We start from the raw sequence: 142,775 nt of genomic DNA, 5'->3' as shown, positions 1-142,775 counted from the left end.
AAACGCATCACATTTAGCATTCTCGACTACCAATTAAATGCGGCCATACAACTGGATGAAATAGGAAACGCAGAGGAAAACGACAATTTTGAAATATAACTATTCATATTTGATTTCTCTGGCAATAGCTATGTTTTCCATCATAAATTATAATGCTGATGATAATTTCCGTAACTCAACGTAAGCAAACGCAGACGTTAACTTATGTACTTAATTAAGTTAGGGTAAGTTAACCTTACCTAACTACTATATTAATTTAGATAATCTATCTTAACCTAACTTAATGAACCTAATCTAAAAGTAGTGTAAACGTATCATCGAGTTTGTAAAATGAACAAGTTTCGAAATATTTATTTACTCCAAATCTCACTCTGGTAGTATTTGCGGATTTGCCAATTGCGGCCGAAATAATGATGTTGTTATTAGCTACGTATGGTAACTATGGGCACTCTTCCAAAGGATCCAATTAAACAGCGATCGCAGTCAATACAATTTGATAGAAACAATTGTGATCACAAAATTTACCACCCCAAATTGAAAACAAAACAAGGGAAGTACAGTAGATCCTTGTTTAACGAGCATAATCTGTAAAGCGAAACAAATATAAACCTATATAAATTAATGTAAAATACAATAATGCTGAAAATAATACTCAAAAAAATATGTATACAGTGGAAAAATATTGCAATTTTCCAATATTTTTCCACTGTATTCAATACAAGAAAAAATGGAATATACGGAAATTTTGGAATATATTATGCTCGAGGTTCTACTGTACAGTGGAACCTCGGTTAACGAGTTTAATCCGTTTCAAAATTTCTTAATTAATTTTGCTCGTTAAGCGAGGTTCCACTGTATTTGGTTTTTATAATTATATCTTTGCGGGCCGGTATTTCCAACTAACTAATTAATCCGCTGTTGCCGAATGTGTATTTTATATAATTAGAAAGACGCCATCTGTGATTTTAAAATGATAATTATATTTGACATATTTCGTGAATCCAAACCTATTAAAACAAATATATTCGGTAGCTGGCGAAATTGTGCTTGACGTAAGCTAAGTGAAGGGAGTGGAGGGTTAATAAAAGAAGAAGAAGAAAACAAATATAGGTTGATAAGCACCAAAAAGAATCATAAATAATGCCGTAATTATTAAAAGAGAAGAAAGATATGTTAAACTCCAATATCCATTTTTTTTTAAGAGGATGTGATTGTGATTAAATCAAAATATTTGTTATTATGTTTAATTATTAAAACGGCATCTGTGATCTAAAAACAAAATGCTAAATTATGAAAATTAAATAACGTTTCTAAATATTGTTGCTTGTAAGTTAACAGTCTTAATTAGAGCAAAAGAGATGGCAACGTTAAAGAAAAAAAGTGGTACTCGCATCGCACTGAAATATTCAGTACGGATGTGAAGGGATGTAGGAGCAGAAGGGCCACTTGAGATCGAGATGAAAGCACAAATATTTGCGCAGAGTCGGCACAAAGGAAGGAAGAGATGGAGAAAAAGAGGATCCAACTCCTCTTGTATGAGAGGTGCGGTAAAAAAAGTATATATGTAAATGGATATAATACGAGAAAGCTTCGTTTAATCTGCGTCTAGGCTTTATAAATGTCTTCATGCGAAGAGCATTTCACATTCCACAAACGAACGAACGTCTTGTCTCTCCTCTCTATCTCTCTACTCTTTTTTTGTTCACGCCACCTTCGATGCCTGAAAAACGAGGAAACGAGGAGCAGATGCGACCGCAAAAACTTTCTTCCGAAATCATCCCCCTACCCCAAAAACCCACATCGCGGATAAACTTTTCCGGCGTATGAAAATCTTTCGCAATCTCTTAGCGTTATTAAAATAAAACAACGGATGGAAAGGTGGGGCAGTGTGCACTTGCAGAAACAAACGCGAAACTCGGATGGAAACTCAAAACAAAATTTACATGAGATATGCATCAGGACTGCATTGTCTGGGAACGAGCGAGCCGGACACGCGAACGCCGCAACTGACGTAACAATTACATGACCGTTTGGGAACTTTGACATCTCTGTAGAATAAAAATATTTCAGGCATTAACAATTTCTTTTCTGAGCTTATACAGGGATGGATCGGTGTCTAAATCGAAATAAAAGATGTCGCTGCAAACGTGACATATTGTATTATAAAAAACAGAGAATCATTTTCTATTTTTGCCCTGAGTTTATAGTGCCTTATTTCCATTTGATCAAGTGTTGTTTACTAGCGAAATTATGCAAAGCACAGGCTATGTGAAGTATGTAGAAGTGTAAATAAAAAGAATAAGAAGAGAGCTATCTGTTAAACAATTATACAACATTATTTGTATCACGAAAGCAAATCCATTTTTTCAAAAATACTGATGTTATTACAGAAGTAAATTTAGATTGGGATAATAATCCAGTAAACGATTTGCTACTATCAGAATGACAGTATAGTTGTTAATGCCAAAACGACGTTTGCAGTTGTTGTTGTTTTTTTAAATTGTAATTATGGGTAAGAGTTATAGGAAGCCAAAGCTTCATGACACGTTCGGAATAACCGTGGCCGAGAAGAAACTCTTCATGAAAACGTGGGAAATCCTTCGACTGAATCCCGGTTACTACAGCGTCACTCTGTTTCTGATCTTTTTCGATCGCTTTCCCGAGCACCAGTCCTATTACAAAAGATTCAAATTCGATGAAATCCCCGACCTGAAGGCTTTCCCCGATCTGACGCTACACGGACTGAAGGTGATGAGGCAGTTCTCGTCTATCGCGGATTACATAGATAAGCCGGAGATGCTCGTGCAGATTCTGTACAATCACACCATGAATCACACAAAGAGGCACATCACGACTGCAGCATACAGCGATTTCCGCATTTGCATCCTGCAGTTCCTGACTACAAAGCTGAACGTGTCCGGCGAAGTTCTGCAGGCTTGGAACAAGGTCTTGATAACCCTGTTCAAGATTATCACGGATATGAATAAGGAGATGCAGCTGGACGTCCTCGGCGACAGGGATTGGCATGTCGGGAATTTAATTTAATTTAATTTATTTAAAAGAAAAATGTGTGTTTATCAATTATAAATGATTAAAAATCGATTTTAAAATATATTCAAATTTGATTTTACATTTTGATAAATTAACACCATTCATTTCTTATGTAGAAAATGTTTTCTGTTTTTCATTAAATTCTGTTTTCGAACAAACTTTTGTATCGAAAACCGAAACCAACCGAAACGTACTATAAACTAATCAGACAATTACAACAGTAGCTAATACACAATATAACAAACTTTTTGAATAGCAAATAATAAAGTAGGGTACTAATATAATTTACTGTAAATACTTATTTTTGTCTTGGAAACGAAAATTTTAGATGCAATTATCAGATGCACGTGAATCGTCCACACGATATATTTATATTGCTTGAATTTAATTCCATTTAATTCACGGTCGCCCAGAAATGTGTTTAGGCATATTTCATGAACGCCGTCGTTTATATCCGGCGCCGGAAATTTACGGTCCCGAACGAAAGTAAAATAAAATATATTGCCGACCTCCCGGAGTCCTTTTTTTTTTCTTTTTCGAATGAATGTGGACGTGTTCTCGAGTTCTGAAAGGAAAGAGTGAAACGGATCAAGCCACCTTCTCTCAATATATATTTACACACACACGTATGCACATAAGCATATATATATGTATGTGTGTGTGGCTGTGTGTGCGGGTGGCGGCAGGTTCCGCCGTTTCCATTTCCGGTTACAAATTGGCGCGCATTCAATCTCAAGTCAAACGGGTGCATGGAGAAAAGAGAATAGAAAGAAATGTATATATTACGAGTAGAGTCGACGGATTTGCGAAATCCAGGGTAAACAAAAAAAAAGTGCACGCGAACAAAATGCAAACGACTATTACATATTCACTTTTTTCTGTATGTTATTTTTTTATCTCCTTGCGTTTATATAAAGTGAACTTCGTCCTTTTATTTGAGTCTTTCAAACATTTCTACACATTATTTCTATACGCCTACATTCATTCTATTTTCACATTTTGTATTCTAAGTCTTGATATTACTAATTAGAATTTCATGTTTTCATCACAGTTTTTCATACATTTCTACATATTATATTCGCACACCTACATTTATCTTATTACATTTTGTATACTAGATCTTGATACTACTACTTAGAACTTCATGTTTCCATCAGAGTTTTGCAAACATAATTTATATTATTTTCACACACCCCAATTCATTCTATTGTACTTTTACATTGTGTATACTTAATCTTGATATTAGTAATTAGAAGTTCATCTTTCCATCAGAGGTTTCTAAACATTTATACACATTATTTTCACACACCTACATTAATTCTATTGTACCTTTACATTTTGTTTATAGATCTTGATACTATTACTTAGAACTTCATGTTTCCATCAGAGTTTCGCAAACATTACTTCACATTGTTTTCACACACCTACATTCATTCTATTGACTTTTACATTTTGTATACTAAATCTTGATATTAGTAATTAGAACTTCACCTTTCCATCAAAGTTTTCTAAACATTTCTACACATTATTTTTACACACTTACATTCATTCTATTGTATCTTTACACTTTGTATACTATATCTTTATACTACTACTTAGAACTTCATGTTTCCATCAAAGTTTTCCAAACATTATTTTCACACACCTACAATCATTCTATTATACCTCTATACTTTGTATATTAGATTTTGATACTATTACTTAGAACTTCATGTTTCCATCAGTTTTCCAAACATTATTTTCACATACTCACATTCATTCTACTGGAGTTTTATATTATGTACACTAAATCTTGATATTAGTAATTAGAACCTTCCATCCGAGTTTTCATTCACACTCACATTTTGTATTCAAAATTTTTATATCAATAGTTATTTTTTTTTTACGAAGGTTATGTATCGTTTATGTATTTATTGGTTACCGTCCAAAATACATAAATTATGAACTACATGAATTAACTACATTTAACGTATTGAAACTCGATCAAATTCCAATTCTATTATTAATAACAAAACAACGACTATTTTATATAGAAATTAATTGTATTCCAACGTGAAATCAATCAATTTACTCACTATTTATGCGTGGGACTCGGTTCCGGCGAAACGTCCGCATTATCCGCATTCAGCTGGCTCAATGTTGGTAACGAAACGGTGCCCAAATGTTCTGAAAATAAACCAAAAACAAAATAATAATAATAACAAAATCAAATAATTAAAAAAAAATAAACACGCTCACTGCGTTAATTGCCAATTACTTTCCAAACACACACACACAGGATGTAAGTACCAATTTTTATTTAAGTTCGCCTCGGACAAAACGAACACACAAATAAATTGAATTGACCTTTTAAGCTTTTAAACATCAAAGTTAATTTGATTAAATGGCATGCACAAATCAATACCCTTCTCAGTATTTTCACCTGTGATGAAAATATTTTTTCGTTTAATTTACATTTGATTCGAAATTCATTGATTTATACTCTATAAATGTGGTAAAAAATCGCGTAATTTAAAAGTAAATACAAAGTGCTTTGAAATAAGTATAAATTACTTGATTTGATTTAACTTTTCGTAATTCCTAAATAGACAGACAAAAAAATGTAAAATATATTTGTAACAATACAAATTGTAATGCATATAGAATCCATGAATAGTTTTGATGAATTTACTGATTAGAAGTTGGTAATTTCTCTTTTCTGGACATTTTCCAGAAAATTAAGATACAATTAAAAAGGTGGTACAATGTACGTACCACCGCCCCTTAAAGAGCGCCATCTCGTGATGCAATAAATCAAAAATTAATATTATAAATAACAAAAATATCATATATTTCTTTAGAATACATAATTAAATAAAAAATAGTTGTTTTGATTTAAGCGCCATCTTGTGATTCAACAATTTAACATCATAAATAATAAACATTATAGAATATTTTTTTATTAAACATAATTACGTTGTTATTTCAGAAGAAACGCGGTGCAAATTAGTCTATTTGATTTAGACGCAATCAAAAACATAAAAAACAAAAATACCATATATTACACAATCTACTTCTAATTTTAGAAAAAAAAACTCGTTGCAAATATCTCGTTTTGAATTGAATGACTTTAAATTTATGAATTATATAGCAATGAGAAATAATTAAAATTTTCTTGTGTGAATTGATTTTAATAAATCATAGTTTTTGTTTTACTAACAACTGACACAAAATAAATAATAATATTTTTGGAACAAATTACCAAAATATAAACTTAACACAATATCATAGTAATAAAAAATAAACTAATTTAAATTGCTACAAAAGGCTATTTACCATTGATCTTTCTGCCCAACAAAATTTTATTAGTCTGAATTTCTTAAAAGAGAATTGTTGTATTTAAATCCAGTAAAATTTAGTATAATTCGATTAGAGCGCCATCTCGCAGGCATCCATTAACTATTTAATGAAATTTAACTTTACAGTTGTCAATAAAAAGTGTGTTGATTTCTAATTGATTTTTTTCGAACAATAATAATAACATTTATTACGACAATAAAAAACTACAAAGTAATACCTTAATAATTAAAAATAAAATTTCAATTGGAGCAAAGGGTTTTTTTGGAAATTATCAATGTGAAACTTTTAAATTGTATATTTGCACGGAGTTGTTTTTTTTTTTTCGATAACTGCAAAGCACGTGATTGAGTATCGTCGTTGAAATTTTCAATAGTTCAATAGACGCTCGAAAGTTATATCTATATTTTTTTCTATTCTCTCTTTAAAAAGAGAACCAAGTTAAACAATTTGCATATCATTTTTTATCGGTGGAATGTTATCTAATCGAAAGTTGATACGGCGGATCTCAACGATCGCGCATTTTCCTCATCGACCGTGAAAAACTTACCATTTTTGTAGGTTGGCAGCGTTGACGTGGCTGCATGGCAGACACCGGAAACGGAAGTTCCCCTCGTCAGTTTCGACGGCCTGCGAGCATCCAGCGAGCCCTGCAAATGTGTAAATAATATAAATAAAAGTATGAGGCGGGGGAGAACATAAAAGAGAGTGAGTGTACGAAATGAGTGGTGGAGAGGATGGTAATAAATTGAAAAGGGGAATCCCCACAAGAGCATTGAATAGCAGATTCACAGCGTTTTTTTTTCTTTTTACAGTGGCAACGCCGAACGTGCATAAATATGCAGTCGCGTGTGTGTATGTATGTATGTGCTTTGCGTTACGCAATCGTATAAAAAAAGTTTATGCCCGATCTTCTTTTTTTTATTAGCATTGCTCTGTTTGCGTATTGATCTGATAACAGGCCGTATCTTTATGATACATTGAGGATCGCGATTCTTATCAAATTGTATATATATATTTTGTATTTAGAGAAGTAATATAGTTGGAATGTTCATTTAAATATTTGCATTATTATAGAATGAAGCTCAAAACTTTACAGTTAAGATTTAATAACAAAAATGATATATGTATCAAGTTACATAAGGTTAAAACAATTAAACATAACAGAATAACTGTTATAAAGAAAATGTCATAAGTGTCAAATTCAACTAAACGATATTAATTTTATATAAATAATAAAGTAATATAAAAATAATCATTTCCTTATGATTAATTAACTTTGTTCTGAACTAATTGATGTGACGCACGATAATTATAAAATTTGCTTTTCATAAATCATCATGATTAATTGAGAACTAATCATATGTTTAAATGTAAGATTCAATTACTGTTGAATTAATGATATATTATATAAATGTCAAAGTGTTAATTGTCATCCATAGCATTAGTTTATTAATAGTTGTCACAACATGCACATTCGTTCTGGAAAAACGTTGACATTGCTCAACTGTCGTAAATATCAAATACAACACGAGATGCTTTTTTTTGTAACTTATTACCAACCTTGATTCATTAAGTCGAGCATAAACTATTTCCAAAACTTATTTTTTTTTTCACTTTAAATATAAGTCGATTACGAATTTGACAATGGTCAAACGTGTGATTCATACACAATTCTCGAATAAATCGGCCACCAGCCAAACCTGTTCCTATTTACATTTCACGCAGTCCACGGTTATTGTTTGATATTTATTTATTTTTAGAAAATATATCAACTTTCTGAGTTATATGATTAATTTTACATATAATACATATTGCACTTGACATCTTATTTATTCAAGTGAATAACACGTAAAAGCGATTTGTGCAAAATCAATAGAAATTTCATCAACGAATTACGTCACAATTGAAGTTGTACACGTAGTTCGGATAAATTAGTTTATAAAAAAAATAACAATTTAATCGCCATCTCGTGATTCAAGAAATTAACATTTACATTAACATCATAATTAATATAAACTATATAGATTTTGCGTTATAAACCATAATTACGTTGTTATTTCAGAATAAACCCGATGTAAATTAGTCGATTTGATTTAAGCTCCATCTCGTGAATGCTAATGGTTTAAATGTATAAAAAAAGTATAATTAACAAAAAAAAAAAAATATTTATTAGAGTGAATTTACATGTTCTTTAAAAACAATTTGTGCAAAATCAATAGAAATTTAATCAACGAATTACGTCACAATTGAAGTTGTAGACGTAGTTTGTGTTTGTTTATCGAAACTACGTATACAACTTCAATTAGTTTATAAAAAATTATACCAATTACAGTTTGGTTAAAAACATATTATGTGAATATGCTTGTGTATTTATTTTGTATATCCAAATGCATCCTTGACATTCTTAATTTCGAGTCTCACTCTTCTCATTGCAGAAATAAATGAATGCAACCACTTGATTCTGAGAATAATCTTACGTAATTATTAAATTAAACTATCCGGGTTCTTTTTACATAGGTTTTAATATATTGTTTAAAGTTATCTCTAATCAAATAATTTTAATAAACAATGATAACAATGCATATGATACATTATTTTACGCTAAATAATAATAATAAGGTTCTTTTATCAATAATCTATAAAATTTATCTTGTAGAGTGACGAAAAAAATACTAATTTATTTCATTTGATTATCAATGCAATTTGCATGTTACAAAAGCGAGAAAAAGGAAATTTTCTTGAATACTTATCTATGCAAGTCGCTCGCACAATTGTTATACAAACACGCTGTATGAATGACAAACTATTTTAAAAAAAGTAAATATTATGTTTTTCTATCTCATTGAGAAAGATTAATACACATATTTTATATACGTAGTTTACCAAAAATTAGTACAAACCGAAATTTTATCTAGAAACAAATTAAATAAGGTTCTTCCTTTAAACCTCCTCACTCTTCACTTAGCTTGTGTCAAGCACAATTTCAACAGCTACCGTCAATAAGGTTAGGAAAGATTAAGCATTGACAGCCGTCAAATTGTGATATAATTATATAAGAGTAGAAATGAAGATTGAAGAAGAAATGAATAGTTTGAATTGTTATTAGACGTGAATGATTCGAATATGTATTATGAATGCTATTCTATTTATAAATGGATTTGTAATACAGGTAACGTGATTAATACATAGTTTTCAATGAATAATTATTGTATATCGCCATGTTCGATAGTTCTTAATGGGCGGACTTTTATTATAAGGTTAGCTGAGGTTGACGTCGACAACTGTTAAAACTCATGGTTTATCAATTTATAGATTAGTATTAACATCACTCTATTTACCAGTTAGTTTCAAATACTTAAAAAAATAGAATTGAAAATTAATTGGAATTGTATAATAATCTGTGACATTTTACAGGATAACTTGATAAGTTAATTTTTGTTTAATTTTTATAGATTTGTTATTGTTGTATAGTGTAAATAACGACATTGTTTTTAGTATGTTTAAGAATTAAAAGCATTGGATCCACGTGTGAAATTCGGTTGTAATAATAGAGCATAACGTATCATATTCAAAGCTGTGAAGTGTAGACGCGTAGACTTACACTGACAACCATACTCTGAGTCCTCCAGATCTTGTTCCTGTCTTTCTCGTTGTCATTGTAACTGCAGTTGTTGAGCGCGTCGTAGTTGACAAAGCTGAGGTCGTTATAGGAGACGGCGTTATCTATCTCGACCAGAGACTGAAGACTCTGCGCCCATTCGCGATTCTTGTTCTCCGACAGCTTCTCCCTGGACTTGTCGATCTCGCGTTTCTTGTTGTAATCACGGAAACTGAAGGACCTCTTCAGAAACTGAGCGCCTTCGCTCAGGATTTTCTTCTTGAGAAACGAGGAGCTCCTTTTCAGCGGTTTATTGGAGATGTCGACGGCCGAAGCGTACATCCGCCCACCCTTCTTCAGCTTATCATCTTTTCTACCGAGGATCATCGACTTCAGCGATAGCTTATTCTTCTTGACCGGCTTCCTGGTGTTTTCGTTCTCGTCGACGTCCTCATCGTGCTCTTCAAGGGAGTACAGAGAGTCACGACGAGCGCCGCACTCGGACCTTGTATCATCGCAGATGAGTCTCTTGGTGAAGTCGCAGTAGAGGTTGTAAGCTTCCAAGCAGTCCGAGTCGCCGATTTCACTGCAGTTTGGGCCGAACCTCCTGCAGGTCGCCTCCACAGCTCCGTCGTCGCCGGTCATGGCCTTCCCCCGTTCAGTGCATCAAACCGACCTTGGCCAAGCGATAAATGCTATTTACTAATTTCTTTTCAACTAGCAAATAGTAATAAACGCGATAAACCGCTCGAGAAATACAGAGAGAGAGAGCAAAAAATAAAATAATTGGAAAGAAACGATAAAACGCGCTCGATTCACATCAACTTCACTTTCCTTCCATCGATCATCTAATAACACACACACATAACAATATGTATTTTTTTTTTTCAATTTATTACACAACCGCACATAAAATTTAACACTTCAAGAGATGACATCAGGAGACAAACTCACATTAACTTAGATTGATCCACACACCACAGCCACGCACGAACATAATACACGAATTTCCCGATTTGTGGATTTTTGATAAGCAAGGAACGCGCTCGTTGTGTACGGTTTTCGCGAGCGAACTGCTGAGCCCGAACGACCGAGCAAAACTGTGGCGACGTCCAAAAAAATAAAATTGGAATGGAACGTCTATATTCACATATCAAATTCGCTCAAAAAGCGAGTGAGATACGGACGGAGCGCGACAATCCAAATCGAAAACCAACTAACAACAAAAAGAGAATATTGACAATCAGCGATGCGCATTTGTTATTGTTGTCGTCGCGGCCACCTAGAGCATGTTTTTTTGTGGATGTGAGCGCTTCGATGATGATGATGTTGTCGCTACTGATTTCCTTCGCCTCGCGTTGCCGAAATATCATCGCACTCGACCTTACGGAAGGTTCGGTTCGGTCGGTGGGGCTCTGGCCCATCGCCAGAGCGCCGTGATTTGTTTCGACCAAAATTTTAATTTTGGACACGCGATATATAAATAATAAAACGCGCGCCGAGAAAACGGGAACCAACTGAAGGTAAAACGAAATTACAAAAATGTCCACTCGAACAGTTAAACTGCAGTGAAAATTAACTTAAACATCCAAGAAGCTACTGCAAACATATAACCTAAACAATCCGATATTCAGTTGCTATTTATCTTATTATAATTGATACAATAACACATTATGGTTATCGTTGAATTCGCAATTGTCACTAAGGACTAAATGACAGTTGTCTGTTATACTGTCGTACTAATTTATATGATAGAAATATTGTGTACATAACAACGCCTTCTATATTACTTAAGATATCAAGGACAATTTTGATGTACATTTTCTTGACACCATATGCTATTAAAAACTTGATAACAATTATTCTAGGTTATATAATATTCTTAATTATAATTAATTTTCCCCTCTAATATTAAGAACTCAATTAAAATTATCAAGTATTCTGATGTATTATTAAAAAAAATATTGACAGTTGTCAATGACATTTCTTCGGCGCTAAGGTTTATATGAAAGCTAATGATACTTTATTATATTACTTAAAACTGCAATGAAGTTTTTTTTGTAACTCCTAATTGAACCCGAAAATTGCATTTGTTAAACAAATAAAATATGATGAAACAAAGTAAATTCCAACTACTAAATTAATAATTAAACAGAAATGATCTCACTGTTTTGATGTGCTATATTTTGTGATATCATTTACTCCAAAATATACATATTTAATCCTATACATACAAGCATCGAATATATATGTAGACAAAATAACAAAATTAACAAACTGCGCGATTTTTTTTTGACGTGCTTTATCCATATAATTCCCTTGACAAATGCGCACAATTAAGGTTATCAGATAGCGGCTGACATGGAAATTTGTTTATCACTGATCTAACAAACGATCACATGCGAAACGGACGAAAGTATGAAAAATATGAATCTAGCAATTGGATCAATGACGAGATAAATTCGATAAATTTATAATTTTTTATTCGAATTGAATGATGATAGTTTGGGTGTGAAATAATTAATAAATTGAAATTGGAAATTTAAAAATTGTTCGTATTTTTGTGTACAATCATTATTGATCAATATCTTATCTCTAGGTTTTTTTCATTAAGTCATAAATGTAACATTGAATGGATGAAAATACCGATATCAATGAAATGCAACGACTCAAACGTCTAAGAGTGCAGAAATAATTTGACAGAGGCCAAGTTTAAACGATGTGTATGATTGTAATTGTTGTGTTTTAATATGAAATACTGGCCTTCAGTTGCAAAAATATTGTTGACAAAATATCTTTTTTTTAAATATCATTTGGTTGGGGAAATCGTACGAATACAATGGATAGAATTGGAGGAAATTCTACCTTGTGCTAATTTAACAGATTTCAAATTATTAGTTTATTGTATTTAGTTATATTGGATAGAGGTTATTGTTTACATATGTGATGATGATTAGGTAAATAAGTAGCTAACTGCATAATATAATAATGTGGCAGCTGTCAAAAACAGTTGTCAAATGTGAGGAGCGATATGTTTTTATTGCAGGACGGGGTGCAGTGGATTGAGGGTATTAAATGCGGTGTGTGCATAACCTAAAAAGCGGCGTTGTTTATCGTTCGGTCGGCGGGACATTTAATCCATCGTGATTTTCGAGCCTCTGTCTTCGTCCTTGATAGTAATGATCTTGTTACACGGCGCGGTGCACGAGCCGGGGGAGAAGATCGCGAGGAACGAGAAGCAAAAGCACCCCTCACGCTCTTTGAAGGGTGGCGGAGAAGGGATTTGGGTCACGGCAGGACTTGGTCCTTTTTTTTTTTCCATCGTTTCTCTCTAAAATCCTCCAAGACGTTGATTTTTGTACTGTAATTAATAGCAATCCGATGGCATTATGCAATTTCACTCGAAAACACCCCCTCCGGCCCCTGCTTCGACAAATGGCCGTCATTAGGAAAAGTGCCGAGTATTGCATAACACGCACACAGATACGCAACCCCACCGACAACACCCACTCGCCCCCTCGGCAAACACCCTTCTCATCCCATCAATTTTGTTTGTTTTTACCCCAAGCTCCGCCCATCGTCTAAATTTAGACTACTGCGATTTAATTATTTCGTAGACAAACTTAGTTATGTACAAGATTATTACCGCGCATAACCAACCCTCGGTGCAAAAGGGAAACGACCCTAAGAACCAGATTCGCCCGAAAAGTATATTACCGCGTGTCCTCTAATTGGATCCCTTCGAAACATCAACAAATTAAACAGTCGCATTACCATCAGAATTACGAAAAGACCACAAATTAAAAATCGCTCTCATTATTAATAATCTTATTATAAAATTCTCGCATCATTTTTCCCAGATTAAAATTGAAGTCATAGAACGAAATCATTTACAATCATTAGAATACATTTTAAGAATTATAATATATAAATCTTATCATTTTCTACAAAATTCAATGAAATTACACATGCGTCAATGTTAAGCTTTAAAACTATATACAAATTTGAAGCGTAATGGAAACAATAAGATATAATAACCGATTTCAGAATGACGTTATCGCTCCGTTTGCATCACGGCTTTATTAATCGAATTGTTTTCTAGCAACAATACACAATCGATAGGAAGCAAATACGGTTTTTCCTTCCGATTTCGGTCCTTCCCGGTCACTTTTATTTACATTTCAGCGCGGTGAGTCACTATGACAAAACGCCATTATCTGAAAATACACCGACCACAAAACGATCGATAATTTCCGTGATTCAAATCTCCTTTCTTCTTTCTGCTTATTTTTTTTTTTGCAGTGCTCTTTCGGTTTTTTCGCGTTGACAAACGTCGTCGCCGACGCAAATAGTAACCAAACGTGTTCCGCGCTATTTTTAGAGACAGATGTAATAATTATGTATAAGCAACAAAATGAAGCAAAAAAAAGAACGGTGAGCGAAAATAAAATAACGCGGAAAGTAATAAACAAGAAACGGCTATTAACAGGAACGACTTTTGAATGTCAGATAACGAGAGTGCGAATGGACGGGAGATAACGACGGTATAAGAACTGAAAAATGGCGTTTTACATAAGGCCGATTACGTCCGTTATAAATAGAATCTTGTCTTCCATATATATAAGTATACATTTGGAAGTTGTCAAATAAAATACGGTTGTCTAAATTTTAAAATAAAATGATAATCAGTTAATAATATATAAGGGATACGATATATAAGGGTGTTATCCTGACGTGACGTGACAATGTATAAATGTCACGAAACGTAACACACAAAATAAGGCCGTAATCAAATATTTTAAGATGAAGCAATAAACACATTTTACAATACTTGATAATTATTATCTTTTATGTTATTTAACTTAAATTTCTAGACCCAACAAATCTTTAGACAACTGAATAAGACAACTTCGTCAACCGAATTAACCAAATTAAATGGCAATTCTTCTTTCCTGTACATTTTCTAGAAAATTTAAAATCGTTTTAGAGAGAAATGTAAAAAATATGAAAAATATAAAGCGATTTTTTATATTAAATAATATACAATGTGTGAGATATTGCGTAAATGCAGTTTTAAAGTTATTCTACGCTAGCCATTTAATTATAAGTGCAACCAACTTTGAAACCGATCAGATTTTGTAAACAATGAATGGAATGCATGCAACCAAGTACATCGATATGCATGAGTTGCAAACAAAAGCCAGCGACGAATGTAAACGGATACTGTGGATGCGGGGTTGTAAACTGTTTTACGGGTATTGCGAGCAGTAAATGCAAACATCTGAACAGGTTCGCCGCTCGTTATGCCAAATCGTTGTCGTTTTATTGGCGCGAAGCGGATGGAAATTAAACGGAAGATGTATTTTCTTCCCTTTTCTCCAACCTTCTTCTTTCCATCTCTTTCCCTCTTCTCCTTCGAACATCTTTCCTCGTATATCCTTCTCATCCTCGGCCGTCGTCGATCCGGTGTGTCCGGGTGAAAATTTATGGACTACGACGGCAAATTGGAACCGGCAAAAGTTGTGTAAATAAATGCAATTCGCGTAGTCCCGCACTTCGCTCGATTTGCAACGAGACAATGACAAGAGAAATTGTCTTTTTTCTCTCCGCCCCACCGCCGTAAATTCCCATTCCCGCTCGTAATACCGCTAATTCAATTGTTGGCGTTACGTAACAATAGAAATGCGAGTAACTACGGTCTAGCAACGAAAAGAGAAAGATCTCAATTTTAACACCAACTACTCCGCAATTACTCGTAAGATAATCTTATTATTAAGTTCTTTCGAAATATTATAAGAACTACATTTTAGTCAAGAAAGCGTATAGAACAATCTATATCAGTGATTCCCAAAGTGGTCTATATCGACCACCAGGGGTCTACGTCAACAAAAAAAAAATGGGGCTCCATGAAATGAAAATGGGGGTCCGCGATAGTGGACACTGATAGTACCTATTTATTTACATTATACTATCTTATAATATAAAGACATATACATTATTTATAAAAGTACCTATGAAGTAAAAAAAATATTATATATGTTTATAAAATTGTGTAATTTGTAGGATCTAGGCATTCGCTTTGTGGTCGCAATACATTTTGAACTTGTAAAAACCTGCACATAATGATATACCAGTATCATCTTGTTACAAGTATACGCGCTCTCTCAGAGCAAAGATCTTAATAATTATAAAGATGTCCCAATATAAATAATAAATTTACATAAAATCAATATCAGGTAAGTCTACCCAAAACCGAAAAACATGGCAAGGGGTCTACGACACAAAAAAGTTTGGGAACCTCTGATCTATATGCTCGAAATTATTTGTCAATTATAGATATTTCGAATTATCAGTGGCGGAACTTTAAATCTTGGTCCCACCTGCAAAATATTATTCGGAACCTTAAATCGCTCGATTTTTTTTGAGTAGCGTGATACTCAGACAAATTTAATGGCACTAAGCATTTTTTTTAAAAGGGACCATTAATATGAAATAGAGAAAAACATAGAACCCCAAACAACAGTTACAAAAATTGATGGTTCTCTATTCTCTGAGTGCCACATTAAGAAAGTCGTGGGTCCTATAAACCCTGGCAGAATTGTAGCTCCGCCGTTGAGTAACATATTTAAAACTAAAAATTCTATAAATTTTAAAAATTAAATTTTCTATGAAACTAAATTTAAAAAAATGATGAAACCCGTAAAATTACTTTTAAATATAGAATTTTTTCTATAAAGGTTATTCCATTGGATAAAATAGATGGACCTCAAGTACGTAAATCAAGTTATAAATAAGAAACGTTTAAACATTTTGAATAAAAAAAAATGTACTATAATGAAAACATGCAGCTGTCAGTAAGTGAAAAGTCGACACGCAGAAATGATACAGATTGTCGTATAGGTGGTAACCGTTGTAAATCGAGCGGCGAAGATGAAATACAAAAAACAGTCATACAACCTTGATTTTTTTATATATTTATTTAAAATGACAGCTGTAACGTATAAATAAAGTATGCAGTATTGAAAGAGATGGCTCTGTCATTAGTTCGGTTGTCATAACAATCGCTTGTTTTATCAACATGCATGTTATTTATATATTTCTAATATAAAATAAGCGATTTCTTTTTTAAACAGTTATTCGTATTGGATTACTGCAAAAATAAACATTAAAGGAATACAATTATTGTTTTTTTTTGATAATGTATCTGTCAATTAAGTAACGTCACTTACAATACGTTTTTATAGACGCATCTTATACTATTTTTGTAAATAATGTATTGACTTTTATTACGAGCTTATGTCTGTCATCTATTATTAATATACGAAAAAAAATATGTTTGTGACATCTGTTGATTTTTATATTCACTGATATTAAATGATTTTATTTGGTTATCAACACGCAATAAAAGCTGCCTATCCACAGTTGTTTTTTTTTATGATGACGAACTTATTTCGATACAATTATTTGACAAATATTGTTTCTGTTTTTCGTGCAACGAAAATACAAATATGTAGAAATGAGTGAGTCAGAATGTTAAAATAATATTGTTTAAAAACAGATGATAACGTCAATGGAATGTCGCAGCAATAAAAATAAGCTTAGGCAACTTTTATTGCTTCGTTGTACTTTGTTGCTACGGGTAAACATAATAAAAGAAAAATGAATGAAGGCGCTGGCAATATTGAAAATCTATATGCGAGCGAAACCCATGCGTTTCGGTTTTAAGTTTATTTCTGTGCCTGGCATGAGCACGCGATTCGTTTGCCAGTGGAATAGTAATTATCGAGATACTACATCTCGTTACCCGAAAATAAAACGAAAATTTCACAATTCCGTGAGCACGGAATGGATTGAGGGAGTTACGAGGTGAAAGAGGAGAAGGAGGAGGAGGGAGAACATGGAATTTCGTTGTTAATGAAATTCTCGCAGTCTCTATGAAGGAGTCACATTTCAAGGATTGGAACAAAATATTAGTTGGTGTTTACGCACCTCATAATTGTACCCGTCTTCGTTGTCCTCAGAATAACAGCTCTTCTCGTCTGGAAATAGAAAAGAAAAACATACAAAAGAGTATATTAGTAATAAAAACAGGAGTAGAAAGAAATAAATAAAAATGGAACAGATAATGCAGAGCAGAGAATGGATCTACTCTCACTGTGTTTGCGTAATGTCGACGCGTCCGTTATTAATACCATCCCGCTGCGAAGGAGTAAATAAATCACGGGTCGCCGTGATTTATAATTCGGGGATGATGCGACCGAACAAATGAAAAACGAAGGTGCGAGAAATATACTAGCTATCATTGTGCTCCTCATAATTTTGTTTTTCCCTCTTTTATTTATTTATTTATTTTTTCGTTACGATTGAGAAAAGCTTCTTATTGCTTCGACGGCCTCTCGCACCCATCGAAAACGCATTAAGATATTTTTAAAACCGAAACTATTGGCATTCCAATTCATTCCGCTTGGCATATTGACAGACGCCTCCGATGTTACTTCGATCATATTTTTTTTTCCTCCGCCTCAGATTTTATTCGCTTTGATTGAGAGAGAACTTTAACGACGTTTCGTTCAACTGTTTCCATGTGTAGAGTTTAAAAATAATACGGGGTGAAAATAAAATGAAATAAAAAACACACTGAAATATATAAACATAGTACAGTTACATTACATGAATGAAATAGTAAATTGAATGATCCGCAGTTAACAATTCAGTTCATGTTTAAATTTTATTTTAATTAGTAAACAGACGTAATTATATAAACGATATAACAATAAAAGAGCAAGTGTTTATGTACTTGAAGAAAACTGAATTTTAAATGTGTCATAAAAGAAGCGTTACTATTTCGATTTTAAATAACTATTAAATACTTATAATAATAATTTAATAAACAATTATGAGTGTTTTTATGTTATTAATAACAGAAAATCTTACATTTCTTCTTAAAATTTAATAAATTGATAAATTAACCCTTTAACTACTAAAATATGTTCACAGATATATATTTCAGATTTTAAAAAATGTATTCTTATGCGATAAATTTTGTAACAATCCTTTATAAAAAGTCCTATTTTATACTCGGGAAACCAAGTTCCAACATATTTTCATTTTTTTCACCTCAAAAGATCATTTGAGACAACATGGCTAATTCTTTCTCTTTTTTGTATACTTTTGTAGATGGAATATTACCTGATGAATGCTTTTCCATGAAATTTACTGCAGCTAAATGATAAATGGTTTTCAGACTTTGTCTTCCCAGTCCAGCTGCAGAGTTACATGTTTTTGCATAATTTGTCTCACAACATTTCTAATAATAATTTTCAATGCGGTAAAAAATAATTATTTTTATATGAAATTTTATAAGAAAATTATATATGTTCCGAGATAACAAATCTTACAATAATATATAGATTGGTTAATAGGTGACAACCGTATCTCAACATAATTCATCAAATCTCTTATTGACGACAGCCGTACCTCACGAAAGTTTCGTTTGAAGATAAAAGCAATTAGTTTTGTAATTATCAACAGAAATGTCTAATTACTAAGATGGTAGTATATTAAAATGTCTTTGTTACTTGGAAAGAAATAATGGTTAAGGTGAACTCCATTAAATCATATTTCTTTGCAAAAATCAGGTCACCCAATTTTTTTTTATTTTTTTTTTCTTTGCATGCATAAAGAATTCAATTATTTCCGTGTTTTGATTTATATCACGAATTCGGACTCGGAATTCAAAGCAAATCAAAAGCAACGATTGAAGATAAAATGAAGTGTTGTGCAAGCTGTGGAGGAGGAGGTGGAGTAGAAGATGGAAATAAAAAAAAAGTGGAAGTGTATCGCAAAGCTAAACTGAAAGTGAAGCCTCATTAGAAGCAATACTGAAATCGATAAAATGTCTGCAATATCCCTCTTACGCCTAATTATGGATCAAACGCCGCATGCCCATTTTCTTTGGCCTCTCACTGGATGAAACCCGAAACTCGCGTGAAGGTTTTAGGAGACGGCGGTGGTTCTTAGACTCTCGCGTTTTCTTTCGAAACTTTCGTTTGGAACGTGCGGTTGTCTGGATGTTTTAAGGGTAGTTTTTGATGCGGAACGTGAACGGGCACTGCATTAGAGAGGGGGCGGTTGTTGGTGGCGGCGTCGGCGGTGGATATCATCTTCGGCCGTCGCACGCCACCCCGCGCTCACCCCTTTTGCACCTTAATACATCGTACAGTCACGGCCGTCGACGTCAATAGAAACACATCGAACGGACACAAGTCGCAAGGGGCTCGAAAACAAAGCACACAAACACACACGTACGCACGCTGGGGTTCGGCGGAGGCGGTGGATTTTCGTTCCGCTGAAACGCGTACAAAGAGCGCACGGTATTTTCTTTTCGCGAAAGTGAGTGGATCCACTCAAAAGACTACACAACAAATTAAACACATACACACAAAAACGTAGGCTTTGTACGACAATAGCGAAAGAGGGATGTATTAAAAACGCTGTTGTCAACATGCATCCATCCACCATCACAGAAACGTTCATTCTAAAAGCCAGAAGTTCTCATAGGCAACAAAGCCTTTCTTTTTTCGTTTTGTTCAAAAACCAATCTCCATGACAACTGAATTTGTTCAGCCCAATGTTACCTTTGTTAGAAAAACAGCACTTTCAAGTTGACAGCTGTCAATTAAAAATATGTATAATATTTATGTATTAATCGTACTACATATATGTATATAGCACTATATTCCACACCAATATTCAACACCGTTGGATACCAGATGAATCGAGAACTTTAAAACCTAATACAAATAAACGGCACAAAAAGAGAAACATCTAAAAAAAACGCTTATTAGTAACATTTAACAAATTAGTAACTATAAACGGTCAAGTTCCTGACGTGCTACTTGAATTGCGAGTTCGGAACAAACTGCATTGCGTTTTGTCCTTGCTTATTTGAGGAAGCTTATAATCGTTTCCTCCTTTATGAAGCATGGTTCATTTATACTTTTTGTCATAGTTTTTGCCATAATTAACCTTAAACAAATTGTCAGCGGGTAAAAAATTCAAAGTAACAATTGTTACAACTTTTTAGCTGTTCAAAAACTATTTTGAAAAATGTCAAACTTCAGGCGGCTCCTAAATACACTTTTTCCATGCTTAATTTAAATAAATAATTACTGAAACATTTAATTTAATTATTTCAATAATCAATTTAAAAAAAAAACTAAAATTGGACACGTATTTTGGAACGGAGAGAGTACCATTTTTTATCATTTATTTTTATTGTACACTAAAATTTAGTTTGATATGAAATTTTCAAACCAGTCTATAGTGAATCCGTACAGATCAAAGCCGCACTATACTGATAAAGTACTTTATATGATTATGACAACATTGCAGTCTTTTTATGACTGATATAACAGCAACGCAAAAATGACATGATATTTTTTTCATAATTAAATTAAATTGTCAATTGAAAACTACAAATTGCAATGAAAATTTGATTAAACTATCATTGATAATACAATAAATAAGAACTTATTTAAAGTTTCATATATACGCTTTTTGTTCCATACGTGTGTGTATTTCAAAGTTTAATTGGATGCAAGTTTCATCGCTTTACAGGGGAGGTGACGGGGCGGTTGAGTCGGTCGAACGAGGCGGCAGAGACCGTATTGTTATCGCGTTTAGTGCCACCACCAAGAAGCTATTAAAGGACAATCAGGAGGCGGCAACGCCCGACAGTCATCTGCTTATCTCATCCACTTAACTCCTTCCGAAACTCTCGGGGATCCTCAGAAGGTTGAAATCAAGACGAAATACACTACAATCCGAATCCACATTGAATAATTAACTTGAGACAGTTACGTGTCTAACCCTCGATTCACATCGTACATTACTTTCCTTTTTTTATTGTTTTTTTTTAGTGTTCCAAATTCGTTATTTATCGCCGAATCTCATCATTTATTTTTAACCCGTGAAAGACGCAAGTGTTTTTTTTAGTCCTATTATTTTTATATTGTTGGTATCACTCCATCTTTATTTTCTTCGTGCATTCCGCGGCCGGATCGATTGTGTCTTCGATTCAGCAAAACGAAAGCACTTTAAATTTAGCTCACTTTTACCTTCCCTCCTCGTCCATGACCGATTTCCGACGTCCTAATAGGATCAACCTTTTTTCCCATTCTCTCCGAAGCAAAAGTCTTTTTACAAGGGGTTTAGGTATGATTAAATGAAAGGGAGAAGTTCCATCTTCTTCAATTTTGATGAACGATTCGCAGATACCGGAAGTTTTGATTAGTTGCACCAGAGGTACTAGCTTCAAAAATTAAAATTTCCTTTGAATATTTCAAAATCTAATTAATTTTCTTCTTCTATTAATCGCACAATTAAAAAGCAAAATCACCATATAAATTTGAAATATTCTTACTAAACAACTATAAATTGAAAACTGACACAATCTTAACAGTAAAAGAATGTCCACAAAATAAAATTGTCAGGGTCGAATTTGAGCCGATTGGAAAAGCACATCAAAATTTTTATATTTAAAAATAGTAAAATTCAATAGCGTTGTTTACACCTTGCGTTTGTTATAATTACAATCTAGTATTGGGCTATATAGCCAAAATTTGCACAGAAGCTTTAACCTTTTCTGGTATTCTTCAACGCCTTTCGGAATCTACAAAAAGATGGTTAGTGCTTCTCTAATATATGAAAGAACTTACTGCGAATACACTTTGCGATACCATCTGGAAATGTCGGAAAGTGTTAATACAGTAAGATACCAAGAAGTTTACGACGCACTTTTCAAAATCTCACAAATCTCCGAAGTTCTACAAATCAAAAGTGAAGCAGAATCTCTTGGAAACTTAATGAAGGATTATACATTTTTAGTGTCTTTGATATGATTTTCTTTTCCAAGTTCAGGCAAAAATACATATATCCGGAATTTCGAAATAAAAGGCTCCGGAAAAGAAAGAAACATTTTAATTATGAAAGCGATGATGAACCTCAAGATATCATTTTTGGCAATGTTCAAAAATATTGAAAAAAGAGAACTAAAGAAACATATAGCAGATTTAAAAATTACTCTGACAGATTCTAAGATTAATAATACATCTATTGATATTGTGAAGGAAGCACACTTAGACGGTAATTCGTTAGTCAAAGAAATTTTAGCTCTAAAATCTTTCCAACATCCATATCGAATGTTTCAAATTTTATCTTCGGCATCTATTTATTGCCCTTTAAATATATTTAACAATTCTAGTGAACGTTACTTCTGGAGAGAGTTTATTTTCTAAATAAACTTATAAAAAACTCTAAGTTCGACAATGACTCAGAATAGATTAAACAGTTTAGTGATCATGCCGATTGAGAGTCAAGAAGATTTTTCAGAACATAAACTTCGGAACATGTAAAACAGCTCTTTATAGGTTTATATTTAATAAAATTCAATTACATTCATTGTTTTTATATTTGGTACAAGTTTATTAATGTAAAAATTTGTCTACCTTATGGTTCATGACTTTTGATTTTTACAATTGGATTTTGGATTTTGTTTTAAATAAATATTTAAAATCTATATTTAAATACGAACATTCTAACTGTTAATTAATTTTGTTATTTATAATTCGGGCCTCGCACTTATTGGATCCGGCCCTGAAAATAGTAACGCTTCCTTCATGACATTTGAAACTCTCAAATGATAACAGATAAAAATAGAAATTACTTGTAACCTGCATTAATCGATTTATTTACCAAAAATAACTTTTCATAATCTGCTTTTTCTTCCTTCCACCACCATTCTCATTTAGCTTGTGCCGCGCACAATTTCGCCAGTTTCCGCCGCAACTTTTCATAATAAAATTCTAAGCTCAACGACGCTATATAACTGTCTATTGAAAAATTACGTATTGTATGTAATGACAAAATAGTAACGTTTATTTTATGACAACCCAATATTTGAATGATGTAGTTTTGGAATTATTAATTTCCAGCGGGAAATGAAAATAATGAATAAATTAAATAGTTGAAGATTTTACATGCTTTTTTAAAAATCACGTCTCATTATGAAATGCTGCATATATTTATTTGCAGCGCTCTGCTCGCTTCCAGGATTTGTCGAGTACGCTTGACGTTCATGCTGAATTTCATATGTTTTATATTAAATACGATTTTTTTTTAATTTTACTTTGTTTCAGTGTCACAACATCCAGTACATTATTTGAACTCGAGTGTGCGAGTGTAAGTGAGCCCTCGTACTGCAGCATGAGTTCAATTTTAATTCCGGAAATGTGCATAGAATGGTGAGAGGGAGAAAGAGATGAATGCGAATTGCTCAGTCGAGACGGGAAATTTGCATACGCTCGATGAATGTCTCCAAAAACTAGGCGGACCGGACACACTTCACGTAACTTCGGGACCAATTACATAATTAATGTTTAGGGCACGTGGTGCTTTTGCCCGGTACATATTTCACTTTAGGTTTTATTCATGCGCAGCGACGACGACTTGGACACTATGCAGTTTTGCAATTGATGGAGTAGTGCATACGTTAACTGGAATTAATACACACACAGTGCGTTCGCTGCACTAACGTTGATTAAATCTAAACATTTCACAGACTTGGTCAATCCGAATGCACTGCACTTCATCATAATTGAATAACCTACGGTTATGTTTGTGCAAATTATTTAGGTAACCTAACATATAATAATCTAGAATTTTCTAATTTGACCTAACCTAACTTCGCGAAAAGTTAATAAGTTGTCCGTGAAAAAACTAGAATAAACTTTATTGATTACCTCACAAAATAAACAAGTTGTTCCGTGAAAATTTCAGAATTTACAAAGTGTTTCGTTGCAAAAAAAATGTTTGGGAAACCCTGGTATACATAATAACGAGAAGCGTTGTATCAATTAAACCAGTAAAATAAGTTAATATACTTATGAAATAACTAAGATCAACTTTGCAATTATTTATTCGAGAAACTTGACATTTGCTTAACGAAATGTCAAGTGCAAACGAACGTCAGTCAGGTCAACAAACCTCCACGATTCTATTTGCGTACCCGAATTTTGCGTGCGTTCCTTCCTTTCCACTGTATTTCTTTCTCCCTATCTTCTTTCGTGTAAATATTGATTCCCAAATGGAAAATGTCACGTCCTTCGAGGCTCTTTTCCATCTGCATCCCTAATATATCTCTCTGCGCATTTCAATTTCCTAAATGGTGGAAACAGTGGTTTGCAACTTTTTTTTAATGAAAGCAACTCGGGTTGCATAAAAAAAATAACGGGCAGGTGTATGCAACAGTGTAATCGGATCGTGTGTATATGGTAATGCTAGGAGCATTTAGTAAATCAGAAAAAAACGAATGTTATTGATGGAAACTTCGAGCGACGAGAATTCCTTGTTTAAAGTGGAAAATCATACATAGAATATGCATATATATAGGGTAAATCTTTAAATTTCACAACTACGATTATTTTCATGACATGTTGAAATTGCAGTGTAATAATAACAACTAATTAAAATGATTGTTTAAATTAAATAATTTGACCAAAAGCTTTAAAATTATCTTTTCGAAATCAAGTAACTTCATTGACTAGTTAGTTAGTGTTACTGATATATTTGGAGTAGACACGTTAACTGGATCACCCTGTATATGTATATAAAAAAAAATAAGAGCAAAGGCGGAAAATCGTCACGCACCCCCTTGCTCGACGTGCGTGCTTTCCGGTCGTACGAAGGTTGAAGGGGTAGAACTCGGAATTGTACATGTACATGAATAAATAAATAATTAAGAAGTTGTGCGCGACTGATAGGAGCATTATTGTCGTGTGTATGAATGCATGTATGTTGACAAACGTTATTATAAAGCAATTAATATATGCATGTCCAAACAGAAACTCCATGAGTTCCCCCCTTGACGCTTATTGTGAGACTATTTTCTTTCTTTTATTTTGTTCGAATAAATTATTGTGTAATTAAGTATAAAACATCCGATTTCAAACTGAAAGTTTAGTTTCAAAAAAGAAGTAGTATAATTAACCAAAGTATCAATGTCGGCAGCGAAGAAGTCTGAAAAGCGAGAAGTGATACCAACGTGAAAGGTGTTTTCTACAGCTTGTTGAGAATTAAATATTTTTCCTTTCAAGAAATGAGTCCTGTTAAACTAAAAATATCAGAGATATGAGATTTCAAAGTTGTTGTTGCGGTAATATGATATTTCATACTTAATGACCTTTTTTTTACACGTTTTCGCTTTTAAACGATTTGAAAAATATTAATTTAAAAATAACGATTGAAAATAAACTGGCTATGATCAAAAGGAACATTTTTTTTTGCCTTTCAATATTTGTATTTTATTTATGTACTTTACAAGAATATTAGAAAAAAATCATAATTTATAAAAAATAAACGAAAAATAAACTTTTCGATTTACACGATTTTACATTAAAAAAGTTACAATTTCATAAAATATTAATGATGTTATTATTATTATTATTAATCAACAAAAACATGTTATTTCCATCACCAAGGAAAACAGCTGTTATATATTTGATTATTTCGATGACATAAGCTGATTATTACTATCGATGGCATCAACACAAAGGCCATCAATCCGCGGCGCGCATTGAATCATCATCAATCGATTACCTAGTCACTTCTGACAGCTGTCAATTATATAACCCCGCTGTTCAATCGAACGGGCAACAGAGTCCAGAAATAGTAGTGAAACGTTTACACGAACTTCAGGTCAAAAATACCATCGAATCTATTAATACTGGTACAATCGCTATCCATGATCGGGTAAAAGCCCTTGAATCTAAATCATCGCACTTATCTGTGACCCCGTTCAGTTTCGCGAACCTCTCGAAAAGTTCGGTTTCGCCATCTCCGAGCAACTTCTTGGGACGGACTTCCGCCAAAATTTAAAGCCGGAATCTCCGGATGCATTATTAATATTCGACGTCGCTTCCGGTTTCTCTGACCACGATAAGCCGGTGAGCTTAAATAATGGATGCGGCAACGTTGCAAATAAAGACAATCGTTCAACGGGATGGTCGGACAAAGGGCTGCTTAATCACACGTCCGCCACATTTGTGCCGGACTAATTTCAACCGGAAATGCACATATACTGGCACATGCATCAAACACACAAATGACCTTTAATTAATTGCGACGTCGGCGATTGTTCGCTTCAAAGTCACCTCTTAACCTCTTGACAGCTATCAAAAATCCTGACACTGCTCCTCCGCTTCCCTACAGCTTTTACACATGAACGCTTGTTTTAATTCAAACATTCGACACTTGTTTATAACAATAAAATCACCATGGTAACAATAACATTAAAATTCATTATTATAACGAAAAAGTTGTAAATTGCCTCACACATTTCATCATTTTTAATGAAAAAAAAAAAAGAATGCCTGCTGCAACAATGTACATGTTACATTCATTACTTATATAAATTTAGTGCTGCAGAGTACATAAATATTTCATAGAGAAGAGACCATTTAAATAATAACGCGCTCATTCGTTTTCTCCTCAGAGTATACTTATCTTCCCTTCCTTCTGCATATGAAAGAAATCATATCATTGTACTAATAAAGTTGAAAATTTTTGGGTACAGAGAAGTATGTGTGCACGGAGAAAGGGCCATATGTTTTATTTTTCTACCTCCCCCCCCCCCTCACTGTCTTCCAACGGCAACAAATAAGAAGCTAAAAAAAACACGAACGTAACCCCCTCAACTCTGAGCCCGATTGTAAATTTATCAAATATTGAATGGAATTCGCCAAGGGTGGAGCAAGGGTGGAATAAAAAAACGTACCAGTGGAGGCCGTAAAAAGAACGAAGGAGGGGGAAGAAGAAACCGCATAAATTGAATTTTAAAATTAAACTGAGAGCTATCTTTCCCGCTCCTACACGTAGTTAGTATTTAATATGTTTGCAGATGAATGCAAATATATTTGAAATGGAATAAAATTGAACGTAACAAAAATATTAAAAAGATTAATCTAACCTAAAAGAAAGTGTGTAATTTTACATTAAATTTAAAAATGGTGTAATTTAAATAAATAGTAATAAATATTAGTAATTAAATATAGTTATAATACTTTGAGTTGATAAACATGACTCGGTTTACAATTATAGATGCAAGTTCAGTTTTATTGACGTGATTATCATTAGTTGATACATTTGAAAAAAATGTTTGTCAAATTCAAGGAAAATTCTGTGAAAATGAACTGTTTATATAATACAATCAGCAAAGCCAATTATTTAAATTATTTGAAAACTAATCATCGTTGACGTTCGCTGTGTACACTGTCCGATGGGCAAACAAACATAATTACTCGAAACCCGAACATCAAAGAAGTAAATTAGGTTGCATAATTAATATATATTTCAATTTAAACGTTGTTAGTCAAATGAATCGTCCGCGTTAAGTGGAAAACGCAGCGTATTTGTGCAGAAATGTTTTAATGCAAAAAAATTAAAAAACCACTTGACTTAATTAAAGAAATTACTAGCAAATATTTGAATATCAAAATGAAATTCATTTTGTCGGCAAATACGAAACATCAACAAAAATTAAACTGTATCGTCGTGTTTGAACCTTTTTAAGAGCGACGAAGACCTAAAGTGAATTCAAGAATCAAATAGAAGACAAAATGCATACAATTTTGCGAATGTTTAGAGAGTTCAAAATTGGATTTAGTAACTTTCCGGATAAAGAGAAACAACCATTGAAATCGATGTAGTATCAATGGATGTAATTCAAAGTGCTTATTTGGCGGACGGTTTGAAAGGAAACGAACGTTTCGTTTTCTTCCGCGTACGAATTACGAATTAAACTTTTTTTCATTACCCTGCAAATAATCAAACTTTAAACGTGAAAATGTGTTCGCTACACACTTTAAAGATTTTCCTGCAAATTACAATTTGTATGCAAGTTATAAAAGTTCGGTGTGTAAATTTGGTTGCATATTACGTAAAAGTATTTTTTTTAATGTTCTCATTTAATTTTAAATTGTCTGCGTTCTTTGTTATTTGTTATCGTTTTACATTGTAGGTCGGTAATGCAGATCAGCTTCTTGTTTAATCCGCTTAGGAAGGAAAGGATGAGGACTCTTGACCATATCCTTTCTAAACAGTCTTCAATTAATCCCGAAATTCCGAGAGGCTGCGGTGCTCCGGTTTTAATCAAAATCACTCGCAAAAACACATCCACATCAGCGAAAGCAATTGACCACAAATAACAAACAAAACGAGTGCGTAAATAGATGCATCCTTTTTAATAAAAATACCTTTTTTAATAAAATCTTAAATATTTTAATGTTTCAAACATCCAATAAATCACAAAAAAAATCGTTAAAAGTTAAACAAATTCCGTTAGTACCAAATGGACCAATAAAAGTTTCTAAATAAATAAATAGATTAAGCAATATTAAGAAAATAATATATTGCTGTTACTATTGTTTTCGTTAATATAAAAATTGATTTTAATATATTAATATATATTTAATAGCATATAGGTTAATATAAGAATCTTGGTTGTTGGTAATTCTTACCTGCTGGATGATAGATGAGTTGATCCAATTTTTGAATGGATATCGATTGGAGACCGGCCAGAGGACCTTCGGCATGGCTCAAAAAGGTCCCTCCGACGCTCCACAATTCCCTATCTCGATCTCTCATTTATTCTGCAACGAAATAATCCACGATTAGATATACTGCTTACAGAAATGATAAATAATTTAACCCTATTGTTGTCATTTAAATACTTAAAATGTTTTAACTGAAAAACTGGTCTGAAATTATAACAATTTTTTAAAGACGTTATTTTGAACAGATAGCCAGAGGCCGTACAAAAATCGTTTCATCAATAAGTTTAGATTCATAACAATTATACAAGCTTGTTTTTTTTATCTCGCTCTTTCAATGTTGGGAATCTCTTCGGTATTTATGTCAAGGTAAAAAGTATCTGAGAAAAATACGATATTTTTGTTTGATATTAAGGTTTTTTGTTGTAATATTGAATGGGTTTCGGTGCGACACGCGATCGGTGTGTAATTTTCGTAATTTCTACTCCCACGACAATTGTTGATAAAACAAAAGGAGAATGCAGCAGCGAGCAAAGAAACAGTTAGATGTGTGCGATTCATTCAATTATTTCCCCTTGAAGGAGAATCGATGTTATCGAGATGAACGTTCGAGACATTTCGATCGTGCGTGTGCGGAATAAACGGGACTTTCGGTCCAGCTTAGGATTCTCTATGTGCTGAGTCGAGTAGATGACTTGATCTCTGAGCTGGGATGGATGAGATGTGATGCGATGTGCGAGTGGAAGAAGTAAACGGAACGACGAGAAAGAGTTGCCTCTGGGCATGACCTGGCCCCCGTTCGCTCTCTTGACTCCTCTGACCTCCTTCCTACAACAGCTGATCAACCACACAACCATCGACCACAACATAACGTTTGATTTAAATTTTAAGAGTATCATAATATACTGGATTCAATGTTTTTCTTATAAACACTTAATGTTTGTTACTGATCTTCCATGGATGATATGGCAGTTGCTGAGGATGTTTATTGGTTGCTATAGACGCTGCCTCTATTGTTATGGTTCGTATGACAGTTGCTGCTTCTATTAAAACGAATATCAATTGAAAGTTATACTCGATGATTGTTACAAGTACGTTTTTCTTTGGTTATAAACAACACAGAGATTTATTACTTAATTCATAAATGAAATTTCCTATCTGTAAATATATTAAAATCTTTAACAATATATTTTTGTTCAAGAAATTAAAAAAAATATTACGAATCAAAAACTGTTTCGTTTTTACAAAACTAATTGACAGACGTAACGTCGTCAGTAAATCAGAAGCCAACTGAATATGCATATTTTTTTAACTTGCCGAGAAAGAAACAGTTGATTCAGCAAATGCCGACGATCCATCAAATCTGACGTTCAATTGACGCGACTCAAGTCTCACTCGCTCATCGTTTCGAATTGTTGTATTTTTTTCTTTATTATTTTCCTACTTCCGTTCGCTTCTTGGAATCTCGTAAATAATTCACTCGGAAGGAAGGAAGAAAGAAAGACAAGGGACGAATTCGGATTATCGCAGGAAAAGAAAGTCCAGGTCTCGACACTGTTTCCGTAACAGATCAACAACGGACAAAAAAAATAAAGAATCGCGTTGCGCAACGAGACGCCAGTTGCATACGCAATTCCGCGTGCGAAACGCAAGGAAATATATAAATAATAAGCGGATGAAAAAAAAACAAGGAGGCGATTGTTACGCAACATCGATTAGAAATTGAACGTTACAATTCCGATGCGTATCCATAGTGATTTCACCTGCATTTCGTAGCTCTTTTGTTTCGTCCCAAATTAGTGATTTGCCTTCTGCAAATTATTCATTGCGCGTAGTAGATGATTCATATATTTTTTTTTATTTTACAACTTTTAAATTTTGTACGAAAATGAAGCAGAATTGAAACTAGCATATAGCATATCATCAGATTTTATTATTTATATGCTAATGAGATGATGCAAATTGAGTAACAAATCTTTGTGGATATTAAACCTTAATTTATTTCAAATATTATGACGATGAAAGCGATTTTATTGAGCAAAATGCAGACCGCTTAACGGAGCCCACATCATCATCATCTTGTACCTAGTCTACTCTTAATTAACGTCAAACTAATCTAAATTAGTTTCCGAAGAAAACGAAAAAAAAAAACAGATAAGACTGTTGGTAATGCGCGCGGTTTTGTATAATGCAACATTCGCAGGATCAATTAAGAAAGGAGGATGGAGGGACCGAGGAAAAAGGAGAAAGAAAAAGGAATAATCCCACATAACTTTTACCTTATTAAATATCCGATATCGTCACGTTGCGATACTAAAATCGAGTTCGAAAGTTGAGTAGCAAACTTTTGCACGGTTTCTCATTTGTAATTTATGCTTTACCAAACGCCTACCCTATTAAATATAGAATTACCTGCGCATCCAAGTTTTATAGCGCTATATAAAATGGGGTAAAACTAATTTTTCGTTTGTTAATCCTGAATTATTTCCGCAAAAAAAAACATGATAATTTTACACATTTACCAAGCAATTAAAAACAATTTACGCAACGATTATTTATAAGTTTTACCAAAGTGTGGTTAATTTCTGTCCAACTATCGTGCAAAGTAATGGAGACTTAGTAGTTGAGACCGATAAATATTGTCGGGAATTGCGGTTGGAACTTTCCTTGTGAGGATCCTTATTAATTGGACCCTTAAGGCTTTTGCTGAAAGAACGGACGAGCCGCTACGATTATTAGCACTTAACTATATTCGTCGGGTGAAAATTACAAAGTTTCCGACGATGGTTGTAATTCAGTTTGGCCGACCCTAGTGGACTAATTACAGGCGAATCGAGTATTATGCAACGCTCGTTGAGACCATTTCCGCACAGGCGTTTCTTGCCTCCTTTTTTTTTCCGCGATCTTTGAAAAGAGGGGAGAGAGAGAAAAAATACGCAACACGGTTTAGATTCGCCCTACCTCGCATTTAAATTAACGCTAATTGAATGAAATTCAATTAAAATCAAATATCTAGGTTAATTTACTCTGGGAAAACACTTTAGATTCGGTCAGTTCGAGTTAAGTCATATTTCGTATTTTTTAGTTTATGATAAGCTAGATCAGTGATTCTCAAAGTGGGGGTCGCCATTAAATTTGGTTGGTACCACAAGGATGAATCTTGATAGTCCATATGATGTTGATTGAGTTGACGAGGTTGTCTGATTCAGTATTCTAAAAATTTGTTTGGTCTATCAATTTAGGAATTTCTAACTACAAGTTTGAGAAACACTGGGTTAGATTATGCTAAATTATGTGTGATTATTATTAAGTATTTTTATTGTTTATCTCTCTCAGAACATAATTTTAAAACACTTAGTTGAAATTATCTTAACCTAAGAAGTGCTATCTAAGGTTAGGATACGTTCTATATAATGTAGAAAGTTAATGTTAAAATTCATTACATTATATATTTTTTGCTTAGGTTTGGATTAAATCCGATTTAGTGAAAATTAATTAATTCTTATATTGTTACATATCCGCTAATACAGAAAATCCAACATAAAAATAAAACAATTTCAAAGTACTAACACAGTGAAAATTTCTAGATCCTACAATATTATTATTTTTATTAGAAAAAATGGAAATGTTCTACTTCTCATATCATTTAAAAGATTTATTTCATAGATAAATGTTAATTTATTTTTTTAACTTTAGGTTAGGTTTATATAAAATTCCATTTCCCAAAAAATATATAGTTAAATTGTTGTACATCTGCTTTTAAAGAGAAACATATTAAATTAAAAAAAAGGTACTACAAGAAAATGTTATTCGTCTTGTATCTTGTACTATCTCTTTCCGAAAATAGTGTAGAAAAATGTAAAGAATCAAGTCTTTTACTTGAATTTAGAAAAACAATATCAGAAATGTTAAATTTAAAACAACTTAATTTAAGCGCAAACCAAATGGTTGACTTAATCTTACTTAAGTAGTTCATTTCATTTGAAAATGGAAAACTAAGAAGAAAATCCAACTTGCCAATATCACCAACATTTGTTGACATGAAACATTTACAATATTCCGTAAAACTAAATAAATTAAGTAATTATGTAAGTAATATTTTTATTTATTTTTTTTTTGCAATATTTTCAGACAAATTTTTATTTGTCTTATTTCGGGAGTATTTATTTTAAAGATATGTTATTGCAATTTACATGCAACTTTCAAAGCTGACTTAAAATAAAAATTCAATTAATTTGGAAATTATTTTAATGTTTTTTGTACCGCAAAGTGACGTTCTAGGCCTTATAGAAATAGAAATTCAATGTAGATTTGAACAGAAACATGGTAACGCGGATTTTCGATGTGAATCCATAAAATCCATAAATCTTACTAAACATTGACTACTTTACAGGTTTAAAATGACTTTCGGCGGTTAAAGTGGCGTGCAAACAAAGCTATAAATCCGTTTCGTCGTTTAACGGCGCTGTTGTTTATCCAGCAATCCAACAGCAGCCCTCCACCGACGTGTTGAATTTTTGTTCGGATTTATTTGATTATCGGGCGAGTTGCATCGGGGACAAAGGGACGCGAATATCCTCTCTCTCTCTCTTTCACACATACAAACATTCATCGAACGAATACACTCCGTCTCTGCATAACAGAACAGGTTCGTGAATGAGATTCATGTAACACAGATACCTACATTCGATGGCCCCCACTGATCCGATCCAACCCAATGCCTCGGATTCGGCATCGCTCGCCTCGAGCCAAACAAACAAAAAAAAACAGCAGAAGAAGAAACAGCTTCCTCGATTGTTATTTTTTTACGTAACTTGCTACGATATTAACAAAACGCGACCGGAAACGTTACTCAATCAGAGAACGTCTTCATCCAATTAAAACTCATAAATGTTACCAACAAAATTAATTAAAAACATCTGCAACTAACGAAACCAAATGTTACAAACGGAATTGAAGCGTTCACAAAAAAAATTACGCAATTGGGCCGCTCCTATTTCGCTTTGTTAACCGGATCAAATTCGAAATTTCCGATTTATTTGCAATGTTTGTTTTATTTTTAAATTTCTTTTTTTCGACGTCGGAAGAATGGTTTTACAACCGGTAGTTCTATTCTATGTAGAAATACGTAACGCGACCTTGGATTAAGTGATGTTTGTGTTCGATAGAATTTAAACATTCGAGCCTATTTTAAGTAATTTTCAGTAAAATTAACGGGTCTATATTGCAAGCCCGACAACCGAAATACCGTCTATCAAAATACCTACGTTTGAAATCCCGACTATATTAAAATCTCGACTGTATCAGAATCTCAACAACCATAATCCCGACAAACCGAAAATTTCTACAATAACATTAAAAAAAAATCTTGGACACCTATGGACTGAGAGTAACGTCATATATCTTACGTCAATTACAAACTTGCAGTCATGCCGTCCTCATCGAGTTAGATTTGTAATTGACGTTTGATATTTGACTTTTCACACAGTCGTCAACGTGTTAATAGTTTATAATTGATTTTGGTAACGCGTCTTAACATCGAGAATACAATGAAATACAAATATTGCAAATCGTCAGGAATTTCAATTAAAAATAATGTCTGCAACAGTAATTGCGTTACATTGAAACAAATGTTAAGTGAATAAAAAACAAGGCTGATTATATGCGATGAGCGCAATTCATGTAATAATACGCTTTCCAAATTGAATAATGGAAAGTTTTGTTTTTCTACCAGAATTTACTTAGATTCGTTCTTTTTTTTCAACAAATAAAGATTTATATTCTTCTAAACCAGTGGTCCCCAACCACCGGTCCATAGATCAAATAGTACCAGGCCGCACAAACCCCCAAATGGAACCGGTTCTCATTGATTTACCCTTCTAGTGAGTTAAAATGTAAAATCACGTCTCTCCCACCCCTCAACGGGCCGCGGTAAAATTATCAAACGTTGACCGGTCCGTGGCAATAAAAAGGTTGGGGAGCACTGGTCTAAACCACTGGGATGTGAGAAATGTTTAAAAATCTAATCAGAATATGGACATACTTTTATTTTATAAATTTGTTTTCTTTTTATGACGGAAGAAGTATTTGGTAACATCACGATTTCAACCTTGGCTCGCAATCACGATTCTAATTCTTATTTTTTTTTTAGAAAATCCAGCACAGTTTTAATTTTAACACGTCGAAAAAGGAATTGCGAAATCGGGTTTATTGTGTGTTAAAAATTATGCATTATTATACAATATTGACCGATGTTAAAACAGTTCCTGTTACCACACGCAATTATTGTTACACGCCATCGAGTCTTCAATTAACCAAGAATTATAACATTGCGTTAAAAGTATGTTTCATTGCATTAATTAAATTAAAGCAATTAAAAGACCGGTTTCGTAATAATACTAATATATCATCTTCTTAATTTCGTTTTTAAAACCCAGAGATGATTAACATTTTTGTTTATCGTGAGTATTTTTATTTACATTTTCGGTGGCTTCAATCATAACTCGATTGACAATATTGAATACACAAAAGATTTTTTAAATTAAGTATTGAATTGAAATCGATTTTCAATTCGAGATTTGTAAATTTTTTTTTGAGTTATGATTTTTTGATTTTGTTCCTAAAAAAACTAGTTAGTTATTTTTCTTTTTTGTTGTCTCTCTATTGAATGATGGATTAAAGCGAGACTCGTTCTTTGTTTTTGGCATTTGACCTAAATACAAAAGAACTACCGCAAAGTGGTTCCATCGTTAACGGCAATGAAAATCGGTTTAAATGAGTTGAGCCTTCGCGACGCTTAAAATCGGCGCACCGTGAAAGCTTATTAAAATCGCAGCGAGTAAATCCAATTAAATAAGTTTTATTATAAAGCAATCTATTAAGATACAAAGAAATACCAAAAACTTACCGGGAAATTAGAAAATAATCCAACATGAATTTTATCAACCGACTTTTTCCTTATTTTTGTTTGTTTTCTGACTTCTGTCAACTGCACAGATCACTTTGATCGCGTTTTCTTTGTTAGTATTGAACAAATGTGTGATACAAATAGTTGGCGGATTTCATGCGATCGATACAAGTCGCGGATGGAAACTGGAGTCGGTGGAAAAAAGTAGTAGGTATGAGTAGTTCTTCGGCAGTGGCCGCGGAACACGCGAAACGCAAGCTGCGGAGGAGAGAGAAAGATTCGAAAATGAATGTTTAATTTTTTTCTATATTTTGTTTTTGTTTGGGGGGAAGCATAAGTCTGGAACGAAGCACCATTTCCGGAACATTAAAAAATAGTTGAATTTTATTTTATTAAGTTTTTTTTTATGTTGTAATATATTGTTGCAATAAATATTATTACTATTTATTAAATTAAACAAATTATTAACATTTCATGCGATTTTAATCATTACTAAAACAGAAAAGTTGAAAAAATCTAATTTTTCTTTAAATTTTCAAAATGATTAAAATAAATCTTGAAATTGTCTAAATTATTTTAGATACACAAAACAAATTACAGTAAAACCTATTTTTTGTGCGGTAGTAGGGACCGTATAAAAAAAATCGAAATTTACATATACCGCATAAAAAAGAACGCACAAAAACAGGTTCTACTGAATATCAAGCAAATTGAATTTTTTAAAGAAAATTTTCTAAATTTAAAATTATAAAAATATCTATATCATTTTTAATAATATATTTAATAAAAAATTATTTATTTAAGAGAAATAACAAAATACTTGATTTTTGCATAATTCAAATTTAATTTTAACGTTTAATCTAGAAAACTGACGGTAAATTTGTAAATAATTAATAATTAATGTTAAATATAAATAATTTCAAACGAATTGTTTATTGTTATATATGTAATTATATAAATATATATGAAATTGAATAGAAATGTAATATTATTTTTGTTTTTACATAAATACTTTATTATTTATAATTTTTAAAAATGGTTTCTCTCCATATATCAATTGTATATTTGAGGTAGGCTACCCAATAAACATTGTTTATAATCTTATTGAAATGAAATATTAATTACCGGAAAAGGAATAGATACAATGCCAAAGAAATTTTTATCAATAATAATTGATATAAATCCTTTTTTTATAAAATATTTATTAGTCGACTCACTCATATTGAAATAATTGATTAATTATTTTACCGTAATTATCAAACAATTATCAATTTTAATCTTTTGTTTGCACTATACAAAATGTTTACTCATATTACCAATTGATGATTTTGAATGTTATATTTAGATTTAAAATAAGTGTTTAAAAGCTGTGATAAATTTTATAAAATGATTCATTTCTACTTTTACAATTAACGATTAAAATAATATCAAATAATTCCAATATTTTCTAATTTAGACATTTTGTAATTTCTTAAATGCATGATTTTAAAAAAATAAAGTTAAATAATATAATAATAATAATTTTTTAGTTGCAACCAAAAGGCTATCGACCTAAGTCTTTCCGCCCAGAGACACAAAAAGATAAATTGTCACAATAAATCATACAAAAGAAATGCATTCTGAAAAAAAAGTAAGACGTACATATTTAAATAATATTTTTAGGTATATTTTCTGTTAGGATATATGGGAAAATGATTTAAAAAATCATTCGCAATTTTTTATTTCTTTTTAACTTATAAATTATAAGAAGTGTTGTGAATCATCAACAACAAGTAGTAAATTTCTAAAATAAATTATACTGTTTATACATTTAAAAACTATTTATGTAGCTGATTCGCAACAGTATGCATTTAAGGGTTAATATGTTTGCTTATTCATTTAATTTTTAGACTATGGTTTTAGTAAATGTAGTTTTTCAATTGGGAAATGAAAAGTAATGTAAATCAAAGAATGCTTGAGTGCGTGTCAGATATATGTCACGTGCGTGAAGAGGCGATGCAAAATTAGAATTTTTGAGGGATTATAATTAAAAAATGAAGGGAATCTCGGGGACGGATATGAGGCCGGAGAATCCGGCCAAGGATTCCAACTGGCTGAGCATCGCGACTTTCTGGTAATCCTATTACATTATAATATACATCTTCGCATCAGGACTGAATGAGCGAATTCTTCATCTGCTTCAGGTACTCTATAAAGATATTCAAAACAGGAAGGAAGAGGGACTTCGAGGAGGAAGATTTGACAAAGCCGCTGGAAAATCACAAATCAGCGAGGCTAGGTGACAGACTGTCGAAGGAGTGGTGTAGGCAGGTGGACAAGGCGGCGCGATCGAAGCGCCGGAAACGGAAGCCGAGTTTCCTGCGTGCGGTAGTGAGATCCTTCGGCTGCGAAATTGCTTGGTACGGCTTAGCTCTTGCCTTTATGGAGCTAGGAGCTCGCATCTTCCAACCACTCTTCGTCGGTCTAATTATTCGATCGTTGAGCATTGAGAACAAGAGGAACAACAACACGTAAATCAGATCTTCAATCTCATTTTTATCTCGTTTGCACGTAGATTTATCGGCTTGCAGGGACTCCAATCCAAAATATTTCACGAGACTTATCTACTACTGGGACAAAGATCAACCTAAGATCGAACTGGACGAGGTTTTGCTCTTCGCTTTGGGATCTTGCATGTGCAGCATGGTTGCAGTTTTGGTACAGCATCCGGTTTTCTGTTTGCTAAATTTCGTTGGGATGAAAATCAGGATAGCTGTCTGCTCACTTCTCTACAGAAAGGTACACATTTCATTTGAAATGATTTATTAATATTACTTATCCACAAAATACTTTGCTTAATGCTCTTAAACTGTCAAATACCTGATGGAAATAATCATTCATTCAAATATTCTATGTATTTTTATCAAATATTTATTATAAAAATTAATCAAGTAATCATAGTTTGCGAATGAAAAACAGATGCGCAAAGTCTTCCTACAGTTGTCATCAGGATCATTTATAACTATTCAGAGCAAAATTACACTTATTTTTCCTTTGTTATGAAGAAGATTATGAAAGTTAATGTAAATTGTAAATATATGAAAATATTTAGTGTAATGTTTTGAACGTAGAGAGTTTGTCAACATTTGTTCTTCATTACGTAAAGCTTGTTTTGCTATTATAGTAAAAACCTTTCAGTATACATATAATTTAAGGATAATGGATTATGTTGTAGGTGTTACGTCTGGATACGACCCAATTGACTGGACAGATGATAGGAAACGTGATTAACATTCTGTCGACGGACGTGAACCGTTTCGAGCAACTTCACTTCATCCATTACCTCTGGCTTGGACCGGCCACCGTAGCCGCTTCCCTCTACTTTTTGTACAAGGAAATCAACATAGCCTGTTTCCTTGGAATGTGTCCGGTGATGTTTTGCATCCCTCTGCAAGGTAAATACGTACTTACGTACCTCGTTTGGAGCATATCTCATCGATTCTGTTTGAAGGTATTTTCGGTATTCTCACCAAGTACATCCGAATAGAGACTGCGGTGCGCACGGATCGGAGAGTTCAGGTGATGAACGAACTGATTCAGGGCATTCGCGTCATCAAGATGTACGCGTGGGAGTACGCATTCAGCAAATCTCTGGACAAAACAAGAAAGTGGTTTGCTGAACGTTGCGCGATTGGGCTTTCGTTTCTAACGGAATTTGTTTTTGCAGACACGAGATGCGATCTCTGATCAAGGCGTCCGTCATTAAAGGCGTAATGATGTCGCTGATCCTGTTCACGACGCGTTCAGGTCACTTCTTCTCCGTCTTCACCTTTGTGACCCTGTTCAACGGCAATCTGAACATCGAGCAGATCTTCTTTATCGTGTCGTTTTACCAGATCCTTAGGATGACGATGACAGTGTATTATCCGCAGGGCGTTGGGCACGTTGCCGAAATGCATGTGGCCATCATTAGGATAACCGATTTCCTGCAGTTGAAGGAGACGTACATATCTAATCCGGAGCCGATGGATGCGGACTGGCTAAACAAGAGGGACCTCTACAGAAACTACGAGCTCTATTATAACACGCGCTTCTCCGTCTCGTCGGCCCGAGGCATCAGTATCAAGAATGCCAGCCTCAAATACGGCAAGTTGACCGTCCTCAGGAACATTAACCTGGAGGTGGTGCCAGGCATCCTCACCGCGATCATTGGCCCCGTCGGCTCCGGAAAGTCTTGTGTCCTGCACATCATTATGAGTGAGCTGGTGCCATTTGAGGGCACCGTCCACGCAGAGGGCACCATCTCCTATGCCAGTCAAGATCCATTTCTCTTCGCAGGTAAACCTAACAAGAACCCAGCAATTTCGGGTAGTAACCACACCATATTATGTGGATTTTATAAATTTAGGATCAATTAGGCAGAACATCCTTTTCGGACAGTCCTTTGATAGACGAAAATACTACAATGTTGTCAGATGCTGCGCGCTCTCTAGGGACTTTACGCTTTTGCCATACGGTGATAAGACCATAGTTGGAGAGAAGGGCATATCGTTGAGCGGCGGTCAAAGGGCGCGCATCAATCTGGCAAGGTCGATGTACCGGGAAGCGGACATCTACCTTCTCGACGATCCCCTTTCAGCCGTCGACACCAGCGTAGGCCGACACATTTTTGATGAATGCATAAATGGATTCCTAAAGGACAAGATCGTCGTGTTGAACACTCACCAGTTGCAGTACCTCAAGAACGTCGAGCAGATCGTTTACCTGGACGACAACGGCCGGATATTAGTGAAGGGGACATACACGGAGGTATTCAGCGTTGTCAAAGACTTGGAAAAACTGGTGGCCAACCAGGAGGAAGAAGCTGAAATTCCTGAGTTGAAGAAAGACGTACGCCAATCGTCGTCCATTGTGGCAAAAAGCGTCGCCTCCGGGCTGATACCGGTATTTGGTGTAATTTATGATACAAATATACAAGGTACACCAGTGCGTTTATGAGAGGAGTACGATTCATATACTTTTAAGAATACGTGACGTGCATATTTTTTATAAACCATTACAGTCAAGAACATCATGCGAGAAAAATGACGAAAATAGAACGGTTGTCCAGTGTACTCTATATATTTATATCATGGATGTATCAATTCGTATCAACTTTGATTGAACTTTTTTATATTTCAGAACATGAAGGAATTCCGTGAAATGCGAGGTCAGGGTGCCGTCGGCTGCGACGTCCTTGCCGCTTACCATAAGTCCAGTGGTCCTTGCTGCTTAACGTTCATCCTGTATATTCTCTTTCTGTTGGCTCAAGTTGCTGCAAGCGTTTTCGACTACTTCATCACCATTTGGTATTTTCTTATTTTTGTTAAAAATCTTTATACAATGAATTTACAGGTCAAAAGTGGAGGATGGTTTATTCTATGGTGAACCTTCGGCAGCGTTACCTGATGTATTCAAGGATTGCAATCGATATAAGTGTATAATCATGTGTGCAGCGGCGATAGCCGCGACAACATTTATATCGCTCTTCCGGTCGTTTTATTTTTACACAATGTGCATGAGAGCATCCGTTGCGTATGAGTTTCTATGTTTTAAGCTAGAAACACTTTATAGAGGGTTTTATTTTTTAGGCTACACAATTCCATGTTCAACAGCGTTACCAGGGCCAATCTGAGGTTTTTCACTTTAAATGCGTCTGGTAGGATTCTGAATCGCTTCTCCAAGGATATGTGCGCCGTCGACGAGATGATGCCCTACGCCATGGTAGATACCTATCAAGTAAAGATACATTTATCATGCTTAAAATGATGAACCTTATTAACATTGATTCGTGTAGATTCTGTTGAATTTCGTTGGGGTGATCGGTCTACTATGCTTCATCAATGTGTGGCTATTGCTCTTCACGCTCTTCGTCTGTTTTATATTCTACGTGATCCGAAAATTCTACCTGAGATGCAGCTGCAGCTTAAAGCGGCTAGACGGAATCGGTTTGATTGTTTCAACTGCGTTGGCAATTTCGTAGGTGATTGATTCTGTTCCGCAGCAAAAAGTCCGGTGTTTCAACATGTGAACGCCACGCTGCAAGGGTTAATGGTGATTCGATCGCACGGAAACGAAATGCTACTCGTCGAGGAGTTCGACAAGTTTCAGGACATGCACACGAGCGCCTCCTTCATGTTCATGGGTGTGTCAAGGGCGTTCGGCTACATCCTCGACCTCATCACCGTCGTCTACACTGGCATGATCATATATTACTTCATCCTGATAGACAACGCTGATGGGGCGAATATCGCACTCATTCTCTCGCAATGCATCGGTCTCACAGGTATCTTCCAATGGGGCATGCGACAATCGGCCGAGTTTGAAACGCAACTGACCGCAGTAGAGAGGGTGCTGGAATTCACCAAGATCGAGCCCGAACCACCACTGGAATCAGTAAGCTACCACTTGTTTGATTAATAAAACTGGAACTACTATATTGGTTTAATTGCAGATTCCTGAAAATAAACCCCATTCGTTCTGGCCGACGGAAGGCGCCGTAGAATTTAAAAACGTCTTCATGAAATACTGCTTAACGGAGCAACCGGTGCTGAGAAATATGAGCCTTAGCATTGAACCCCAGGAGAAGGTGGGCATTGTTGGGAGGACGGGAGCTGGAAAGTCGTCAATGATCGGGGCTCTCTTTCGACTAGCATACATCGAAGGCAAGATCATAATAGATGGTGTGGATACCGGAAAAATTGGATTGCACGATCTCAGAAAGAAGCTGTCCATAATACCGCAAGTGAGATAAAAGACGTTCTGAATCAAATTGGAAGATTTTGTAGATTGGTATGCTCTTGTATTGCCTTTTCAGGAACCGGTTATATTCTCTGGATCGTTACGGTACAATCTGGACCCGTTCCAAGAGTACCCCGACGTTATCTTGATGTCCGCTCTACTAGATGTGGACATCAAGCTGACGGAGAACCCAAGTAGGTAATGAGCGACCAAAGGGAGTTCCTTCCAATCTGTGCTGGCATTTTCAGAATGCCTGGACGAGTACATGTCTGAGGGAGGGGTCAACCTGAGCGTCGGCTCGAGGCAACTCGTGTGTCTCGCACGAGCCATAGTCAGAAACAACAAGATCCTCATTCTCGACGAGGCCACGGCAAACGTGGATCTGCAGACGGATAACATCATCCAGCAAACTATCAGGCACAAGTTCTCCGCATGCACGGTTCTTACCATCGCCCATCGACTCAACACCATAATGGATTCTGACAAAGTGATGGTGATGGACGCCGGTCAAATCATCGAGTACAACCATCCGTTGATCCTTATGCAGGACAAGAATAGCATTTTTAGCGAACTGATCGCAAAGACCGGTCATCAAAACGTCGAACGCTTCTACCAGATCGCTAAAGAGGCTAGCTGCACATCTTTCGATTATTTTCCAAACCTTTTACGTTTATTTTATTACAGTCTTACGATGCTAAATACAAGGATGGCATTCTTCAGAAGAAGAAGGTCGATTCGGAGGACTTTAATCCACCTGAGGATGATTCTGGAGAAGATTAGCTGAATAATATTAATTAACTATAGCTTTTATCACGTTATTAATCTATTCTATTATAAAATAAAACTAAAATCAAACTTTATCCATTTTAAGATCACCCAACCAGCAGACTCGAGTACTTTTGGTTGCAGCATCAAAGCCTAGCCTCGTCTCTTTTCGTGAAAACGATTGGGGAAAATGGGATAAATAGAACAATCGAAGAGCAAGAAAACGCGTACGCACTAGTTAGTCTGTTTATTAATTCAATAAAAGGATGAATCGAACTAAAAAGTAGAAATAAATACATACTAAATATGGCGCGTTTACCGCGCCCAAAAAGACAAATCGGGGAGTGGCGCCCGAAGAGCCCGCTCTCAACGGAAGAAAAGAATCGTATAAATTCTCCATAGAATACACAATAATACCCAACAATAATCGATTGGAGATAGAAAAGAAAAACACAAAAACATATTTTTTTTCCTCATATTAAATTATGATACAACTTAGTTCATTTTTTATTACTTATTACTGACTTTTCTTTATAAGGCTTAACGAGAATTGCTTTAGTTATTCAATGTTCATTTTTCTTTTTCTTTTTTTTGCTTTTTTTTACACATTTTTCTTTATCAATACATACACATTTATATGATCATTCTTTAGATTTATTATTTAAACATTCAGCGTATACCTAAAATTATGTCTAAATTAATCTCGCTTGACTTGTACACAGTTCCGGGGATGGGAATAAACAATGATTTAAAAAAAAAACAAAAAAAACTAATAGTAAACAGGTGAATTTCAGTAAAACTACGAATCGCGAAAGAAATAATTATAATATAGTAATAATAATAATAAATTGACTCGAAAAATAGGCCCTGGTTTTCCATTCCGTGAGGAAACGAAAATCGAATAAAACTTAAAACAGTCGACTACTAGTAGAACAAAGAGATATATATGTACAGAAAATAAAAATATTACATAATAATAATAATTACAACAAAACAACGCTTTTTTGCTTTCGCTTCATTATTGGTTAAATGATTAGTGTTACGATTAGGCAGTCGATTGGGTTGGATTTGCCGATGCGCGCAATTCCGAAAGTTATTCATCAGTTTTCTAAACACTATAATTATATTAATACGGATGAGAGGAGGGGTGGGGGCAGGGGTTTGGGTTTGGCGATTAACAACAATGGAATTGGAATTAAAGGATATCATATATTATTATTATTAGGCCAGAAGAATTCGGGGAGACGGCGGCACGACAAAGATGTTTTTCTTTCTTCATTTGTTGAATACGCTGTGGTTTCCATGCGATTTAGGAAGATGAATAGTTAAATTAGCGCGACTAATAAAATAACTTAATCTGTAACTCAGTCTGTAACGTTAATAGTAGAATGAGATGGGAACAAAGAGGATAAAGTTTTTGGAGGGCTGAAGAGAATCGACTAAATAAATAAGTATATAAATATCGAAGCGACGAGTTCTCTCCGCCCCTTCGAGTGTTGAGGTGAACGGGGGGCGATGGGTAGTATTGAAAACAGACAAAAAGAGGTGGTCTCAGTCGAGAAAATATACGAAATTAGCAAACAAACGAAAAAATAATAAACAAAACAAAAGAGTTGTTTAAATAAGAAATTGAGAGAGAGCGAGATTGAGAATAAGAGCGAAACGAAAAATAATAACTTAATTTATTGCGTATTGCTAATTCTACTAAATTTAAATATATGAACATGGAGGATTAATGATAATCAATAATTAGTAATAATCATAATATATATATATATAAAAAAAAACGCACGCACACCATCCTTGCAGACTCATTCTACGCACTAAAAATCCATCCCTCTCGGTACATATACTACATTTGAATCGTTCGATCCATTAAATTAAATAAAGTTACTAATACGACGATAGTTTGATTCATTCATTCATTCACATGGGATTTATGTGTGTAAAAATGTGTTTTTCTTGTGCAAAGATGCAGGTGTGTGTGTGTATACTAATTTATTCGCGTTTCAGGAGAAAGATAATAAAACATAATATAGATCACAAATATACATACTACAGCTTTGGTAATAAGAATAATAATAATAAGTATATTTTTTTTTAAATAAAAATTTGTTGGTTCAGCTTAACCCTCCCCTTGTAGTCGTCCGTTTTCCCTCCAAAAAGGAAAACGTGAAGAAAAGTTTGAGAGACAGATGGAGAGGAATTGGCGCGAGGGGAGATGAGAAGATTGAGTAATGTAACCAACGTCTAGTTTTTGCTTTTCATCCATCCTCTCTCTCTCTCTCTTAAGTTTCTTCCATCACTAATATAATTGCTTTGCTCGATCACTTCTACAAAGAAACACAACAAACACACAAACCTCGTATATAAATAATTCATAAAGTTTGCTGATTTTGTTTGTTTTTTGTTGTTTTTTTTTTGGTCTCACAACTACTATTAATAAAATTAGGTGGCAATTTCGAAAATCCGCCAAACAGTTTTTCTTTTGTTCTCTTATTTTCATTCTTCGAATACCCTCCACTCTATCTCTCTCTCTACTCATAAACGCTCCGCTTTGTTACGTAAACTATATGCACTATATAAAGTTACTACTGTTTTTCTTTTAGTTTTGTTGTTTTGTGTATGTATGTGTCTGTGTGCATTATTTTGCTTTGCTTTTGTTTCGTTAGATACATGTATGTATGAATGTAAATAACACACGGGACGTTCTAACATCATAACATTGACTAATCAATCTCTGAGTCACATCCTCCGCCCCTTCGCACATAAACTTCCGTACACATTTGTTCCGTGACCAACTTCTTCGTCGTCGTCGCCGTAGGCTCTTCGTCCACCTGATTGTGCTTCCGTCTCTTCAGGGATTGAAGTTCGTCGTGCGTTCGTTCTTTGCGGAAGTCGTAGACGAGCGGGAAGATATGCTCGATGGCTGCTTGCACGTGATCCACGCTCGGCGCTGAAAAACAAAACAAAAACACGATCAGAAACAATTGACTTAAGTCTCAGAAAATGAACAAAACAATGAAAAAATACTTTTATCCAAATGTTTCAAGATTTCACTCTGAATATAAATGTCATGTTACCGCCAACGCAGCCTCTTATCTAATCCCACTGTTATAAACTAACAATATTACTTTATAACAACCAATCTCTAAATTGTTTATTTTAAATTTTTAAAAAAAATACACTTATATAACCGATGTTACAAAGTTACAATCGATATAGATCAATGTAATTGAATTTTATAGTATAAGAAAATTTTTGAAAAGCACTTTTGAGTAGATATAATCATCAAAATCTGATTGTAATCTTGTAAATAAGCAACGAATTCGCATGACTCGTAGAGATTTAAAACTAAATCTTAAGAGCGAAAACTTGTACCTTGTTATTCAAACTAACTACGTTGTTATTTAGATAAATATTGCATATTTTCATCGGGCAGCGAATAGTTAAAAAAAATAAACATTAAAAAACTGGACAAATGTTTAATAATATTAAATTTGCATCACCCTGTCGAATGTACCTTATGTTAACTTCTGTATACATTTCAAATGGTTTACTCTATTCTGAAGTTTATAATAATATTTATGATTATATTGAAATTATCACAACTATTCAACATTCAGTAGAGCAGAAATTAGCACATGAATGTGTTTAAATGAAGCAAACGTTTAAATAATAACAAAACCCTCACAATGCATCAAGAATTAAAATAAATATTAACAATAATACCAATCAATATCCACGTCTTACGAGAATAACACTATTTTGTGCTATTCTACAGAATCATTCACTCAACGATAATGATTTGATAAACAACGTTGTTCAGTCTCTCCCGAAAACTCTTCTTACAAAAAAGCCAAGCCAATAATTCACACAAAATGGAATTACCTAACCGAGATTATGTCAAAAGTTAATCAAAACATTAGCGATAAGTTCTCTCCTCGCTCTCTCTATCATCGTCTTTTTAGTGCTTCATCGGCAAATGGAAACTTTAATGCGCGACACACACCCTTATGATGATAATCCATAACCGAAATAGTTTTCCGCGCTTACAACTTGAACTTTGAGTTGCATTTCCTTTACAAAATTGATAATTTCCTACAGATGACAAACAGGATGTTTAGACTGTTACTCCTTAAATGATAAACGTCTGCTTTAGGAAAAACAATATCCAATGGAAAAGCTTGTTTTCAACATAACGCAAAGCTCCTTCAAGTCCAATCGATTTTCCTGCAGATGACAGTTTAATAAAACGAAGGATTTCCATTAGAAATATATAATGAAATTTGTCAGTGTGGAAGACACTACTTTGCACGGTTTTCCGAACCGATTAAAGATATCTTTCTTCCCAAACAGACAAATTCGATTAAACTGTTTTTGCTTCTTCACGTTATATAGTATTATTTATATGGTTTTGAAAGGTTAATCAGTTAAAAGGAGATATTATCTTCATGTATTAATACTAAACCAAAACTATAGCATTAATAATTACGGCTTCAACTAGAAACGATATTTTAAACTATTCACTGCAACTAATGGAACAACTAAAAAAACATCCAATTTACAGAATCGGTACATAAATCATCATAAAAACATATTTAAATTAATAATAAAACGGTTAAATTCATACTATTTTAAGTCGCTAAAATGTAAGGAAAATGTTTTATAAATGGTATGTCTCAATGTCAGCTGTTTGGTGAAGTAGTAGTAGTCCAAAAATGGCTGCCTGTGTCTATGTAAAGAGGGTTTTAACTAGTTTAACAAAAAGATGGAACTGATGGACTTGAATAAGAAATTACAATGAGGATGTAGATAACAATCTTTTGATATCATTTAAAACTGTCCATAGTTCAAAATCTAGTTTCACAAATCGTGTGGAAATTATTCAAATTTAATTTAGAAATTAGATGTTGAAATTATTGTTGTCTGTAAAACAGTGTGTTGTGAATGAGCTCAGCGTCGCAAAGCTCTTATTTATTCGAGACATGTCCACGTTTGGAATCAAGACCTTATTACCAGATTAAATTGAAGATACGACCTTATTGGATGCTGTACTATGAGGAGGAGGAAGAGTTTAATAAAACTCTCACGAACTGATTTTGCAGGAGATACGAAACAGAAAAAAAACCAATTCGACAATTTGATATGGAAAATGTAGCGGGATAAATCTCCCGCTCTGCTTCTATGTTTCTCTCGGTTTCTATAGTGGCGTTGTCATGGGAGATTGGTGGAAATGAATTATCGATTTGCACGTGTACTCGACATACCTGTGACTGTGATACTTCCCGTTGAGAATATTTTGAGTGTTGCTTTGGGTTGCTTTAGTTTGTACGTGAGACCAGGATGCAGTTCGGGTTCATACCTGAAAAATGCAAATAAATAAAATTGAAACGATCGATTCCATTTGATTATTGTTATTATTATTGCTGGAAGATGATCAAGCAAATTGCAATTGTTGCTTGTAAACAGAATTTACTTACTCGGCGTTTCGGTGCTGCTTCGCGAACGTGTTAATTTTGATGCCGAAGGGCATGCAACACGTCCCCAGAACGTTGACCACCCTGTAATTGTTGAAGCGCACGTTGAAGCCGAGCTTCTGGAGACAACGCGCGAATCTCCGCGCCGCGATCTTCGCTTGGATCTCGCTGGTAGCTCCCGTGCACGTCACCTTCCCCGAAGACCAGATGCTCGCCGTCGTGTACGGCCTGCGGATCTTCATAGTGATCATGCCGTTTTCCTTGCGGTACTCCACGTTCGTGCCGTTCAGCGCAATCTCGCGCAAGTTCAGATGACACCTCACACTAAAACTACACACCACATTGTTGATCACAATGTCTATTTCCGGTTCGTCGGTCTGTTGTTGCTCTTGCACCAACTCCTCCTGGTACTCCTGCTGCAAGTCTATCTCTCCTCCGGCCTGTAGGCCATGCTCCCCCGAACCGACGGCGCATCCTGTGTTCACGACGTCCGAGTATCCGGTCAGCGTCTGCAGGTCCTGCACCAAACCGTTCCCATTGGACAACGATTTTATGCCATTCTTTTGAATAGCTGTAGCCATCATTCGGAACCGGCTTCACGTCACTGTCTCACCTCTCCGGATTCACCGAGCACACACGCACACCCCTTTGCTATGGCACCACACCCTGGAAATAAACCAAATAATTAATTAATTTTGTTCAATATAAATGACTACACGCTGACACCTTGTTAATTAATTAACAAGAAGAAGAATAGAAGAACAGTTAATCACACTGTCAGCATTCAAATGACAAACACCAAGGACACTCATGAATTTTATTTAGGAATCATTCAAACCTAACGAATAGACCAATAATAGCTTCCGGTTACATACGGTTGCATAACATACAATTTTAAATTACCAACAGGTTAACTAAGGTAATTAGTAGATAAACAGCATATATGGTTGCATATACAAAACACGTGTCTCACCAACTTTAAAGATATTATTCTAATAAACTTTTACAGAAATACGAACGATTCCACTACATATGTTTTTCAAACTTAAAACAATCTGTAAACATTTGGATTCGATTTTGCAGAAATCACTATTAAACTAAATTTGATTACACCAAATTCTATATTTCAGACATTAAATTAGATTTATGAAATCAAATATTGTACAAATATTAACATTTACTAATAATGTAAAAAAGATGCAGAAAAAAATAATGTATTCATATGTTTGTATACATTATAACTGTTGACAAGGAATCAATTGTGAATATTTTTAAAACATCAGTTTAAATTAAATTAGTATTTAAATCGTGTCTTCCGTTTATTATTCCAGAAGTACTGACACGTCCGATTAGACTCATTATAATACCTTAGATGGAAACTTATACAATATATCAATTGAAAAAAAAATTGTGCACTTTTGTTCTAATCATAGATTAAACGTCAATAATTTCAATACAAACAAAAAAAAATAACAATTAGTGTAATCAGTATCCAATGTAGACAACATTCTATTATAAATGATATCCGAATTGTGAATGAGTAATTACTAATGTAACAAATAAATTATAAAAATCAATAAAGATCTGTTTATTGTTATCAAATAATATTAATAAACGTATTTCTGTTCATATACGTGCATAAATACATACAAAGGGCTATTGACCTCAGTATTTCCGCCCATTATTATCATTAAAGTTGATGCATTGCAAACTGCAAGAAATTTGGATAAACAAACAAGAGAATTGCGAACATCTGTTTTCCGGCAGATACTAGCATCCAATGTTGGAACACGTAGATTATTTATAATCGCACGCCCTTTGGAACCCTCTCGATTTGGTAATCAAGAAAACGGCACGTTTCAAAACAAAACCTAGGTGTTTGCGCGAGAGAGCTAATAATTGTTAAGTTACAGAAAGTGCGCGAAAAGATTCCTACATCAAGAATTTTAAAACATGATATAATCAATTACAAATTATGTATAGATTTTAAGATTTTAAAACGAAAACCGTAGGTTGAAATGTGATTTATATGTCTTAGTCAAAATAGCAACTGATTCGATCTCCGGAATAGTATAAGAAAGTTAAGGCCACAATAACCACATGGGTAGGTAGAGTTCCTTTCTTTCTTTTGGGCTTTAAAGCTGCAAAGATCATAAACTTGAAAACCCAAAATTTACCTGCCTTCTGAAAGAAATTCGAGAAAACTCAAAGATAGGATAACCTTCCTTATCAGGTATATATACAAAGTGATCCCTCACAGATAATGAAACTCGTACCTGCGTAACACATTTAAAAATGAAACTAATTGACAAATGCGCTAATTCAAGTTTAAAAAACAAAAGAAACCGCAAACACTTAGTCATGTTGATTTGTAGCGGTTTGTTTTCATTCATATCTAAACAACCAAACTCATAAATGATTAATAATTAAATAAACGATAAAACTATTGGTTCTAAGTACGCAAATGTTATAATCCAGATCAATAGTTAGTACAAAATTATGTAAAAAGATTTATCGTCTTAAGAGTTTCAGCCAATTTACAATAATTCCATTGAAGTTCACATATATTTGCAATCCACGCCTATCTCAATCTCAGTAGCTCAGTTTTGCAGAAGCCGAAACAAAAATCAATCGCCGAACGTTTATATAAAAAGCAAAATAACTTTTGGACTGAATAATAAATATTAATTATGCAGAGCACAAAATAAATATTAACAAGTAAATATTAACAGTGAAAATCGCATTTTATTAAAAATCAACAACAATGGAAACAGAAAAATAAACATTCGATTTTCTACAAATAAACATAATTTAAAATGGTGTTTTTAAGAAAGCAAAGAGAGTATTACTTAAAACTCGTAAACAAATATATTGGCATGGTTCGAAGCTTACGAATGATAAACATTGCCGAAGATACTAATAACTACCGTAACAACAGATGCATTCACATAACACAAGCAACTCTTGAATCTAAAACATATCACTAATCATTGTTTTCTTGGCATAAATAGTTCTTAGTTATAAAATTATTGTTTAAAAATAAACAACTATAATTGAAAATAACGTATTCTTATAACTATTTGTATGTTAATTTATCATGGATACTTCTTGTAGTGATAATCAATATACCAAATGACAAATGGCTAAGGTATCAACAACATAAGCATTTATGAAATGACTAAAGCAAGTTGAGACAGCTGCCTAAGTTGACTCACCTAAAATAATCAATGAAACAGTGTAAACTTTGAAGCATTAGTAAACTAAGATCAACTGATCTAATTCGGTGAGTTTATGTTCAAAATTAAATATTAAATGAAACATGTCACCTCGCATTTGCAGAGATTCGTGAAGATGATCGAATCCAGAGTATTTTTAGATGAAAAGAAAAAAAAACTAACTTCGCATGACTCAAATCCTCTTTAACCTAAAACACTTCTGACACACAAACGTAACTTGCAACTAATGGCAGTTAGCAACCTGAACTACAATGACACCTATCCTGAAACGAATAACGAAGTGCATTTTTACCTTAAACATCAGAGTGGGAAAAATAGGGCACAAAATGTGAATCACGCAATGCGCTGCAATTGCAGAAACAGTCATTTATTGTAGAAAAAAAAAATTGTACAATTAAAATAAGCGTTTAGGATATTTCTATTTGCTGAATAGATGTTTCAGCTAAATAGATGTGCGCCTATATATTTTTTGTTGTTTGCAAGTGTATTAACCTCGCTTTGTCAGCCTCCTTCCTTCTCGGAAGGCCCGCAGATTCTATAACTGAAAGTCTTCTTCACGTTTAACCTAAAATAGGGAGGGAAACCATAACAAATACGTAAATAGAACGGTCGGTTGGGGGGTAAAAGGGGGAGCTCTAAGCATGGGGTGTGTTCCCGGAATCCGGTATTCCAGAAACAAAGGACAAACAACCTCCCCTGGCCTACGTCGATTTCGCAACTCCGAAACAAAATTGGCGTATCGAGGAGGGAATTTCTTCTCTATTTTTTTTTTGTTGCTACATGTCTTGCTATTTGCAAGCACACAATTTTTCCATGGTTCTACGGGTCTCTGCACAGGACCGCGCGAGTGTGCAATACATATATGTATGCGCGCGTGTGTGTGTATTCTTAATGTGTGCATGCCTATATGTATGTGCGTGTACGTATGGTAGTGTATGTGTGTAATTTTCAGGCGGTGCTGAAAATGATGGATAGGAGAGGCGTTCGAAGACTTACTATATGGTGCTGTCGTTCAGCGCGACTTGCTCCGCTTCCTCCTTAGTCCTTCCTTCGTTCTTTAGGGCGTTGAGAGCGCGTGTCCTGTTTTTGTTCTCCTCTTTCTTGCCGTTTCTTCTTCTTTTTGTTACCAATTAGCGAGTGGCATCGGTGCGAGAAAACTGGGGCCACTCTCGTGAACGACGGTGCGTGTCCTTCTCACAGGATACTTCAGGACCTCCTTTTCATCACTTCGTTGCGGTGAGATGAAACATACACACACACACGAACGGCACTCACTCTCTTCACTGCGGAAACGCGTATTCGACGGTCGCACACGGCGGACGAAACTGAGCAACTCTTCGATGTCTGAGCCACTATCTCTCACCGCTCTGAGCTGAGCCGCAAAACGCCAGATAGGATCCGTCGACAGGGGCACCACACTTTCCAACCTTCTTTTCCAGATCCAGAATAACAAAAAAAAAACTAACAAAAAATTACCAAATATTTCGAAATGCGAAAACCCTTACTCTTCAGAGAAGGTTGCACCAATACAAACAATTTCTAGCACAGCTTTACTCCTCGACATCTCTAACGGGCCTATATATATCAGCACTACAATTTTCAAGGTTGGCACCAAATTGTAAGGTCAGTGCATACTTTTCAGAATCAAATAATGATGGCGCTGTTTTATTAAAATCAAATCATTTATTCATCATAAAAAATACTATTTCTTTTTGAGGTACAACTACTATATACATATCTTATCCATAAACATTTTAGTATTGTAAATAACAAAATTATATATGAATAAAAATAAAAAAAATCATTCATTAAAATACGCTAAATAATTATAAATTAACATATTGGTCAACTGATTATTATTACTTACTGAAGAAGATTATTATTTACATCTACGAAAATAAACGAATAATCCCTTGCAGTAGTTGAATTTTTATTATTGTATTAAGGTTTTATTTTGAATTTTCATTTCAATATTATTATTACTTTAAACAAATTAATATTGCAAATTTATTTTAAAATAAATATATTAATTTTATTGTATAAACATATAAAATTCAATTAATTTGTAAAAATTACCGCAATTTTAAGGCAACTAATGACATCTCATGATAGTAAACATTTTTTAAATTTACAATCATACTTGACGGAGTGAGTCAAACGAAAAGCACTAGCAATTTCAGCGTTGGCAACGTCCCGAACTTGCAACGTCAAAATATTAAATCTTACATAACCAAAAAAAAAGGGTTTCTGCCATTATTTTTTAACAACTTTCGAGGGGTAGTTTTTTTCGAAATTTCTGCGATAATGTCCGGTGCCGTGCAGAGCCGTGGTTTGGTCGCCCTGTTCAAGAGGGGTTGGAACGAGATTCCCGAGGTCATCGGCAGTACCTTCATGGGTATAATCGGTATCGGCCTGAGTATGGGTGGCCTCTACACCTACTACAAGAAGGACGGCGACTATAACAAATACAAACTGGAATACACCGTTATCAGGCACGATGACCCATTGGCCAACAGACTACAAAAAGTTACCCGGACTGTCTAGATTTGTTGTTATTGTTGAGCCAGCAATGTAGGGATTTCTTGTAAATTATTAAATAAATGTATAAATTACAAAGACTGAACAGTTCACTTAAACAAAACCCTTCTGTAGAAGAAATTTATCCCCTCAATTAATTATTATTTTTTAAATGTATTGCTGGCAGTTGTAAAGAATAATTTTTAAATAAACATTAAACAATGCAACAATAATTGGAAGATTTCCAATAGATATTGTCCTGAGAAATCAAAGTAATTGATGTTTTTAAAATTTTCATATAGAAACAAATAGATTTCATTTTTTTTTTGTTTAATTTTATTTAAATTTTTGTATATAATTATTTATAATAATCGTTTTCCTCTTACAAATCAATAAGTCTTACAAAATTAATTCAGCGATCTTAAAATAATGAATTATAGTAACAATTACAAATTTGGTTTCTTCATCATTTCCATCTTTTTCAATTATAGAAATAAATATTACGAAAGTAATGAAATAATAATTGCAACAATATAATGTTAAAAAGTTGTTTAAAAGAAAAAAAAAAGGTAGATGAGTGGGGAAGAAACAAAAAAAAATATAGAGAAATAAAAACGGTTTTGACTACTTAGTTAATTATACGAAAGTAAAGATTGTTGTTGCTGCGGTTTCTTTTCCTTCATTGTTTCTTTGTTGTTTTTCCTTGCGATAGATTATTTACAGATTTGTTTTTACGTTTTGTTTTTGTTTCTTGGTACGTTGTTGGTTCGTCTTTCTACGGAAAGAACGAAACTTAATGTTAACACCACGAGAAGAACGGGCTTTTATCTTGGAAGCGTTGCGTGAAGTTGAAAAACCTGGAGGTGTGTTGACCCTGCGACCTGAAATCGGAAAAAAACATGTTGTTTTTAGTAGGTGTTTGGTTATTTGGCGTTTAATGACTCGAAAAAGAAGGTAATAAAATTATAAGTTGATCGGAGGGATGTGTGAGAGGAATGAGTTGAAGGTTAGCAGCACAAGTAACACTGATTGGAGATCGTGCAATGGTCATATAAATAACGAGATTTAAAAATATATCGGATGTTTCATATGGAAATTTAGCTCGCAAATTTATTATTTTCAAAATACTGTTTTCATTCAATTTGTGCAAATTATATACACTTTTAATAGATTAAATTTTAAAAGGAAATTACCAATTACAAATGTATTTCTCTACATTGCAAGTGTTTTGTTCGAGTAATAGAATATAAGCATATAAACAAGAAGTTGAGGTTGATTGAAAAATTTGAAGACATGATAAACTGAAACTCGTTTATGAAAAAGTAAGAAAAATGCAGTTACGTCTATAAGAGAAATAAATACTTACAGTTTGTTACACTATCTTTCTCGCATTTCCATTCCTGCTTATTAATGGATTTCTTGCGAGCCACTTTCGGAGAGGATAGTTCTAAATTTACGCACACAGTTATTTCCATTGTATTTCGCAACTTGTTAAATTCAATCATTGCAAAAAAGCTTTATGTATGGCCATTGGAAATATGATCACTTATCATTGTTTTGGTGCATATTTTGAATTTGGAAGATTTTTAAATTTCGAGTGCGGTAACGTTTAGGAAAATATATTCTAGTCTCATTGAAAAGAAATATATGATTTTACGATAAGAAAATCATTGTTTAAGGGAAATGCTAATTATGTGCAAATGTAGAATTGTACCAATGGTAGAGCAGTTATGTTTTTTTTTTTAAATTGTGATTGCTTCAATTAACGGATAAGCATTAAAATCGTTGCCAAATATTTGTAAATAAATATATGGGATGTACGTACTTTTCAACGACGACTGCCGGCATCTGCACGAGCTGCACCGGCGATTTACCATCTCGGAGTGCCTGTGTAAGATTCAGGATTTGTCCCCGCATGACGGACATCTGACGTTCGAACAGTCCCTTGTCGAATCCCTTGTCCTGCTTGAAGAGAAGATGCAGATCGTCGCAGAGATCCTGTACGAAATTCATGTCACCAAGATGAGGCAGCACCAGGTCGCGGATCTCTCTGCTGAAGGGCACCTTCGCCTGCGGAAGCCACGCCCAATGGTAGGGATAGCCACGCCAGCTATCCGGATGTTTGTACGGAAAGGCCAGGCCGTTGTCGATGGCGGCTATCCGGATTTGTGGAAGCTGAACCAGATTCCAATCGGTCGTATCAACCAAATCCACCTGAAAACCGAGAAACGATAATGTAATAAAAAAGAACGTCTTGCAGACCGACTCCGGTTCCGCTGTCCCGAGACTGTCTTATGACCAAGAGTTGATTGCTGTTACTGCGTATTTACATGTCGAGAGATGTTCTTTAGAGATCCGTTGGTGTTACCGTGGAGACCGACCTGAGTGGCGACGGCTCCTCCACGAACAGCTCCTGTTGTTGCGGCTCCGCCCCCGTTGTTTGTGGTGGTTGTCACGATCTGCGGCTGATCGTACTTGATCAACCAATTGTCGTTTCCTCTATCGGTGTTGCGGATGATGTAGTCTAGCACGACGAGCCGCTCGAATTGAAGCTGGAATTTTTGCGCCATCCACGCCGGCAGAGGCTCCGCCTCGAACCGTCTCAGCCAATGGTCGGCATCTTTGAATCCATCCACGTATACTTGAAACGATCCGCTCTGTGCAAAAAGAAATAAAGGGTTCAGTTACTCCAAAATTAATGAAAATACTAGTCTTGAAATACCTTGGGCGGTAAGCCTATCCTGTTGAATCTTAAACCAACATTAGGGAACTGCTCCATGATTGATCGTTTAATGCGTGCTTTCTGTCTATCTATCCGTGGATAGTTGAACGTCTCCGACACCAGTTTCACCACCTGCGAAGACAATTTGAACTATAACAACAATGAACAAATCTAGAGAATGACTAACCCTAGTTTTCGGCACGATGTTCAAATCTAGCTTGGTGTCGACCAGAGAGGCGGCCGCTTCTGAGAGGTATCCCTGATTTGGTATAAGGCAGGACCGGCCGAAACAGCACGGACAGCACAACTTGTGCATCCATTTGGTCCATTTCGGGTTCAACCGGCCATAGGGTTCCTCGTCTTTCGGTTTGAACACGCCTATAATTTTCTTGAAACAAAACCAAAACCAATAGACTAAGTTAATATAAGACCCTATCACACTAAGAACAAAAAGATAATTTAAAGAGCATTGCAACAAACTACGCCCCTTGAGATTTATCTAAACCATCGCAAGGAATTTATTAATAAAAAAATATTATTAAAAAATAGAATTAGAATCTTAATAGAGTATTTGTTATATTTCTGATCTCGTGATGCATTGTTTTTATCTAAGATTATCCTCAAAATGATCCAAGTTGGCTTAATGCCAAATTTGAAAATACACTAAATCAAAATGTAAGTAACGATTATTGCTCAACATTCTATTGTCTTGAAAAAATCCAACTTACAAAATACTGCAACTTAAATACTTCCACTATAAATTACATAATTGAAAACAGTTGAAAGTCCTCTAATGGAAATAACATACACAGCTGTAAATGCAATAAAGAATAGATAATTATTCTATTCATTGCAAGTGTTGAAATACATGAATCATGAAAATTTATAATTTTCAATTTGGTTTACATTATATAAACTTAAGTTTTACTCAATGAATAATTATATGAGCAAAATCAGTTAATTTCTTGAAAATAAATAGATTCGTAATGTTAGTTATCATAAAAACAAAAACAAATTAGTCATAATGATGTGATGCAATTGACACATCATTTATATTACATACACAACTACAGTCCGACATAAATAAGACTTAAACATGCCAAATAGATAAAATCTACTAAAAATGGGTAGAATTTGCATTATCATATTTGCATACGATTGTCAAATGAAATAAAATGTCATTATCGGAGGTAAAAATATTTGTTTTTTTTTAACGCACTCTGTCCAAATTCGAATTGAAAAGCAAACAACTCTAAACTTGAAAATAATAATCATTCGAATTATAATTCAAATGAATGAGAGTTACATTCAAAAAATGACAAAATTAGAATAGATGTTGAATATTTTAAATTAGAATAAATAAATAATCACTTTATGGTGTTAGATTTAATTTTGAAACATGCGATCGTAACAACTATTATACTACGCAGTGTGCATGTGCGAAGGAATCCAAACGTTGCATTTAAGAGGCTTGAAAATGCACCGTCCCCTATATTCCTTCCGATTCATCAATTGATTTCAGTCGTGTACGCCTTGATATTGGTATTCTACAGCGTCTCCATGGTATAAAATCATCGAGATTTGAAGACGTGTCGTGGTTTTACAGGCGACTAATCAACTACAGTTAAAAACTATCAGCAACGTGATAACAGTGACCTACAATTTTCAGGAAACCTAAACATATAGACGTGGCAATTGCAGCACATAAGAAATACAGAAAGCTGCAATCATTTGCGCTAATTGCGATTCGCTATTAACTATTAAAAACAATGTATCTGTCAATACTCAATTTGTTAAGTGACAATCGCTTAGACGATTCTGACATTTGAGAATGTTAATATTGATATTCGATATCTTGCTACACAAACAAGTTAGAAGCAAATAGAATTATTATTATTATTAGTAATGATTACAAAGTGGAGACGTGGCCAGATCAAAGTTGAGAACAAATGAAATTTGATCCAGTAAAAAGAAAACACAAATAAATAAATGAGCGAAACTTACGGCTTCTGGATTTTTCACGAAGTACGACCCGCTCGACCCCTGCGATATCCTCTCGGGGTAAATGCCATTGTCTATGGCGGTTTCTGCGTTCGATACGAGGTCATTGAAGAGGGGATCATCTGCAATTGATAAAAAATAAATGTATAACAAATGTATTAATGTAACATGGATTCGATGAGTCGTGTAGTCCAATCTAACTTGACCTCGTCGCTTCAACCCAAGAAAGATAAGTATTCGATACGAAAGACAAACAAGACTCGGTCATTCATATATAAACAGAATTAAAAACAAACTATGTAATTATGGACCTTTAAAGGTGTTGCTTGGCAATATTTCAAATTCCATATGTAGAGCAGAAGGCACACAGCCACATAAGCAATTCACGTCAATAACACATGTTTCCAACAGTTTATTGGAGAAACGTGCACAATAGTTGCCGGCTCGACTCGAACTGTATGTGCAAAACGAAACACGAAAAATAACAAGAGCACACAGGTAGCCTTAATTATGCAACTGATAAAAACAGCGCTATTCCTACAATTCACGGTGCTTTTTGTACACACCACACACTCACATACAAAGATTGTGACAAAAATATTGATTTTACTAAATTAAATAAGATTGAATCTAATTACGTGATTATCGTCTTTCCTTTAACGCACATAAATAAGTAAGTTTGTTTCAACATGACAAGTATAAAAATAGAAACAATGAAAGTTCAAAATTAAAACAGAAAAATAAAAACAACAAGTTTACATAGTAAACAAATGTCACTCACAGCGACAGTTCAGAAAATGAAAGAGAATAATGGTTAACTGACCTGGGAAATGGTTATATGTGACATCTATGGTGCCAAGTAGGGGCTGGGATTCCCTATTGATACCAGGCGAGTCTGGCACAGGCTCAAATGTAACATCAGGCACTAGCCTGATGTCATCTGAGGAAGAACCATCAGACTCCTCATCAGCTCTCAAGGCACTTGTACAATGTACCTGGCAATCCACTGTTGTGCTCACCAGAATAGGCACAATCTCTGCATCAGTTGCACTCATCACAGTAACATCCACGATCACAGCCACTCAGAAAGATTGCAATAACAACAACTGTGCAACAATAACATTTAACTTTAGGAAAACAGAACCTGCTTCGCGTTTCAATCCTATCTAGATATGTACTATAAATTATCACATTGACTCATTCCTCTCTTTCAATCTCTTTATTACTCTCAATGGTTCTATCTCTCTGCCCCAAGTTTTTTTGGTAATTGAATTGTAGTAGCTAATTGGTAAATAGTAGAATTATTATCACTGGTTTTGGGGCTTGGACTGAGGAGCATCTCTTGGACGATTGCACGAACACCCCTATGGTTCACGAGCGCGCAAACATCTTGCGATTGGACTAGAATTTGGATTATCCTTTTCGAGATTTATCGCACGTACTGAGGGATAGAGATTACAAAATTAAATCCCTGCGATAATACTCTCGGCGCTCTGCGATCTCTCACTTTTGACAGGTGTCAGATGACAATGATATTGGAACCAATAGGAACAAAAAATACACACACAGACCAACACATACACAAAGCCCACTTGACATGCAGGGTTGCCAACATGCGGAACGAAAATAATTTATGACACTGCGCGACACTGGCTAAACAATAAACATAACCTATGATTAAGATTCTTCCGCACCGTGAAATAAATAGACAAACAGTTGATTCAGAGTTGAGTCGATTGTGCACAGTTTGCGTGTGAACATGGATATTGGAGAGTTGCTGAATTACAAGGTAGATGTTGTTATTTTACTTTATTTAATTTGTTTTCTTGTGAATATTCATTTGAATGTTTTGTAGCCATCTCAAGCAGTCAAGAGGCCTGCTGAGGGCGATGAAGAAGATAACGAGAATGAGCATGATAAACATAAGAGGATGAGGAGGCTCGCCAGAGCTAAGGCCAGCCGTATGACCAGACCATCATCTCCAACACCTTCAATTGCCACAGTAGATACAATCACTGATGAGGAGCGGGCAGAGATTCTAAAATTTGTGGAAACTGAGCAGACTGAGGGAGAGATTTTGGATGAAGGAGCAATCAAAAAGATCGTCCTGAATTTTGAGAAGCGATGCTTGAAGAATCGCGAGATGCGCATCAAATTTCCCGATGCTCCAGAGAAGTTTATGGAGAGCGAAGTGGAATTGCACGAGGTTCTACAAGAGATGAGAGTTTTGGCCACGGCTCCAGATTATTACCCGCTTTTGATACGTTTGAGCGTAATTCCCAGTCTTCTTGAGCTCTTGTCACATGACAATACAGATATTGCTGTAAGTGCATTTTTATTTATTTGATATACTTGATTATGTTGATTTAATTTTTAGGTGGGAACTATTGAGTTACTGCAAGAAATGTCTGATGTGGATATCCTGAATGAATCAGAGGAAGGGGCTGATGCATTGGTGGAGTCACTGTTGGAGCATCAGATTATAGCGCTTTTGGTGCAAAATTTGGACAGGTTGGATGAGACTGTGAAGGAGGAGGCAGATGGAGTACACAATAGCTTGGGGATTGTTGAGAATTTGACGGAGTTGAGACCGGAGATTTGCAATGAAGCCTCCAAGCAAGGTTTGCTGCAGTGGTTACTGAAACGTTTGAAAGTCAAAGCGCCTTTCGATGGAGTAAAGTTATACGTGAGCGAGATTCTTTCCATCCTGCTGCAGGATAACACGCAGAATCAACTAGCTCTGGGAGAGATGGATGGAATAGATACATTGCTTCAGCAACTGGCTTTCTACAAGAAGCACGATCCCTCCAACGCGGAGGAACACGAGCTTATGGAGAACTTATTCAACTGCTTGTGCGGATCACTGCTCTCTGTTCCGAACAGAGATAAGTTCTTGAAGGGCGAAGGGCTGCAGTTGATGAACTTGATGTTGCGCGAGAAAAAAACGTCCAGGAATGGCTCGTTGAAGGTGCTGGATTACGCGATGTCTGGGCCTCACGGTAAGGACAATTGCAACAAATTCGTGGACATCCTAGGTCTGCGCACAATCTTCCCGCTGTTCATGAAGACTCCCCGGAAGAACAGGAAGAGGGTGCTGTCGTCGGAAGAGCACGAGGAGCACGTGGCTTCCATCATTGCTTCGATGTTGAGGAACTGCAAGGGTCCACAGAGGCAGAGATTGGTCAGCAAATTCACGGAAAACGACCACGAGAAGGTGGACAGGTTGATGGAGCTGCACTTCAAGTACCTGGAGAAAGTGGAGGCCATTGATGATGGGACTGATGAGGATGAATCGTACATGAAGAGGTTGGAAGGTGGACTGTTTACTTTACAACTAGTAGATTATATCGTCTTAGAGGTCTGCAACGCAGGACCTGCGAGCATCAAGCAACGCGTGGTGCAGGTGTTAAACCTTCGGGGAGCATCTCTGAAGACTATTCGACATGTCATGAGGGAGTATGCGGGGAATTTGGGGGAGGAGGGCGACAAGGAGTGGCGAGACCAGGAGCAGCAGCACATCCTACATCTCGTCGACAAATTTTAATACTGTTTAGTTATCTAATGACCTTAATTTCATACTAATTATTAAAAGATCCTTTGGTATCCAATTGGATAATTCTTTAAGTTGAAAGAGTCAATTTTATTATTCTACTTCCAAATAAAATTTCTTTTATCTTTTGTTTTACATAAAGCAAAATAGTCCTTAGAAAGGATGAAGAAAGAAATTTCAATTGTTCAAAAATATATTTGAATAATAATCATAAATACAAATTATTAAATAAAGTTTGTTGGATAGAATTCCTCTCTCAAATAGATTGCCCTCGAGCAATTTTATTCTCGCCCTTCGAAGACAAAAAAAAATAAATAGAAGAAAAGAAATGTTACAAAATAGTTCTTTACAAGTATAACAAAAAATATAAGTGTTATTAGCAAAGGTTCCCATAGTTACGGAACAACAATAATTTTAAACCCGGAACAAAAGAGAAAAACACGATACATAATTCGTTAGTTTTAAAGAGTTTTTTTATTTGATGTACACTTCACAACCCAGCGACGACCAACTCCTCGATTTTATTACTATTTTAGATCAGTCTGACCAGCCCACAATAAATCACCAACCAAAATGTATAAAAACGAAATAGCCGGTAGAAACGCGGAAATTTTAAGGATAAATAATTATAAAGTATGCCATGGAAAAAAGAAAGAACAGTCGAGAATAGGGAATGCACAGAAATGGTGGTGGATGGAGGACAAAAGCACAAAAAAAATATTAGAAAAATAAAATAAAAACGTAAATGTATAATATATGTATATTAAATATAAAATGGCACAGCATTTCTTCTTTTTCCGCCTTCCGTTAAACTCATCATCAACCAATTATCGCTCTATTATTTCCGTTCGCCCTCTCGATTTGCCTGATAGGCTGCGACACTAAAACCAGCATACACGAACCCAGAAGAAGTTATTACCTGAATGGATAATTCTCAAACGACACGTGTGGCATTGTCCCGAAACGTTTTCTTTCCCGAAAGTTCATTTCAAAAGCAGCAGAAAGAAAACAACGAAACAAAATATTAACTCTCTAACATTAAAAAAAAAACTAATGTGCACACTTTTAAACAATAAAAATAATCATAATTCAACCGATTGGGGAGGGGGTTTCTCAACCAACGAAAGGAAAAATAATGTGTATATATATAAAAAAATATTTACACCACTTACAATTTACTTCTTCGCCTAAGGTTGTTTTACTTCAACACTCATTCCTTTTCACTTTCTCTCTTATTCTCTTCAGTCCTGATGAAAATCAGGTGATGAAAAATATTTCCACCGTAAATATATATATAATCTTTTTTTTGTTAAATTATTATTTATATATGTATATATATATAGAATTCTTATTTTTATTTTTTCCTTTTTTTGTATTTTTAATATGATATTATGTTTTGCCTGGTGGTCCTTTCTCCACTTTATACATACATATATATATTTTATATAGTAACAATTTCATATTCTTTCTCTCTCGAAAGTTGAAAGCGCACAACACCACTCTCAAACGCGCACTATCTGTCCTAGAATTCCCCAATAGATAATTGTCGTGTTTTGGTTTTGCGTTCCGAGTCTTCGTCGCTTAAGACAGATAGAAGGAGTGCTGACCCTCGGAGGCTGCCACCTTCAGCTTTTCACGCATCACTTCGAGGCTGGAGTAATCGGGAAGCTTGAGGTAGTTGACGCACGTCATCACAGAAGGAAGGAAGTCATCGGGATTCATGTTTACGTCCAACGTCCGTCTCACTACGGTCAGTGGTGGTGAGAGCGACTTGAATCCTAAATAAAATTTGTCTCGTTAAAAAAAATGCGCCGGATTTATTCGATAAACTCACCTCCAACTGGGAGCCTAGGACTTCCAGTCAAGAACTGCACAAACAGACGCTGCTGTTCACGATCGTACGAGCTGAGCACTTCGAACAGGAAGCGAATGGCACGAGAATCCGCCGTGTAACCGTGGTCCGGTCTGCAACATTCCATCAAAGTCTTCACGTCCCAGCCGGTAATGGCATCTCGCGGACTACCGCAGAAGACGGCCTCCAGTTCCTCTGGTTGGAACATCCGCAGGTTCTGGATGGGGAACACCGACTCGAATCCTTCACGTAGGGCTTCCATCTGCCTGTTCACACCTTCGAATAGGAACCAATGGTTCACGAGGTTCGTATATTGATGTAAATTGTGGATCGTCACGCTTGTTACGCGTCCGTTCTTGATAAGCTCGACGTTATGTCCCGGCAGAACAAAATCTATACCTAGATCCGTTATCGAACATCCATCGAATTCCAAAGCTTCGATCTACATAGATGTAAATCATGTATTAATATACCTGACATACACAGAAAATATGTAATTGCTAAACCAACCTGTGTCGTTTTATCTGCGGCCGACAACTCCGGGTTCCCCAAGATTGCGTCTCGTTGTCGTACGATATCCTGCATCTTCCTCAAGGTCTTGTGAATATCTGGAGTAATATGCGCCAAATCTCCCAATCCCAGGCTATGCTCCTGACCCAACAACCACCTGTAGAATGTTAGCGAGAAAGGCAAGTCCAGCTGTGAATTACAGAAATGTATATGAATAAATCTTATGCACTTTTATTAGAAAATGTATCCTTCCTTACCATTCTAGAATCCATGACCGCTTTGGCCATGAACTTGCCCAAGAACCGGAATTTGGTTTTGATTTTAGATATCTGAGAGACCTTGGCTCCTCTGGCGATCGGTGCAGGAAAAAGGCCAACGGCATTATGCACATAATCGCCGGTATTCTCCGGTGCGTGCCAAAGTTCCAGGTCGCACTTCTGTAGTTCTTTGGATACGAGAGCGTAAAACTCTAACGTCGGCCCCAAGCCGGTTCCTACCTCGTTCTCATATTGCACTTCTAGCAGGGCCTTCGAAGATGCAAGATCCTGCATTACTTGCTCCGCCTGTTTGAGAATGTCTTCGCGAGAAATTGTGCGTTTCCTCCGATCCAAGCGCGGCGTTACACGTTCTTGAGAGTCTGTGCTTGTTAACTCCGGAGACATGTCAAGAAGACGTTGGAGAGCCCTGTCCCTATCAAAGGAGGTAGCATAGAAAAGTAGTTGCCTTGTCTCGAATGGAAATAGGAATGGACAGACAGAGGCAATCTGTTGTAACCAGTTTGGTAGATTTCCAGTCATAATCACCAGAGGATCTTGAAGCTGACGGGACGCCTTCGCGGCAATTTTACTATTTAGAAAGTCTTGCGTTGGTAGTATCGTCCTAATCTCTACTGCCGGGTAAAGCGTGGTCCAATACATATTGATGGCGTTCAGTATTCGCAACAAGCAGAGCACTTCGAGTGAAGCATCTTGTATCGTCACTGTTTCTGGCAGGGAAGTAACTAAGAAAGGCGACAGAGGCGAATGCACCGACGGAGTCATACCATCGTTCCAAAGATCATCTCCTTTGCGGCGGGATGCATTTTTACTGCTGGAGCCCTTTCCCTTCCTGCTTGAATGAGTGGATGAGCTGCCGCTAGAGGTGGACTTTTGGTTCGGTGCTGGTTCTTCCTTGAGTGGCCTGTAATAGATTGTGTGCGTCTGTACCCAAACCCCCGCATGACCCAGAGGAGTCTCGTTGTCCGTATCGGTTTCACTTTGGTCATTGCCGTTGTTACTAAATTGTCGCACCGCTTGATAAACGGTCATGTTGTATGGCAGCACGGTATTGCCAATGAGGAACTGTAACTTGTGTTTGGATCCAGACTGCGAGATCACAACTGTCGCGAGTGTATCCTCGATATCATCATCTGTGTCACCGTCATCGCTGTCCGCGCTATCTTTATCACGAACACGTCCATACCCTCTTACAACTAGATACCTCTCAATAGCCTGAACAAGAGCCAATGGATCGATCTTTACCGTACCGCCCTTCCACTGCTTCAAATTGGCGCACTCCGGATGGCGTTGCAAATTGCACTTCAGTTGATGAGTGTTAAAAAACTTAAGAGCGCTGGTACCGCCCCTTCCGCCGCCACTGTTTGCCGGAAGATCATGTACCTTCACCGGGAATTGCTCCAACTGTGAAACGCATCCATTCAATTTCGAGACAAGCGCTCCCATCCAGGTACCGTTTAGTTTCTCCATAGTTCCTGTAGAGGCATCTGCTTCCAGAGGACAATTTGCGAACACGTTTAAAAAGATACGTAATCTCTGATCCCTATCTATTGACCCGTTGCCAGCTGCCAAGTATGACAGTAGTGCCTTTATCAAACCGGAATGGTTTACCTCAAATGGGGAAATATCTGATTCGATGAGAATTTCGCGCAGCTCGTACAAAGCACCGCCGCACTCATTCGTAGGCAACTTCTGGATGCAGGCCTTCAAACGTGAAAGCACGTTCATGGCCGGATGTTGTGTACCGGTCAACTCATTTCCGGAGTAAGAGTCAATAAATTTCGTTGCCTAAACAAATAAAAATAAAAGATAAATACATATAATCTACAGAAACTTTCCCATTAATATGATTGAACATCGAACATTACAAATACGCAACCACTGAACCGATCTGAACTAGTAATTTATAATTAATTACCTGATCTCGAATCCATGTACGTGTTTTTTCTCTGTTGCCTGCTGTCAAGTTAGAATTTGATGTGGACTTGTTGAGGCAGCTGGTCATTTCCTTGCTATAGTTTCTGTCGTGCGAAGAGGAATTCATGTTCCTACCCCAGTGTGCGGGATTAAAGTTCTTTAAGAAATTAGAGGCCTTCGAAGATCCAGTAGAATATCGTGGTCTAGATAAGAAACAAACGTTAATTGATTTTAATGAATTGACTAATCGATTGAATTATTACCTATTTGTCGTAGAGTTTGTTGGTGTATTTGCAGAGTTCGGTCCGAGGGAAGCAGTTTTCGTAAAAATGTCTTGAATTAAAGAAGGTGCCAAAGGAGTTTCATCATGTCGAGATTTGGAAGATCTACCGCCGCCTCCGGCACTGCTTCGTTTACCTGCTCTTTTGCGTTTCAGAACATCGCTGATACGAGCGTGGGATGGACTCGGGGAACGTCCCTCTCCATCCGCGGCCGCAGAGCTTCTCATGTGTGGTTCTGGTGTCGATGTGTAAAGAGCCGTGCTAGAAGGAGCGGTATTGGGCACTGTAACGGCTGTCCCATTTGGTGTAATGTTCACTTTGTTGCTAGAGGAAGTTTGAGAAGTGCCCGGTTGTGAGCTGTCCATGGAGAACGACATCGCACTCGACGTTGCCGATTTCGGAGGGCTCACGCCTAATGGAACATCCGGATCGGCAAGCTGATTGATTTGATGCATTACTCCTTCGCGTCTGAAGTGAACACCGAATACGTCCGGTAACTTCGAGATTAAAATCTCAGCCATCTGCAGTGATCCTACCACAATTCGCAAGTCGCTAGAAGCCATCATTCCGGCAATGTGGCTACTAACTACCTGATTTTTGAGCACTTCCTTTAGTAATTCTGGGGTGGCGTAATAGACCATTCTGAGAAGAGCTTTCAGACATTTACAACGGACAGTTGGTCCTGCACTTGACGAGTAGACTTCGTATAGAACGGAAAACAGTGATCGGATAAATGCGGCTGCCAATCCTCGTTCTTCCCGAAGACAAGCGACCCTGGCGTCGCGATTCGCCGAATTGGGACGACTTCCTGCTGGCATCAATGGTTCACTGGCAGGCGTGATCTGCGTATTCATAGGTGCAAACCTTCTCTGAACCGGTCTTGTAGTTCCCGTATCTTCGTTAATTTGTTGAAGCGAGTGAAAGTCTATGGTGTAGGTACGACCTAAAGTATTCAAGCTGACTTCATCGTCGCCGTTCATGTGAGCTGCCTCAATCATCCTGCTGTCGACAGCACCATACGGGTGCCATAATCCCCTATCATCTTTCCACTGCCAAGTCGGTTGATCTTTACCAACATTTGTGGGTCTTTCCAGTAAACCATCAACGACAAAGATGCCGTCCGTTGGAAGCTTGGGCATCAGTTCACCAATTAGAGCAGTAATCTCGTACAGCTCCTGAGGTTGTCTAGGCACTAGTTCCACTTCATCTTGATTCACTTCCACCGATCCGGTCAACAAGTATAATAATGTCTCAGCAATATTCTGCTTCAGCAGAGTCAACGCCAGATCTGGACAGTTTGCGCACATGACGGAGAGCATTCTGAGAACAGTGATGAACGTGCCGGTACTAATTACCGGTGGCGTGACGACCAGCAACTGCTGCAGATTTGTCAGCAGATCAGTGCTCGCTATTTCTTGTAGTCTTGCTGGCTCCAATTGAAAACTGTCCACTAATCTGCTGAAGGCCAAGCAGACACTCTCAACACTTTTCTTATCCTGTTGTGTCAAACGGTTCGCCAATAGCGGTAAAGATTCGCCAACGTACTGAAACTCTTCACTTGTCAGATTTAGACAACAGTTTGCTGTTACAGACAGAGCGTTCCTTTGCGCATTAATCGAGAAGAAGTCTAAGTACATCAGACATGCCGCAACTCCCCTCTGTAAACATTATTACCAGTTATGTTATGCATATATATATAATAATAGATAAAACTTACAGCTTGTAGGATTGCCTTTGAGTGTCTTCTAGAAAGCATGTCGAGAGCAGTAAGCGATTGCTCCGCAACATCCATGCATTGGATCACTTGCAGCTTTTCTAAAAATACCGGAACTGCATCAACTACGACTGCTGATGACCGAGGAAGAGCTTCCATCATATACGTTAAAGCGCGACAGGCGTGATTCATCTAAAAGAAATTATGATAATTAAAAAAATATTTTATATGTGAAAGCGCATTAATAAGCTTACAATGTCAAAATTATGCTCCATTCTAAGTAAATTAATCAAAGAAGGGACAACTTGTTTGACCGGAAATCCAGTGAGGGTGTCCTCGTTGCCCATCACCAACATTTGGCACATCTCTATGACAGCTTGCAATTGTTGCCCTTCGTCTCCGGTGGCCTGCAGCCCTTGCAGCAATTGCTGAGCCTTCGTCGCCGCTAAAATAATACATACGATTAACTATTACTGGAAACCACAAGACAAAATCATTCAACTTACAGCTGTTAGCACCCATACTTCTGTGCAACAGGTGCTGCATCCTTGGTCCAAGGGCGCCAAAAAGATGGGGAGGAAGACCGCGAGCTTCGAGAAGAGCCTGTAATCTTCCGACTTCGCTGTCATCGCTCTCTGAGTCTGCCCCAGGACCGGAAGGACCTCCACCACTCGCCATCGCAAGAGTTGCTTCTTGAGGAGAAGGTGGTTCGTCTGAAGCTTCGAAAACAATACAAAGTTTGAAATTATTACCCAATATACAGCAACAAAATAAAACCACAAACTATGAAATATATCTGCTATATCAAATTCGTAAAACAGTGCGTAGTAATCATCCAATAGATCCATCTTACAAATTGTAAATGATATATATGTATGTAAACCGAAAACAAAATCAGAAAACGAATGACGTTGACATCACTGATTGGGAAGATTCGTTGAAGTGGTAGCTTTTAGCATCATCGCTGACGAATCTGGCACTATCACTTTCTTTTAATGAACACACACAGGTAGTATGCACACAAAACGAGCACCTCCTCTCCTTCGTTCCCGTGATTTGGGTTAAAGCCGGTGAGGAGGTATCAACAAAAAAATCTAATGACAGATAATTTAACATACGAGAGCTTGATACGAACCGTCTTCGATTTTCCCTTCGCGATTCGACAAAAACAACATAAAACAATTCCAATGACTGAACGAAAATAAATAAAATAGAAACGGGATCTAGAGCAGATAAAAACGAAAAAACGGAGCGGTATTGTACCAGCAGTTCAAATATAGCATCCAAGGTCGGTGGTGTTTAAAAATATTAGTTTGTTTCACGCGAAATGTCCGATTTTTCTATAGGTGATTATAAATATACACAGCTAATAAAATATAATTATTTTCATTCATGTATCATGTCGCTACAAGAATATTTTATGATTTTTCTACAATATGCTATAATAATTGATAATCAATAGCATACTAATAATAAAGGCTACAAATCGTTGAACGTGTCACTACTAAAACAGTGCTACCATTTAACTAAAACATGTATGTGGCTGGTGCAATCGGTGTAAAGTTTACCTTGTAGTCCATTATTGGGAATGTCAGATTGGTCGGAAGCCATTGCAGGGGTGGCTGGGACAGGGGCAGGAGCGGCCGCCCCCACCTTATGTTGGCGGGACGCTCGGCTGCTGCTGCTGGAGCCTCGGCCACCACTCGAACTGGCACACGAACCCGTTGTTGCGTTGTGCCCTGCAAAGCAGAGAGTAGTAACTGATTACACAAGGCACCATGCACGAGTCTCCATACAAGACAACATAGTTCTAACCAAGGCAAGATTTTCAAGAACACCAACGAATACAACAATACTTGTTTCGCCTCCTTCGGCTGATGATCAACATTTGTATTATTTCTTTGTTCTTCACTGTGAATCATATGCTATGCGTATGTGATGGATTTAAAGTAAATGATCAAATCTAGACTTGCTCACTCTAAATTTGTAAATATTGATAATAGTTGTATTACTTATCGTTTTTTCGACTGTTATAGATAAAGAGAAGCGATCAATGTTTACTTAGTTTAGCAATTTCAAAATGCTTTCTTTCTTGCGATTTTAGGAATTCGGAAATATGTTCATATCAAATGTAAGAGTAATATTAAAACTTTAAATGTGAAATATTACAATTCAGATGAGATATTATTAAATATTAAGAACTTGCTTACCTTTGCTATTGCGAGTGCTGCGTCTGAGAACGGCGCCGCTGCGGGTGAGACGTGAAGGCTCCGAGTCCTCCCGCTTGGCCTGATGACTGCTGGTGGCCCCCAGTGCTGCTGCAGTCTTCCTTGCGTTTAGGTTATTATTATTCTGATTGTGCTGTAGCTGTTGCGGCTGGGTAGTGGACGACGCTTCCTGCAGCGTCTTAATGCAAGATAGGGTGGACGTCAAACAGGTGGGAGCCGTTGAAGGTCGACCCGGATCGGAAACGCGACCTTGACTTCTGAGCGGGTACTTGTGTTGTCCGCAAGTGGATGAGCTACTGCTGCTGCAACTCGCTTCGGAAGATGCGCTGAAACTGGCGTTCTTGCTCCTGCCTTTCCTAGGTAGACGTGATGCAATCTCCTCGTCCTGTCCTTTCGTGCTGGCACCACCACGCAAAGCGTCTACGGACTTGCGGGTTTTGGGTTTCGTCGTCGTAGCAGATGTTGATGCCGAGGTGCTCGGCGTCGAATCCAAACTGGACCTGGTGCGCGGCTTCGAGGTTTCCCTAGACTTTCCGGCAACAACCGCCTCCTCGCGCTTCGACTTCTTCGATGTCTCTGGAACCAAAGCTGCGTCCTCGTCCTTCAAGGAATTGTTATATCTGGACAGCCGCTTATTATGCTTCTGATTAGGTTGTGGGTTGGAGGACTTGGAAGCGGCTGTGACGACAGCGGCGTTGCGTACGTCCTCCGTAGATTTAGAAGACCGACCGGACGAGCCGGATGGTCTACTAGAGACGGGTTGGTGATGGCGCTGATGTGTCGTCGAGGATGCAGACGACGATGATGCCGTCTGATTGCGGCTACGATGAACCGGGGAGGATGGCTGTGACGGGGGAGGCGGAGAAGGCGTCTCCGTACGGAGTCTCTTGCTCTGGGCAAGGTGTGGGGGCAGCGCACGCTTGCGGCGGCTTGTGCTGGCACCAGCGGTGGCGGTGGCACTAGCTGGATCTGCCATAGACGCTCGCTTCACAGCACCACCCTGCAGCCACACTCATTCCCTCGTATCTTCAGAGACAAAATAATTGACCGCAGCCTGCAACAAAAACAACAATAAACTCAAAACATCAATACAATCATCAACAAAAAACCACATTAATCATCTCTAATAGGAAATAAAAAAAAAGCAGACCCCATTTTTTTTATTATCACAATTACCATTCAAGTTTATTGCAAGTATAATGTAATCTTGCATAAAAATGCAGTTCAGAATCACCTACATATACAAAGCTAATTGCTATACAATGCCTCATTAAATATTTTGTGATAACCTGGAAATACCCAATCTAGAACGAATTTCAATTGTTCTAATTTGCTTAACAAAATCCTTGACAACTTACAACCACAATATAATATAGTCAATAAAAAAATAATTACTTTCTGAAGAGTATTTTTTTAAACTCTATATGAATCACAGACATGAATGTTAAAAAAATATATATTAGACTTGAGTATTCTAGACTAATACAGAAAAATCATAACAATTGATGACCTTAATCAATATTGTACATGCATGTAGATGCATCAATTAAGAATAGAAAAACAAATATTTTTACTAATCACAAAGAGTCACCCAATATTATGTTCGATGGGAGTATAACATTCTGAAATATGTTTAGAATAATGGACTTACCAGATTAAGATGTGTAAATAGTAGATTAAAATGTAATTACTTTAACAAACAAATAAGAGGGATGATAATAAAAACAACAACTGTTTTTGCATTAAGTGCATTACATGTAAATGCAATATTTTAAGGTTAGCAATTTGACAATTGGATGCAACTGCAAACCATCCGGAAGTTACAATCACTCGGATATCTTGAATATCAGCAATTACATAAAATGTGAATGACTTTATTAACTTCCATTTGATAACAATTTTTCACTCACGCATTAATAAAGATGATACCTGACTTATGTTAGAGTAAATTTCACAATTATTTGCATCTGACTAAATTTACATCTTCAACATTTTCTTTCGATACAAATTACATAATCATTAAATATATTTCAAATATTATATTCTTATTAAATATAGTTGTTATAATTCTTTGAATATTAAATGCAATGTTAAAAGTAAATGATTGATTGAATTAAATAAATAATGAGTTATATAATAAAGAGAAATAAGCAATGAGTTAAGGTATTAGATAAAAGTCAGTCAATTGCAAATATGTTTTCTGAAAGCAGAAAATTGTTTTGTGGTTGCTAGAAGATTCTATTATTCAGAAAATATATAAATTATATAGGCTTTTCTTACATGATAATTAGGAACTAGAAAATGTTATTTGTGTGCAACTAAATGTCAGATGTCTTGGAGGTTAATGCATAAAAGTCTGATGATACTCGAATAGTAATCAAGTGACACATGAGCATAAAGGGAAAAAATGGCACTTGAGGAAATGTCAAATAGAAACAATAGTAAAATAATGTTTTGTAAATACCTTCCACAATAACAACGAAAAGGAGAAACAGGAACAACTAAAAATAGACACCACAATTATGTCTATTCCAAACGAAATAGAGGAACGCGAAAACTAATTGTTCAGAGGCAGTGATTGTGATGAAGAGGAGACTCTCGTTCAGCTCGGTTCAGTGACGTTCCGAGTCTAAAAATAAAATCAAGATACCCGAATTCGATCAGACAATAACAAAAGAAGCGATCGTTTCCGTCTTGGTCCGCGATGAAAACGTGAGGGGGGTGGGCGGAGGGTCGAAGCACTGACCAATCGCATACAGACTATGCAAATGTGAGACAGTCGGATGACCAACCAGAAGACCTGCGTCCTCCTTGCACTTTACGAGGGGGCCCAAACTATGCACTGAAGAACTGCACTAAACTTCATTTTACAGATGTTTACAACGCTGCCATGTTGTTCAGCCGAGCGGAAAGTCGACACAGAAATAACAGATATTGTTGCTAAATGTTGATTGTTTCTTCCGATTTTTATGTAATGTTACTCACACGTTCGCTCACCACTGAACTAGCGAAGTGCAAACTAAGGAATGCGAAACAATAACAAAGAAACATGGATAACAGCAGGCATTAGCAACAGCTTTGTTTATCAAAGAAACAAACAAGAAAATAATAAATAAATAAAGCTCGATGACGCACGGCAACGCCGCAAATGTATATAATAGCACCATCTAGGACGGTGCATTCTTCGTTCTTTTTTTACTAGTTTTTACTCACTTGTTTATGCGAGTGTTAATAAACTTCAATAGATGCAGGAGAAAAATATTGTTGATGGTTTTTGCGTTTATATATGTATGTGTAGAAATACGTTACCGATTCTTGGCACCATATCCAGTAGTTTCGTTCGAGCGAGAGAGAATTTGCTCCTTGGAAATACCGGATCTCAGCGAAATGCTCCGGATTTCAACTGAACTATTCTCGAGATACAACTCGAACCCTTTGCTTTCTGTTCCCCCAAGACCAGAGTCGTCCTCTCTTCCCCTCTACCAACTATTATCAAATCGGCAAAACTAATCCTCACGCACACTCCGGGCTCTGCTCTACCCAAACTGTCAAACGACGATAATGTCGGAGATCGAACAACAGGCTGCCAACATTATCAACAAAACAGAACCAAACAATACAGCAAAAACTAACGTGAAAAAAAAAAACAATTAACTAAAAATAATCTCTATTTCCATGGAACTCTTCCTATTTATTTATTCCACTCAAGCAAAAAGTAAAAAATCAATTCAGAAAGAGAACGAAATGAAACCAACCAGCCAATGTTATAGATTAGGTTGGCAACACTGAAGCCAAAATCACACAGCACGCACGCATCGTTTTAATTATCCTTATCATCCTGGATTCGTTTATTTTAAAAATATTTATTTTATGCGATAACCAAATGTATTCGAAATGTTCCAACAAATGTTTGATTTGTCTGTCCGCCTATCGCTCACCCGATTTAGTTAATATTATTAAAATATATATATATATATATATTTAATTCAACGACACAACATTTTTATTGTTATTATTATTTAACATGATGGAAAATAACGTTAATAAATGTGCCTCGAAATCGATGCTTTTCGTTACGGGCACTGCGAAAAGACATCAAATATGATGCGGCAATGTGGGTGGATAAAAGAGAGAGAGATATGTATAGTGGGGCGGTCGTGCGGCGGTGGTGACATCTTGCAGTACTATGCAGCACGAATCTGCCCTTTAATCAATTAAAGGCCTCCGGTGCTGGACGAGCAGAGTGCATCTGCAGATTCGAATGAGTCATGACAGATGCCGTCTGGTGTGCTGCACCTGCCGTTTTAAAGGGCAACAGGGGAAGTCCCCGGGAATAATTCCGGAAAAAAACAGACACACTGAGAGAATTTTTAATCTCCGTTTCAAATTGAACCTGATTATTCATTTATAACTAACCAAAATTAACCTTATATATGTCACGGTACAGGTACATAGTGGGATATTGTATACATTTTCCGGTAAATGTATAATTTTGTAGATTGCAAATATTGAAAATGTGAAATTAATGGAGGAGATAAAAATAATAAGAGGAAAATACCGATGAAAATTTATTTTCAAACAGTAATTAATCACAAACAGATTTTTATTATACATTAAAATAATTATTATGTTTTTAATAAATAATTTAATAATAACTTTAATAAATGACATATTATAACAATACTATTATCCAAAAAGACGTTGTAAATCATATTATACATTCATACAATATTCTTCATTTATGGCTGCGTTCGCACATTCACCTACCAGGTACGTTCAAAGTGAGTACAATGTAATTTTCCTAATTTCCAGTGGCAAATGTGTGTTGAATGTACACATAATGTACCAAATAGAGTGATAACATTTATCGTAAAATGTATACATTATCCCAAATATGCACTTATACCGTAACATATATAACATTTAAAGCTATTAACTATTTTTCTGCAATAATTCAATATTCTAGTATAAAAATGAAATTTTTGAGAATTATATTTTAGAAAGACTTCTACTTCAAGAACTAAATTTCAAAAAATATATATAAACAATTGAAACATTAAAACAAAATTATTACGTATAATTGAAATGTCCTCCACCTAAATTTAATCTAATAATTCGTAAATAATGATTACTATTATATGCATCTATACAGATTCAATATCAACATTTATTTAATTAAATTGTAAATATTTTAACGAAAGTTTCAGATTCATAGAAAAGTGTTAAAATTAAAAAAAAAATAAAAATATGAAATTAAAAAAAACTTAAAGACTTAGTATCAAATAGGTGGTTTTTATAACCCAGAGCTTACGTAGACTTATGACATAAGACAGTTGAAATTGACGAGTATCTTCTCTATAACGGCCTTCTTTAATTATGATACTTTTTTGATTTACGGCCCAAAATGTTTCGATAAACGAAAAACAAATTTGATTAAATGTTTATATAAAAATAATTCATTCGCTATACGGCTAAGTTTTCCGTAGTAACTTGTATTAATACAAGTAAATTAACAAGTACCGAATAACTGGTTATACAATTCAGGTTTATGTAGGCTTATGATTTTAATGACACAAGATACTCGAAGTTGACATAAAAGACTTGAGTAGAATGGTCTGAATCGAATGAATGTAAGAAATGAGCAAATGTGAGTAAATCGACGCTGGGATTTCGAAGGTATTCAATAATTGTAATATGGAAATAATGAACGGTGTCGTCGTGGTGTGCGTGCGTGCGTGTGTATTTGTGTGTTGTCGATCGATCGGATGGGTCGTTGGGTCGTCCAGGAGAGAGGAAGGAAAGTCTGGCGCAGAGAGAGCATCGCGAAAACATCCCCCGGGTTCAGTCAGAACCGGGCCGGCAGTTCGCGAAGCTCTTGCCTCTGGACGAGTCGCACATTCCTCTCTCAATCCCCGCACGAACTTCCTCGCTCGCGCTTCTTTTGAGTGTCGCGACGCACAGGACAAGTTCCCTACCATCCGAACGAATCCGTTATACATAAAAAAGAAAACGGCAAACGTAAAAAGATTGCAGGAATTGTAAGTGCGTTTATTATTTTTTTTCAATGTTTCATCAAAACTCACGGTGTTTTCTTCATTCTCCTCTTCTCATGATTGGGGATTCGGGGATCCGCTGAAGTTTCAAAAGAAGTGGGATCACTGAGCTACTATTATTCTTTCTCTCTTTTGTCACTGACAGCGCGTCACTGGGAATTTTTCTTGATTGGTCTTTGTTTTCGATTTGCTTTTGTTTGGTCTTCCCTAGATGTTCGTGATTTTGTTGTTGTTTGTTGTTCGGTCCAGCAGGAGGATGAGGTTTCGTGAGACGACGATGGGAAACAGCTGAGGGTCGTGCTGGCACCCGTTGCCGCCATGGCCGTCTGAGAAGGGTGCCATGCGTTTCCAGTCAGCAACGACGACGAAGCGGACTTCCTCGCATCCTTCTGCTCCTCCTCCTCCACCGCAGATCTTTCCGCTGCTGCTGGTGCTTGCACTCGCACCCGTCGGCACCCTCTGCTCAGCCACCCACCAGCAGACTTTGCTCGTCCTCTCCGAGCTCTGCCACCATCGATTTTCACTCGACGACGGTCTCAATCTCTTCGCTAACTTCTCATTAAAGATGGTCCCCACAAAAGGTAACTCTTTCTTCCATAAGAAACACTGTCAAACTGAACTGGTATTCTTTCGCATGAAGAATTCTGCGACGAGGATTCTCTGTGGGTGCTGCAACACGTTGCAGCTGGTCATCCTGTCTTGGGTACCCTTAGACCAGAACTCTGCGCTCCCGTACAATACTTCTCTCTTTACCACAACGTCACCATGGCTATTTGGAATTGTCCCCAGGTAAATACGTTCAAAAAATATGACCATCAAAATCCATCTTCACTGCACAGAATCAAACAGATTTTAAAACAACAGTTTCATTCATTTTCATCAAAGAAATCATTAAAACTAGCTAAATGCCAATATGTCTTGTCACTCAATTGTTTCCATACAACAAATCATATGCATATTGCACAAAGCATATTGTTAAATGTATTTAAAATTCAAATAATTCAGTGCGGAAAGCTTTAAATATTCTTTTTTTTATGTTTATTTATTAGAAACATTAAACTAAAATGTAAACCAATAACCCAATTAATTGAATTTTCATAATCGACAAATAGAAAAATCCATGAAAATACAACCGAAATACTCTTATAAATTAGTATTCTATAATTAATTATTAAACAAATCTGCAGATACAATTATATTAATTGATAAATTGTTAAAACAAATGGATACAAAATCTGTTTTCGTTCAATAATTCGGCAAGATAAACCTAATCACTTAATGGATTTAGCGTCAAGGATTGAATTGAAATAAAAGCATGTAAAAAAAGTAATTGAAAGTGAAAATGTCTTGATATTGATGCCTACATCAATAAATTCGGTCTGCTCTGAATAAAATATATTGAAATAGTAAACGTGGTCGCAATAGGAGATTTGCATGTTAAAAGCTTTTCAAGTAAATCGAATAACGAAACAAAAGAAAATAAATAAAATTGGAAACATCATTTGAATTCTGCTATCGAGTTTCATCTTTCCGTGTGCATTATTGTAACTATATTTTTTAACAAGCGCACGTTTCATCGATAATGCAATAACCTCGTTCTGCGTAGAGGAAGAAATTGAAATGGTAAACACGGTATATAAAAGATTTTTTTTGGCAAACTGACGTTAAATGCATTTCATTGAAAACGGATCAAGAGAGAGGAATTTGGATGAACTGATCTAGTCGTATTTTTTTTGACCCATATTCTTGTAGCTCGACTGTAGTTATAGAGTGAATAACGGCGCGCAAAGCCAGTGGCGTACGTCTCATGTATAATTCAACGCTTTCTCGTTCTGCGTAAAGAAAGAAATAAACGAAAAATGAAACGTTAAAAGTATTTGAATTAATTATGTGAAGGAGTTGGATGTACCATTTCATTGCAGATATGCAAGATTCCTTTGTTAAACAAAAAAAAAACGGATTTGTTCGTCGCAAAGGAATAAATTGAATTGCTAAAAATGGATATCAATTTAAAATAATTTCACTTAAATCTGTGCATGTATCAATGTATTATGTAATTGTAAATATGCAGTATTCTTTTGTTACAAAATAAAAACCGCAAAGTGGTGTTTGTTTCATCGATAATTAAACTCTTTCCTTCTGTGCAAAGAAATAAATGAACGTGAATCAAATCAAATGTATTTAAATAAATGATTTGATTGGTGAATTGATCAATATCACACAAATTTATTTGTTAAGATCTGCAAATCTAGTGAAAAATAAACAAAATTTAAATAGTAAATCTACACTTTTAAATTCAATATGTAAGTAAGTTTTTTCTTGGTAACTTATATTTATTGTTCATAAGAGTTTGGTTTACGTCGCTTAGTTCTATTTAATTTGATTTATAGAAAAAAAAATCAGTATTTTTGTTTAAAATTTGAAGCAGTCCAATAACGATTATCAACTGCAAAAAATAATAAGATTTAATGATGTAATTTGAATTATGGTTATTGTATAAATTCAAGGATGAATGAAAATAATTGCAACTGGAACTGGCTTTATTAAAGAAGTAATTGGTACTTAAGGAGGGATTATCTCTCTCTCTCTTCTCGAGTCTGTTTACGACCATCCATCTACACGTGTCTCCTTCAAGGATTCTCCTACCTGCTTTTTTGTTGTTTTCCCTGCTCATCCTTCTTACCTTATTTACACTTATTGTGAGGTCGCAGGATTCCGAGGAGGAGGAAATAGGGACGGCAGCTAACGTCAACATCGGTAGCAGCAGCAGGAGGAACATCAACAATTTGGGCCCTTCCTCCCCATTCATAGCCAGAGGTTTCGCAACTCTCGTCTCCTACATGAGATGGAGATCGATCGGGATAATTGCCACCAGTGAGTAGAAGCCATCCGAGTCTTCATTCTTCATCGCGAAGAAATTCATTAAAATTAAATAAATTTCAATTAGCACGCGCTGTTTCCTAATTGGCCTCCCGTTAATTAAACACCCGTTGTTTTTCAATGCAAAAAGACAGTCACAAAACTTCTTTATTCTTCATATTTTCTTTTTTTTTTGTAAAACAGTGCCGTTACGTTACGTGGAAATCTTTATGGTCGGATATAAAAAAGAGCCCCGGGGCTGCGCGATGATAACAATCCAGGGCCGCCGGGGGCGAGATTATTTACTTACTCAGAAATACAGAGCACACCCCAAGATTCACGTTTATTGCATCCACTAAAATCCCCATTTTTTTTCTTTTTATATCATGGGATATTAACATTGCACCCGGCGCATCCACTAAAGATCGACGCGAAATCAAGATTAAAGCGTTCGTCAACTGTCTTTAGCATTTGCGATTATGTTTTGCTTGAATAGATCATGATATATTCCACCTTATTAGAAGAATTTCCAGAGAGAGTTTGCCGCTCGTCTCTAAATTCCCATTTGCCGCATCAAGTGTTGCACCAGGCGCATCGTAAATCCGCAGTAAAATATTGCATTTCCGTTTCCGCCCTAAACCCCAACAATTCAGAACCTAACTGAGCAATAATAATCTTTGTGCATGGTGCCATCAAATAAACGTTATCATTTTATTTTGTCGCAATTTTAAATTTTTTATTTAGGTTATGTCAATTTTCAATTTTATTTCAAAAAATATTATTAGCTGTCATAAAAAAAGCATTGCTATTTAGTTTTGACACCTTCTTTATTCAGTCAACTTTATTTTGACAGTCAACTGGTGTTAGCAATATAAACCTATTTCTCGTTTTACATGGTAGATAGATTCCTGAAAATCGCATAAATCGAAATTTTATTAATTTATTTCTTAAAACGAAAATATATAAATAAAGTATAATGTAAAACGAGGGATAGGTAATTTTCAACATTTATTTTAATTTAATTTTGTATACCGTGTAAAACGAAACAGTTTTAATCGAGTACCATGTAAGAACGTCTTAATTCAAATATATTCAGAAAACATGTAAATAAAGTGTAGTGTAAAACAGTGATTTCCAAATTTGATGTTACTACTCCTTCCTTAAGAATATTTAAAAATTTGGCGCCTCCCTTCCACCACTCTATTTCATAAAATAGATAAAACTTTAGAAGTCATTTGGAAAATTGCTCATTGTGACTAATATTCGCGTCTCCCCTTAGACTAGTCCGTGCCTCACAGTTTAGAATACGCTGGTGTAACACGATTACCGTGTAAAAACGTCTTAATTCAAATGTATTCAGATAACATGTAAATAAAGTATAGTGTAAAACGAGGGTTAAGTTATTTTCAACATTTATTTTTAATTTAATTTTTTATACCGTGTAAAACGAAACCGTGTAAATAGAGTACCGTGTAAAACGAAGGATAGGTGTATATATTAAAATTTTAAATTTGTTGACGCTTACGTGTTATTATGATACCAAATTAATATCAAATTCAATATATAGAAATAGTTAAAATTTGTGTCATAAAAGAAGCGTTACACTTTTTGTTTGCTATAATTTATATTCAGTTAATGTTTTGTTGATTATATTTTGACATTCGCACAGTAATAATAATGAAAATTCACTTTAGATTGTTTGACGCCTCAAAGTCGTTTGTTTATTTAATTATCATAAAAGAAGCGTTACAAATTTGTTTTGTTACGATTTTCATTCTATTAAGTAGACCATTCAATTATATCGTTAACGTTTGATGCTTGAGTAAATTTTTGATAAATTTCTATTATTTCATTTTAAAATTAATTACTAATAAAACAATAATGTTTACTTCATGATTCGAAGAAATGACTATAATAACAAGTCAATTGCGATCCTTACAAATGATTTTAAAACAATTACTTTCCATTAATTTCGTTCTTTTGAAAACTCGGCGTCAGATTGCGGTAAATTTGTTTGCAAATATTAGATCTCGCGTTGAAGTGAATTAAAACGTCCGACGTAATGCAATAGCTGAAACCCGGCGCGCACATCCACTTGCACTTCTTAAACACGAAACTCAATTATGTCCGGATATAATCGTGTTTGTCTTCCTCAACTGCGCAAATGCATAAAATTGTAGAGTGCGTTGTGCAATGTTCGTCGTTTTTTTTCTCTCTCGAGTTGTTGTGCACTGTGGTTGCCCAATTATCAGGGGATGTTGCGTATTTTAAATCCCTTAATCCCTTTTGGAATTTTGCCGCTCTCTGTTTGGAGTTTGCAACGCTGTAATTAGCTGCATGTGCGCTTTTGTAATGAATTTAAAAAAAGTTTTCTTTTCTCTTTTAATGCAACCCGGCGCTTCCACCTGAGAATATTTATGTCGAGCAATTACATTTACTCTTATTTTACGTAATTTAACTAGTTCACAACGAATACACATAATACGCGCTATTTGATTTGTCGAAAGTATGTATGACTCGACTGAATCAGTTCACTTACATATGATTAAGTAATTAAATAGTTGATTTGTAGAATATTTGTTTTTTTTTATGTCTTTTTTAAATGCGACTTTGTTACGTTTTTTTAAATTTGGAATTAATGATCCAAAGCGTTTATCTATAATTACCTTGGATTGAGTCGGATTGGATTAGGAGTAAATTGATTTTGATGTGTTTTAGGCAGCGGTTGGTGGCCTAGGCTGTCGCAGCTGGTGGCTATCCAGTTGAGGGAATTGGGTATCGTAGCGAGGTTCTACGAGATTGTGCCTCACGATTCATCGGACGGAAGGATCGAGCGTAAACTGGAACTTCTCCGTCGAACTCCGTGCAGAGGTAGATTTTTAGAGATTTTTGATCTTTTTATAGGTCAACACGTTTGTCTATTCCTCTTTCAGTCATAGTGGTTTTCGCCTCTGGAGACGCATCCGGTCAAGCCCTAGTGGCAGCACTGGACCGGATGCGAACCGCGGAAGATGATGACTATAACTCACTCCTAGTGCTAATGGACATCTCTGCATTACCATCGTGGACCACGCCGCTGCTGGAATCCGGCCGTAACTCTACGACCATCCGAGAGGATATCATCAAAACAATATCTTCGGAAACCAAGAAGTACACTCTCATCTTCACCGAGGCGGAGGTGTTGCATCAAAGTTTGGAACACCGGATCGTCGGGAGGATCGCCAAACATTTCATTAAATCAAACGAGTCGTGGACCGAGGGATTCGCGCTCGTGGATCTCAAGGAGGACGACACTTTGAGGCGCCTGGTGTCGGTGGATTACAAGAACGATAGCCTCTTCGAGGCTGTACCGCAAGTGGAGAACTTCGAGGAGTGGCTTGCCAAGCACGTACAGACTGAAGATTGCGACGGCTGCGAATCCAATCTAGCTCACATGCTCAGCTTCGTCATCATCTTCGTCTGTTCCTGTTTAAGTCTATTCATTATCTTCGTGATCGCTGCCATCGCCCGTTACCAACTGCTCAAAAAGAAAGTCACCAAGGGACCGTACAAAGTCCTGCTCACCGCCACGGATTTCGTCTTTCCTCAGATCGCAGACAGCCGTAGGGTGAGTCCAAAAGACACAGAAAAATAGAAAGAAAGAAAACAATAAAATAAGCTTTAATTAATCATCAACATGATTGTTTTTTGTTAATGTTTTTTGTATAAAATGAAAATTGTCCGTGACATTTGTTTCATTTTTTTTTAAATAACAAATGTCATTTTGACATTAACAAACAAACCTTTTAAAAAGATATATGATTAATCTGTTTCAAACAAAATTAATTAATTATCAATTATCATGGAAATGTAATTAACTATTTCTCATGAACATAAGATAATATAGAAATTATTATATTATTAGTATACAGCTCAAAGTTGCTTAAGATCGTATGACTACAAATCTAAATATTGATTTAACAATTAACAATTTTCTTGATTTCTGATCGTTTCATTCCATAAAATGTTAATGATTTTGCATGTAATACAAACGTATATTAATTTTCTTTAAACTCAGAGATTGAAACAAAGCGTATGTTCCTCCTTATATAAAGTAGACTGTGCAATATCTACGCGTTTCAGAATCGTGGCCCTTCTTTTTGCCTCCCATCAGATTGCGAGTAATTAGATTCTTCTGCTATAATTATTTTCTTAATTATCCCATCCGAGTTTTAAAAGGAAACCGGTGGTTCATCAAAAAAAAATTGAAATTCACGTTTCCTCCGTTCGAACAAGTTTATAATTGAAAAATGTATGATGGGACAAAAAAAAGGAAGGAAGGAAAACAAAACAAAAAGGCAGTTTTGTTTTTCGCCAAATGGGTTGCTTTTAATTATCCACCCTTCCGTCGAATTTTCCTCGTTGAACACCGATGGGGAAAAAAAAGTGGAGGAAAACACGAGAGTTTGAGCGATTTTTATGGGTGGAATTCTCGGACGGCCAAGAGGGCCTTGTATTTACTCGCCTAAATGGGGACCTCGGTAATTTATCTTATCCCGTTTCCGAAGCTTCCGTCTGTTTGCACGCAGCACGATGAAGAGGAGCGCAGAAATCCGAAACAAAAGTCAATTGCCCCACGTTGGTCGCCAACTCCCAACTTTTGTGCGCGTCGTCGTTCGACTCTCCAATTTCCTGTCGCCCTTTCCTGCTCATTTCCTTCTTTTCGTTAAAGCAACGAAACGAAAAAAAAAGAAAAGCGAGAGTAGAGAGAAAAAAGAGGAAAATAATGGGGGGATGCTTGTCCTTAATTGCAGCGATACAATCGATATGTGTTTCTTCGTCACGATATGACGCAAATTATTTAGAGACCCATCGATTCGTCCGAGGTCGCCCATCAATAATTTCTAATTTGACAATGACATTGGGAGATAAATAAGTACAATCTGAAATGACAAGTCGAATCGATGGGTCCTTGAATTCCTCGGCCGAAGAGGCAATAGTTTTGTACGCACGGTTCCACCGAACTTTTTCGGCGCTATGAACCGTTCTTCCTCTTCCCAAGTCCCCTCTTGTCCCTGGTATTCGGGGGGGAAATACCAAAATAAATGCATAATCGATAGAAATTCCCTCCCTCTTTTCTCATCCCCCGCGATATAAGAGAACTGCTCCTATGAATCCTTTGTCTCCACAGATGAGACAAGAATAAGGGAAAAAAATAGATCCAAGAAACAATCTCAATTGTTATTTGGATAAATCAAAGAAGACACATTCACTCTCTTCCCTGAAACTCATCATTTTCTTCAATGAAGGGTAAGGGTAAGCAGGGTAAGCCTCTTACAGCCTCTTAAATGCATATTCGTTTAATTTCCATCGAAACCCCTTGAGCGGTCTTCCATCCCTCTCAACCCTCAACTCTCTCTCTCTCATTCCATCCACTCCCCTGGCACAATCTCAACTTGACAAGTTTAATTGAGTTTCTTAATTGCGTATTTCGGCGATCAAATTCGAACCGGATCCTGACTTGACCTGTAAGCCTCATTCATTGTTAAATCGCGTTGACTAGAACGAATATTTTCAATTAAAAAGTAATTAATTAATCAGATAATTTAAAAATTTCAATAATATATGAAAATTATTTTGCTCTTTTATGACACCCACGATTTGCACTTTTTTGAGCTCTTTTGTTGAAAGTATTTTCTAGTAAATCAGTTAAACAATTTTCAAACAGATTCATCATTTCATTTAAACTTTATTATCTCACATTTTTTATTTTAATGTTGTTTATCACATATAAACCAATAAAAAAATTATATAATCTTTTCGAAGGAAAAATAATTCTTTCCGAATTTTTTTGCATTTTTTTAAGTGAATTTAAAACATTTCCTGTTCTTTAGTAGAAACTTCAAAGACTTTTGATTAAAACGGACTTTTTCATTAAAGAAAACTAAATCCTTAATTTAGTTTTTACTTTTTCTGACACAGTTTCTGAAGGTTAGCTTAGATTCAGGTATGTTAGATTATTTAGCTTTAGACTAGGATTGATTAGTGTAAGTTATATTAGGCCTAGAGTTAGATTAAGGTAAATTTTGATTATAATAGATAATTTCATGTTTCTATTCTTAAGAAATATAAATATAATATTTAAGAAATTATATTATATTTTTTAAATAAAATTATTCATGTTCAACATCTTAAAAAAGAACGAAGTTTGAACAAAAAAAAACACAAATTTAATGGCAATATTTGTCATAATATTCGTAATTACGGCCGAGCCGAGTGTGAATTATAATTTCGTAGGGTCATTACATTAATCGTCTCTCTCTCTTCATGGAGCGGGATGATATGTTACGAACTTTTTTTCTTCGTTTCATAACTAGTTAGAAACAGCGAAAACAAAGTCCATTTAAAGTGACAGTTTCATGACAGTTAGATCAACAAACCCCGAAGCACCCCAGCATATCACAGGCATTTTATTAATATTTGTTCATGCCGAAATTGAAATTCCGGGAATCGTACGACGAATTGGTTTTTAATTTGGGGTACTGGATGGGTTTTCTGGATTTTGTAGGTGGATGAGGGGATTGAGGCGATGCTCTGCTGCTGGTTGCAACAGTTGCAGGAGTTTGGGGGGCCGGAAGTCGATAAACCCGATTTATTGCAGGGCTCGTCGGGGGGCAACGCGAGGACTCCGCTGAGGGGCGGCTCCAGTCCGAGCCTAGCCAAGCAAATCATCGTCGATCCGCGCGTCAGATATAACGTAAGTTCACACTTTAACTGTCACCCTCTCATTTGTAATGTCATGTCACATTGACAGTACGATCATTCGGTTAATGAGCATATTTACCAGTCAGTATATACAATATATACAAACTTAGTAAGTAAATGTAACATGCATTGATGCACTGATTTAACAAAATTATGTAAATCATTATTAATAGAATTTATTTGTTGGGTTGGCAACTAAGTGATTGCGGATTTTTTCAATAGGTGTTTAGTATTATTTCCGAAAAGGCATCGCATCGCAAGCACACAAGAAGTTTTGTGCCCTATATGGGAATACTTAAATACGTAATCATTTAGTTGCTAACCCAACATTTGATTTGTACTTTTTCTAAAATTAATGTTTTTGATTTTGCATTTGAAGGGCGATCTCGTCCAGATGAAGCCCATCCAGACAGGTGGAAACGTCGAGCTCAGGGCCAAAACGGTTGAACTCCTTTTGGTTCTCCACGGTCTTCGACACGAGAATCTCAATCCGTTGATCGGATGTTTGGCCGAACCGCCGAGGGCTTGTTTGGTGTCCGAATGGTGCGCCCGTGGCTCTTTGCAGGACGTTCTTCAGCAGGACGACATCAAGCTCGACTGGTCCTTCAGGCTGAGCCTTCTCACCGACTTGGTCAGGGTGAGTCTTTTGCCATAAACTTACTTACGTCACCTCCCTTCCCTTCCATCCAGACATGCAATTAACGGGCCCAAATGGATTTATTAGGTCGGCGAGAATCTCATATTCCCAATTCTAATTTCCACGCTCGATTTTCCTACAGACAGCGCAATTTACCATCCAAGGCAATTCTACGTTTGCCCGGGAACACAATAATAGTTAAAAGCGAAATGCTCCACTCACTCTTGTCCCTCTTTCTCATACACCCAATTTTATTAGCACTTAAAGATAGAAGAACGGAAAAAGAAAAAACAATCAAGGCAGCCTCGTTCAGTTGCTAAGCAATTGTTTTGTGAAATCTAAGGATTTAATTGTTCCCAATTCCTTAAATAGTATCTATACATATATTGAAGAATAAGTATGTTCAGTATGTTACATAATGCTACTAGTACTATATACTATACCTGAAATAAGTTATGAAAGTTTTGTAATTGTACTATTTGTACTCAGGAAGTCCGATGACAGTTTCACTGATTAGGCAGTTGCAATTGTTGTCAAATGAACCAACTTAAATCATTGTATAAGAATATACACTTGGTTTTCTTTTTATGCGGTAGATACGTTCCACAGGAAAACGCATAAAAATAAATCGCACAAAAAAGGACTAGACATACGTATAAAAATATAGGATACGTTCCATAATTTTTTAAAACCGCATAAAACTAAATCAATGAGTTACAATATACCGAAAATCGAATAAAAAAGGGTTTATTAAATTTCAGAAATATAATTACTCTTACTATATTTTGAAATGTTTATTCATAATTTTATAAAAACGTTGACAATCATAGACAAGTTTATTAAATTTCAGAAAAATATAATCTTAACATATTCCTTATAAATTTATACGGAAAAATTTTACAAAAAAAAATACAGAAATTTTTTATGAAAGTTAATCTTTCTTCACATTTCTTTCTTTAGAATTATCGTTGCTATATGAGAGTGTTCGGCATAATTTGCTAACTGCTTCGAAATCACTTTCATCACTAGAAGAGATAGTAAGCATATCAGATCTATGTCCTGAAGATAATGATTCTTCACAAGTAAAATTAGTCTCAACTTCGCATGTTGATTTTTTCCCTTTGACAATATAATCATTGATTAAACATTGCGATGGCTTTGCTATTTTTTTGTACAATTCCTGATATACAGAAATGCAATTCTGAAGCTTGCGTTGAAACTTGAATGCTCGTTCAGAATTATCATCTTTTTCGATGAAATGGTTTGCCAATTTGTGTCAAAACGTGTCAAAATAGCTTAAAATAGTTATTAAAAAAAAAGCTTCTTGGAATAAAAACCGCATAACTTCAAAACCGCATAAGAAGAGTACGCATAAAAAGAGGAACGAGTGTATTTAGTTACTTATATCAAATCATGTTTTGTTTTAATACATTTCAGCTCCCGAAGAAAAATTTATCGAAAGTAAGGTTGCCGTTAATTTAAAAATAATGCTAACGAAAATATAATTATGTTAAAATTTACAATGCAAAACAATATACAAATGAAAAAATAATACCAAACAAAAATTAAGTAAACTAATATTAAAAATAATGCGGATGTTAAGTTTGCGTGCTGCACATATATATTTCCTACGTTTTGTCTGATGTACTCGGCCCCACGTAGGTCACTGGATGTAACGAAAGTGCTTCTGCTGGGATCCGTGCAGCATAAAAATTAATTTACCAAAAACAACAAAACATATGGAACTGCAGGGAAACACGCATGCAGATTCAACCGAAAATAGAAATGATGTAACCTAATTAAATATTTGCTTCGAATTTAAAGAAAATCTAATTTATTTCTAATTACATTTCCGTATTTGGCTTCAGTATTTTTTTGTTTATTGTTTTTCCTTTTCTCAAATTTCCGTATTTGTTTTCGTCTGTTCTAATTAGATATTAACCGGGTTCGGTAATCCCATCTTAAATCGATCGAAGCTCCAAAATTATTGTTTTCTGAGTTTCTCTCTAAACCGTCGTTCGGTGTTTTTTTTTATCGTTTAATATTAATTTCCTAAATGTGCTTCTAATGCTAATGCCAACAAGCAAAACAAAACACATGTTGCCATGTAACCACATAATGCCAACGGTAAACATTTACAGCGGAAACATGCATTTAAAAGTAAATGTCGCGTTAAAGCGAAATGGATATTGCTGGATCGAAGGAAAATCGGAAGGAAGAACCGAAGAATGTTAAGGGGACGTTAAAGTTACGTGCGTACTTGAATAGGAAGGGAAGAAGGAATGTTGAAAGTCGCAGCATGAAACTGAAATGCGAACGAGGTGAGAAATTGATGAAACGGAGGGACGGCATTTAGAATGACGAGGCCTTAATTGAGTGGAAGTGGATTTATTTTGGCGTCGCGACGCCCGTTTGATTAACCGGCGCTATCCGCTCTACGTGACGGGCCTACGTAAAAGTGCGCTACCTTCCTTTTTGTTCTCTGCTTCCATCAACCCTTATTTTTTTAATGCTTTTTTGCACGAAGCTTCTTCAAAGTAAAGTTCGCTCGGAGCGAAACGCATATGGACACATTACATTAATGTTCTTTTTTAAATTAATTTTTCGTTAAAAAAGAACGAAATTTTATATATTTATGATCCCATCACGTTTAAGCGAATTGGATAAAAAAGGAACTTTAACCAGTGTTTTAGTACTCCATGTATTTAAATCGTATTTTATCCGAAAAATTATTAAATCAATGTGATTCATATTCCATTGAATTCGATTGTCGATTTTTTACTGTTTTTTTTAAATCATAATTCTATGTACCATTATTTAATCGAATCAAATAAATTCATGTTAAATTAAATTCGAATATCGGTAGCTTATATTTCGACGAATCATTTTTTAATTGAATCAAATAAATTCCATTAAATTTCATATTTTCCGCAGGAGAAATTCAAATAAAATTTAAATTTATTGTAAATGTTGCTTGTTAATATTGATATGAAGTGATGAATGCAAGTTTGGGTTTACGTTACACAATAATTGTTAATATTTCAGTAAACAAAAAATAATTAAAGAATAAATGTTTTGATAATATTATCGCTTGAAGATTACGCTTCAAAGTAGCGTAACATATTACTCCGTCTGCCCCAAAAAATATAAATAATTTTGGTGTAATTGAAATTTACTTAAAGTGAGATTTAGCCTTGTGAACGCCTCTTCTGTACATATATACTTTTTAGCTAATCGTCACTCATGCTGTTTAAAGATATCAAACAGTGTTGATATCATTTCTCGACGATATTATTTCTTTCCTTTTATTTTGAAGAAACATTGGCACAAAAACACACTTTCTGTATTGAACATGATTCTACTTACGGTCAGACAAGACACGCGGCATACAGTTGCAACTTTATTAATGGTAACGTGTTCTAATGTTTCTTGATTCTTCATAGACTGTATAGCTGTTGCAAGATACAATGACGTTGTTCATTAGTCAATTGTTTTGTTTTGGCATCTCTACTTTGTAAATTTAAAATTTTTCATTTTGAAATTACAACGGCAATTTTTTTTTTAATCTAATTTTTGGTCTTCAAATTCCAACTTAACTCAAAAGCAACGCCTGCCAAATATGTTAGGTTATTTAGCTATCAATGTAAACAATATCAATACAATGACAATTGCTAGTTGCTTTCGAAACTCTATTTAATCTTAAGATTTTCATTCTAATGTATACCATATTTTCGGACAGAGAGAGTATTTCAAAACTCTATAAATATAAATAACATAATGAATAATTTAAAAAAAATTATTTCAGGTTTTTAAAAATGTATTCTTGTGCGATAAATTTTGTAGCAGTTCTTCATATATTAACTGTTGAATACCCTTACATGTAATTTACTATCTATGGTTTCAACACTTTGGCTTCCCGGTCTAGCTGCAGAGTTCCATGTTTTTGTAAAATTTGTTTGACATAGATATTAAGCCTTGTTAATGTGGTAAAAGTAAATTTAAGAAAAGGACACTGTAATAATAATTAATGAAGAGATGATCCAGCAACCCCACTTCACATATACAATAATTATTTATGCACTTGCACACATTAATAATCAATAATTAAAATCGGTTTGCTAAATCTTGCGGTTTAAACCTCTTCAGTCTTCGACGATGATCTGCAGTATGCATCAGCTCCGTAGCCAGTTAGCTTGCTTGTGGATGTCATCGTTTGTGAAGAACCATGGAGCATTGGTAATTTTCCTCAGCGTTTTGGACTGGAATCTCTGTATTATATCAATACTGGTGTTACAGGCAGATCCCCAAATCTTAATGCCGTAGGTCCATATCGGTTTTAGAATTGTTTTATAGAGGAGCACTTTGTTTTCTGTTGATATGCAACAGTGTCTTCATATTAGCCACTCCAGCTTCCTAGCCCACAGATTGAGACATTTTCTCGTGGTTGCTATGTGCGTTTTCCAAGTAAGGCGTTGATCTAGGTACTTGGCCTCATTTGCCTGAGGCAGAGTGGATCCGTTTAATAGGACTGGAGTTTTGACAAGACCAGAAGGAGGCTGATCGGTCTGTAGGAAGTGACAGCATCAGTTGGTTTTCCGGGTTTTGGAATGAGGATAATCTGTGCAACCTTCCACTGTACCGGAAAAATGCCAAGTCTTAGGATGGCATTAAAAATAAATGTAACATTCCTCAGGCCAGCAGTTGACAGCTGCCTCAGAACCTCTGATGTAATTAAATCATAACCTAGCGATTTTTTATATTTCAATCCATACCGTATCATCAATTTAACCTCCCTGACTTTAAATGGATTTATTGGAAGCGACATTTGGAACGGAGACTCCAAGAAACGCGTTATTTTGCGCTCTTTGTCATCAGACAGTTGTGATAGGAACGGTTGGAAGACCTTAACGAGGTGGTCTGCGAATAATTCCGCCTTATCCCTATTGCTTCTTGTCCAAGTGCCATTGCACTTGCGACTTGGTGCGAATTGGTGGTACACTTTGCTTAGGTTGTTTTAGTTGTTTAGTGGCTCTCCATAGCGAATAGTCAGTTGCTTCTGTTGGTGTTAGACTCTTGAGGTAGTCTTGTAGAGCTTCGTTCTTCTGTCTTTCCAATGCATACTTCAGTTCTTTTGTCGATCTGTTTAGAAGGGTTTTGTCCGACGGATCGTGAGTCCGTTGCCAGATCTTTGTTAATCTCCTTTTCTTCTTAATTAGATTGGCAACACTCGCTGTGCAGTTATAAGTCACTTGCCTTGTAGGGATAGTATGTGTAGCACTCATAGCAGCTGATTGTATCGCGATGGTGGTTTAGTTCGCGTCTGGATTGACGCCATTAGAGTCAATATAATCTAATTTTTGTGCTTTCTGGCATCAATGAAATTCGCCCAACACCTTACTCTACCGACCTGGCACCGTGCGTTTTCTGGTTGTTTCCAAAAATTAAAAAAAAAATTGAAATAAATAGTCTTCAGTTCCTTCAAAAAAAAAGCTTTAATAAGCCGATTTTGAGGAATGTATTGAAAGGTGGCTGTACTGACTTAAGAAATGTATTGAAGTAAATAAAAATTATGCAGAGAAATTACAAAATGCAGATGAAAATTAAAAATATTAAAATAAAATTGTTTTTTTCCAGCCAACTTAGCGAACTTTTGTTTATGTGCATACTGTAATCATAATTAAGTTCCGAGAAAACAAATCTTACAACCGACAACCGTATCTCAGCATAATTCATCAAATCCCTTATTGATGATAGTTGTACCTCACGAAAGTTTCGTTTCGTCGTTTATTAACGACAGCCGTAGTTAAAGGGTTAATGAAGTCGCGTTTTGTCATATTTCAAAATTTAAGTTTTTAATGTAGCAGTTTGATGTTGCGTTCATTACAATAATAAGATATTTGATATAAAAGTTTGATGTTATGTACCAAGAAAAAATATCTATTTTTGAAATATAGTATCAATAAATTCTATTGATATTATAATTTGGCCTTATTACTGAATCACATGCATTTTTACTGTTTCTTTCTACAAAATTGTTATATCAAAGTTTTGGTCTACGTTACGCAAAGTCACAAACGCTTACTGACAACTAAATATTTGACGTATTCGTATAAAAAGTTTGCTGTTGCGTTCTTCTAAAAAAATGATAGATTTCAATTTTAGTGTTAATACGAAGAGAATGTTATTGTAAATCGAGGTGCGTAATCAGAGCTAAATGCAGTTCATTATGTAATGGATCGGGATTGATTGAGAGAGGAGAGGTATAGAGAAGGGCAATTAGCGTAGATTGGGGGATGAGGTGAAAAGCATACGTCAGCTTGTGGGTTCGATTTCAAGCAAAGAGATTGGTAAATCAAACGTTTCCAATCTTATCGAAGCACTTCGCTTCTGGGACATGTACATTAGTACATGCATTGTCTCATTATGAAAGGGGAGCTTAGTTCTCTCTCAGTGTATGTTTATATAGTTTCTGTACATAATGTACATATTGATTCGCAGCGGTGCATTTCAATTTCGCGGAGCGCGCGCGTTGAAAAGGGATGAAAGAGTGGCCGCACCGTCACCATCATCCATTCTCCCTGCCTTCTATAAATACGTACGCGTAGACTAACAGCATACATACAAACATATAGGAGACATCTAACACACAAGCACACATATATACACACGTATTCACATCCTTTCAGATGAGTTGAGGCGGTCGCAACGGTGGGGGCGGCGGTTTGCAATCAATAGTTTCATATCAACATCGTTCCGAGGAGATGTACCACCACCACCACGTTTTTTTCATCTTCTTCTTTTCGTTGAAATTGTATTGGTCGGAGATGATGTTGATCATCATGACGATGATGACTGCCAGAGAATCCTGAGGTACGAATTGAATGTTTATCTGGGTCTCGGCAGGCTCGACTCTCGGATTGATTTGCGCAACAGGTGGGGCCTCGACCGCCCATGGGGATTTAGGGGGTGGCGCGAAACGCTGCCGCCCGGATTAAAGTATAATAAGTTTTCGTAATTGTCGCGACGGTCCCCAGGGCGAGATGCAATAATTGCTGAACATTTCGTGAGAATTCATTTTCCATTTCGCAACTTACCATTTATCTATTTACGAGTCGCCGCCACCCCGAAAACTAAAAGCGTTTAACAATGAAAAGCATACAAGATGAGCACAACAAGTAAAAAAAAAAACAAAAATTGAATTAGCGAGAATTCCAATTAGTTTATGCAATTTCCACGTGCGGTAATTGGAACAAGCGTTGTCCCGAAAATTCTCCTATTTTTACTTTGAATGCATGTTGGAACAAATAATTTTCAATGTACAACAACTGACCGACCATTCAGCCAAATTAGTTTTTCGTTAAAGTACATACTCAAAATTTGTAATTACTTGTTTGTTTTAAAGAGAGATTTCAAGTTGATTAAACTCCAATTATCAAACAAACAAACAACTGTATTAGAAAGTTTAATATTACGTTTCATAAATTAAAAAATAATTAGTAAGACAATTATATTAACAAATTATTTGAAAAAAACATCAAAAAATTCATACAGACTATATACAATACAATGTACAAAATAATCGTAATATAATTAATTACCATGACAACAGTTATTAGTTAGTAATTATAGCTGAAATATTTAATATTTCAATATTTTATGTACATTTGCTATTGAAAAATATAGTGTTGCATTTCAAAAGATTAATAATTTACTTTAGAATATAATTCTATACTAATACAGTTTGAAATTAATAACAACGGCTGATAGTTTATTAAAAAAAATAATATGCTTACCCTTTATTTTAAGGTTATGACTTCATACTTTTGACAGCTGACAATTACGTTAAATAACGTATAATATAAATTGTTATTAATTACGATTTTAATATAATTTTGATTGCTTAAAAGAAAGCTTATAATATAAATATAAAATTGCTAAAATGTAGTTATCATTTATCTCAATTTTTTAGTTGCATTGTTTTAGTATGCTATCAATTTTCATCCAATTTTGTAAATGCACTTCAAACCTTCATATTATATATAGTTCAGGTTGAAGCTGCCAGGTTTAAGTTTCTGCGGTTTTTCTGGTTTCCCGGTTGAAAAGAAAAAGTTATCAACTTCTGGCGGCGACGAGAAGAAGTCCGCAGGGAATTTCAGTTAAGTAAAACAACTCGAAAGCATAATTATGTGAACTTTGGTACATAAAAGATGCTGCGAATATCGTTGTATCTTCATCTCTCAGTTCATTAAAGAAATGCGGCTAAAGTAAAATTATAATATTTGTATTTAATATCATTAATTTATATTATGCGGTGATTAGGCAAATCAAGTAGACATCACTAACAAATACTTGACAAGTTATTTGTCTAGTATTGAGAGAAACGTAATAAATTGATTTATAAATATAATTTTGCGAAAAACATTTATTCGGAATATATAAAATTCTGAAACTGTCATAATCACGTGTTATTCAACGTTACGCCATGAAACAAAATAGTTAAAAAAAAAACAAATAGATCATTTGTTTTGACATTTTCCTGACAGTAATTGCGTGGGAAACAATGACTCATTGTAATTCGAGTTGTTATTTGATTGGTTTGAGTCACATCGAGTGCGATACACGTGAATAGTAACGTCAATTCAATATTATTAATATGTATTACGAAGTGTACATCTGTCCCAGACACTTGTCACAGCGTAAATCAATACGAACACGTTCAGTTTGAGTATATTTGAAGAAGCTTTCATCGCGAAGGATTCGTGTTTTGAGAGATAAATGCACGTAGAAAATGATATATGTATGGAGAGAAAAAGGAATTGACTTTTCTGGTTTTAATGAAAATGCGAAACTTTTCCAATTTAAATTACCTTAGTTTCGTAACTGCACACATCACTACGCGACATATTACATATTCATTGCATGAATTCGTTGAATTTCGAGACAGCGTATTATTTATATTAAAAATACCAGTGAAACTTAATTCATTGTTAAAGAAAAATACAAATTAGATGCTTTTCTTTATTATGAATACGATTTCCATGGACCATAGTGATACAATATAATTAGCCACGATATTCGTTGACAGTTCGAAACAGCGCGAAATTTAAATAGGGGATTCGCGGAAATCAATGTATGCGTTCATTCTGTTTGTTCGACAAATGCATGCTTTTCCAATATCAGCTTTAAACAATTAAATCCGATTAATTCGTCAACTGATTCGATTATTGTCCGTCGAGTCGGAACAGCTTTCCATTCGTAATCATTCGTCCGGTCGCACTTTTCATCTACATTTCTCCATTTGCACGCTCTTCAACGCGTATTTAATCAATGCTGGAAAATTCAAATACATTTCAGTTTTTTATGCTATGAAGAAAATTGGATTGATTTAACTACTTTTAAAATCCCATATCGGTGTTTCATAGCCAATAACGAAATGTATAAATATTGTTTATTAATTTAAGAATTGAACTTTTTCATTTGTTTTTTGTTGGTTGTCAATTAACACTTTAAGCGGTTTTAAGTGGCTCCCCTAGTGAAGTTCACGTTATATTTTCTACATCATAAATGACACCTAAACAAGTTGAAAGTAGCAATGCGCACATTCCTTCTCTATTACTAGGAATGATTACGTGTGTACCAAGTATATTCATGATGCGAATATATTCGTCATAAGCGTTACGCAATACAAGAAGCCATGACGAATATATACGACATAACCACTTAGAGGTTAAAAAGCAATGCTCACAATTATTTCGAATACATATGTTGATGAAAATTTTTAATTCTTATAAGAATCTTTCGTTATGATGATGATTCTCTTTTCTAATAACAGTCAATACGTTAAAAAAGAATTGATTAAAGTTTAAATCAAATTTCATCTTCTCCATCTCAAACCTTCACAATTCTGCCACTCCCAAAACAAAATCAAAACTTCATTTGTTAAATGTCACGGTTATATTTTCGTTTGATAGATGGCAACACGTCAACGGTATTTGCTAGCAACGCCAACTTTTGATTCGTCCTAGAAGCTTTTCAATTTATTTTTATCCCAAAATATTATATAGATATGATCCTATCCTGCATATACGATTCTATCAAACTTTTTATTTTCTTTTTGAATCTTGTAGGGCATGAAATATCTGCACGCCAGTCCGATCCGCATCCACGGCTTCCTGACGTCGCGCAATTGCGTAATCGATGCCAGGTGGGTGCTGAAAGTCACCGATTACGGGATGCCGGCGTTCTACGAGGCCCAGGGGATCTCGCCGGATCCGAAGACCGCTAAAGGTAAACCACAAATAAAAAAACACTACCAAAAAAATGAAAAATGAAGCTTAGTACAAAATACAAAAAAACGGACCGGAAAAAAAGCAAAACAAAATTGGTACACGCGAAGGAAGAAATAAATAAGTTCTCTCATTCTTTATTTCTCTCTTCTGTGTATTTGTGTATATGCAAATTTTGCGACGCAAAGTTGCGAAAGAAAAGTTGTGAAAGTGAGTGGGTTGGGCGTCGCGGCCAGCTTAATATTAAAGGGGAGAAGCTAAAACTTTTCGCTCCGCCCGAGCTTTTTGCAATTGTAATTATTTCAGCATCTGATATAGGATTTATGTGTGCCGATATTGACTTCTTGCAACTTTTCCCTTTTTCTCCATTTGCCACAGCTACATAATTAACGAAAGAAAAAGAGAGAGAGAAAAAAAGAAAGAGCGTCACCTTTCGAAAAGTTTCTCGTATAAATCACAGAAAATCCACTTCGATTATAATTCCATAACTGTTCGATGGATTCGGTGTTTGAATTATACATGTGGCTGTCATTATCCACTTCGAAGATAAATCAAAATACCGCTGATCCTCCATTTGATCAATGACATTTATTGACAGATTTGATAACAATAACTTTGTTTCCCATTTTCAACGAAATTAAACCATCAATCAGTTAATATTTATTTATTTTTTAATTTGGTTGACGAAACCTATGTAACAAATGTTCTTTTAAGAACACAGTAGACATCCATAAACTTCTTCATTTAAACTTTTCAATTTCCTCTTTACTCCTTAAACTATTTTAATTGAAAAATTAAGTATTTTAATTGTCGTTCTTTGTCAAACAGTTGATCTTTCTCTGATCAATCAAAGCTTCTTTTCACCGCGCCAACTTTCTTTCTTCATTTGTTTTTCTTGGGTATATGTGTTTGCAATCGTCTCGCCCATCGAAATCGATGCTCGGCAATCAAGATTTCAGTTTTCGTTTTAGTCTCGTTCTCATCTTCTTGTGTTGACTCTGCGAACGAGAGAAGAGGATGTAGAAGGAACGAGCGAATTGATGGAGAGGTGGCGTGGTTCGTTCGGTCGTTAATCATTCAGCAGAACTCGACCCTTGTCTGGTTTCGCGGCGGCCGTGATCTAGTCGCGCCGCTAATTGCATGTTAAATATTTAACGAGCCTAATTAATTCCCGTCTGCTGCAGAGCTGCTCTGGACCGCGCCGGAATTGCTGAGGCATTCGAGCCTGAGAAAGAAGGGCACGCAGCCCGGCGACGTCTACTCCTTCGGAATAATCATGCAGGAGGTCGTGGTGCGAGGAGAGCCCTTCTGCATGCTTGCACTTACGCCCGAAGGTAACGCAATCACTAAATCACGACTACCCCCATTCCTTCTAATTGGATTTCTCGATGCAATTACATGACCACGATGTCATACAAAATGTCATTGCTGACATCTAAAAATGTTTAAAGTTTCTTACTCTATTAATGCAATTAGATGTCACGTGAAATGTCAATCCAAATAATCTAACTTGACATTACCTAAAGTCATTAAGATATGTCAAAATTAAATAATATTATCATGAAATTTCTGTAGATTAAACAATTATTAGATCAGTTTATAACCATTCAGCTAATTTATCTACTTATTGCATTTGGACTACAGAGATCATAGAGAAGGTGAAGAAACCGCCTCCTCTAATTAGGCCATCGGTAAGCAAAGGGGCAGCGCCGCCTGAGGCAATCAACATCATGAGGCAATGTTGGGCCGAGCAAGCCGACATGAGGCCAGATTTCAACGCCGTTCACGATCAATTCAAGAAGTTGAACCATGGTAGAAAGGTCAACATCGTCGACACCATGTTTCAGATGCTCGAGAAGTACTCGAACAATTTGGAGGAGCTGATCAGGGAGCGCACCGAGCAGCTCGACATCGAGAAAAAGAAGACTGAACAATTGCTGAACAGGATGCTACCAAGGTATATCAATTATTCGTCAATTTAGTTTCTATAATTATTTCATTAATATTAATTACAGACAACCCTAGTAATTTTGTAGATTTAATGTAGATATATCAAAAATGACAATGATATTATTGTTATAAAGTAATGAAATTTATTACAAAATCAAATTAGATTATTATCATAATCAATAATGAGAATGTCAGTTTAATATTGTAAACAGCAGTCTTTGATCTATTTGTTCGTTTAGTTCTGTAGCGGAGAAGTTGAAGTTAGGAATGCCGGTAGATCCAGAGGCATTTGCTGAAGTGACCATCTACTTCAGCGACATCGTTGGATTTACAACGATCTCGGCTCACTCGACGCCCTTCCAAGTAGTCGATCTTCTTAATGATTTATACACATGCTTCGATGCGACGATCAACGCCTACAACGTGTACAAAGTAGAAACTATTGGAGATGCTTACATGGTGGTCGGAGGACTCCCGGTGCGAGTCTTGGATCACGCCGAGCAAGTGGCGACGATGGCCTTGGACCTGCTGCATCAGAGTGGACGATTTCGCATCCGACATCTTCCTGGGACACCTCTCAGGTTGAGGATAGGTTTGCACACCGGGCCATGTTGCGCAGGAGTCGTCGGCCTCACGATGCCCAGATACTGCCTGTTCGGAGACACGGTGAATACGGCCTCCAGGATGGAATCTACAGGTGAGTTGGCAAACTCAATCCCACCAAACTATTGAATATACAATTATGAAGAATTATTATTTACGATGACATCTTTCAGAACATTTAAAATTTACATTATTTCAATGAATTTGTCATTCTTCTGTCAGAGATTACGTACTTTAGTAGAATTGTAAAATATAAAAATCTTTTTAATTACGAGGGATCACGACTAACTAAATACACTGTGCAATCATACCGTGTACATTAGATTTGCTTAATTTTAATTATGCAGTAATAATAATGAAAAGCACACAATTCAACCTTTGCAGGACGCACTTAATTTTTTGGTGGAATGAAGAACGCGCTTATTTCCCAACCATGCCTTGCAATTAACAAAAGTAAACCGTGAATTAAAATTTCAACTGTTAGCATAATGTACGAAGCTTTATAAGCAGGGATGCGTATAAGTGGCAATTCCACGAAATTGCATTCATTTTAATTACCGTTATTTTAACACGGTTTTCATTTCAACACATTGGTTTAGTTTTTTTTTGTTTAATGAGGAGTATGTGTTAACTTGTTATTTGTTTATGTTTATCTAATTATTGATCTGTTAACTTGTTGTTTCTTTATACAGGTTCGGCTTGGAGAATACATCTGTCAGAGGCGACGAAAGGTAGGTTGGAAAGGGCTGGAGGTTACCAACTGGAATATCGTGGTCCAATAGATGTGAAGGGAAAGGGAACGATGCACACGTATTGGCTTTTGGGTAAGGCGGGTTTCGATAAGCCACTTCCAGCACCGCCGTCTCTGGAGTAAGTTTTAAAGTAAATTTCAACGCATAGTGAATCTAATTTGCTGAATTCTTCTTGTTATCAAGCAGGGAGAGCCATGGGTATGTATTAGGTAAAACGAAAAGGAATGTCATTTTTTTATTGTGTTACTTTGAAACTATTTTGTCACCGGTTGCCTTTCAGTTAACAAGTTGTTATAGGTATCGTTTTGAACCTGGTTTTGAATTTGTAAGTTTCTGTTTTGGAAATTTTATTTTATTTTTGATCCATAACGAGATTGAAGAGACACATTTTCTATATTTTTATGCTGTTTTTACTTGATAAAGAATTGAAATCAAAAAAAGCTACCAAGACCATCTGCAATGTTTACAGTCATCTTGAATCCAAAATTAGGGAGAGCTCTTAAGTAAGATCGATAATAACACTTTAAACTCATTGGTGGAATCCGATCCGCTTAAAACATTCAATAAATTATTTCAAGATATTTCTGATCGAAGGTCAACAGTTAAAGATCATTTGAAAAGACTAGAGAAGAAATTTGGGTGCCGCAAAAACTTTCAGAAAGCATTAAAACAACGAATAATCATTTGTTAATATCTGTTGTTTATATATGAAACCGATATGTTTCTTATAAGAGTTGTAAATGGGAATCCCTGCTCATTCCCATTTACAACTCTTAAAGCATCGGCGATCTACCAAAAAGTATTAGGCGGCAGGCGATCGACTAGGTAAAAATAAAATACAAAGTTGGAATGAGATTCAATCTATTAAATATTTAGTGTACTTTTTATAAATTGAATGTCAGATATTTAAACATATAATATGTAATTGATCGACTTAAAAACCTCTTGGGATCGACCCCTATTCTATAGTACCCTTCTTCCCATTAGATTTAAAAGAGTAAAACCTCTTTTGTCTAGGGAATAATTCATTATGCATTATACTAATATTGTTTCAGCAAAGGTGTATTATGCCGAATTAGTAAGATTAAAAGCGGAACTGCTTAAAAAACGATTCTCAACATCCACCATATTCACCTGATATTACACCTTCAGACTTTCACCTTTTTATGCCGATAGAACATTCGCTTCGTGAAAAAAAATTACAAATGTTGAACAAGTTTGAAATCACCTGGATATATTAATGAAAAACTGACAGAATTTTACGAAAGAGGTATTAAAACTGGCTTTTCTCTAAAGGAAGATAATTATTTTTTTAAATAATTTTTGTCGCATTGAAAAAAAATGTCATTTATTTTTGTGCTTATATAAGCAATACTTTTATTGATTTATTTGTTTATATTTATTCTAATATTTTGATGGTGCAGTCTGGATGAGAGTCTAATCATCTGCAAGTCTAATTCGGCGAACGAGGTGTGTCATGGATGCGATGCGAGTCCTAGCGAGTCACGAGTTCTGCAACAGCACGAGGACAGGTAAAATAATTTTGTGTGAGTGATCGCCGCGACTACCGTAGAGGCGCTAATCGCGACAAATCCCAGGTCCCAGGATCCGACCTTCATGAAGAGCATGGAGTGCTCGAAGTTTGCTAGCCTCATACGAAGTCAGGACCTGGACCATCCGCTGCATCACATCGTAAAGAGCACCTCCAGCGATACTCCGGGCATATCTCTAGGAACACCCGTGTCTGCCAGCGAAGTGGCCGCCGCCCTCCTCGGCGCCTCCACCAGCTCCCTGAGCGGCTTCCGGGTGACACGACCGAGGCGCATCGAAGAGGAAGATCTCAGCACTCCGTACAACCATTACAAGTGTCTCAGTCCCAAGGATAAGGTCAGCAAGCTGCTACGGAGACAGTTCAGTCTCGATCGCACCGAGGAGGTCACCCAGGAGATCGTCCACAAGGCGGTATGTTCTACAATCAAATCGTATTGAATACATCCGCAACGTCAATATGACAGTTCAGTTGTTGCCCAAATTATAGTACTTGAGTAAACATAATACGAATTTGTTTAATCACATTTTGCTTTTCAATATTAGTATCCCAATTGGTTCTGAATTATTTATTAATTAAATACTGACCGTGTTGATGGCATTAATAATGTTCTTTGGCAACGCTGCAGCTGAGCCCCAGGTTATGCAAGCAGAACTCAGCAGGAGCTGTAGATCTGGAGAAGATTGAGGAGGCACCGACGACGATGCGTTCTTCTCCGACGACGCCGGCGCCTGCAACCCTTCACTGCTCACTTTCTATATCAGTAGACTCTTTGATACACTGAGCACTACTACATCCATGCAGCTCTCTGTACCATTAATTGTACACCACAAATTATTTGTTTATATCTCCTCTACTATACTTACCACCAATGAATCCCCTCCCCTATCAATGATCGCATGTATTACGACTGACAACTATATAATTATTATGTAAGTCTTAAAGTTCTCTCGGTAACTTTAAATCGTGAATATTTACATTCTGAACGACCTGCGGCGGAAAGCAACCATGACAAACTTCCTTGACAGACAAATGAAACGCTATAGAATGAAAAATAACAATACAAAACACACATATCCGAAGCGAAAAATAGTTGATGCACAATGTATGTCACATAAATAAAATATCATTTTTTAGAAAAGGTGGATGCGTCAAAACTTTTGCATACAATAAAATACATTTATTTTACTACAAATAAATTTCTTAACGTTGATAATAAACATATACAAGAATATTATTGCAAATTTACTTAACTAATTACATCTTCAATGAGTTCTCACAGCATTCAAAAGTTAAGCAACATGAATAGCGATTAATATTTGGTTCTGCTACAGAAACGCTTTAATCACTTGTAAAAAAAAAAGTAGAGAAGAAGTCACCCATTTATTTATTCTTTCTTCAATCATTCGAATCAAAATATTGGTGGATGCGCCGGTGTCCACATGAAATGTGGTTGACATCTCTGCAGAAATTCGCCGCACGTTTTGTGTACAGACGATTATATATCTCGATTTATGTGATAATACAATAATATACACATTATTATATAATAATTATTAAATAATATAAATGAAATGAAAATAAAGGTAAACGAAGAAGAAAAGGAATTTAAAAAATGAACAACAAAAGAGACGAACACTTAATTTTGGAATGTTTAGACAATCAGTAAAATACATTCGTTTTTGGTTCTTTGCTTATCGTCGTCTGTCTCATTCACGTTCCTTGGCTAAGTTTTCATGGAATCTCGTTAATTTACAGAGAAAGACTCTAAAAAAATTATATGATGACGTCGTCAAACGTGACCTTAATTTTACGTAATCGTTCTATTCCTTAACGCATGCAAATCATGATGCAAATTGTCAAATGTCAATCTTGGAAATTAGTCATCTCTGACAATAAATAGCGAGTTTCAAATATTGCCATTGCTGGCAATAATAAAAATTCTATGGAGAATTTTATACAATCTCGTATTAACGAGAAACAAAAACCAAACATAAAAAAAAACTTTGGAATGCATCAATCATTTTGTAAATTGATTCTTCAGTTTCAATGACTTTGACGTCTTCAAATTTGACAAGTGTTAAGTTTTGTAATAGTTTTAGCAATTGCGTTTGCTTCTCGTTGATTTAATTTATTGAATATGTAATATAAACAAATATATATATATATATCGAATGTTATTACTTTAAAATTTTATTGAGAAAACAAATGATGAATAAAAGAAACCAGAATTTATATTATCTATATATATTTAAGTAAATATATTAACAGAGAGAGAGACATGTGTAATAAGAAAAGTTTGTTTTCTGTGTGATTTATTTACGTACGATCAGACCATCAAAAGAAAAATATATAAATTAATATTAATATTTGGTGTTTAAAACAACTTATACGAATCAAAAAAAAAAGGAAGAAAGAAAGATGACAAAATATATAAGTAAATACTAAAAAGTAGAGGTTTGATCCTAGTCTCTCCCACATATAGACAATCCCCTTCCGAAATCTAAAGAATTTAAGCTAAAAAAAATAGCGAGCAAAAAAAAGTAAAATTAATAAGTAACTATATAAGATACGTATCAAGAATTTTGAGAAAATATGAATCGTAGTAATGAAATGTGTATGCACGAGCAAAGAAAGAGAAAAAAACGTTTCCTGTTTGTTTTCGTTTCACCGTTCCAATTTTGTTGGTATTTATTTACATGTATATTTATGGATAGCAATAAAAAAATTCGTCGAAAGAACAGACTTATTGTGTACATTGAGATCGAAACGATTATGTATTTATTCTAATAAAACCACTTATGCAAAATTATAAAATTTGTATGATTTTTATTTACACTTACCCTTGTTGCTATGGTAATTAGATCACATATCTGCTGGATTGATTGAAGAGAGCAGAAATAAAAAATTGTGTTACTCTTTATATATTTATTTTCAATTCAAAATATGTCCTTAACAAAGTGTTACAATAAATCGATGACGGACTCGTATGAAGCGTTAGAAGCTCTGATAGTGAAACTGTTCACTGGTAGTTACTGTGAAGGTACTAGAGGTGGGTGTGGCCGTGTAGGCGTGGAATGTGCTCTGCTCCGGATGATCTTTGGGTTTCTCGGGTGAAAACTGCTGCAAATCGACAACGGTGAACTGAGGAACAACACTTCTACTCTGCACTTCATCGACCAACTGCTCCTGATTGCTAGAATGCCCTTCTTCTTGATGCGTCGCGTCCTCCAGATCGTCCTTGTATTTCGCGCTCATCTTGAACTTGACCGGCGTCAGATCGGTGGTGGCCACCACCGGCTCCACCCGATGACCGCCCTTTAAATCGGGCTGTATTTCCATCCAATGGCCAGTGGTTTTCCTGTGCGTCTTCAATTGTCCCGATTGGATGAATCGAGCTGGACACACCCCGCACGCATATGGACGTGATCCGGTGTGCCGTCGCATGTGCAGCGCAAGATCATTGGACTGAGTGAAGGCACGCCCACAGAGGTTGCACACGTAAGGCCTCTCCCCAGTGTGGACTCTTGTGTGCCTCAACTTAAAAAAGAAAGCAAGCATTAAGCAATACATTAAAAATGGTTAATAAATGCAATGGCACATACCAATTTGTTGCTCTTGTTAAACGATTTACCGCATAAAGTACATAGGTAGGGTTTCTCTCCAGAATGCGTTCGCTCGTGGCATTTTAGATCGTGCGATCTTGGAAAACCTTTGCCGCACTGTTTGCACTTGTACGGCCTCTCTCCCGTGTGCCTACGCATGTGCACGATCTGCAAATAATGACTTAATTGAGTATCTAGTATATACTCATCCCGTATTATTTACCATGTTACTGGAATTATTAAACTCTTTGCCGCAGTAGATGCACAAATGCAATTTGGCATTATACTTTTGTCCAGTGTGTGTCCTTTGGTGCGTCTTCAAATTGTCTAATCGATTAAACGTTTTACCGCACTCCGTGCAAACGTGCCTCTTATCCTGCTGAAGATGGATCTTAATATGCCGCGCAAGATGATCCGATCTGAAAAAAATATCTATATAAGAACTGCCTCGCAATTAGGGCAAATTACCTTTTAAACTCCTTCATGCAAACTGAACACTGCAGCATCTCCGTGATGGTGGGCATGTGCTGCTTGAGATGCCTGATGAGATGCTCTCCTCGGCTGAAAGTTTTTTTACAGACGGTGCAGGTGTACGGTTTGTTGATGTGATCTTCCTCGTTGTGCTTATCCAAGAAATCTTGCGTTGCAAATGATTTATCGCACTTGTCACATTTGAAGATTAGCACGGCCCTGTGCAGCGTCATGTGCCGGGTCAAATGGTTAGTCCGAGAGAATTTCGTATTGCATACGTGGCATTCGTGACACTTGGCTCTCTTCTTGATCGTCTCCTTCATATCATCTACAACCTCTTCTTCTACTAAAAAACATAAATAGTACAGTTTACGACCTTACAAGCTTTTGAAATTAAATAATCATGATCGTAAGCTCACTTTGTATTTCAATTTTAGGAGTCAACACGTCCTCCTCGTTCATAGATGAACTATTCTTAACGAATTCGCTCAATGGAGTATCGCTATCCTCGTCGTCATCCTCTGCGATTCCATGTTCGCTGCTCATGTGGTGATCGAAGCTCTTCTTGTATTTGAACTTTCGATCGCAGAATTCGCATTCCATGATTTTCTGCAAAATCAATCCTCATTAAACAAACTATGCAACCCAATTTTCACGAGAAAAAAAACGCACTTTTCCGTTTTTCTCCTCATACACTTCGTGTGTCGTTTCCATGTGCTTCTTCATCATCGACGCCTTAGAAAATGTCTTACTGCAGATCTGAAATGGCAGATTGTTTAATAAAAAGAAAGAAAACATTATATTCGCACTCTTACGCTGCAAGAGTTGCCGCTTCCTTGACCACCATGCTTTCTCATATGAATCTTCAAACCTATTTTCGAGTTAAAAACTTTCTCGCACTGCTCGCACTCGAACGACGTAGCAAAGTTCTCCGGTGACGGTTCCATGGTTTCATCTATATAATTATCAGCTTCATTGTCCATGCCATCTTCCACCTCATTCTTAACCACCAAAATGCTCACTTCATGATCTTTTTTGTGCTCCATCAGCTTCTCCACACTATCAAAATTTATATTGCAATGCTCACACAAAGTCTGATGGGTTTTCATATGCTCCTCCAGCTTCTGATTAGATTTGAAACGTTTATCGCAATGCAAGCAAGTATCCATTACATTGATCAAATCTTGCCAAGATGAGCTTGATGCAATATCATCTGTGGTACCACTGATAGAAGCCCTAAGTGTGGCATCAGATTTTTCACACAGTTGTTTGAAGTCAAAAGCAATGATCACCTTCATTTCACACTGCAAACACAGAGCTGCTGGTAACCCATCTCCACTTTCAATCTACAAAACAAAAAAAAAGAAGAAAACTATGAGTAAAATAAATGCTAAAAGGATAAAAGATTCTCCAACTTTAATATCTGAACAGGCCATGATCATTTGAGCCAAGTGAGTGTGCTGCTGCACCACCTCTTTGCTAGTCGCATCATCTTCGTCTTCGCCTCCTGCACTTGTGAACAGTTGCCGTATTTCGCCGGCAACACACATGCATGATCTGCACAGTTTATCCATTTTCATTTTCGTGCCCATCTGCTTCAATCAACACTAACTTCCATTAAACATTTCCAATATAAATCTCCCACTTTCCGATAATAAAAATAATGCACTATTTACAAATCGTACTCCCACTGACAGTGCTGACAGCTGTCACTTTCACTGACACCAACTTCACAACACAACAGAAAGTAGACTAACAGAAAATATAATTTTACAGATTTAAATCATTAATTATAATTAATTTGGATCATTTTGAATAATGAACATATAATTGAACTGGTTATATAACTATAATTAAATCGCATTTACAAAGTTGTGTCAAGTATTGCCAAACCTGTCAAACTAACATAACCAAGCATAACAACATAACCTAAATTAACAATACATTTTGGATACATTATTTTTTCCGCCTTGTTTTTATTAATTTCCTTAAAGTGAGCGAAAAATAACGTAAATGGGAAAATATTCGAGTGACTCGGATTATGATAAGAGAAAAAAATCGTACAAAAGTAGTAGCAGGCGACGGTACGTTCGTAAATTATTTAAGTTATTTTTTTAACTATTGTTTCTTTATTTGCAGATCTATCTCCAGTAGTTCAAGTGATTCAGATTCGAAAAGTCGAAGAACAAAAGCAAGACACAGGTCGAAAAGTAAAGATAGATATAGTAAATCAAGGTAAGTGTACTTGTTCAAATTATTTCAGTTTTATAATAATTGTTTTTTTTTGTATAAAGTGGAATCAAGAGAAGTCGTAGCAGATCCAGACAGAGGTCTTCAAGATACAGAGGTGCCAAGGAGCGACGCACCTCTAGGTCTCGAGATAAGTACAGATCAAGGAGATCTAGATCCAAATCATACATCAAGGAGTATGTGAGCAAGAAAAAACGTAGTAGTGATTCAGAGAGTGATTCCAGTAGTTCAAAGGATCAGAAACGCTCTAGTAAATCATCAAATAGTTCAGTTGATAAGAAGTTACTTAATAAGAGTCAGTTGAAACCTGTGGAAGAATCCTTGCCTGTTGTTGACATTAAGACTCTTGACGAGATAAACACAGATACTTTTAACCCTAAACCATTTAATTCAAGTGCAAAGAAAGTAAATCATAATATTGTCATTGATTTAAAGAAACAGATTATCAAGGTGCCAGAGGTTCAAGATACAGTTGGAAATGAACCAGCAAGCATATTCCACCATAGTGTAAGTTGTAGAATATTAATTGAAAAGTAACATTTATAATTATGATTGTAATTTCTTTGTTTGTAGTTGTTTCAGAATGAGGAAGTGAGGATTGAGAAGTGGGTTAAGGAGTTATACAGTTATAGACAGAAGGCGCTCCAGCAGGGCATTAGTTCGAGAAAATGATAAAAGTTTCTTTTAGTTTAGTGGTTGTGATCGTCGCGATTTTAATTTGGTTCATTCGCGTGGATGAACCGATTTCCAAGCACACAGATCTGGAGAAATGCCCGTTCTGCTATGGCCGCGGCTACTGCAAAACGATGGACAGTTTGCGGTTAAGGTTTGAATCGTTCGGCGAATCCGTGAACAATATGTTCGGGGTTAAAAACGTTCTCTTTACCAAAGATGGGGTCGTGCTGAAGAAGCTCGGTCATGATAAGGAGATCGACGAATTGGATGCAGTTATTTGCACCAATCACGGCTTACTGCGCGGCTGTGATTTAGGATCGATTCAATCGACAATCGATTATCGGAAAGCGATTCGACAGTTGCTGAAAGAGTTCGTGGCCAACATCAAGGTTTGCCCTAATCCGGATCTATTTTTGGAACACGTCGAGTATTTGATGGACGATGATGCGGATTTCTATCAAAAAATATGGATGTTTTTGATGATCAATCCGGAGCCTATAATCTTACAGGTCGTTTTTCAATTTAATCAATCTATTGTTTACTGATTATGACTTATAGTTATTGGACGGGACCGGAAAATCGGCGGTACCCAAATATTTTGGAGCATGCGGCCGATTGGTGGCTGTGGAGGATGCCGGAAAACCGTTGAACGATTTCAAAGATAGCCGATGGTTAGATCGCCTCAATCTCGCATTACAACTTCTGTTAGCAGCGAAAAGCCTCACCGAAGATCATCCCTACTTCAGGTTCTACTTAACAGATGTCTCACCAGACAACGTGGCAGTTGACGATAATCTGAACTTGAAGATCATCGATTTGGAAAACCTCATCATTGTTAATAAAGATGAAAGCGGTAAGAGGACAATCATCGCCATATCTCCTGTTTTGCATGTTTCGTTTTGTTTAAGGCTTGAAACATCATCATAGCGAGGTGTTCAACTTCGACGGATTCGCCTATTCAGAGGAGGAGGTCTGCAGCAGTTCCATCAGCGACCACAACTATTACGCAATCTGTAAATTACTTATATCCAAGAAAGCCGAGTGGCCTATGATGAACGGGGGACTTCTGCATAGCATTCCCCAGGAAATAGCTACAGCCCATCCCGAGTTGGAAACGATGATCCAGCTGTGCGTAGAACCTGTCCAGAATTTTACCAGATTTGAAGTTGCCGATGATCTCATTGATTTGTTCCAAGACATTCTTAACCAATAAACTTTTATCGCCTTAGCAATCATTGTTTTATTTATTTGTTCTGACATTTAATCGGGTGACGTTTTATTTCACGAATTATGGCTTACCTTGGAAAATTTAAAGATAGAACACCAATAATATGTCCGGTAAGCTAAATATAACTCTGTTTATTGAATTTGCATTTATTGTTTTGCGTTGAGGCCGGAGTGCCGTGCAAAGTCGATGGATCGATGCGCGAATGCTTGCGCAATTATCCGACAGATGACGCTATCGTTGCGGTTCTCAATCAGGCGGGGCTTAAACGGGTGGAGCCGGAGCCGAGACATCAACGAATGGAAAATGTGCGACATCGCGGCGCGTATCAATTGACACGCCCCATTTTGAATCCGCCAGATGAGACACGATATCAGACGCTGGTGAGAGATCTCCGAGAAACGGTACTTGCCGATTACTGGAACAAAGAGCTAGGAAGAGGACGCGATCCAACCGGGGGATTACCCAAAGGCATGGACCCTGGAAACACCACTTTTGGAGATAAAATCCTACATGGTAAATAGAATAAAACAAAATAAAGCATTTAACTTAAATTATGTAGCAAATTAGATGTTACCATGAAGGAGTTGATCAATCCGCCGAAATCAACCTACGAAATACAATTCGAAACAAATGAGTTTCACAACATGTACAAGAAGTCTCACAACGATTACTACCCAGGCGAAAAGATTAATCGCAAGTATACTTAACTCTCATTCATTTGATATTTTCTAATACGAAATAATCCTAAAGTTACGTCAAAGAATCGTACGATCCGACTCGTCGTTACGGTATGAAAACCAGGTTCGATCCGCGTGGAATTTACGCCAAATGTGCCTTGACCAGTCTCAATTCTGAGCCGATAGTCGCTGTTAACCGGGTACATGCGGATACAGTGGAACGCACCAAATTTCAACTGGGCAAATGTTTGATGCCGTAAGGATATCGGTAAACTGAGTTAATTTCTAGATTTAATCCTGCAATTTTCAGTATTGGAAACTCAAAAGTCGTGCCCCAGAATTTCACCTACGGTAAGAAGTACAATCTTCCTTTTCATTGCGTCGAAGAGCTGATGAAACCCGATCTGGAACCGTCTTTGTTGAAGAGGGATCTTCGAAAATGGATGCACCATTTGAACCGAGTTCGATGCTTCCTGAGGAAACATCCCACTGATTTGAAGGACATCATTGAGTTGTGCAGGTCGTTTGATGAAGTTAATAATGTCAATATTGTTACAATCGAGATGATAATTCATCTATTTTGCAGGAGCAAAATGGTTGGCTGGATTTCGCTCTTGTTTACGATATATTGAAGAGGAACCAGATCGTAGTCGAAGCGTCTCTACTTTTACCGCTGCTCGAGCTCTTCGGGTTACATAAGGAGGGAATGGTGGAGTTTACTGCTCTCATCAATTTCCTGGATCCGCAGGAAGAATTGCCTAATTTCGGAACATTTGATGGTATATAACTATCATCGTCAATTCATGAAATCATTGAAACATCTTTTATAGATGGTGTCAGCGTCAATTCGCATTATTTGACGACAAATCAAGCTGCTGTTTTGGACTGCTGGAAGATGGATAACACCAGTGAGTATATAAAACCTGTCAGTAATTATAAATGTCATGTTATTTGAGACTACTTTGCATGACGCTTTCCAAGTTACTTGTCATGTGCTTCATCACTATCTTATTATTGCAGTTTTTTTAATTTTGACGTTACGTTGACATTTCTATTATAAATTAAATGATATTTTAAATTAATTATAGATGAAAGAATAGCAGGAGTACCATCCAGGAGACTGGACATGGATGTCGTTGCTCTTCATCCATCGCAAAGTAGATTTGAGGAATGCAATTTGTCCTACGAGAGCAACGCTGAAACCTTGCTCAATCCCAGCATCTTCTCCAATTACCAGTTGACTCACAGAGATTTTTTTCTGGTAGAAAATTGCATTAATTGTATCCACAAATTAATTGCAACTTATCTTCGTAGCCTAGGGAACCACAGTATCTTCAAAAACTGTTTGAAATCGCCGGCTATCAATTTCCGAATGACACCTTTCAAAAACTGTGGGATCTCGGCGTGGTCCACGACAAGACTGGAAAAGTCTGCATAGACACCTTCAGGAATCTTCTCAAACGCACAGCTCCCATTGACATTGTTGACCGACCTCTCGGAGAATAGTTTTTCGAATAAAAACATACACTAAATTTAAATACTATTTTGTATTTTTTTGTATTTATTTTATTCTTTACTTAATTTATTTGCAAATTCAATAATTAAATCTATAGTGAAAGGAATAACAAAAGCATACATTTGGAGGAGCTGGGATTTGAACCCAGGACTTTCAGCATGCGAAGCAGACACTCTACCACTGAGTTACACCCCCTATATAATATTGTTGATTAAAAATAAATTAGATGTTTCAACATATTATTTAATTTACATTTCTTATAATTGATTTATTAACATGTATATACAGTAAATTACAATAAAAATAATCGAATTTTGGCGGGAAAATCTAGTCCATTGCCTCTTATAAAATTGGGGATATTTTCATTATTTATGTTGGTACACTTGAGTATATATTTGACAACCTGATGCGTAACTAACCAAAACTCACATTGTTATTCACTTTGGGATATAGGTTAGTTGTGTTTTTGTTTGTGATTTTCGTGAAATATTAATTATTTTTATTTTTTGTAGTTGTGTTATATATTGTCTTAATAATGGCCGATGAAGAATACGATGGTGACGATGTTGGTGATGACTTCGATGACGATGTAGAGGATGATAACATTGAAGAGTTGGAGCAGCAGGAGGAGGAGGGTGATAACATTGATGTTTTAAATCCAGGACAGGCTGGTGGAGGTGTTCCAAAGAACAAGAGGATCACAACAAAATATATGACAAAGTATGAGAGAGCCAGAGTGTTGGGCACCAGGGCTCTGCAAATCTCCATGTGTGCCCCAGTCATGGTTGAGCTTGATGGAGAAACTGATCCTCTGCAGATTGCCATGAAAGAATTGAAGCAAAGGAAGATTCCGATCATTATCAGGAGGTATTTGCCAGACAACTCATATGAGGATTGGGGCATTGATGAGCTGATCATCATTGATCATTAGACTATATTTTGTATAATGTATTATTTTACTTAGAATTAAATAAATATGTTTTTTTTATATTAGTTATATCTTTTAATTCTGTCTTGTGACATTACATTTCATTTAATGTTGGGTTATGTTTCTTTATAATATAAAAAAACAATCTGTAACTTGATAACAAACATCAAGTAGGCTTTGTATAGTCAAGTAAATTGTGTTATATGTAATCTAGGTAACAATGTTTTTAAAAGTTTGATGGAATCGTTTCGTGGTTAATGGTTAGTTAGGAAAACTTCTTTTCTTTTGAGGATTTAGAGGCTATTGATGTTTGGTTAAAATCGTCATTTTAAATAATATTATCTTTATTTCATTTATTTTTTCATTGTATTAAATATATAAATACATGGAAAGAAAGCACGTTTTCGTTTTATTTTTGAAGCCCAGAATAATATCAGGAGAACTAAATTAAAGAGAAATTTCAATTGCACAATGAAGGTTTTATAAAATGAAATAAATAATAAGTTGTGTGTGTGTATATTGTATCATAATATACAAGAAGATGCTATATTATCATCATTTCATCAAAGATAAAAAGTAGAAAAACAAAGAACACACCATTAGTTTGTTTCATATTCTTCTTCATATTTGTTTTGTTTAGGAGAGGCGAGATCTTTGTATACGATTGTATAAATATATATAAAAAAATTGTCTCGTATAAAAATCTAAAAACTAAACAGACACTCAATATATGTATATGTAATATATACAGGGCGGCGCAAGCCCGGCGCATAGATCGGAAGGACACAAAACAAACAAAAAAAATATATAAAATAAAACAATATAAATATTATGAAACAGCCTTATCACTTAATACTATATACAAAATTGTAAGTATTTCCAAAATAATGTAAGGATGAACTGCGTCTCGCGACAACTAGAAATAAAAACACGATTGGCATTATTTAATCCCCTGTATACATATATAATAATAATAATTATTATTATTAGTGTTTTCTTCTCCATAATAGATTAATCAATAATAAACATTTTACCGCCGCTCCAACTACCATCGTCATCCATATAATTTCTTTAATTAATTCGTCGTTCAGTGAATGAACAAACGTTACAAAAATTTCCATTAAAAATTTCATCTCTAATTGTTTCATTCTAACTAGAAGCACCATAACGTTAAATGTTTGACATTTAAAAAGGAAAAATAAAACAATAATGAAGGACAACTAAAAAAATTCGCAGAAGACGAACTAAAAAAAAGTAACTCAAGTGAAATTATTTACAAATCATATTTGTTATATTGTTATATAGATAACTATATATATATTTAGGTTAATCAATTGTTAGTTGTCTCCTTGGAGAGTTCTTGAATTCTCGCAAGGAGGGCGCGCGCGTTTGGAAACGATAATGAATAATCGTCTAGAAACAAAGACTTAATAAATGGCACGATATCAAATAGTCTGTTTTTGTTTACTTATATAAATCACAATATAAATGTCATTTGTTAGGTTTGTTGTTCTCTGTTTTCGGAGAGATCCTTTAGTGCATTTTAACCGAACTCAAGTGCGTAGTTTCACTTCGTTTCGGAGGTGGCGGAGGCGGTCGACGCCCCCGAGACATATCGGCCGAATTCCGCACGTGCACCGGACTGCAGCTGTACTCGGCCACTTCGAACACCCTGTAAACGTTCTCATAGAAGTTGTTGGCCCCGTAATGCTCCTGCACCCAATTGCTGACGTTTGTTTCCTTATAGTCGGGGAGAACGGCCGGAGGATCCCTGAAGCCGAGCACTTCGTGCGGCGTCGTTGCCGGCTCCTCCTTGCACTTCTGCGCCACCTGCCACTTCTTCCGCATGACACGTTGCAAGTCCTTCAGGAAATCCGTCGGTGGATCCTGCAGCTTCTTCGGACTGGACAATCGCGTACTCTCTGACCTCTTCGGCGGTGGTGGTTTCTTCGGAAGGATAGGAGCGACCGGAGGTGACGTCGTCGTCACCTCCTGGAAGCCTCCCAGATTGAAGCTGATCTTCTTTTTGTTCTTCTTGGGGCTGGTCTCGCGCAGTGGCAAACTGTCCGAGTAGTAATTTGTGGCGGAATGCCGCATCGAGGATCTCAGACTTCCGGAGTTGGGCAACGATTTGTAGTGATCCTCGGTGGACAGATCGAAAACTTTGCCTTGAGTAGGCGTACTCGATTCTGAGTCGCAAGTTGGCGTGGGCGACATGGTAGGTGTGCGTTCTGGACTGAGCACGTTGGTGGGCGTGGCCGTCGCCGAGCTGTCCTTCCTCCGACGTATCGTTCCAGTGTCGTCGCTGGGCAACGGCGGCAGCGACATTAACGAAAGTTGACTACCGGTTAACTCATTCTCGGAGAGGGGCGGAAGATCGCTTGGAGGTGGCGGAAGACTATCCAGTGATTGGTTGGAGTTGTAGAGATCGGGGGGCGGTGGCGGAAGCTGCAGAGATTGGCAGTCGGCGCTGATCTCTCCTGTTTCCTCCGGCGGCGGAGGCAGCGATATTATCGAGTCAGTCTGCGCAAAACACATAACAATCAATAACAGTAAATAAAAGAATGATCAAAATACGGTGATACCCTGGGATTGGATCCGCTTAAGCATGGATTTTGTCTTTCTTATATCCATCAGAGATATAGGCATCTACGGTTAGTGTAAGAGATAAGGTTAGAGCATGCAAGAGAGGAACGTGCAAGAACGAGATTTCTGCGAGTTTATACGAACCATGGAGGGCATGTCCACGATACTGGTCGGGCTGCGGATCGGTGGATGGGCGGAGTCCGGTGAGAACGAATCGCTGCGCTCGCCGAACGGTGACGCCCTTTCCCTCACCGGCGTGCCGCACAGTGGACTGGAGTTGCCGCAGAGAGGAGTGGTATTTCCACTCCTGTTGCCCATCGATTCGATGGAACCGCGCGACTTGTACGAATGTTGCCTCTTCAACGTTCCAGAATTCGAACCCGAATCGTCCGAGTTCGATTTCCTACGGCTGTGTCGTCTCGTCAGAGTTCCTACGAATAGAAAGAAAACATTATGTTTAAACAATGTAACATTTATGATATTTACAAATATCCTACCTGTGTTTGTGTAAGAAACTGGACTCGTTGGCAGAGTTGCGTCCACCTCGTCCCTGGTCTCACCAACCTCCTTCAGCTGACGTGTGATACTCGTCAACGGTAAACTCGGTTTCATTGATGGCTTTCTTTTGATGGTACCTGAAATTCAAGTAGCACATGCAAATGCATTTCGATTTGTATTCTCTTAATCAATCGATCGTTGGTATAATTTGATTACTCACCCATGGGAAATTCTGAATCGAATGCGTTTTCGCAACTGGATGGCGCACCATCGGACATACATCCGCTGGAACTGGAGCTGCTGGCTCTACTCAATCTTCCAGAGCTGATCTCACTTGGTGCCGAAGAGTAAGTTTCGCTTTGCGTACCGTAGCCATCGCTCGCTGAATAACTAAATCTGATGGATTAGAACAGTTGTTATTCGTTTCCTATTTCACGTTTCTGGAAATTTACCTTTGAGTCGGTGTTGTAACAAGACTGGGAACGGCGATGGAACTGACCGAGCAGCTCCTGGCGTGCGCCAAGAGGTCCAAATCTTCCTGCGCCAATTCATCCATGAGACATCTGTAATTGTCCATCAGCTGCTTGCCGTACTTGGCGATCCGAATTCCGACCATCCATTTCTCCAAAGTCTGCTGGTCCTCGGCACATAAGTATTTTATGAACTTGGTGCTCTTCGGTTCCTGAAGTCGCGGATGTTTGATGGCGAAGCAGAAGTCTGTGGGCGCTTTGTATTTCTTTTTCCAGCCTAAGCCGTAGTACATCTGGTTCATGTCGAACGTGGCGAGACACACTAGATCTTTTGTGTTCTTCAGCTTCTCCTTGTGTACGTAATACAGGCCGGACGCCCTCAGGACAAAGTAGTATTTCTTCCAGCCCTTCTTCGATTCGGACTTAAGGTAGAGAGGACCCTCGATCTCGGGAATGTGGAAGGCGGTGGAACGTCCCGACGCGAAGAAGTCCTCGAGAAGGAGACTTCTCTGGTGTTCATCGTATTCGACGATCTGTCTCTTATCGCCGGAGCCCAGCAGGAAGCGTTCCGGTTGCATGAAAAGTACTGTCTTCTCAGGTCTCTCGACGAAGTAGATTTTGTTTTTGGATTCGCGCGTCCACAGCAGCAGATTTTCAACTAGCAACTCGTGATCCTCGTAGGTGCGTTCTGTCGGAAAAAAATATGAAAAGAAAATCAATTTTAGTTAGAGTATTTTTTGTTGATGTTAGTCGTATGCTTACCCATGTAGAGGTCTGGTATGTGCTCGACCAGCGCCCACTTGGGATCCATTTGCACGTGATTCTTGTCGGCCAGAAGTCTGGTCACGTGATCGCAGGTCATCTTCTCATCGACCAGCAGGGATTTGGCTGAACCGTCGACAGTGAACACCTTCACGAACAACTTCTGGATGTTCGCCTCTTTGATCTTTTCCATGGCCATCCTGATCTTCTCGGCTTTCACTTTCGTCGCCTCATCCTATCAAAAACAAACATTATATTTACAAATATTTTGCAACTAATCTCGTAATCTCGTTAGAATTTAAATGAGCAATACTATTTCTCTTATAGCTGTCAATAGACAATATTTCTTTTTTTATATATATTTTCACTAACTAAAGATATATTTACCTGAATTGGTAATTTTGGTAGTTGCAAGGATTGTGGTTTGGATCCGCTGCCGCCGCTACTAGCCGAAGACTCACTGGATAACATGCTGACGGTATCGCTGAAGGCGGAATCGTTATCTGGAGAATCCGTCCTCCTATCCGAATCCGCCTTCATCATAAGCGCCTCGTCGGCCGGATTCATCCTCGGTCCCTCCGACGAAGACCTGGTGTGCGTGCGGGATAGATGCTGACTCAACTTCTGCGAATCTGAAGAAAGAACGAACGAACGAAAATGACATTGAATAACAACGGCAACTTTAAACACCAACCTGATTGTCTCTTGACATCGCCGATCTCCTTATCGACCTGCGTCTCCAAAGCGCACAACTCGCCGAGGATGGCGTCCAGGTCCACCTCGGGAGAATCCTCTAGGTTAGCCATGGAGAAACGGTAGCTATCAATCCGGGGAGCACCGATCTCCGCGACGTTCGCCCTCAGCAGCTGATTGCTGGAACTGCTTGCATCCAGACCCTGCAAAGAATTCAACGTAAATTAATAAAGAAAACATATGCATATGAGCAGAGAAATAACACGGACAGTTTGTTTTGCATGGTGTCAGGGGATCGAGTGAATGGGCGAAGATGAACCGGCGGCAGAAGGAGGAGGAGTAGCAAATGAAGTCATTAAATGCATTGATGTAATTGCCGCATGAGTGAGTGAATTCAAAGTGTGTTGAACTCTTTTTATTTCTTTCCTTTTATTTGTATTTCCTCTCTTTCTCTGTCGCTCCCACGCGCAACTCGCGAGAACCGCTCCCATCGCCACAACAGCAGTGGTAGCAAAATACGGTGGCAAAATTTTTGCGATTTTCGGTTAATTGGAAAGTTTTCTGTTTGGACGATGCTCAAGGCGTTGCAAAGAAATGTCTTGTCCCACGTGAATTGATAGGAAACGGTGCACGTGTTTCCTGTTACGCTCTTTGTGAATGCTGCGCGGCGCTTAATTGTATCGAGCACGTAAACCAATTGAATCTCAACATTCCTTCTTTATCCCATAGAAATATATGCATCGGGATTAAAGCAAACCGTTAAAAAATGTAATGTCAACCCATCAAGTTGTCTACGTGCCAGACACACTTTCACGCTGCTAAATGTGATTAAACGTGACACAATTGCAACGTAAATTAGTTCATTTGAATCTTGCAAGTCATACAGCCAGCATTCCACACATTTACAGCTCAAATACAACCATATAAAAATACATATAAGGCTTCAAAAAATAAATATTTCAATTTTGTTATAAAATTAAAGTAAATCAACATTTCATATATAAATGAATCGTTCTAATACATTAAACAAGATTTAATTGCAACTCAATTTATTCGACAAGAACATTTCATACATTTAACATCTCTATATATACAAAATTTGTTGTGAACTTGACGTAAGTAAAATATTTAATCTGTTGGTTATCAGGGCACAATAAATATAGTAAACTTGGAAAGTTTTTTTGTATTATGAAAAAAATCATGTCCAAAAAATGTTGTCGTAACGTTCAAAACTAAAACATCGCGTATATAAAGCTAATTACAATTAGTTATAAAGTATTTGTAAATATAATATTTATTTTGATAGAATGAAGCGAATATTAAACCGACAGTAAAAAATCAACAATAAAAATTCCAATTGGCAATAGTGAAAAGTTAAGATTAACAGGAATGAGTAGTTTAAGGATTCGAGCGGAAATTAATAGGAAATAGGAACACAATTTGTGCATATATCGATCAAACTCATAAAAGATGGGTGACTAAGTAATAGAAGTTTCATCATAATATGAAATTCAAAATTATGATTCGAATCAACACAAATAGTGATAATGTCAGCGAAAATAAAGATTGCTCTTGTAAACAATAATAATTATAGTTACAAGTTACAAGTTACAAAACTTACATGACGCTATATACAATATCACTTTTTTTTAAATAAAAAACTGCAGTGATTTCCTCATATTACATAAAAAATAATGTAATTTATTTTAATTGAAGAAAATGTTTAATAAATGTTCCATATATTCAACTTCGCGTATTCCTAAATTCAAAAGAATATAACGTAATTTAAAATTTGTAAAATAATGTAAATTATTCTTGTTAAATATAACATTGTACAGGAGAACCTTTTTGCAGATTTTACTGGAGAACGGTTTGTTACGTGTCACCGGTTATTGTGTTGCGGAGTTTGAAATGTTTCATCTGCTTCACTTTGGGTTCCGGATTTGTAGGAAATGAACAGGAAATGGACAATCGCGCAATCAATCACAAACAAGCATTGTCTATTTGTGATGTCCAATCACATTGGTTTTGTAGTGAGAGGTTAGTAATGCGAGGAGAGATGATAAGGATTAATGTATTCGGAATGAGCTAAGAGGATATATCGATTCGGTCAATAGTTTGGAAACTATTGGGAGAGACACACGCGGAGTTACGACCGAAAGCGGCGTAATGTCAATAAAATTGTCTGCGGAATGGGAGGAAAGGAAGGAAGGACCTTTCCCTAGTGCCTGCAGCGAGTGCGAGACCCGGATAAATTATCCAGCTTCTCTTCCTCCTCCTCCTCCTGCTGCTGTTACTCCAATTTACCTTTCCGAATTTCCATGACTTGAACATCGCAAAGACTGCAATCACAGGTTTAATATTCAGGTATGTCCTCCTGAGCACAGCACACGGATCACCCAAAAAATAATACGTTTAGGTTAATTTTTAATGAACGCACTTCGTGTTAACGACGATGGTCGTGAGAGTTTGTTGTTGTATCATCATTTGAGTTTAGGAAGAGGTGCAGGATGCTGTTGAATATTGGATGGACTTGAATGGTGTATTTAATTTTATCGCGTCAGGGTTGCTACGAATGCAGAGGCGGAGGAGGCGGCAGTGGCGGTGGCAGTAGCACAGCCAGCAGCATTTCCCCCCTGACGTCACCGTGTACTGAACCCGGGAATGTGGGCAGGCAGGATGCTACACGCGCGGCACGAGGCCCTCCCGCAGGATCGGCAGGATTCGACTCGAAAACCCGAATGGACCGACCCGGCGGCGGTGGAAGCGGCGGCGCCGACATGCAAATTTATGCTAATGATTAAATCAATTGCACCGCCGCCAACCCTCGCCTCGACCCTGCCCCAAGACCCAAAAAAAAGTACTTGCTTACACCGTCCGACCTCAAAAACATGCCCCACTTTTCAGAATTTCAGTATATTTTTTATTAGACAATACGCACGATTTCGTAATGCAACGTCATAATAAATAATAATCTTAATTGCAACAGTTACGTAAAAAAGTAAACATTCAATAATAATATAACAAAAAAGAACTATTGACTATATTATTTTTATCCAATAATAGTTTTAAGTTTGCAATTAAAAATGTTCATTAAAGAGATTTGTTTTAAATCGCGTTGAATATCTTAATTAACATTATTTATAATATTAATCAGTTTAAGTTTCAATAGGATATTTAAAGAAAATAGCGCATAGATTTTCATTTCATAATTGTATTTTTAAGTTATTTTTGTATGATCCAATATATGTCCTCAATTTGTATAGAATGTCAATTTCATTAAACACCATAATTAGTTGTTTTCAATTAGCTTTAAATCATGTCAGGTTTGATAATGTATTAAATATTTTTTGACATTTTATATTTTCATTTTTTATTTGTGAATGGTTGCTGTAGAAACGCTTTTGAAGTACTGAACTAATGAGTTGTTCAAAGTAAAACCTGTCCGGCCAATATGAATATACGGAAATGAAAAGGTCATTATCTGCAAATTAGAAAGTAATGGTCTGCTCCCATGCAAAATAAGGGTTGGGTTGTGCAATCCGAAGTACGTGGTAGTAACGTGCCATACGGCGGAGAGTATCCCGATTGAGGAATGCGCGGAGGAGGTTGTGTAGGGAAATTTGTGTGTTGGTCAGTGATAATATCGATTGTTCTGCGGGCGTCGTGCGCAATGGATGCGAAAACGCGAATCGGAGGCGGCGTCGACGGCAAAGGTGGAGGCGGCGGCAGCAGATATTCTGATCGTATCCAACCCTCGAGGGGTTTGCAGAGAACAGCGAACGCAGAACAGTAACCGAGGCTGACCTCGATTTTAACGGTCCAAAAGCCCTCAAGCCACGTCGTATTATATACTCCTTCTTCGCGCTCACCGCAAACTCGGTTCCCGTTTTGTCCTACTCCACCCTTCGACCCAGGCCGATGAAACAAACACACACAATATAAAACTAGAAAAAACGAAGAAGAAGAGGTGGGAAAAGGAAGAGAAATACTGGAATTGGGTCACGAGTCGAGAGCAAAGGGAAGAATCTAGGAGAAGGGAAAGAACTAACGGCGCCCTGAGGGGGTGCAAGCGATCCAGTGTTAAGGACAAGGGTTTAAATGAGGCAGCGATTCTCTCAACAAGCCGCCCCAACAACCGGAATCCATGGCAATAAAGAAATGGGTCACAGCAACAAGTCTAACACCTCTTTGTTTTAATCGATATTCTTGAGAATATCTTAAGTTAAAGAAAACTATGTTGGATGTCCTTAAGGAACAAAATAAATTAAATTGTACGTTTTGCGGAAAACTAATGCTATATATATAATTCAATTTACCAAGTTTGGTATTTAAATACGATTTGAAAAACACACATGAACTAAGTGCAATTAGCATGTTTTCATAAACGTGCGCTTGCTAATTAATGTGAAATCCAATGATTTCGTCTATTCAGACGATTGTACGAGTTAATGTATTTAAATACATAGAATTACGAACCATTACCGACGGACGACTTTTTTGTTAAAGCAATTAGGTAGCAATCTGAAATACCGAGATGAATGCACAAAATAATCTCTAATTATGTCTCCGGCGTTTCGAGATAATGGCAGAAATTCCTCCTCATAACTATTAATTCGTCTGGAATTAATCCAGAGGCGTATAAATAGACGGCAGCATCGGACTTAACGCTCCGTTGATTTATTATGATTTTTCCGTCTATAAATACGGCATCTCAGATACTCGAAGAATTCACCCAAGAAAATCCCAAATGCAACTTCGTTACTAACAGCAACAATAACAAAAAAAATTCATCGCAATATTTTAGATCAGGGAAGTAGAAAGTTTAAAATCTCTATCAATCATTATCGTGTGCGGTTTAATCTAAATTTTAAAAGAAAATTGAGTTATAATTGCGTTATATAAACTGAAATTCAATTGTAGAATTGTCTGGATGAAGAATAAACCTTTCATTTTCATAAATCTACAGCAATGGGCAATAATGGGTTCGCAGCTGGAGTTTCTCCTCGAGTTTTCCATTTCCACCGCACGCACTCTTTTTTTTTCTCTCACTCCCTTACTTAATCTCATAATCCCCCGCAGAGGATGGCGCAAGCATAAGAGCGGAGAATGGAAACGCACTCTAAGCTAAAAATTCTGTTTTTCCGAGTACGAACAATAACAGAGAAAGGGAAAAAATGCGAGAAGAGAACAAAAAATGAGAATCGCAACAAAAGAAAATGAATTAATTTCGTAATGCTGCTGTGATGGAAGTAGATCATTTTTTATTGCCAACATTTAATTACAAAATGAACAATACAAAACAAAATTATTTACATTTTAGTCTTTCTTAATGTTGTACGATTTGAGAATTAAAACGTGGTATTTCTAAAGAAAAAAGGAAGTTTTCAAGTCAAACTACTAAAAATTGATGATGTTTTCTGAAATGTCAAAATGTACGTTTACCAACTTAAAATAAACTAACATATGAAACATATTGTTTCATATGTGAATCGTGGAGATTGCACCAAGAAACTTCTATAGGTTCCAGTTTACCAACGGTGTATTTTTTTTATTTGAATTTATTTGCGATTAAAGCATGCACACGTACGTAATTCGAGACCGTTCGTTTGTTTTGTTGCTGCGGTTTGATAAAACTATATACGCTATTCCTTTCTCCCCTTGGGGGCTCAAAGATCGGATCTCTCGGTGCACAGGAGAGTGTGAGAAAGAGACTGGAAGAGAGGCAGCGTGCGTGTGTGCGAGATAGAGAGAGAAATAGGAGAACCGCATATGCACTAAAGTCGCATAACAAAATAGACGGCCATTTGTGCATTCGCTCTATTTCTGGAATACGACGACGGAGCTGCTATTCCCTCGTGCAATCCATAAAACCGCCGCATCTGCGACAATTATTTATAAACCTTGAAAACGCCAGAGGAAGAACACGAGGAATAAGAAGAGGAGGCGCCCGGTGGTCAACGAACGCAACCCCGAAACCGTTGCCAACCTCGAAACAACATAAAAAACAACAACATCCACACTGCAATATGTATGTACACATATATATGTACATGTATATATATATTGTGTGTGTGTGTTGTGTTAGCCAATGAAAGGAACGGTTTTGTGAACTCTGGCAGAGTGCGTGGCTGGGCATAAGCTAGATAGGGCACGACACATCGCAGTTTCGATTTAATTAATTTAACGTCCGTTTCGTGGCTGCGGCAAAACTTCTGATACCAAAAGGAGGAAGGAACACGAAGGAATCAAATAAAAAAACAACAAAACAAACAGTTGGCAGCACCGCTTCGTGAAAGTTTCACCGTTACATAAATCATCTCGCTTTGATTCAAATCTGCGAGCGTTTGCAAAACAACGCACATTTAATTCCATTTGAAAGTGCACGAATTTGATTTAGTGTGTGCCATTTCCCACTCGGCGATTGGACAATCTCGGCCCCACTCTTTTAATTTATTTTCAGAGTGCACTTCGCTTCAAACTGAAATTCGTATTATCTGTGTAGATACGACCATTAATTTATGACCTTCCATGAAGGGTGCTCACTCTGCATTTCTGATACAAACAAAAATTTATCGCATTGCAACTCGAAAATAAATTAATTGAAATATTATCTTTTTTTAATTAGTGACATCTACAATTTTCATTTGGCAACTAAGTTTGACAGATTTGCAAATTGTCGATTATCTTTATTAATTTTGGCTTTTCTTATGTTTTTGGTGGGCGGTCATAAATTAGAAGCTGGAGAAGCTTTTATTAAGTTGTAGTGTCGCCCAGCATCTACATAGACAGAAAAAAAATAGTCGAGGGGAGTAAATTTAGAAGAGTCTATTTGGAAAGGAAACGCACCTAAAAATAGTGTCTTTATGGGAAGTGAGGAGTCTTCTTCTTCGACGGTCGGCGAAGAAGCAGAGGGGAACAACGAATGGATGGACCAAGGAGGACGAAGAGGGGCAAAAACTCAATTCATTCTCGAATAGGACGTAAAAATAGCCATTTGCTAGTTATTTTCGGAACACTCCCCTTCTGAATACTTTCCGTCACCTTTTGACAGGTCGCCGCGTTGCCATGCCGTCATTTCCCATCTTCAAATTACGATCAAAACGTCAACAATCGTGAACGGTTTGTCAATGCTTCGAAGCAATTAGAATCTAGTTTGTAATTTGACTAGTTTGATGGACCGTTGTTGATGGGGCGAATCAAATTTGGCAACGCCGTGCTTTGAATAATTGAATAAACAAATTATTTTGTCCATTTTGAATATTATAATTTTATATTTGGAGAAGCGATTAGAGAATACTCGACTCAATGTCAAATTATTATTTTTGTGTTACTTTTTATCTAAATGGATGTTAACGGCGCATGTTCGTTGATAATTAATTCCGTATATAAAAAATAATTACAAGCGCGCAGCCCTAATCAGTACACGATAAGGGCAGCACAGAAGCATCGAAACGCTCTTTCCGGGTCAAAGCCTTGACCCGAAAACATCCCTCAACTTCGAACGCATTTCCAAATTCCATTTCTAGTGCAATTAAGTTAATTAATGAGAATGCGGGTACCCTCTCGATTCTCCCGGTAAACGATTCGCTTCCTGAGACGACGTTACGAAAACGATGAACGAAAAATAAAAAGCACACATCGACGATGATGCAATTCGCGCGTCTTTGCGTAACAATAATCAAAGCCACATCTGTTCGATGAATGAGTTAAAGTCCAAACTGTTAATAGGGAATACGAGAATAATAATAGCTGTGTGTGCGTTTTGTTGGTGTGTGAGCAACGATTGAAGGCGATTTCGGTCGGACGGAATTTAGTACAATCTCACTTCCTGTTTTTCGATAATGCCCTGACTCGCACTGAGTTTATTTATTTAATTATTTTCGTTATCTCGCGACAACTCCAATGCCATTCCACGTATCTCCCGAAGGAATTACACTACACCGATTACGTGGTATGCGTTTAGTTTGATGCGACCTGGATTTAGGCCAAAAAGTAAACTCAGGTGTTATTTGGGTTGCATAATACTAGCTAACATTACTCCATCTTTCAATAATTAAAAAAAAAACATTTTAATTAATATAATTCAATTATTTTGATAAACTAAATATTTTTAAGTTAAAAAAATGATTGAATGCCATCTATATTTAATGAATTCATTAATTTGACATTTAATGTCATTGACTATCGAGCGTGTCAATAAATCGACGTCAATCATATATAATTTGGCATCCGATAACACACATGTCGATGCAACGATGAATGGAGTAACTAATGACAGTAATCGCGTCCATCAAATGTGACATTCAGTATATGACTTGAGGTTAACATTCTCATCTGTCAGGGATGGGGTTTTCATTTTGCAGCGGAAACAAATCGAGTGATGGCGGGGAACGCGATTTCGAGGGGTTCTTAAATTAAGGGTAGCCAGATGAGTCACGCGTCCAACAGACGAGGGGTGCGTCGGGACGCTGTGCCACTTCCTTGCATCCCCGATGCACGACACTAATCGATACAAATGAAACAGAAAATGTCTGGATCAAGTAGCCGGCTGCTCTTAATTCCTCCTTCAACTTTAATTGATCAATCAACGGAAGGCACGTCCCAAAACAATGGATAGTTATGAACAGTATTGCAAAAGTTACTTGATTCAGTGCCCGTCCTATCAACGAGGCAGCAAAATTGCTAGATGTCAGCAGATTTTTTGTGACAATGATAACTGCAATCGCATATAATCAAATATAATTTAAGTTGGTACACATTATATGTGTATTTATTTGTCAAATAGTATACAATTTCATTATTTCTTTTGACATTTTTCAATAGCAATCATCAAAATGACAATATATAATTTATAATTATAAAACAATACCACCACAAATTAAAAACAAATGATTCTGATAACGTCTTCGATCTTATATAAATATTTGCTGCTCGTTACTCAATTCCAATTTCTTATCGCCGGATGGCGACTGACACACACACACATGCAGTCATATGACTGGTTTTCCGCGATGCGATTGCAAATAATAATAATACATCCGTCTGCAATAAATATCGGCGCGCAGCGTATAAATATTATGAATGTCCTCCTGGATGTGGTCGCATGTATTGCGTTTGTGACAGTTTCGAGTCAGCGATTCTACGTCCATCAGAAAATAAAACGTGCGTTTGCACATAGACGTCGAAAAATGCGATAACAGACCGTTAGAGATTCCGCGAATTCCGCGCGAACCGCATCATTTCCACAAACACACATACAAAAATGCAATGAATTAGCTTGCTAGAAGAACAATTAAACCGAACAAAAGATTAAAATTAAATGCATCCGTTGAAAATGAGCGATACTACTCTAATGGATGTTCTTTAAAATTCGAGTTACTTTTTGTTAATCATATCTTATTCTACTGTAACAAGCTGCTGCGCTTTATCAAAGAAAAACTCGTTTTGATATCTGTTAAAAACCAAACTAAATTAATGACATTTTAGGTTACATTTTACATAATACAATAAATAATTCATATTGCAACGTACATAACCATAAAAAAGTAAAATAAAGACAACTGTCATCTGTCATTAGTTACTGCTGTCAAAAGTCAGCGATACCAACTATAATTTATATGTATGTAATTCGTATATTATGGAAGCTCGTAAACTCATTTACGGACTAATAATATCAGTTACTTCCATTTTTGGTTAACATACTGTTAATGCACATTCACCGATTCACCTATGGCCTTTGAGCCAAAAAAAGAAAAAGAAAAGAGTTGCATATAAGTGCTGATCGGTTCGAAATCTACTATTTTCTTATTTAAATTCCGGGCATGAAACCGAACCGAAAGGAAGTGAAAATACGTGAAATCGAAGGGAAACACATCCTATAAATACTAACGATTATTTAAATAAAATTATTTAAAAAACACAAAAACTTTGAAATTAATAGCTTAGATTAAATGTAATAATCTAATAATTAATTTTATCTAATTATGATACGATTAAAGTGCTCCGAACCGGTACTTTTTGATATCGTTAATAACGAAATTAACAAATTGTGTGTTTTTTTTTAAATTAATGTGATTGATATGATATAAACTTTATATAATGACATTAAGTTTGATAATTTATAATCGTTATATAAAGAAATTTATAATATAGTTTGTTTAAATTGTATGCGTTATGATCAAAAGTGAAGAATGCCTATTGAACCAGTAAAAAAATGAAAATTAAGAAAACATTAGGGTACAGATTTCGACCACATGTGTAAACAATTGAAAACATGGATGTTGTAATTATTTAAGTTTATTATATACTTGATTTTATGATTGTGGGAATGTTGTCGAAGGTAGTTAAAATGAAAAGAGAAACAGAAGTTATTAAAACGAGTTAAAAATGGAAATTCTACGTTAATTCATATTTTTGTTAATAATTGTTCTTTTGTTTAAGGGATGATTTGAGAAAGTGAAATGAAAATTGTGTTTTTGTATGTTTTCTTTGGGTCACAGTTATGAAAGATGGGTGCATACCGATTCGGTGTCGTAGCCTTCGCATTTGCCATGAATTGGCTCCGAAGATCTTCGTATCCAAGACATTTCGTTTCCGGGTTAAACAATTCAATTGATATTATTAAGGGATGAACACGCACTTGAAGGCACATACACAAAAAACAAAAACTTAAACTGAGTATGTAGTGGATATATATTTACATGGTACTGAGTTTACAGAGAGACAAGCGTTGCTCGCGTCTTGGTAATCCACTCGCAACTAGTAGTCCTAGTCGCGGAGGAGGAAGAGGCGAAGGCGCACTAACAACACCGAGTTTACACGCTGTGAAAACGAAACGAAACTACTACTATCGAATGATTGTTGGATGGAGGAAGGAGGGTTTGTACCGACCGAAAGAGAATGAACCAGCGAGAGAGGAAGAGAGAAAGAAAGAGGCGGAGGGTAGGAAAGGTTCTCGTCTCGACTCTGTCGCACGCCCGCCATGTGTTGCTTGATATATATATGAGCCCTTAGTGAGCGAAGCTCAACATCGAGGAAGAGCAGAGGGTGAGGAGAGGAGGCAAAAGCGTTACATACACAGGACCGTGTTTAGAATATATTATAACATCACTATCGACCGGTAGACCGTTCGTACTGGTCGAAAGAAAGGAGACGTGGGCGGATGTCGAGGAAGGAAATCCATTGCCGACGCCGCCGAGAAAGTCTGCTGCCTGCTCCGAGTTAAAACCAAACGCAAACAACGGCAAAAGCGAAGAAGAGTGTGTTGTTGTTGTAGGCCTCTCGCGTTTCCAGAAGCTATTAGCTATTATTTCCCATACAGATTTTCTCGAAGACAATCGATACACCTCCAACAAACATAATTGACAGCTACTATTACCAACATTTCATAAAAAAATACCCATCACAATAACTTAAAAATTACCACAAATAAACAATTTCTTCAGTTGTAATAATTGTATTTTTAGATCAATCACAATTTCTTAAAAATCCACTCAATTTCATGACAAAAAACAATATTTTACAATTCTGTGTATTATATTAATAAAAATACCACAAACCCAAACAATTTCATCAGTTGCAACTGCATCATTTTAAAAATTTTCAGTCATTAACAATAATATTTAATTTGATTCGATAAACGAAATTAAAAAATATTAGTATTATAAAAAAAATGCTTGTACATAATAAATATTGATAAACATTAAATTATACAAATTTGACATGTCCACACCCGTCACAGATTGCTTACAAATTACTAACTTAAGCATAAAATAGGAATAAAATATTGATATCGTGATTTTAAAAGAAAGGTGACATAACATCAAATGGAGCGGAAAACAAAATATAAAGTAGTGACGTTTCTTTTATGACATTTTTGTACACAAAAAATAATCATTGTCAATTAATTTGTTACGATTAATTTAATGTCTGTTATATATGTTTTTTCTTGTTTGTATTTTTGTGCGTTAAAAATAAATACAATTAAAAAAATTAACCTGGTTTAAAAGTGACATCATGACATTAGAAGATAAAAACAAAACAGAAACGCAATTTTTACGACACCCTGTATTTCTGTTCTTATAGAAATGTGTTACAAGGTTGATGATGTTTTTTTGTTATATTAAAAATAAATTTTAAATAACTTAAATTCTTTATCTTAAGAATTTATTCATTCGATAAAGTGATAAAATTTACGAAACAGTTATTATTATAAATAAAATTGATTTAATTATACTGTAAAAAAAACAAGTTTTGGTATCTCTCTCATACTTGAACTGGAAATATTCCAAAATGTATCAATTAAAACGCATTAAATATCATGTTAGATATATACATAATATTTAGATAACAATTGAAATTATTATTTTATACATTGTGTGAAAATAACTGACATAGTGAAATAGTGAAATATAAATGGCAGCGAAATTAAGCAAGAACACTTCGTTTATGACACCTCGCTGTTTGTGCAGTAAAGTCAAGTATTGTAGACTGAGATGTCAAATCTACTGAAGTATATATTATTTATAAATACATTTGAAATTGGCTGAAATGGAATTTCGAGTCTGCAAAAAAACGATGCGTAATAAAAAATCGAACGCGCAATATAAATCTTTGCAAAACCATCAATGTCCGAATGCGAGTCAGCGAAATTTGCATTCGATTCGTATGGACTTTACGACGCAGTAAATTGAAATACCCGATGCGGACTCCGTCGTCTAAGAAAACGATTTTAAAGTGAAAATGATCCAGTTTAGTTTTAGTATTAGATATTTTACAGTTTCGGCTGGTCCTGTCCTGTATTCTTTTTTGGGGGGAGAGTACTTGAATGAGTGTATCGAAAGCTGTGAATAATGAAAGAGGGTTGTGAAGAGTGAAACGAAGAATGGTGAACGAATAGTGGAAAGAGAGAGAGAGAGCGGTCGAAAGAACAAGACATTCTGATGAAATTTGAGTCATCCGAGGAGACCTTTGAAAGGCCAACGATTTCATCCGAAAAGTGAGAAGAGGCACGAGAAAGAAGGGAAAGAATGCCAGAAATGCTTAATCTTAAATGTATTCATTTCGATCTCGAATACTGCCGAGATCGAACGCCCAACAAGAAACCAACCGACTAATGAGTAGTTATTACAAATTGGAATTAGAAACAAAAATGAAATGAGCGTACAAATGATTTATGAGAGTGCAATAAAAATGAAGCAAAAACATATCGCGTTTATTATCGAAAGGTTACCCTGCCCGACGATTCTCTAACCTTTTTCGAGATCTAAACAGAACAGCACGAAGAGCGCATGGAAATATTACCGGAACCCTCAGCAGTTGGCAACAAGGTGGAAACGTCAATAAACCGGTGACCACTTTGTTGTGTATGTTGGTGTGCACTTTATGGATAGAGGAAAGCGCGTAATGAAATTCGCCATTGTTTGCTCAAACCCTTTATGGTTACGACAGAAAAACAAAATACATACACAGAAATAAAAACTTGCATACCTTGAATATCCTAGCAACGCGAAATAACAAACGACAACAGAAAATGCACTAAAAACTATCACTCTTACTAACTTAAGTTACTAACTAACTATGCCAGATATCGATATCGTCGTTTCGGGGAAAGTCACGCGCGCGGATTGATAAAATAAGTCGCGTATCTATAAATGAACGGGGATGAGCGAGACGGGTAGATAGACGAAATAAACACAGATACACAACAGAACAGAACATGGTCATGACTGGAAGATAACATTCTATTGCTGGTATATTTACGTTTGGAGCGAGATAAGAAACACAAATTTGTGTTTAATAACGAGCCCACGGTAACATTCCATAAATATCAAAATTATCACCGATGCCAACAAAAAAAATGCAATTTCAATTTGATTACACAATTACCACAATCTCATCCAATTCCAATATACATTAGATTTAGATTAAAGTAGACGCTAAATAAGTTGCATTTTTCTCCATTTAAATTTTGATAGATATATAGTATTTATTGTCAATATTGAAGTTAATATGAACATTTTGTTAACCCACAAAAGAAAAACATAAAAATACGTGATTTATAAATGTAAAGCATTGACATTTTATTGAAACGTCACCAAATTGTCACTAATATGATGAAAATACCAAAGAAACTTGAATTTGCATAACATGTAATTAAGTATAATTAGATGTTTATTTGCATTATAACGTCAAATTTAACCGGTGAACCTAACTTTAAATTTAAATTTGTTGCAATGCTAACTTTTATCTGCGAAATCTAAGAACTAAAAACATCTAAGTTTCAATTTAAAAAAAATGTGTTTGACACGTTTGATGTTTGTTACGTCTTTTAATAAAATATCACGTTTCTGATGTTAAAATTAACGTTAAATTGACTATTAATGACAAAGTTGTTTGAATAAGAATTTACTTATTAGAATTTGCATAAAACGTAATTAAGTCTAATTACGTAATTATATGATAATGTTATTTATATTTATATTTCTTAATGGGTGAATCTAACCTGCAAAATTAAATTTGACAATATGTCAATATTAACTCATGAAATCTATTCACTAAAAACAACTAACTTTGAATTTGTTAGAAATGCGATTGTAGCATTTAAAGTTTTAGACAGTTAAAGAATTATAGTTAAAAATAATGCGTGAAATTTGTGCAGAGTGTGATCCTGCTATGTGACTTTTACCTGTGAAAACAATCGTGTTTCAACCAGTTTCGTATGCTTGGTCATAAATTTGTAAGGTATAAAAACGTGATTTCGCAGTCTGAAATTTCGGTCTATTGGCTAAAAGCAATAAATTTGTTCCTATTTGAACCTTGGACTTTTCAGGTAGTCCAAGTTGACCAACATGTCAAAAAATAATCATTTCTAAAATTAGAAAAATTAGAAGAAAATTTCAATTATGTAATAAAGCCAATTAATATTTCTTTATAAGATTTATAACGAGGAGAGAGAACAATGAGAATAGGTATCACTAATTGCAGTAACGAGATTCCTGCATCTGCAACGATAAGCGAATTTTATACGATAAATGCTTTACAATAGGTTCAATAGAAAACGGAACATATAAATATGCAATTGTTATCGGACAAGTGAGTACCGCAGAGCCATTGTTCCCATTGCTTCCATCATACTTGATAAATCCGTGAATTCTATTGAAGACTATATGAACTGCTTGGAATGTAAACACAGATAAAAAACAAAAAACGTGCAGCGACCGCCCAATCCTATCGCATTGAATGACTTTCGGGATTTAGAAAATGGCGAAAGCGAAAACCAATTTTCATCATCGAATTCAACAATGGGCATTCGAACAAACCGTTCGAGTGTCAAAAGATCTGTTGCGCAACGAATTACGCATTTATTGAAATATTCATTATTGATTATATGTACAGGTTTCCATTCCCTGTCACCTTTATTTTTTTGACTTTAGCAGCGATGCGATTGGATAAACGTCAAGCGGATGAAATGAGAAATCTTGAAATCAGTAATATCGTAATGAAACGCGGCTCAAAGGAAAATCGCCTTAGAAACAAGATTTCCTTGGCTCGTGACATTTCAAAAATCTTCGTCACAGTTTATGTTAATTTCATTTTCAACCTTACAACTATCGTTCCGCAAGACCGGCTCTCGGCACCAATAATACACATAAAACGGACAATACATCTGTATAATATAACAATAACTAAATAAAAATAATATTTTTGTTACTGTTAGTCAGTTTACTTAATTTTAACGGCAACATATTGAATGTTAATAGAAGTTCATTGAAAATGTATTTATAAACAAAAAATATTAATAATTGACTTAGATTATTTGTGATAATATTAATATTTAATATTTAAGCAACGTTAGTAAGTACGTTAATATTTCCTGTGCAAATACATTGTCAGTAAATGTATACAATTGCTATATTAACAAATTTATTATTATATTTATAAAAACAATATACACTTTTATATTGCAAATTATACATGTTCACATATCTTTTTCCTAGGTAGTAGCGGTCCTCCTCAAATTTTATATTATATTTTGCATTATATCAAAATGTGTCAAAACAAACAATTTGACATTTACTTGTCAAAATAGGTACGCCATCTATCGAATTAATGGATGCACTTGCAATTTGTTAAGTTAAAACATTGGTCTATCTCAAGGCAAACTTTACGTTAATATATCAGAATTCGGACAATATATCAGAATTCGATTTTCGTGGCGCCTCTGTGTCGCACATTTTGGGAAATACTATGTTAAATGATTTTATTTCTAAATTGCCATATGAATCGTTTAAATAAAGGACACGTAGCCTCGATGTCGTATTTGACAGGTTCTGTTTGACAGTTTAAGAGCATTCGCTTTTACGAGTTTGGAATGTCGAGTAGTTCGTGGAAGCGAGATGCTGCGGTGAGCGCATTGTTATCAAAACAACAATGACGAGCGACGATGGACAAGTTAAGGAGTTACATAACGGCGTTACTAAATATAGTCGGTTTTTTTTTATATCTATCTTTTATTTCGTTTCTCTCCGCTTCTGCTTCTTCTTGTTCGCGACCACGCCGTGACACAGATACCGCGACGACCAACGTTCTTTTCGAGTTCGTTTGAATCTCGCCGATTGATTATACAGACTGTTGTAGATTTACAATTTAACGCACTGACCGTTCTGGATTTGGACTGATGTCCGGTCCTTCTGTCGGTGTCGAGGCTGAAGCGCTTCTGTAAGAAATCGCGACCTCCGGTTCCTGCTGATGATGCCGTATCTCCTGGAATGTCGTCCTGCCTCCTCGCCGGCAATTTGACCTGTCTATTATGCACGTTGACCACCCTGTAGTGATCATTCTCATCGACGATTCGCGCCCTGAAGCTGCCGCCGCAGAACATCTTCTCGATCTCTTTTATTTAGAAAATTTGAGAAGGACACCACAGTTCACTTCAAACCGACATCACTAGCAGTGATTTTCGTAGGCAAAAAAAAAGCTCTCGCTCGCGTCCTCCGACGACGGACAGACAAAGACTGCGTGGACTCGAAAATTCTTGACCATGTGAAAGAGCGTGTGTGTGCGAGTTTGTGGCATGCATCAAGCGGCAAACCCGACCGACGATCGTGTTGGTATTGAACAGAGCGCACCTTTCGTGAAGGAAAAGGACGAAAACCAGTCGCGGTGAGAGATGGCAGAAGGGCAGGTAGTGCGGGCGAAAAGGAGACGGCGACCAGAAAATCAATGCGATCTCCTCTCTCTTTCTCTGTTTGCCTCGCTTAATTTACCTCGAGCCAGGTAAAAATGCCGTGTGTTTTTGAGCGAGAGTCGCGGAGGGGAACGAAATGCGAATGCCTCGCTGTTGTTGCTGTTGCAAGAAAAGAACTGCTGCTGATGTTGGTGGTGGTTGTTATTGAGAGGCGGCTGAAGAACGAGATAGAGAGAGAGGTACGACGTAGGTACCGGCACCGAAGACGAGAGCAGATGCCGGAAAGAATTACATTTTATTTACATCTGATTATTATTCGCAGCCTACAGTTTTCCACAGATTATCTTCGCAAACAACCACTCACACACATCTCGCATACACATGTCTTTAAAAATCAATCTGTCCTACATCCGCACAAATGACCTAAAACCACTTTACAAATGTCATCATATATGATGTTCATACCTGTCATTAGATGCGCCATCTATGATCCATTAAGAAAGCCAATTCTCGAAGTATTCCCAAACACGCATTCAGAATAGCAAAATAAACACATTCAGCATCTGATTATACAGCCTAAAGTTTTACATAGATTATCTTAAAAAAAACACACACTCATGAATGTACCAATGCGACCAAACCTTAAAATACAAATGGTGTCTGAGTTTTGAACTCGCCGCCATCGTATGAGATTTATGAAATGAACAAAGTAAATTTGACATATTAGAAATATGAAAATTAATTTGACATGTTTAGTGAAATATTATATGTAAGGTTCGAAATAGTTTACATTGAAAACAGTATAATTATAATTGATTGTTTAACCCATTGAAGAGCAAACATATATCTAGACAACTGAATCAGACAACTTCGTCAACTGAATCAACATAGGATGGTATGGACTATAAAAATTCATTCTTTGACATACAAACCAAATAAAAGGGTAATTCCTCTTTCCTGGGCATTTTCTAGAAAATTGCCCACCAGGCATGTTCAAAAGATGGTGCAATGTGTGTCCAACCGCCCCTCAAAGAGTTAAATAACTGAATTATTAAATAAATTTGACATATTGAAAATGTCAATTTCTAAATATTAAACAAATTACAATAGTAAATTTGAGGTTATTCAATCTGTGAATAACTAAATCGTTCCTACATGAGCAGACCTATACATCAACATTACCAAATGTAAAAAATAGGTGTTGGTTACCTTGTTTCAACGAACATTCATTCAAATACAAGTGCGAAGTAATTACAAAACGCGTACATCTTTTCATTTTGTTTGCATGCATTGTTTAATCAAGCCGAAGTTATTATATGGCGTTTGATGTGGGTCGCTGAGGCCAACAAACCCGAAAAAAGCGTTAATTATGCTTTATCTGGTAGACCGTTTCGGTACGGGTAACGAAACGAAACGAAACAAATTCAAATTCTGGATAATTATGGATTAAGAAGAAAAATTGGGTTTAAATTCACAAAATCCGTTCGAACCGATTGTCGACATAAAAATATGAAAATGTTACAAGGGATAAATGAAATGTTCGTATTGCAAATTGAATGCTTTCAGCTTTGACAAACAAGCGGAGTCTATTGTTTCGAAACAATTGAAATGTTTCAATTGTTTCCGGAGTTTTTTTTTTAATAAATTTATTATTAATATAGGTTGTTTCGTAAATACGAATTTGTGCAATGGGATGTGCAATTTCCGTATATAGCAGAAAAAATTCTAATTAGTTTTAGAACAAACTGCCAACTATCAATTTTAATTTATGTAAAGAAAACTTAATACAAAGATATAATGATTTTTGAACAATTGGAATGTTTCAGGTGTCTTAATTACTCTGGAATGTTATGTAGTGATAATGATTCATTTGACTTATCGGACGTAAACCTATTGTATTCTTCATTAAAAAAGAAACAACTTAAGCTGTAATGTATTTACTCCAATACACAACCTAACAAATAATGAAACGTTAAATCGAAAGATATAAAATTTTGATATTTATTTTCATATAATTTTTAACTTACTGTATCAGACGAAAGTGCATATGACGCACCGAATATTTTAATACCTTCGTACAATAAGATGCAATACGATGTTTATATGTAAAAATCGGTGTTTTATGATCCGAAAAATAAACAATAATCATTGTTATATCTGTCAATAAAAAATGTTTTCGACGTTATTTGTCTAAAATAAATACATATGAAAATGTCAAATCTGTCAAGATATTTAAAATTAAAACAACTTTTAAAGTAAATTGTTTTATATTTTTTTCTAAGCCAACTGGAAACAAAAGAAGCTAATGTAAAATGCATAGCTTAAAGGTGAATCTTTTGTTTCGTCGTACGTGGAAATTGTGGCAGGATGGAGACAATGTCTAAGGTTGGAAAATAAGTCTCGGGATGGCGTGAGTTACGTGAATACGAAAATGGAAATGCATGTGTGTGTAGTTTCTTCTGTTTGAATCCTTCCTCCTCTATATCCTCTTTGTGCGCCGCTAAACGAATGATGGATGAAAAAACGTTGAAATGGATTTATGTAGTTGTAAATGTTCTGTGGCCAAGATGGATGATGAGCCGCACGAGTGGAATATGGTAATTTTTATTGTTTCTAACTACGAAACTAAGCGTGCGTGGGAGACACAAAACCCGTTTTATACTCAATTTATTTACATTTGATTTTTTCGACTATTCCTCCTTCTCCTATTTGTTTAACAGCATTTTTTTTTCATTTTTGGTTGGTGGTATTGATTTGTACGACAAGTGAATTATGTTTTACTTAGCAATATTTTTAAACATTTTACGAGACTGTTTTATCCAAAAGTTTAAAGATCAAGAAACATGTTCTTTTTTATATTAGCAATTTATATTACTATGAATTACTGCCGTTAGATACTAACTACATATTTTACTTCTCAACTTGAATCAACTAAACTTTTTTTTATTTTGCAACTTTTTAGTTAATACAACAAATTTATACAAAAAACATATTAAATTATAAAACAAATGACGTAGAAGTGCATTTGTTTCCCATATTAACAATTCGAATTAACGTATTAATTGTTAAAGTGAATGTTATGTAATAGAATTAAAGTAATGCATTATAGTAAATAAATAATTATATTAGGTAACATTATTACATTTATAATTATAATACCGCATTAGGAAAAACAATAATAATTAAAAGTACATTTTCAATGATTCCACAACACGTATGTATTGCATAGCAACAGCGTTCTTTTAATTGCGTTGAGTTACGTCCGATTGAAGTTATTTAAAATTACATTTATTTATTTAAAGATATTACTAGTTAGGTTATTTCAATTAAAAAATAAGAATGTAATGATATAGAAACAATCAAAAACATATATGCTTTGCTTAGAAACACTTTGTTTCAAATTATTTTATGTGTAAAAGCTTTTTATTAGTATTCTTAGTAAATGTGACTTATGTTTCGCAGCATCCTGAATAGTTATACAATCGATTCAAACACATTTATTTTGTATTATATCTCTGGTTTAAGACCATTGCTCATTATTAGAGGGCGGAGGAAACGTGCACGTGCCCTTTTTTTTGTCCATGGTCCACTAATTGTTTAGATTTTCGGTAGGGCAGCTGCGTATCAAACCAAACCCTGCCCATCGAACCGAACCATATGGACACCGGACACCGAAAATGGCCCATCTGGTACCTAGAACGAAGACGAATAGACAGAGATGGAGCGAACCCCCATCACGATGAATTGCGGGCACTAAACTATTTAAGTTTTGATTAACCATCCTCATAATCTTTACGCCTTCCATGCCCGGGACAGCTGACAGTCGAAAAAGGCAAAAGTGAGCTGAAGAAGAAGAAGACGAAAAAAAGGGCGAACCGGTGAAACTCGTAATAAGAGGAAGCAACGCGCGTTGCGAAGAAAAAAGAGAGAAGTAGAAGAGAGAGAAAAAAACAACAGTCCGGACAACAAAATTTAAGAAGATTTCTGATTTCCGCGGCACCTGCCGCAGGTGTCCAAACTTTTGCGTGCGAATAAAAAAAATCCGAGCTGCCTGCCCGATTTACTTCTTCGTTTTGCATTTATTTTTTTTCCGTTTTGTGTCGGTCGTTGCGAGCTCGATGGGATTTTTGCTATTTAAAAAGCGAAAGTTGTTAATGGCAGACGCAATAATAACAAATGAAGAATGAGAGAAAATAAAGGAGGTCTGAATCGGCGGCGCCCACGGAGAGAGCACCGAAAATAACGAATTTGAGTCATCATAGATGACGCGATTACTCCATCTGCTTTACTTTAAATGACGCTCACTTCTCTCGCCTTCCTCTCTTTCTCTGCACTCCAGATCTCACACTCCTCTTCTTTTAGCTCTTGTTTTTCCTCAAACGAATGATTTACGGTTGGTTCGCGACTGGAGCAAGAGGCGCCAACCCATTTGTTTTTTCCATTGTTGTTTTTTTAATTTTCTACTTCTGTTTCTTCGATCCTATCATAAGATCATTAGGCCGGGTTATTGGTTTCCTATCGATAACGACTCTGTTAATCCGACACCAAATTCCGCTGATCCACTTTCGCTGTTTACGCAAACAATGCCACCAGACGTTAAAAATTGATACAGAAGCGAGATAAAGATTAACGGACTTTGCGTCTCCACAATTTCTTCAGTTTCAACGAAGGAAACAATGTTCGTTCTAATCGTCTAATCCGAAAATCAGTTTCGACTTGATCTAGGTCAGTTTTGAAAACGTCATGTTTTGGCTCAGATATCTTAACGGACTCGTTTGTGTAATCACATCAATTACATGGCGCTCTCTATCTTTGCCTCAAGACATATAGAACTGGTTCAGCTGCTTCAATCAAATTGTTAATTAACAATTAAATATTAAGATCTAGTTTATAATAACGAATACAAACCACACATTTCAATTTGACAGCTGTTATATTTCATATATGTCAATTTTTTAAGCTGTCAAAGCTGTCAAAGCTATCAAATTATAATATTATACAAATTTATTCAAGATCAATAATAATATTTGAGAACATGCAAACATGTTGTAATCAAAAACCTTCGGTTTGTTTTCATGCGAAATACGCTTGGATTGGAAATAATAATAAAAAAAAACTGTGTACATTTACATAATCATTAAAATTTACATATTTATTACATATATAAAAAAAATAAACAATTGAAACAAACTAAGCAAGGTGACAGGGGCTTTAGATTCTTATCTAATTACACGAATATCTCATTACGATTATTTATTCTCTGGTAATATTCTTATGGGTGTGCGTTTCATTATGATTTTTTTGTGTTTGTTTGCGGTTATTTTCTTCTTTCGCGTTTCGTGTTTTGGTTTAAATAATATTTTCAATTAGGTCTTCGGCGGAGAAGAGCAGGTGATGGAGGATGGAGGTCTGATATCTCTGGCGCAAGGTGCAACCGAAGGAAAACAGGCAGATGTTCGGACACGTGTGCCCTCTTGGATCTC

General features: G+C 36.0%; 14 protein-coding genes and 1 non-coding gene across 28 annotated transcripts in view; 8 read left to right on the top strand and 7 right to left on the bottom strand.

Moving 5' to 3' along the window:
• LOC108568674 overlaps positions 1-11,342 on the bottom strand; it is an 11,574-nt gene extending 232 nt beyond the window's left edge. The window contains exons 1-3 of the mRNA XM_017929879.1: positions 9,992-11,342; positions 6,938-7,037; positions 5,127-5,217 (exon numbers count right to left, since the gene is read on the bottom strand). Coding sequence (XP_017785368.1) covers positions 5,127-5,217; positions 6,938-7,037; positions 9,992-10,633 — 833 coding nt within the window. The 5' untranslated portion in view covers positions 10,634-11,342. The remainder of the gene's footprint in view (positions 1-5,126; positions 5,218-6,937; positions 7,038-9,991) is intronic.
• Positions 11,343-38,535: 27,193 nt separating this feature from the next.
• On the top strand, positions 38,536-44,045 carry LOC108568668 (probable multidrug resistance-associated protein lethal(2)03659). Its single transcript, XM_017929874.1, has 15 exons — positions 38,536-38,615; positions 38,686-39,012; positions 39,073-39,280; positions 39,717-39,936; positions 39,993-40,149; positions 40,209-40,819; positions 40,890-41,425; positions 41,663-41,829; positions 41,876-42,055; positions 42,112-42,259; positions 42,318-42,468; positions 42,525-42,916; positions 42,975-43,265; positions 43,338-43,455; positions 43,510-44,045. The coding sequence occupies exons 1-15, from the start codon at positions 38,536-38,538 to the stop codon at positions 44,043-44,045; spliced, it is 4,122 nt and encodes a 1,373-aa protein (XP_017785363.1).
• A 1,951-nt stretch (positions 44,046-45,996) lies between these two features.
• LOC108568713 (TATA box-binding protein-like protein 1) lies at positions 45,997-54,299 on the bottom strand. The gene is made up of 4 exons (XM_017929949.1): positions 53,739-54,299; positions 49,510-50,172; positions 49,297-49,391; positions 45,997-46,982 (listed from the first exon to the last, which is right to left on the bottom strand). The coding sequence occupies exons 2-4, from the start codon at positions 50,088-50,090 to the stop codon at positions 46,756-46,758; spliced, it is 903 nt and encodes a 300-aa protein (XP_017785438.1). The 5' UTR covers positions 50,091-50,172; positions 53,739-54,299; the 3' UTR covers positions 45,997-46,755.
• A 653-nt stretch (positions 54,300-54,952) lies between these two features.
• Positions 54,953-55,360, top strand: LOC108568676. The gene has a single exon (XM_017929881.1). It carries the CDS (start codon positions 55,047-55,049, stop codon positions 55,284-55,286), a length of 240 nt encoding a protein of 79 aa, XP_017785370.1. The 5' UTR covers positions 54,953-55,046; the 3' UTR covers positions 55,287-55,360.
• Positions 55,361-55,995: 635 nt separating this feature from the next.
• On the bottom strand, positions 55,996-61,535 carry LOC108568685 (phosphatidylinositol 4-kinase type 2-alpha). 4 transcript variants are annotated; one of them, XM_017929899.1, is made up of 8 exons: positions 60,806-61,535; positions 59,986-60,104; positions 58,169-58,369; positions 57,982-58,113; positions 57,590-57,916; positions 57,085-57,473; positions 56,626-56,706; positions 56,058-56,140 (listed from the first exon to the last, which is right to left on the bottom strand). In XM_017929899.1, the coding sequence occupies exons 1-7, from the start codon at positions 61,035-61,037 to the stop codon at positions 56,667-56,669; spliced, it is 1,440 nt and encodes a 479-aa protein (XP_017785388.1). In that variant the 5' UTR covers positions 61,038-61,535; the 3' UTR covers positions 56,058-56,140; positions 56,626-56,666. The 4 variants fall into 4 exon arrangements, with proteins under 4 accessions (XP_017785387.1, XP_017785389.1, XP_017785390.1 ...); XM_017929898.1 differs by lacking the exon at positions 56,626-56,706 and having other exon boundaries at positions 55,996-56,140; positions 60,806-61,534; XM_017929900.1 differs by lacking the exon at positions 56,626-56,706 and having other exon boundaries at positions 55,996-56,140; positions 57,641-57,916; positions 60,806-61,533.
• An 86-nt stretch (positions 61,536-61,621) lies between these two features.
• LOC108568684 (beta-catenin-like protein 1) lies at positions 61,622-63,613 on the top strand. The gene is made up of 3 exons (XM_017929897.1): positions 61,622-61,771; positions 61,838-62,305; positions 62,360-63,613. The coding sequence occupies exons 1-3, from the start codon at positions 61,742-61,744 to the stop codon at positions 63,524-63,526; spliced, it is 1,665 nt and encodes a 554-aa protein (XP_017785386.1). The 5' UTR covers positions 61,622-61,741; the 3' UTR covers positions 63,527-63,613.
• A 1,263-nt stretch (positions 63,614-64,876) lies between these two features.
• Positions 64,877-75,877, bottom strand: LOC108568683 (E3 ubiquitin-protein ligase TRIP12). Of its 5 annotated transcripts, none has more exons than XM_017929891.1 (12): positions 75,619-75,877; positions 72,292-73,363; positions 71,650-71,820; positions 70,588-70,800; positions 70,336-70,526; positions 70,085-70,273; positions 68,350-70,025; positions 68,088-68,289; positions 66,152-67,957; positions 65,895-66,083; positions 65,367-65,826; positions 64,877-65,310 (listed from the first exon to the last, which is right to left on the bottom strand). In XM_017929891.1, exons 2-12 carry the CDS (start codon positions 73,283-73,285, stop codon positions 65,114-65,116), a joined length of 6,288 nt encoding a protein of 2,095 aa, XP_017785380.1. In that variant the 5' UTR covers positions 73,286-73,363; positions 75,619-75,877; the 3' UTR covers positions 64,877-65,113. The 5 variants fall into 5 exon arrangements, with proteins under 5 accessions (XP_017785380.1, XP_017785383.1, XP_017785381.1 ...); XM_017929894.1 differs by having other exon boundaries at positions 70,588-70,794; XM_017929892.1 differs by lacking the exon at positions 75,619-75,877 and adding an exon at positions 74,774-75,363.
• Positions 75,878-78,104: 2,227 nt separating this feature from the next.
• On the top strand, positions 78,105-105,106 carry LOC108568708 (retinal guanylyl cyclase 2-like). 5 transcript variants are annotated; one of them, XM_017929941.1, is made up of 17 exons: positions 78,110-78,347; positions 78,615-78,943; positions 79,003-79,151; positions 81,074-81,236; positions 83,940-84,092; positions 84,155-84,828; positions 87,769-87,957; positions 88,345-88,602; positions 98,730-98,889; positions 100,073-100,222; positions 100,533-100,845; positions 101,078-101,535; positions 102,134-102,311; positions 102,377-102,391; positions 103,618-103,725; positions 103,792-104,155; positions 104,371-105,106. In XM_017929941.1, exons 2-17 carry the CDS (start codon positions 78,703-78,705, stop codon positions 104,524-104,526), a joined length of 3,729 nt encoding a protein of 1,242 aa, XP_017785430.1. In that variant the 5' UTR covers positions 78,110-78,347; positions 78,615-78,702; the 3' UTR covers positions 104,527-105,106. The 5 variants fall into 5 exon arrangements, with proteins under 5 accessions (XP_017785433.1, XP_017785430.1, XP_017785432.1 ...); XM_017929943.1 differs by having other exon boundaries at positions 78,612-78,943; positions 87,862-87,957; XM_017929942.1 differs by having other exon boundaries at positions 78,612-78,943; positions 102,380-102,391.
• Positions 105,107-106,672: 1,566 nt separating this feature from the next.
• LOC108568709 (zinc finger protein 2 homolog) lies at positions 106,673-109,520 on the bottom strand. Of its 2 annotated transcripts, none has more exons than XM_017929945.1 (8): positions 109,234-109,520; positions 108,634-109,164; positions 108,491-108,577; positions 108,238-108,427; positions 107,816-108,164; positions 107,571-107,766; positions 107,348-107,515; positions 106,673-107,282 (listed from the first exon to the last, which is right to left on the bottom strand). In XM_017929945.1, exons 1-8 carry the CDS (start codon positions 109,408-109,410, stop codon positions 106,740-106,742), a joined length of 2,241 nt encoding a protein of 746 aa, XP_017785434.1. In that variant the 5' UTR covers positions 109,411-109,520; the 3' UTR covers positions 106,673-106,739. The 2 variants fall into 2 exon arrangements, with proteins under 2 accessions (XP_017785434.1, XP_017785435.1); XM_017929946.1 differs by having other exon boundaries at positions 107,816-108,161.
• A 186-nt stretch (positions 109,521-109,706) lies between these two features.
• On the top strand, positions 109,707-110,763 carry LOC108568711 (uncharacterized protein DDB_G0287625). Its single transcript, XM_017929948.1, has 4 exons — positions 109,707-109,902; positions 109,958-110,053; positions 110,113-110,575; positions 110,642-110,763. Exons 1-4 carry the CDS (start codon positions 109,832-109,834, stop codon positions 110,738-110,740), a joined length of 729 nt encoding a protein of 242 aa, XP_017785437.1. The 5' UTR covers positions 109,707-109,831; the 3' UTR covers positions 110,741-110,763.
• On the top strand, positions 110,723-111,971 carry LOC108568710 (deleted in autism protein 1 homolog). Its single transcript, XM_017929947.1, has 3 exons — positions 110,723-111,252; positions 111,302-111,596; positions 111,652-111,971. Exons 1-3 carry the CDS (start codon positions 110,737-110,739, stop codon positions 111,954-111,956), a joined length of 1,116 nt encoding a protein of 371 aa, XP_017785436.1. The 5' UTR covers positions 110,723-110,736; the 3' UTR covers positions 111,957-111,971.
• Positions 111,972-112,001: 30 nt separating this feature from the next.
• On the top strand, positions 112,002-114,154 carry LOC108568667 (EF-hand domain-containing family member B-like). The gene is made up of 9 exons (XM_017929873.1): positions 112,002-112,081; positions 112,136-112,484; positions 112,539-112,668; positions 112,722-112,904; positions 112,959-113,181; positions 113,235-113,427; positions 113,479-113,556; positions 113,737-113,909; positions 113,963-114,154. Exons 1-9 carry the CDS (start codon positions 112,034-112,036, stop codon positions 114,152-114,154), a joined length of 1,569 nt encoding a protein of 522 aa, XP_017785362.1. The 5' UTR covers positions 112,002-112,033.
• A 133-nt stretch (positions 114,155-114,287) lies between these two features.
• Positions 114,288-114,359, bottom strand: Trnaa-cgc. The gene has a single exon. It is a non-coding gene; the product is annotated as a tRNA-Ala (tRNA).
• A 187-nt stretch (positions 114,360-114,546) lies between these two features.
• LOC108568675 (DNA-directed RNA polymerases I, II, and III subunit RPABC2) lies at positions 114,547-115,157 on the top strand. The gene is made up of 2 exons (XM_017929880.1): positions 114,547-114,617; positions 114,677-115,157. The coding sequence occupies exon 2, from the start codon at positions 114,700-114,702 to the stop codon at positions 115,093-115,095; it is 396 nt and encodes a 131-aa protein (XP_017785369.1). The 5' UTR covers positions 114,547-114,617; positions 114,677-114,699; the 3' UTR covers positions 115,096-115,157.
• A 421-nt stretch (positions 115,158-115,578) lies between these two features.
• Positions 115,579-137,127, bottom strand: LOC108568699 (ras-associated and pleckstrin homology domains-containing protein 1-like). Of its 2 annotated transcripts, none has more exons than XM_017929925.1 (9): positions 136,765-137,127; positions 120,103-120,304; positions 119,796-120,040; positions 119,409-119,643; positions 118,629-119,334; positions 118,397-118,572; positions 118,176-118,313; positions 117,823-118,109; positions 115,579-117,615 (listed from the first exon to the last, which is right to left on the bottom strand). In XM_017929925.1, exons 1-9 carry the CDS (start codon positions 136,984-136,986, stop codon positions 116,626-116,628), a joined length of 3,201 nt encoding a protein of 1,066 aa, XP_017785414.1. In that variant the 5' UTR covers positions 136,987-137,127; the 3' UTR covers positions 115,579-116,625. The 2 variants fall into 2 exon arrangements, with proteins under 2 accessions (XP_017785414.1, XP_017785415.1); XM_017929926.1 differs by having other exon boundaries at positions 118,397-118,566.
• Between the last annotated feature and the right edge of the window lie 5,648 nt (positions 137,128-142,775).

This window comes from Nicrophorus vespilloides, unplaced genomic scaffold (assembly GCF_001412225.1).
Source record: "Nicrophorus vespilloides isolate i.1.1-1 unplaced genomic scaffold, Nicve_v1.0, whole genome shotgun sequence".
NCBI lineage: Eukaryota > Metazoa > Arthropoda > Insecta > Coleoptera > Silphidae > Nicrophorus > Nicrophorus vespilloides.
Note: the sequence above shows the minus strand (reverse complement) of the source record. Positions and strands in the feature narration are given on the sequence as shown.

Bases quoted from the DNA above. Each gene is read 5' to 3' on its own strand.
- LOC108568709 (XM_017929945.1), bottom strand. From the start codon at position 109,410: ATGGGCACGAAAATGAAAATGGATAAACTGTGCAGATCATGCATGTGT. The intron at 109,165-109,233 runs GTTGGAGAATCT...TTTGTTTTGTAG, and splicing joins TGGCCTGTTCAGATATTAAA to ATTGAAAGTGGAGATGGGTT. The intron at 108,428-108,490 runs GTGCGTTTTTTT...TTGATTTTGCAG, and splicing joins ATGAGGAGAAAAACGGAAAA to AAAATCATGGAATGCGAATT.
- LOC108568668 (XM_017929874.1), top strand. From the start codon at position 38,536: ATGAAGGGAATCTCGGGGACGGATATGAGGCCGGAGAATCCGGCCAAG. The intron at 39,281-39,716 runs GTACACATTTCA...ATTATGTTGTAG, and splicing joins GCTCACTTCTCTACAGAAAG to GTGTTACGTCTGGATACGAC. The intron at 42,469-42,524 runs GTTTGATTGTTT...TCTGTTCCGCAG, and splicing joins AAAGCGGCTAGACGGAATCG to CAAAAAGTCCGGTGTTTCAA.
- LOC108568683 (XM_017929891.1), bottom strand. From the start codon at position 73,285: ATGGCAGATCCAGCTAGTGCCACCGCCACCGCTGGTGCCAGCACAAGC. The intron at 70,026-70,084 runs GTAAGTTTTATC...TAATGTTTACAG, and splicing joins CAAAGGCAATCCTACAAGCT to AGGGGAGTTGCGGCATGTCT. The intron at 65,311-65,366 runs GTGAGTTTATCG...AATTTTATTTAG, and splicing joins TCCTAGGCTCCCAGTTGGAG to GATTCAAGTCGCTCTCACCA.
- LOC108568685 (XM_017929898.1), bottom strand. From the start codon at position 61,037: ATGAGTGCAACTGATGCAGAGATTGTGCCTATTCTGGTGAGCACAACA. The intron at 60,105-60,805 runs GTCAGTTAACCA...TATCAATTGCAG, and splicing joins CACATATAACCATTTCCCAG to ATGATCCCCTCTTCAATGAC. The intron at 57,474-57,589 runs GTAAATACGCAG...CTCGGTTTTCAG, and splicing joins TAAAGAACATCTCTCGACAT to GTGGATTTGGTTGATACGAC.
- LOC108568667 (XM_017929873.1), top strand. From the start codon at position 112,034: ATGGCTTACCTTGGAAAATTTAAAGATAGAACACCAATAATATGTCCG. The intron at 113,182-113,234 runs GTTAATAATGTC...TCTATTTTGCAG, and splicing joins TGTGCAGGTCGTTTGATGAA to GAGCAAAATGGTTGGCTGGA. The intron at 113,910-113,962 runs GTAGAAAATTGC...TTATCTTCGTAG, and splicing joins CTCACAGAGATTTTTTTCTG to CCTAGGGAACCACAGTATCT.
- LOC108568676 (XM_017929881.1), top strand. From the start codon at position 55,047: ATGTCCGGTGCCGTGCAGAGCCGTGGTTTGGTCGCCCTGTTCAAGAGG.
- LOC108568699 (XM_017929925.1), bottom strand. From the start codon at position 136,986: ATGTTCTGCGGCGGCAGCTTCAGGGCGCGAATCGTCGATGAGAATGAT. The intron at 118,573-118,628 runs GTAAATTTCCAG...CTAATCCATCAG, and splicing joins GTTACAACACCGACTCAAAG to ATTTAGTTATTCAGCGAGCG. The intron at 117,616-117,822 runs GTTCGTATAAAC...TGTTTTGCGCAG, and splicing joins TCGTGGACATGCCCTCCATG to ACTGACTCGATAATATCGCT.
- LOC108568708 (XM_017929941.1), top strand. From the start codon at position 78,703: ATGCGTTTCCAGTCAGCAACGACGACGAAGCGGACTTCCTCGCATCCT. The intron at 81,237-83,939 runs GTGAGTAGAAGC...GATGTGTTTTAG, and splicing joins GATCGGGATAATTGCCACCA to GCAGCGGTTGGTGGCCTAGG. The intron at 104,156-104,370 runs GTATGTTCTACA...GCAACGCTGCAG, and splicing joins AGGAGATCGTCCACAAGGCG to CTGAGCCCCAGGTTATGCAA.
- LOC108568713 (XM_017929949.1), bottom strand. From the start codon at position 50,090: ATGATGGCTACAGCTATTCAAAAGAATGGCATAAAATCGTTGTCCAAT. The intron at 49,392-49,509 runs GTAAGTAAATTC...TGCATTTTTCAG, and splicing joins AAGCAGCACCGAAACGCCGA to GTATGAACCCGAACTGCATC. The intron at 46,983-49,296 runs GTATGTCGAGTA...TTTGTTTTTCAG, and splicing joins GGGAAGTATCACAGTCACAG to CGCCGAGCGTGGATCACGTG.
- LOC108568684 (XM_017929897.1), top strand. From the start codon at position 61,742: ATGGATATTGGAGAGTTGCTGAATTACAAG. The intron at 61,772-61,837 runs GTAGATGTTGTT...AATGTTTTGTAG, and splicing joins GAGAGTTGCTGAATTACAAG to CCATCTCAAGCAGTCAAGAG. The intron at 62,306-62,359 runs GTAAGTGCATTT...TTTAATTTTTAG, and splicing joins ATGACAATACAGATATTGCT to GTGGGAACTATTGAGTTACT.
- LOC108568710 (XM_017929947.1), top strand. From the start codon at position 110,737: ATGATAAAAGTTTCTTTTAGTTTAGTGGTTGTGATCGTCGCGATTTTA. The intron at 111,253-111,301 runs GTCGTTTTTCAA...TATGACTTATAG, and splicing joins CGGAGCCTATAATCTTACAG to TTATTGGACGGGACCGGAAA. The intron at 111,597-111,651 runs GTAAGAGGACAA...GTTTTGTTTAAG, and splicing joins TGTTAATAAAGATGAAAGCG to GCTTGAAACATCATCATAGC.
- LOC108568711 (XM_017929948.1), top strand. From the start codon at position 109,832: ATGGGAAAATATTCGAGTGACTCGGATTATGATAAGAGAAAAAAATCG. The intron at 109,903-109,957 runs GTACGTTCGTAA...CTTTATTTGCAG, and splicing joins AAAAGTAGTAGCAGGCGACG to ATCTATCTCCAGTAGTTCAA. The intron at 110,054-110,112 runs GTAAGTGTACTT...TTTTGTATAAAG, and splicing joins GATAGATATAGTAAATCAAG to TGGAATCAAGAGAAGTCGTA.
- LOC108568675 (XM_017929880.1), top strand. From the start codon at position 114,700: ATGGCCGATGAAGAATACGATGGTGACGATGTTGGTGATGACTTCGAT.